This window comes from Cyprinodon tularosa, unplaced genomic scaffold (genome assembly GCF_016077235.1).
Source record: "Cyprinodon tularosa strain WSP-4 unplaced genomic scaffold, ASM1607723v1 ctg19, whole genome shotgun sequence".
Lineage (NCBI taxonomy): Eukaryota > Metazoa > Chordata > Actinopteri > Cyprinodontiformes > Cyprinodontidae > Cyprinodon > Cyprinodon tularosa.
The window spans coordinates 126,569-270,747 of NW_024038678.1; the positions used below are offsets into that span (position 1 = coordinate 126,569).

General features: G+C 36.6%; 1 protein-coding gene across 1 annotated transcript; it reads left to right on the forward strand.

Moving 5' to 3' along the window:
- Nucleotides 1–3,873: 3,873 nt before the first annotated feature.
- LOC119782249 (neural cell adhesion molecule L1-like protein) lies at nt 3,874–85,427 on the forward strand. The gene is made up of 27 exons (XM_038283136.1): nt 3,874–4,170; nt 32,146–32,305; nt 32,724–32,832; nt 32,916–33,103; nt 33,185–33,307; nt 39,832–40,002; nt 40,228–40,266; nt 40,444–40,549; nt 40,994–41,175; nt 41,261–41,395; nt 42,387–42,527; nt 43,629–43,740; nt 45,288–45,451; nt 45,876–46,041; nt 47,828–47,952; nt 48,047–48,148; nt 53,907–54,104; nt 54,354–54,424; nt 56,272–56,494; nt 56,649–56,684; nt 57,065–57,180; nt 58,225–58,432; nt 61,138–61,260; nt 64,074–64,253; nt 74,778–74,909; nt 77,592–77,661; nt 84,560–85,427. Exons 2-27 carry the CDS (start codon nt 32,179–32,181, stop codon nt 84,765–84,767), a joined length of 3,555 nt encoding a protein of 1,184 aa, XP_038139064.1. The 5' UTR covers nt 3,874–4,170; nt 32,146–32,178; the 3' UTR covers nt 84,768–85,427.
- Nucleotides 85,428–144,179: the final 58,752 nt, after the last annotated feature.

Below are 144,179 nucleotides of genomic sequence, written 5' to 3' on the forward strand. Positions count from 1 at the left end.
AGCAACTATTTGCACTGTAGAAAAACAGGTGCAAAATGATGCTTTACCCTGAAAGCAAAGTTTCTGTCATCATATTTCTGTTTAAGTAATTCTTCCTAATGCACTTCATTAGATAATCAATATGAATAAATACTAAAGGAAATAACAGTGTGTGAATTGCAGTAAAGCACAAACAAAATGCATCTAAGTGAGTGTTACACACACACACATACCCACACACACACACACATACACATACATATATATATATATATATATATATATATATATATATATATATATATATATAGACATTAAGCTATAAGTTTGAATGTAACAGAAAAAACAAGGTTTCTAAATTTGGCATTTCATTTTTGCAAAATTTCATGACCTTAATAAAAGCAGTATTTCTAAGTATTATTATTATATTCCTAATTTTGGGCAAACTGGAAATTAAACCCTAACTCTATTAACATAAAGTTCTAAGTCTTTTGAAGTATAGTAAAAATACTACTGTTATGTGAAACTGCATCCCTGGGGTGTTTAATAATTTCACATGTCACTAGGTGGCATTGTTACACCTCAGGAGGAAAGACTGCCAATAAATCTACATACATTACCATAGCAACAGCATTTTCTCCTCTCATTTTCCCTCTGTGGTTACTTTTTCTGTAAAAAAGGGGAAAAACTGGTAAAACTGAATTGTGTGATTTTATTTAAGGTCACATGTTTGTTTTCTTTAATTGGTTAAAATCAAACAGATCACACCTACAGACAGTGAGGGGCCTAGTGCTTCACAGAAAAGAAACTCAGGGCTGGGATAAGAATGAATGAATGTCTGATGATAGGTGAGAATATATGAACTACAGTGATTTATTCTTTCCACAGTAAGATGATTACACCAATCATCACAACTCTGTGTTCACTGCTGCTTTGCTATAATTGGACCGAATGCTCGTTGTAGTGGTCTCCAGTCACATCTGAACTTTAGGTAGGCATGAACAATGCAATAGTTAATTGTTTGGTTCATTTTCCTTTTGAAGGAAGTAAATAAAAATTTTAGTAAATGTCTGCTTAGAAATGAAAAGCAAAAAGAGAGGAGTACACATTTTACAACTCATGAAATGGCTATTACATTGCATGGCTGGCACAGTGGCAAGCGCTGTTGGCTTAAAGGAAGAAGCTCCTGGTTATGACACCTTGTCTAAGTTCTCTCTTCCCAAGCTTGCGTGAGTACTCTTCAGGTACTGCTTTGCCTCCCACAGTCTACAACATGACTCATAGGTTAACTGGGCTCACTAAAATGCCCTTGGGGCCGAGCATGTCCCTGCATAGCTGTTTCCATGTTACCTGGGTGTTCCTAATTTCTCATCCAATGACCACTATAGGTAAAAATGGGTGGATAAGTTACACCTGTAACCAATAAAGTGATGACTGAATTTCCCTTAGCACAAAACTGACCATACTTTATGTGGATATCATGACCAAAACACAGAACTGTCATAAATGTAAGGTGGAGGGACAAGAAAAGTTTCAAAATTCATGGTAGTGTGCATTTATTTAGCTTTTTTTCACCCTAAATACAATCTAATGCAACCAGTGGGCGTTGGAAAAGCAACGCCCACTGGTTGCAGTCTAACTTCAGTGTAAGGCAGTGAGCGGCTGCATCTCTCTCAAACAGGGGAGGCTCAGTGGTGTTAATCAAATCCAAACATCACACATTGCAATAACAAATGTTGAAACACATAAAACACATCCCTACAACAGGGGAACAGAAACCATGGCAGGAGTTAAGCATAGATGAGTGTTCTGACTGAATGATCACTTTCCCTACCGACTCGAGAGGAAAACCTCCTCACTGTCTGGTCACTGTCAGTCAAAAACTCTAAAGTACCGTTTCGTCCATCAGGATTGAGTAGCCGCCTTCACGACCCGCCCCTGCTCCATAGACCCTCTAAGAAGTTGGGCCTCACTGGAAGTGATGTATTTTGGCGTACCTCTACTTTCTCGCTGCTTACCTCAATAGGCACAATCCTCAACAGGGATTTCGCATATAGATGGAAAGGCAGTGTCCTGCTGCTCTAGAGGGGAGGGGAGATTGTGTCCAAGAGCAGAATAAACAGCTGATTAATAAGCAACATTCTCATGAAATCAGGGGCATTTTAGTGCATGTCTAATACAGTTTAACTAAGTACATTTATGAAGTTTTGGCATAAATATCTATATCTACTGTATCTATCTATCTATATCTATATATATCTATATAGATATATATATCTATATATATCTATATATATCTATATATATATATATATATATATATATATATATATATATATAGATATATATATATAGATATATATATATATATATATATATATATATATATATATATAGATATATATATATTTTAAAACCAACACAGCAGATAGTTCAGGGATATAAATCAGTTTTCCAAGCTTTGAACATCTTAGCACTGTTCAAACAAGTATAACAAACACCCCATATATGGCCTTGTACCAAAGCTCACAAGCTGGGAAACAAGTTAATAATCAGAGAAATAGGCGAAGGATAATTTAAGATATATATCTCAGGTTGGAGAAATGATTCACAGGACAACAATTAGTTGTGTAATTCACAAATCTGGCCTTTTTTCAAACAATGCCAAGATATAAGCACTTGTTGAAAAGGAGTCAAAGATTTTTGCCAACAATTTGTCATGTAGTGAAGGTAAAAGAAAAATGTGGACTAAGGGTCTTAGGTTAGATATAGTACAATGTAATTTCCGTTTTGGGAAAGCCCCAGTCACACTTAATCTACGCAATTCTGAAAAAACACTGCTGGTTGGAGTGTGATAGGGAAGCTAAGAAACCACGACAATAATATTAGAAAACCTGATAGGGGATGGGAAAGGAACGGTAACATTGTACCTAAACTAAAAGCTGGAGCTACAGTGGAACAGTTTAGATCAAAGCACAATTAATTGTTCTAGACTTGAATCCCAACAAAAATATGTGGCAAGACTTGCCCACAGAGAATTCTTATCTAATCTGACTGAATCTGAGCTTGTTTCAATTTCTAGGTATATATAGGGTTTACCAGAGACACAAAGGTGTTTCCATAAAACATTGACTCACGTGATTTGAATTTAATGGAACAGATTAAGGGGTATGTTCATGCTGAATCACAGTGCTTAGATGGAAATGTCACAGGCATCTTTACAGCATGGTTATGTCATCTAGAAACAGACTTGACATGTTTATTATACAAGGTGTGGTATTAAATGCTGATACTTGGCCTCTGTTAGTTTAACCCCATTAGTGCCATAATGACCCAACCCCCTTTAGACCTAATTTTCTTGGTGTTCACTTTAAAGTATGATCCATTCACACATAAAAGCATTTCTTTCTGCTAAAACGTGTGACTCTCAATACTCTTGAGAGTATATGTCAGGTTTCAGTGAGTTAAACACACCAGGCACTTTTTCACTTTTGTTCATCGGAAATGGTTTACTCCGGCTTGTGGAGATGACGCATGTTTGCGTAAATCCAGATGGGTGTGGACTATACTGTAGAGTGCAAACAGAGGCACCTGCTTCTACCTTTATTTAATATGACGCAACATGTAGTAAAGGTATAGTGCCAATTGAAAATAACATGATCATGTGGAAATTCATTTGCATTTAAAGAAAACAGGATGTCATTCTGGTCATCATTAATATCACAGAGATCCATAACCTGCTTGCATTCTTTCCTATAGAGCCACACACAGGTAGCACTTAAGGTAACATAAAAAGGTAAGATGTGCTTGAGGGCACAGGAATGACGCTGCTTGTACGCACAGGTTCGCAGCGCAAAAAAAAAAAAAAAATATGTAAGCACATTTTACTCGAAGCCAGAACATACAGATCATGTTCTGTGACAGGAGGCATTCAGCACACAGAGTCGCTCCTTGTCCTTTGACCTCAGACGCTTCCAAAATAGAGGAACAACCTTGCGGAGGCTTGAGACGACGGGGCAGTTGTTGACAGCGCACTTTTGCCTGTCACTCAGAAGAGGTTATAAAACTCGTGGTAAGGTTTACTAGAGAGTGACGATTGTGAAGTTTTCTATTGCGAAGTGGACTTTTTCTTTCCTAAACATCTCTCCAGAAGCCTCAAGAGCTCATGATTTAAGGTTACTCTTTTAATGGGTGAGTTCACTATTTTCTATTTTCTTATCAATCTTTGAGTCATTTCTGATGCAAAACCTTGACGTTTATATTCAGCATTAAAGAATGCCAAGTCAAAAACATTCAACGATTAGTGTTGCAGTCAAAGGCAGGAATTTGAGATGTAATGTGCAGATTGTGGATTCAGAAATGTAAATCAATACACACACCACAGAAGATTAGATTTAATTCTGTCCTTAGCTTCCATGGCATTTGCAGTGGAACATTTTTTCAAAAACGTTTTAAAGAGCATTAGTTATTGAATTTAGCATAAGTTAAATGAGCTGGGGCACAACAGCCAAAGCTGCTTAGGGCTCGGTGCTGGACTTCATGGGGACCACAAGAGAGACTGATTTCACATAATCAGTTTAAAAATTCACCAGTTGCACATACCTTGCAAAACATTGAGTCATGTTAAAAGATTTAGAATTTAAAGCAAACTTAACCATTTTTCTGAAGGTGTCTGAGCTGGGGCACTTTCAAGATCACGCATGACTCACTGTGACCAATTTGTAAAAAAAGAAGAAAAAAAAAGAGAAATATAAAATACCAAAGCCATTTTAGTAATATGACAAAGTGAATTTCTTTAAATAACTTGACATTGAACAAAAAACGGGATTTATTTTTATGCACTTCACATTGGTTTTGCAAACATTTCTAAACTTCATAAGTGTAGAAGTTTATGCAAACTAATCAAAACTGTATCAAGAGCTGATTAAAACGCTAAAAAAACAGGACCGAGAATTGTTGGGAATTCATTATCAAAAATGAACAGACTGATCAAGTGATATGATAAGCCACTCTTTTATTGATGTGAAAAAAAATTGAATACATTTTTTTAGCATATTTTTTTTGTCTCAGATTGTTAAATGTTTCAGATCAAACAGAAATTCTCCACCTCCTGGTCTGGTTTGAAAAAGCAATTACACCCTAAACCTTTCAGCTGGTTGTGCCCCTCCTGACATCAAGTCTAGGCAATAAATTTAAAGAAGTTTTTGTGCAGATTTGAAGGCCTTTTGGGATACTCTTTTCAAATTTGTTTTTCATTCCGCCACACCGAAAGATGTCGTAGCATGGACAACCTGTTTAAGGTCAAGCAACGGTATCTCGAATGGATTTATGTCCAGATATGAACTAGTCCACTCCAAAACTTTTTTTTTTTTTTGAGTGCGCTTAAGGTCACAAATTAATGACTGGACATTCAGGACTTTCCTCCAGAGAAAAAAATGTTGTCTTTCCTTTATTAAGCCTCCTACGTCCTCAAGCTGTAAAACTCCCACATCCCCCACCGTTTGGTGGTTATTTTGATATCTATTTGTGAAATGCTGTTCAGACATATAAAGAGGCGCATCATCAGATATATTTTATATATTCCTCAGATGGGGCTCTTTTAATGAAATGTAACTATTGCCAAACTTCTCTTATTGTGAAATTCTAAACACAGACATCTAAATATTAAGGTCTTCATCGGTTTAGATGTTATTCTTTGTTATGTTTTGGCCTTCTGTGTTTTTCCATGTTCTTGGGCAGAGTTGGTTTAGATAGTCACTCTTCCCTTACTAATAAAGTTATTCTTTGAAAAACATATTTTTATTATTTATGTAATTATAATGTATGATTTTTTACTTTCTACCATGACCAAGATCTTAACCCCTCTAGATCCTGAACTATGTTTAATTGGGCATTATGTTAAAATGGAACCTCTGAACAAATACCAATCTATATTTTTTGGAATAGCTCTTGCAGTGGCTAGAAAATGTATTGCCCTTACATGGAAGTCCGATTACCCTGCCTTTATCCAAATGGTACATAGAAATGAACAGTTTTGTGCAGTTAGAAAAAAATAACATACAGCCTCAGGAAATCATAGAAAACTTTTCTAAAAATCTGGAAACCTTATTTGGACCATGTAGGTGTAAATGTGTAAGCTAACTGGACTTACTGTGTCAATTAGAGCCTCTTTATTTTTGAGCGAGCAAGGGAGGGGATGGAGGCTCTAGTATTTGTATATGTGCATTTGTTTGAGTTTTTGTATGAAAATTAAAAATGAAAATAAAATATTAATATATAAAATATTACATTTTTGGGGTTTTTCGCATTCAGATGCAAATCATGAAAAACATACTTGTATTTAGTTATTTTTCAATGGCTTTGACTATAAACAGAGAGATGTAAGTTTACTGTAAACATTTAGTTTGTCTAATCCAAACCATTTTTAATAACAGAGTCAAACACAAAAAGCATCTCGCATTTACAGTACCAACAGTATGCTTTCACTTAAAGTTTTACTACTGAAAGTCGGACTTCATGGGAGTACCACTTTACTGCTCCGTCACTTTGGGAGTGAACGGGAGTGCTGGTGGTTTAGGTAAAAAAAATATTGGGTCAGGCTGTTCAGCTGACGCTTTGATCAAAATAGGTCGAGTCTCTTACTGTGGGTGACCCAGCTTAACTCAAATGCGATAATTGCAGGGAATCTTGCCCCCCTGCTGTGATGTTTAGTTTGAGCTTTCAGCAGATTAATAGAGAGGATAGCAGGCTGTCACATGAGATCAGGATAAACCCTGATACGCATCCTGTGCTGGGTTCGTTGGGAGATCCCTTTCACATTCCACAGGCAGGGTCATGTTGTGTCAGAGTAAAAGAAAATTGTGCAAAGAGGGTGCAAAACTAAAACATTTTTAGTGACGTGATTGAAAAGTTGGACAGTGTACTGTGAACTTACTACTTTAACCAAAAAACTACAATCAGGTATAAATCTTATGTTTCATTAAATTAATATATTGCATATTCAATTAGCCATCATTTTTTTTCTCTTTATCTTATTCCATAAAAGAGGTTATGGATTAAGATAAAGAATTATGATTTGAAAATACATTTTCAAGTTGCAGTATTTAAAAATTGATTAATAAATAAAATTCATGATTCTTGGATATTTCAGTTTAAAATACACAATTACTTTTCATTTTTTCTAATGATATAATTCAAATGTGAAGTAGCTGTTTTTCTTTTCAGATAAGTAAAGATGGAGGTGTTGTTAAACTATTGGGGAAATGTTGGCTCTGCTTCAGACTTCCTTAGATCTCAATTAAAGCAAGCATGTGTTGAATGTGCTGCAGGTTGTCCTTTCATGAAGGCGTGATGGCACATCTTTAGGGTTCAGAAGGTGTTTTTGATTTCACATATCATGGCTGCTTTGGAAGCAAAGATTGGAACAGTTCACTTTATGGCCATTATGCACTGCTTGATCAGTATAATGAAAAAAGCTCCTTAATCACATGAATCTAAAGCTCTACAAAATATATAGATGGGGTATCTGCAAAGATCATTTATATTCAAGATTTTGTGGACTTTCATATTTCACTACAATGTAGCCGTGCTCTAGGTTTCAATCATATATTCTGGCTTAAGTCCCTACGTTCTCTGCCTCTGCAATTTTTTAAAATACTTTTGAAACTTGTGGTATTCAAATAATTTGCAGTCCTGTCATAACCAAGGCTGTATAAGTTACAGCTGTTTAAGTGGGAGCAAAATGTTGTAACAAAAATACGGTGGAAAAAGACAGTCCAATATGTTTGATTTATTTGCTCTGTTTCACTATAGCAACTTGGTGCAAAATTGTTGGAATGGGAATTTATTTAGAGATCATGAAACTGAATTACATTATTCTATGCTAATAAAAAAAACAGAGTTTTGTTTTGCCAGTGCTGCTTACAGATTATAAACCATAAACCATTTGCTCTCCAGGGAGAGCTTTGCTAGACATTCTGACAGCTCACTTTTTTCAAAATAAATGACCAAAGAATATCCACATGGAAATGTCAAAGTAGTAATTACCAGATAACACACTGAAGATGCTTGCGGTTTTTCCAAATGTTATAGCTTTACTTGGATCATAAAGCCCTGGGAATTACTCAAACAGTTGGGGTTTTGCCTGTTCAAAGTAAATCCTTTTATCTTATTTATTTATTATTATTATTATTATTTTTTTTTTTTTTTTAGAAAAAACCATATATTCAGGTTGTTTCAAGTGCACACTAATGCAGAGCTGAGTCTTTTGGAACCTGTATTTTCTGTTTCATTACAAGGAGAGAAACGATGAAAAGGAAATCAGAATGTCAGAAGGTGGATTTTGTGAGTGCACCTATCTGGATCAAAAGGATGAATTTTAACTGATTGAATTCACACACGGAGTCAAAACAGTTTTAAAAAAACTGTCTAAGGGGCCATTACACATAGATTTAACCAGTTTCAAGATCACTAGTGTTTTTATCTTTTCATGACAAACTGTCAAGTATACAGATATCAGGCTATTGAACTATCAAAGGTTATTTATATGTGTATCCTCTTTGGAATATTGGAGGAATGATGTAATTGTTATAAATCTTACAGCAAGAAAAGTGATTTAAAGAGAATCTTGCCACGAGCCAAGAAAAAAAGATGTTGCTAAACAAAATATGGAGACAGGTACAGACTGTATGTACAAGGTAATCCTAGGATCAAAAGCTTTTTTGCATTTGGGGGCAATACACAGACATAAAAGTCACTTCATTATATTTGATTCCTTTTTATTTGTATTATACGAGTATAGGTTTTATTGATTTTTTAAGTGAGTATTTTTCATTTTAAATTGGTTAAAAATAGAGGTTAGATAATGTTTCTAAGCATTTGCTTTTGCTCAAACCTGTTAAAGCGCTGAAATTAAAGTTAACTCTTTGTATTACTAAACTGACTGTCTTGCATGTTGGTGGTAGTATCATGCCTTATAGAGGAACCTTTACCATGGGGACTTGAAACATGGATTAAATACAGTATAAGGCTGGCTATGTTCCATGTCCACTTCATCATCCCTTGTAAAATAATCAGCCAGGCTGTTGCACCACAGATCTGCTGGAAATTATCACTAGAATGGAGCTGACTCTTTTGGAACCTGACTAGAATGGGTGCTTTTTTGACAGAACAGGGAATGCATCATTGATGGGGTCTACTTAAATGAGGGGTGATAATGAAAGGCTTAAAATATGTCCACTATCATGTCAATTCACCAGCTAGTCAATATTTTTTGCTAAGGTGTTCAAACAATAATAGAAAAATTTCTTTGGAATAGAATGAAAGACATTTTAAAAATTTAAGTCTCCAGGCTACAGCGTTACATAGACACAGAACTGTAGCACTCGAAACACTATTACCTTCTGATCAGGGCCCCTTTTTGCAAACTCACAGGTGATGCCACAAAATATATAAGAATATATATATTTAAAATGTCTTTCCTATGTGTATACTTATTTCCTGATTTTAACATTTATTAAGAATAATACCTAACATGGTATCAAAATGACCATAGTGAGACTAAACAGCAAAGTTTTCAACAAACTTTTGATGATAGAAACAGCCCATTTTTGTCTGTATATAAAAAAAAAATTCCGAGGATCTCTCAGCTCCCAGGGAGCCATGTGCCCCTACTTTGTAAACACTCAGACTTACTTAAATGATTGCATCTAAAAGTAAAACTATCAAAGTTTACACTTTAACAGTGAAAGTTTGCACTGCAATAGTGTAAAACTGTACACTATTAAAGTTCTCTGTCAAAGATTTTATTTTGAGCATATTTATGTATATGCTTACAGAGAACATATTTAATCAGAGGTAATTATACATTTTAAAAATTTGTGGAGCTTGTAAATACGTGTTTCCACATTTAAGCGTGGGAAAAAAAAGTCAATAACATGGAAAAACACTCATGCTATCTCAGTAAATCATCTTGGGTTAGTTTTCCAGTGATCCTACAACTACAGACAGGTAGAGGAAGCATATGTTGCGACATGCTAGGCATGTTTTCTCCACTGCGGTTCTCTGCCTGTTAAAGACATTTTGAGCTTACTGCCCCTCAGCAACTTATGTAATTGTATAATTGGTGCATGCTGCTGCAATGCTCTGTTAAACCCTAAATTTGAAGGGGTGAAGAGCTAACAAATACACCCCCTCAATCCCATTGCATAGTGAACATTCCATTATCATTTTGAAAAACACATGTTCACAGACATTTTTATTTTATTTATTACAACTGATGGAAGTACATCTCCTAATATAATAAATGTGTTTTGACAGAATGGAGTATATTTAGCTGCTGTCAGCATCTGAACAGCTCATTGTTATCCATTAAGATCAGCTCTTGCGGTGTAAGAGCCTTACCATGCAGGGGGTGAGTCTTTCAGCCACTTAATCAGTGCTGTGCTGGAAAGAGCAAAACTCCATAATAGTCACTTATACTCATGAAACCTGTGGTATCAACATGAAAAACAACTGCATGGAGTATCAGAGCATAGCCTAAAAATGAAATCTAATGGCAAAGAAAGTTGATTGGGTAACAATTTTGGTTTGGAAAGCTCTTATGTACTGTAATTTAAGAATTTTCATGCGATGCATTCATTTGATTTTAGTTTAAAAAAATTGTTTATGTAGCCTACACAGTTGGAAAAGATTCTAATTAGAAAAAGACAGAAAAAAAGAGTAAAATAAGAAGACACAAAATCAAAGAAAGCAGTTGGCTTCCTTGTACAGACTCCCTCATTATTGCCTGGCTGGGAAGTGCAAAATTTGAACACATACAGAGGTCTAAACCCCAGCAAATTTGCCAATATGCATGTTTTAACTGTAATGTCCCTCACAAATCACAGCACATTATGTGCTTGTTAAATTGAATGCAGGGGAGCTTTTAAGTGGATGGCAAAGGCTCCAAATTATCTTTCACTCCCTGCAGAGAAGAAGCAGTAAGTGTTTGCTTTTCTCTGTGAAAGCGCAATAATCACACATTTTACATATCAGTGGTTTAGTAGTAAGCCTTCATGTGGATTAGCTTTTTAAATGCTCTTTAGGATGGTAATCTGACAGTACTGCTTACATGAATAAATGTAACAGTCTTAGTGATGAGCAATCTGTTCTTAAAAATGAATGTGATAACTGTCAGACACATCATACCTATTTTGTCTTATTTTAATTGTGTCACAAGGACATAGGATTTTGTTTTCTTTTATGTTTTGGACCCAGTAAGCAGATGTACTCTATCTATTGTGTTTTTCAATAAATCATTGGGCTAATTTCCCCCTTGATAGCTGTCAAATACCAAAAAATACAAACGATCCCACCGGTATTGGATTCTTCAAACATTCATATTTATTTTGTGCCATTTTATTCTAAGTTAGTTAAATAATAGACTTATTTTGGCAGTGATTGTATGTATAACCCTTAGAAACTAACCTGTACTGTAATATTTTACAAATCACAAAGAGTGTGCTTTTAGAATAAGGCTAGGTTAGCTGCCTTGTCCTGACCACCCCCCTACTAACCTAAAATTGGTATAGTTCTACTGGTTTCATGTGTTTTTGGGGAAGTTTTTACATTCTTCCCTGCAGAAGACATAACATACAATCAGGTTAAATGGGCATAACTCCAACTCCCTACCTATAGAGATTGACCAATACATTTGCCGGCTGATATTTTTGACTGATATCAGTGTTTTTTTTCCTTGCATCACTTGATACAGTATGTGCACATTTCAGCAGATTCATTAGTGCATTCTGCAGCAATACCTTGAGATCAGGTGAAAGACATTCATTGATGCTCCATCCAATTGCTGTCCTTTGCTAATGTTTTATTTGGTTTGTAAATGAATTGTCCATTTTTTGTTAAAACTGAAACTTGTAGCTGTAACATTTGTTATCAGTGGGCCATTTTTGTTTTGTAAGTTTAGAAATAAGCAGCTATACCGATCATTAGATTCAGCCCTTAGGTATCATAATATTTTAGGGGATGGTTAGACTGATGTCAAAATCATAAGTATCAACATTGGCCTCAAAAAGACTAAATTTAACATCTAACACATCAAACCACTACCTCACCGTTGTTCCTCACCTACTACACTTAACGTTAAAGTAAATCCACCTGTATATAAGCCATCTGGATTGTACATATGTCACCTCAAACCTCTGTGCTACTACCTTGTATTATTTTTTTTTTATCTTTTTATTTTTTATTTCTTAATTTTATTTTATTTTGTTTATCATTGAGTGCAATACATGTACACTTGCACCGTAATCCTTATTTATCTGGATATACTGTATATACCTGGATATACTGTATATATATATATATATATATATATATATATATATATATATATATATATATATATATATATATATATATATATATATATATAGTCTATTCTTCTTAATGCACCTTTTTCCTCCTTGTTTGCACCTTCTTTAATTACTATGCCAATATGTGACGAGTGAATTTCTCCGCTGTGAAATCAGTAAAGCTCATCTAATCTAATCTAATCTAATCTTGTTTTTACTTGTCAGTGTGCTTGAGATTATTATGTTGCAAAATGGACAATCAATTTTTCTCGTTGAATATTTTTATATTTGGCTGTGGTCATCTCAATCTCTTTCCACACCAGCCAGTAAAAGATCCTCATTTACCGTATTTTCACGACTATAAGGCGCACTTAAACGTCTTTTTTTCCCCTCAAAATGTGCGGTGCGCCCTATGGTGCGGTGCGCCCTATGTGTGTTGTAACTGCGACTTTTGAGACCACCTCATTGAGGAGATGATGAAAGAGTGGCTGAATGTAAGGAGACCAGGTGTTTTTTTTTCCACTCATCACCATTAATATGTAACTCCATGCGTGCCCATCTCACAGCTGATGTGAAAAACATGGGGAAACAAATTAACCCTGTGCTCGCTGTTCAACCGCTCGACATCGGTGTGAACCGGACCCAGCAGGTGCAGCAGAAGCAGCGAGTTTACATGCAAAGTCAATGGTTGACGCGCGTATAGGTGCAGCAAAAGGTCCTGCAGCGCGTTTTGAGCCGCAGGTGCAGCACGTCGGGATCGTTTAAGCATCTGACGCACCGCCAACGCGCTGCTGCTGCTCGAGATGGAAAATTTTAAGTTTTGCTGCTGGACGCGCCGCATCAACCAATCAGAGAAGCTGATCTGGGAGCTGACAGCGAGACAGACACAGCGCTCTGATGAAAGAGGAGATGATGAAAGCGTGGCTGAGGGAGGTGTAGCCTATGTGAGGAGACCAGGTGCTTTTTTCCACGCATCACCATCGCTGCGTGCCCATCTCACAGCCGATGTGAAAAAAAAGGTGAATCAATGAACGCTGTGCTCGCCGTTATCCCGGGGGTCTGACAAAGGAACTTCAACAGCCCAACATCGGTGTGAAGCGCCCGTTCAAAGTAAGGCTGCGAGCGGCGTGGGAGCGATGGATGACCGACGGAGACCACAGTTTCAGGATAAGTGGAAGGCAGCGCCGGGCAAGTTACGCCACAGTTTGCGGATGGATTGTAGATGCTTGGAATAACGTGTCTGCTGGCTCTGTTCTTCAAGCTTTTGCAAAAGCCGGCATTATTTCAGAGTGACTGACAGCGAAGAAGGGGAAACTGGCATGTCTGATTTAGCGCAGCTGTTTAATTCAGAAACAGAGGATGATGACTTTGATGGGTTTGATTAATACTTTGTAATAAATAGCCTACATGAATAAAGCACAATCATACTCAGTTTTGCTCCCGCTGTATTTTTCTCCCTGAAAACTTAATTCAACAGCAGCCCCGGCGCGTCTCCTCCTCTTCAGCGCGGTGGCTGGCAGGTGTTTTTTCATCTAAATAATCTAAATCTTGCAGCTATATTTGCTGTGATCAGTGGGAATAAAGTAGTTTTAATATGTTTTTAAGTGAGAAAGTCCACCTGAAAACTTCATAATTGCAGTCAGTTCATCCAGATTATCTATTTCTGTCGGAGGCGCTCAGACCCCCACATACCAGCGGTGCACCGACAGTAGAAATCCTTTCGTTCACCGCGGCGGCTGGCAGGTGTTTTTCATCTAAATAATTGAAACTGCAGGCACCAGGATACCGGTAATAAAAGCGAACATATTCTGTCGGCAGGTTTCAGGATTTTAAGTTAATTTAGGAGTGACCACAGCGCTGTGTCATCTGCGATGTGTCTGTCTCACGGCCAGCTGCCAGGTTTGATTAATACTTTGTAATAAATACATGAATAAAGCACAGTCATACTCAGTTTTGCCCCCGCTGTATTTTTAAATACGCAGTAGAGGTATTTAAAGGTAGTAGAGGACATGTACCTGTATATAAAAAACGCGCCCTATAGTCCGGTGCGCCTTATGTGTGTGTTAAATACAGAAATGGGACACATAACTGAGAGTGCGCCTTTTAGTCCGGTGCGCCTTATGGTCGTGAAAATACGGTACTATGCTGCCACTACTTTGCTTTATTGTATTAATAGAATTATTGATGGGAATGATTAGTGTTTGAGGGTTTTTTTCAGAAAGGGTCCTTGGCAAAAACTAAAATATTTGTTTCATCTCAACAGATCATTTTGTATCCTCTTAGTTACTACCAAGGTTCTTTTTGTGTGGAATCGCCTTTGTCAGTCTACCCCAAAAGAATGGTGGTTGGTGGCATGCAAGAGAGATGATTAATCTTCTGGTTGTCTCTACAAGACATCACAAGAGCTTTGCAATACTGACAACTGGGGTGTCGTGACTGTAGTAGCTTTTAGTCATGTTTTGTTGGGTTATTTCTCAGAGTCCCCTGTGGTGTTTGCATAGTTCTTTGTTTAAAGCTGTTCTGTTTTACTTTAATTAGACCCCAAATTTGCTCACTTTAAAAACACACCGTTAGTATTTAGGATCCCTCCTTGAATTTTAGTTTTATTGCTTAATATGCACACTTCATGTGATCTTCATGTGTTTGAGAGATTTAAAACCTTGCGTTGTGAATTAAATAGAGATAATCAAATAATAATTTAGAGGAGTGGCGGCCTGACATTTTGAATTGAAAAAGCTTCCTGGATGGGAAGCGAAACATCTTCAAACTTGGAAACAAACTCCAGTGGATTTTTTTTTAACCTTTATGAGAAAAATATAAGACACTTCTTTATCGTCTTTCTTTCAGCTTAGAATATGATCTTAAAAAGATGTCCAGTATTTCTCTTAAAACATCCTTCCCACTCATGTCATGATTGCACAGAAGATGACCATGAAAGAGAATCTAACGCTGAGATGTGTGTATTTGCCTGGAGAATTTATTGCTGCACTCTGAGGACACTCAGTCCACATTTGGAATGCCTGGGAGATACTGTATTTACTTCAGACTGCAGGCACTGACACACAGGAACCCACAACTGTTCAACACCATGTTTTAAAATAAAGGCGCCACTGTCAGAAAAACGATTCCCCCAAATCTCATCTGCCTTTTAAAACATGTGTTGACAGATTTGTCATCTTCTGTGTATAATCCTGGAGAGGAGACTGAGGATTTTACACAAAGGCAGACTTTCCAGTAAACAGTACCAGTATAGATACCAGGAACATGGGTTACCATGAAGTCTTGCCTTTCCAGTTTTTCCTAACTTTAAAGAGTAAAGGTCGTCAACAAATGTTGACGAGAGATGCAGAAGGCTCAAAAAACCGAATTCCCTGAATCCCCTCTAACTTGGATAATGCATTTCAACTGTGGTCACTTATGCTTATGCCCCCCACCCCCCCGCCCCTCTGATTGTGCAGATACTTTTAAGCAGGTCTGATGGACAATAGTCTGCATTCCTCATGCTGAGTGAAGAGTATGTTTTTTTTTGGCTCATAAAATGCTTCCCCCTCCCCAGAATTTATTGTACAGTGCCCTCACTGTTAAGCCTTAGGACAAAGGCTCACATTGAGCCAAAAATACAAAAAAAGAGTTGCGAAATCTGTGATCTATCACCTTGGTGATGGTGACAACATGTCCCTTTTACTTAGGCATAAAAGTAAACATCCTCTCTATGTGTGGGAGCCTCTGCTATTTAATCACTGAGTAATTCAAAATTTATTTTGGTTTGTCACACAATCAAAAGTCATTCAAGAGGTTTGATGAAATGTCATGATAGATTTCTTTGTTGAAGATAAAGATGCTATTATGATACATAGTTGAGTTCTTCATGTCCCTGCTTGCTGGGATTTGCTGTTCTCTTCCCAAAGCTGATAAGGAACACAACTCGGCTCCTACATCAATAAGGTTTCTGCCCTGATATGGTCAATTTCTAAAGTAGAGGGCTCTTCAAAAATATGAATACCTCTAGATATTCTTCTCTCATTGCCATTCTACAAGTACTAACCTTAATGATTCACACAGAGTAGCACAGTAGTTGTAGTAAATTACGACAACGTAAGAAAAACAGGACATGAATTTTAAGTAAAAATAATAAAAAACTGTGGCCTGCCTTTGTTTTCAATAACTTCTTTATAGGCATCTAGGTTTGGTAGAAAACATTGGTGAACAGACAAAACCTGAAGAATCAAAAAGCTATTTGATAAGGTGGAGCTATTGGGTAGAAAAGGTTCACGTAGACATCTATGTATGTGGAAAAGCAGTGTTACAATAAAACAAGTAAAGCACTACTCTGGGTCAACTGTGTCTCTCATATCACATTGACAAAAAAGGCAGTTAACCTAACACGTTGTCAGAAGAAAGAACATGAAGATGAATGAACAGGACGCTTTAAAGCTGTTATGACCCAGTTAGCAGCGCCAGACCGGTTACACTTCAGCAAAGTTCAATGCTATGGAATAGCATCTAGGCTTGATAAATACTAGGAGTTTCTAGTTTTAGCCTCAGGTATGCAGCTAGTTATGAGGTGGTGGATATTTTAAAAACCTTGTCGTTGACTGAGGCCCAAAAAAGTCCCATAATGCACTTAAAGACTTTCATGTTGAGCATGTTATTTTCAAAACAGGCACACACAAACCAGAGGTGCCAGGAGCCTGGTGAGAGTGTGGAGTCCTTCATCACTCATCACAGTTGTGCACAGATCAACAGAAAACTGCGAGTTGAGTGTGTTAAGGGACGAGTTCATACACGATCATTTAGTGGTGGGAATATGACACGCTAAACTGTCATAGGGCTTACAGCTATCTGTCAATTTAATCGTATGTCTCTGTATAGTGGTAGCAAAAGCTATGACTATACAGAGACAGAGCAAAACAACAAAATGACAACAGCCAGTCCTCAGAGTGGTTGAAAAACAAAGCAAGAAAATACAGAAAAAGATAACAAAGCAGGTAAAAAAGCTAAGGGATAAACCTTTTTTCCTTGCGCAACTGCTGTGCAGACAACCTCATGTCCCTCTTCCATAGCATCTTGCTACCATGCTGCAATGGTGCCCAAACATCACAGGATTCACAACTAATCAAAGACAGTCAAAGGAGCACTTACAAAGGTACTATAACTGTCGTCTGGGGCCACTCCACTAACAATCCTGCAACCATTTTAAAAATGTACAGCTTTCCAAAGAGAAAGAAGGGACTGTTTTATACCAAGAAGCTACACTTAGTTCTTACATCATCAACACAGACAAGGGACATATCAGACAAAATCACAAGCAGGTCAGGCAACTGTAGACACAACAAGTATGGTAGTAGAACCATTAACAGTTCTCCAGTCAGTTCTAGTAACCCCCGTTTCCTGTCCACCCAGATAGTTAGACCTTTACGGGGATTGTTCTTCAAGTTAAAAAAATATATTTTACTTTTGTGCTGAAAAAAGAGGAAGGAACCAGCCCAGGTTTCTTATGTCTTATCTAAAATAAATATTACCACCGAAATAGTCAGGCTTAATGGAGAAGAGGCAAGATGAACACTGTTGTTAAAAAGGAAGATCCAAAACTCCTAAACCCGGTTAGCTAACCATGTGGAGGGAACAGCAAACATTGGTAGGAACGTCGCTCTTTTCTCATGAGATTCAACAGAAAAAAGCCAGAAAAATAAAAAAGTCTTTCCAAACTTGTAAAGATTTGAAGTTGGTAAATTCACCTCTACTTTACAGGGATCGTGTGGTTGGTGAGATAATGCTGTTTAGTATCTGTGGATCTTTTTTGATGAAATGTCACATATTTTGCAGGAAATAAGAAGAAATAAGAGGAAGGATCTGTAAGGGTATGGAGTAATTTTACTAATAAAGATTTGGGGAATTATATCAGAACACATGGCATCAGAAAATCTTGGTTCCATAGAAATGATCTAGACAGGGATTCCCAAGTCTAGTCTTCAAGAACTATCAACCTGCAACCTTTGAATACACCCCATTCCAACAACATGAATATAATAACCAAATTATCTCATCAGTGTGTCATCCAGCTACCAAAATCAAATCTAGGCTACTATTAAGGATGGATAAATCAAAAAGCTGTAGGATGGTAGCTTTTCAGGACAATTTCATATGAAAAAATTAAGGCAGAGATGGCTCACAGAGACAAAATAATTTTTTTTTCATTAGCTATGAGGGGCCTATATGGCAGTGTGAATAAATGCTAAAATCCTCACAGATAAATTGTGCTAAGAAAATATTATTAATGCCCCTGAAACACAACCATCAATAGAATATCTTAATACAAAGCAAGGTGGATTTGTACTCTGATGTTATTACTACATACTCTGACTATAAAGAATAGCCACGAATCAAGACTTTCAAGAGTCTTTGTGAATCGTAGTCTAGATTTTAGATTACCGGTACTAGCTGACAGGAATAACACTTGGTTGAAGTTCTGCTGCTCTATACCCTTCTGATTTCAGGGTTAATATGTTTTATCTTTACACGTGATGTACCACAAACCTTGGTTTCATCATTTTTTTTTTATTTAGGCTACTGATATGATCCAAACAACCGGCCCATCTAACATCAAAAGGCATTATTCTTCTTGATCAGCATCTAAAACTGTGCCAAATTAAAATATATTTAAACCTCTTTTCTTATGTATAAACTCATCATCAGGTCATCATCACCATGTCTAAATGACTGGAGCCCTTGATTTGTTGCCATCTAATTGATAGAGTTTTAACTTGTGTTTAAAAGAAATTTAACAGTGAACCTAATACTATGGTTGATTATTGTGGATTCAGTGTTGTTACAACTGCAGGGATTACTGTCTTGACCACACACAGGATACTGAGAGGACTAACTGCAGCAAACCCATATTATCCAATGGGTATTTCATCTTTTCTCCTTGTGTTAAGACCTTCTACTGCCTTTTTGTAGCTTATTGAGAGCACACATGCCAGCATAAACTTTCTTGCAACATTGAGAGAGTCTCATCGAATATTTTAGCCTGTGGACATGAAAGCTCAGCTTGTTCAGATGAAATGTCAATCATTTCTGACGCCACTGGCGATACTTTGAAATTACTCTTTGGGGATGTTTCTGTTTAACTGAACTTTGAAACAAATATTTGAAAGTGCAGTTTTTTGGCTTATTTGAAAAAAAAAAATGGTACAACACCATTGAATATTAAAAGAACATATTTTAAGTCTTGGGGTTATTTAGGCTGGATTTTCAGGAGTGATGTTAACAGAATTTTTATTTAGGAAAATGATGATCATTACATTGCTTTGTCATCACAATTCCATTATCCCAATCTTGCAATGTCTGTGTTGACTTTTGTATTATATTAAGTGTACAGTAGTCACTGTGTTTGAAATATTATAAAACACTTTTCATCAACAAAACAGCCCAAAAGAAATCAATAAATACGTCTCCACTATTTAAGGTTAAGTTTCTTTAAAAAATGTTAGAATTGGGGATAATGCTGTAAGTATTTCTATTTCACGCAATGGAATTCATAATCTGTTTCTAAATCAAGCAAGAGCATAATGGGTCTTTTAAACAGATGCAAGGACCACACTGCTGTGCTCTAAAACCCATTGTTTTCAGGAAAGATTTTGTGCACCCACAACCTCTTCCTCTTTTCTGATCTTTCTCTTACTTGCAAGGCCTTGATTAGCACTTGCTTCTTAGCATGTTGCAGATAGGCTGCATATATACTGCTCACAACGAAAGAAAGACTAGACCCACCAACTCTGCCAACAAAGCTTTGACCAACAACTGCAGAGCAAATGCCCTGAACCCAGTGGCCAGTGGAGTGCAAATTGTTTCTTATCTGAAATGAGAAGAGGAGAGAGAAGAAAACAAATATGGTAACTATGGTGAGAGCAGATGAGCTACAACAACTGGCTACATGAGCGCACCTGAGAGATGAACATTAAACGTGTGCATGTGCAGCTAAGATCATGCACAATAGTGTTGGGTGAGCACATCACAAAGAATGGCATCTGTGACGATCAATAGATAAGGTGATCCAACTGAAACTCACAGCAAAAAGAAAATTTATGTATCAGACTCAGTTTGTTGTAAACCATCACTTGATGTGTGCATAATGTCTGGATGTCCTGATGAGGTTTTCCAAGAAAAAGCAAACATAATAAAATTTGCTCAGTTGAGAGACTTGTGACCAACATGTAATGACAAACATCAAACGGTGTGAGAAGAAGTGATTTATGGTGTCATGTGCGAAACAGCAGCATGGTGAAGTTAAATTTGCAGAGTGGATTTGTAGATTCGTGATTAGGACAACCTTGCCTATTCTGCAGGACATCCTGAAACCTGGCTGACTGGTTTTGGATTAAATCCAGCAAAATAATGATATAGCCAGGTGCTCGCTTAACTAGATGGGCAAGCAGTGGACAACTCAGAACCCCAGATATCGTCCAAAGCACTTGGAGCAAGAGTAGGTCCTACATGGTGGAGACAGCAAAAAGAGAGTTTTACGGAAGGAACAGGCCCCACCCACTGGTCACCCCCAACCACTCCACATCAGACAAAAAGAATTATGATATGACTTCTCAAGCTGTGGACATGGACATTGGGCTAATCATGGACATGAACTGTGGTTCACAGTAATTCGCTCTGGCAGAGTCAGTTAACCAGCAACTACTGTAGACTAAGCTATGTCCGAGCTTGTTTAACATTTTTCTTTTGTTCAGTGTTTAGGGAATTTGTGAAAACATATTAGATGTTGATGATTGCTTTAAGGAGGCGCAATGTATCTGACTCAGTTTGTGGTATATGGTCTCTTTGAGAGATGCATGCATAAGGCACTGATGTCATAATGTCAGAGGGGTTGAGTAACCGGATGCCTCTTTTGTCCTATAAAGTATTAACAAACATTAAAAATATCACCCATTATATCTTAAATATATCTTCATTTCATATGTCCTGGCCAAAATCTCACAGTTGCATCATGCTAAGATGTACTTTTCAAATTAATTTGTCATTACAGTTATAAGCCTCCTGCGCCATTTCACAATTGTTTTAGAATTGAATCTACTTGTTCCACGTGCATATTTTGTTGGTGCACTGACGAGGAACATTTTCATATCCTAATGTCCTAATAGTGCTTCATTTGTCATCCTTTTGCACCCTTAGACAATAGGGGATTTTTTTTCAGTAAATAAAAAGATAACAAAATACAGATCTTTGAAGAACTTAATATTTTTTATTTTTATTCTCCAGCAGTACATTTGTGTGAGAAGGTACTGTACTTGGAAATTGCCACAGGGCATATCGCATCTCTGGCTTACCGAAAATGGGCTGTACCTGATACTTGGCTTTGAATATAAGACAAACCACATTGTTAAGCATTCTTTCTTTTTCTCTTGTGCCAAAGTATTTATTAACATAATTAGGCTTTTTAACTTTTTTATGAGGCACAACTGTTGACTTGAAATTTTCAAGTGAGTCATCTCCTCAGAGGCCAATTCTCTCTCAAAACATTTTGTCCCCGTTTGTACACCAGCATTTTAAATTACAAATTCAAGGCCTGAATACACCAAACACAATTTAGCAGGCGATTTGACAGGAAAATGGGATCTTATGAAGCTGTGCCACTTAGAGCTCATTGAAAATGGATGAGGCTTGTCAGACCGCACAGATAGACCCCTGTCTTTTTTGGTTTGGACCTATGCAATATGGCAGCAATAACATAAGTCAGACAGGAGGAGACATGGTGACAAACAAAAACACATCTATTTTAGAGAAAAAACTAAGTAAAATCTCTGAATTGAAAGGTAAAACAGTCATAATGGATATAGACAAATAGAACTATATATATATATACATACATATATATTATTATTATTATTATTATTTTTATTTTTTTCAATTAGGCACTTTGTGAACCCCAAACAGAACAAAATATCTAATTTATAGGTACCAACTACAAATAACAGAGCTTAAATTAGTCTAGTGCTATTTGTGAGAAGTGATTATTGAGGAGACGTTTACTGGATACTCAATAAAATATTCAGCTAAGTGTTCTTTTAATTGAAAGTTTCAATGAAATGTAATTACTGCCCAGGGACCTGTTGTAAAGGAAAAATCAAAAGTAGGAACTCACAATGTCTTCACCTTGGCTCTCGCATTTGTGAGGTATTTTTAAAACTTTATTAGTCTACAAAGGCGTCTCCAGTATTTCACATGATTATAAAAAAGAAGGGAAAACATTTTAAAAATGTGATAAATTCCTGGAAATACTAGTTTTTAGAAGGCATCAGCTGTTCTAAGAAAACATCCTCATGGCTGGTTCCCTCTCTGCAATTATAAATCACATAATTACAAACTGACCAAACAACATGAGAACAAATGGAACCATGGGCTTTATCAAAGAGTTTAGTTCAGGTTATTTTATTAAAAATTACTACTTACCAGCTTTTGCAAACTTTGTTAATATTATGGCCTGAACAAATAGCTTTTTTGAGCCACAAAAAAAAAAGTTGATCACCTAACAAACTCCATCTAAATCCACTTCAGACTTTCAAAATGATTCCATAAAGTAATCAGTAGCTTCAGACTCGAATGAAGTGTTTCTCTTTTTTTAGCTTTTCTGACATGTGATGGACATTAGGTCAGACTTCTGGAAAGAGTGACGAGGTCCTGTCACAGCTCCAGCATTTGATGGGAGGCAGCTGTATAAGACTTTTTGTCTGTGGATTATTTCTGTGCTCTTGACCATGGAGAATGGACTTACAGTAACCCTGAATAACACTCTTTCTAACTCCAAAACTGCAAGGGACTTATTCCCATGGTGATTTACTTTGTTGTTGTTGTAACCTTTGTCTCTAGAAAGATTTTGTTCTTTTTGATACAGAGACAATTTTTTATATTGACTCTAAAAACTATACATTTCAGTTTCTTTTTTCCTATTAAGATACATGACAAAAAAAGACTGCAGGGCAGCAGATGAAATGTGCGTGAGTGAAATACCCAACCTTAGACTGAGGAATCTTTGGTTGTCATAGCATGCTTTTGTGTTCGCGTGCAAAGCTAGCTCCCATTTAGGAGGCATCCCTCCACTTGTCACTCCACTAATCACAGTGTTCCAGCACAGGAAGCATTTAAACCCAGACTTTGTGATCGCTGATGACCCACACAAATACAAAGCTACACACACCTTAAGCACACTGTAAAAAGAAGGCCTATTCATTCTGAACAATGTCAGAGTGATTTTGCATTAAAGTTAGCAGGGATGATTAGAAAATGTGCTTTTTAAATTTGGTTGCTAGAGGATAAAGAAAGAGGGTAAATCTAAGCAGCATGTCAAAAATGACGAGTACGAAGCACAATGAGGAGAAAGAAAGCTTAGAAATAAGCATTTGTCATGTTTTACATGCCTTTATGTAATATATATTTTTTTTGAAGTGTGTTTATGTTGTGTAATATGAGCTACATACACGCTGGTTTCAAACCTGCCTTTCCTGTAAACAATGACAATATATAGTGCTACTGTTCCTTCTCATTACACTGGAAGCACAGGTTTGTAAAGCTTGTCTTTGATCTGTCAGAGAGCTGTTTGGGTAAATTCCAGGTGTGTGCAGTAAGCACTTTCCTAAGAGCATAGGGAGCTGGAATACAAATAAGCTGCATGTTAGGCCACTGACAGTTTTGGAAGAGGTAAAGGAATGAGTGTTGTTTAAAGGGAAGCCTGGCTTTAGTCAATGCTTGCGCTGCAGTTTCGACTTGTCAACACAGTTTCCAATGAAACCTGACTTTTTGCCGATTTGTTAGTTTAAGGAAATTAGTTTAAACAGTGGCTATACAAAACCAAACAATCAACCAGAGTAAGGGCAACATATCTTTTTCAAATTCATTACCTGGTTCAAAATGGAAAAATATCAAAAGGAGTTTAAGGAATAGACTGGGCAAAACCAAAATTCATTGGCGAGTTAGGTGGCCAAAACCATTGCGGACCAATATGAAAGGTGGTACTCTATTTTTATAGATAACATATTGCTAATCAAGACTTTGCATTCATGAAACAAAAGCTGAATACGCTGAAATGTTTGCTATATGTTACATCTGATTTTAAATCAAGTAAATGAAATATCATGATGTTGATAGTGGGAGAATCTAGGCAGTCTTCCTGGTTCAGATACTGAACCACTAATTTTGCTCTCCACCTTGGAATATTTAGGAGAACATCCTGCAGCTAGTTCCTCATTTTAGGATTAGCACACATTGGTTATTTATGCATCAGAACAATGATCCAAAGCACGCAGGCTGGTCCACCTCTGTCAAAGTTTGGACTTGAGTCCTATTGAGATACCTTGGGATGACTTATAACAGGCCGTTCACAATCGAAAACACACCTCTCTGGCTGATCTAAGACATTTCTGCAAAGAAGAGGCAGAAATGTTCCAATGCTATTTAAAAAAAGGTTATTGCAAAGGCTTTATTACAGCTGCTGCTGCAAAAAGAATAGCAGTAGTTAATAAATCTGTAATTTGATTTCTGTGGTTCTGTTTAACATTTTTAGGGAACCTGCTGTTCATTGTTGTTGTTTTTTGTTTTTGTTTTTTTTTTTTAATCAAATTGATGTGAAGGGCCTTGGGGAAACAAAACAATATAAACTGGCAGGTCAGATATATAGAAAACCAGAAATCAGAGGAAACCTGATCGATCCATCTATGATTTTAATGATGCCTTTATTCAGAAACAAATAGACATATACAGTCCAAAAATTCTATACTACTGGAAAGGGATTTATAATTGCCTTAAATACTTAATAAGTTTAACAGCCAGTTAAAACTTTTAATTGTATTTTTAACAGTTTTAATGTAATTTTTTACTACTTAGGCTAAGTAAAACTTGACTCAATTAAACAGTTTTTTGTTTTGTAAACCATGTCAGAAATGTGTAAACCTACCCACATGCATCTGGTTATTCTACAAAAATAAAAGAATTTAACTTCAATGGCATATAGTTTAGCTATCCCATCATGACGGTAATAATTTCCTCCAATTGATAAGCAACATTTAACACACAAGTCAGAGCCAGATTTGAATGGGGTATTTAATTAAACTGTTTTTTTGCATGAAATGAAAAACTGTATGAAAATGTCAATGCTAGATTTGCTTGTTGATAGATTTACATGACAGTAACAATATATCAGAGGTATTTCTAGCTCTCTTTATTCCCATTTCTTTCCTACTTTCAGGCAGCTGAAACAAATAGCTGAAACAAATGTTTTTCCCTCTTCCATAAATGCCAAACAAAAATTAAGCTTTTATTTCTTAGCATTTGAGTAATTCTAAATTGTTTTTCACTTTTAGTCATGTTTTTTGTTTTACTTTTTGGTTTAGGTTTAAAGTTTATCTTCCAGTTTATACTGCAGAAGCCACGATCCGTTAAGACATCAACTGGACCTGTTTCATGTCCTTAAAACAGCCTTAAATGAGGTGTGTAATTATGTCCAGCCTTCTTCAACCTGTAGCAGGGAATTTAGTCTGAGTTGCTGAAAAGGGCTGGTTAGGATGTTTTTCTTGAAATCAGTTTTCAATGTATAGCATACCAAATAATGCTTCTTTTTTACCATTAAACATGCAAACCTTCAAACTGTGTTGTTTAGGACCGAATATCGTCTTAGAATTATTACATTTCACACGTTTGTCATTTTTTCACTGCTATGATGCACCTCATGAGTCAGTGCGATGAAATTTTGGCAGCACCTCTTTATGAGTCTCAGACATACTCTGCATTTTAAAAAAATCTGGCTTTTGTTTTAAAAGGGGCCTTCTGTAACATTAGCAGACTTAGGTTAGGTCTTTTAAGAAGAGAAGCTGATAGAGAGTTTTTAAGATGTAATTCTGCTCTCTCAACAGCAGCATGCACATTAACTGTTTGTTACATCGTCATTAATAAGCACTTTGGCTGTTGGCTGGTCATGTTGGATGGAGTCTTGGATGGTTTCTTATTGTGCATACACCAAAATTGTCAGAAAATAACAGAGTATTGCAAGTCATGATGATGAAATTCTAATACTGTGTAGCCCTACCCTTAAATCCTTTAATGATTTCAAAGGTAAAGTGGCTCTGTTGGTGCTAAATGTTAAGGGTAAATACTGCTCTTAGTAATTATAGCTTCAACTATATTACTACTATTAGACAAAATATGCATTGAGTGGGTGGATTGTTATGAAGGTGTGGTGTTAATTGTGGGTTTAATACTGAGTTTGAACACTGGCATGTGCTGTTGAACATCCTGACATTTAGGCACTGCAGAAGTTAGCCTTGTCCACAATCTGACATCTTTATATAAAAATGTTAATATGTCAATTAGCAATAAAACATATATATATATTTTTTGTCTTTGTTAAATGAAAAAAAGATATATATATATATATATATATATATATATATATATATATATATGAGAGAGAGGTAAAGAAGGAGAGAAAGATTTTCTATCAAATGTAGCTTTTTATAAATTTGAAGCAATACTGTAGGGTAATACAGGATGGGGAAAATAGATTACATAACCATGTATGTCTATCGTTACATTTTGCACCATGTTTTTTTCTCACTAGCTGTTTACATTTGATCACTGCTGCACTTTAGGAAATATAAAGGCTCATTTCACTGCTAAGCTGCTGCTCATTTACTGTCTGAAAGCTGTACAAAACTAATTATGTACTGTACACACTATGTGTATACAAAATGACAATAAAAGTTGTCTAAGTCTAAGTCATGTACTAGCTCGTTTCCCACCACTGTTGTTTTTATCTGATTTAATAAATCCAGCTCTACAAGTTCAGAACACAGGCCTACACAAATAAGTTCATAAATATCTCATAGTATATTTAGACACTTTTAAGCCATTCTCTTATTGATGTATCCACGGTTTTGGTCTTGAAAATATGCTGTATGAAGTGATTTACCAAATCATGCAAATTATCACAGAACATTGCTTTAAACCAAATATATAAATTGTTTGTGTAGCCACAAAAGAGATTAGGACAGAAATGAAAATATACACGGATAAGAAGACGTCTTAAAGATATTGTGGAGGATTTGCGCAAATTTTCTAAAAGACCCGCCCTCTCCACTTAAAAAAAAAAGCACATGTACAGCCCTGTACCCGCTCCCAGGAAGGTACACCTATTAACGCTTGCAAGAGCATGCACAAGCCCATTTCTCCTAGTGCACGCTCTGTTTGAACGTTGCTGTTGCTGATAGCAAAACTATCGCATTCTGCTTGCCTTAGACAAGTTTTCTCAACTACAGTATATAAATACATTCTGAAGCACCGCAAGTAATTAAAAGTTCATAAAATGTGTTTGTTCCAGATAGTAGATGGCTCCCCTATTTGCCAATGGAACTAAAGCTCATGCATTTGAATGACTGCATAAGCAAGGTCAAAATAACCTCACAGAATTTGTGGTGATGGCATGGAAGGGTTTACAAGATGAAACAAGTGAGACAGAGAGTAAGAGAGAGTGTATGGCAAGCCCTTTCTTCGTCTCCACGAATTTTTTTAATGCCATCTTAGAATCCTCCCACTGTGCAGCCTTTGTCCCAGTCATTATCGCGGGATTTGATAGCTGCTCTGCCATGTGAGAGGCTTTGGTGACATATGTCACTTCAGTGAGTTTCCTGTCGCTTCTTCAGCGGCTCAAGTGGAGCGGTGGGGAGTGAGGCGTGTCTGTGCAGCAGGAGGAGTGTGTGTTTAGGGTTGAAAGAGGAAGGACATGTCAGAGATGTTTGTTCAAACAGACATAGACAGAGAGAGAGATGCAGAGAGTTGTTTGTGTGAACTTCTGTTTTTCTACTCTTTTATGGACTTGTGAGTTTGTCTCAGGATACTGGCAAAATTAGAGGATATAAAATGACTCAAAAACTGTGAGTATGGGTTACTTTAGAGAACTTTGATTTTTTTTCTGCGGAAAATGCTTTGATAATTTGAGAGAATGAAGAGCTTTTCTTTGCACAAATGAGATTTTAGTTTATTTAAGAGGGGATCAAAGGAGTAGTGGGGGTGTCACTGTGTACAGCATGTGTTTGCCTGGATTAGTCATGTAGTAGTGACACTCCTCATGCCTTTGGCCGACTAATGGCTTAGGTAATACAATCCCTGCAGATTTGTGACTGTGACCTGCCATGTGTTCAGGTAATGGATCCCTTACTTTACTTCCAAAAAGCAAATGCTTTGTTATGTGTGCACTTAGGAACCCCATGCCACTTTGAAATCCATGGATTTTTATTTTTTTATTATTGGTGTCAGGTTTGTTAGGCTAAAAACTGAAGAGACTGGTTTGCAATGCTAACAAAGCCTGGTAATTTGCCTTAGGGTGTGCAGCAGGAAACCACAGGATTTGCTGCACATACATAAAAACAGTTGTTGCTATGTTTTAAGGATAAGCAGAAATCTTGATAAAAGAACACACTGTCACATACAGACTATAGGCTTACCAACTGTAAGGCTTTTCAAATTCTTCTGATCTAATGTATCTGTTTGATTTCATCTATATCCACTGCCTCTGAAATTTCCTTCAAGAGCTTAAGATTCCCTAGGAAGCAACATCAGTCCATTGTGTAGGAGGAGGAGTTTCTATAAAACTTCAAATTATTTATTTATGCATTATACCCGAGAAAACTTATGTACATTATAAACTATTTATGGTATACAAATGAGGACAAGCAAGGTAGTGCTGTAAACTGTGGAATCTCTTACCTTAACTCTTAGGTTTCTGGAAGGTTTGCCAACCTCCAAATCCAGGATGTTCCTTGATACTGCAGCCTGGACAGTCAGAAGGATTAAAAAAAAAGAATATCACTGTGGAAGTTTGTTAAGTCTTCTTATTATTTGTTTTAACTTTTGCTGCCTCTCGCTCTTTTGCAGCATGAATAAATTAAATACATTTTTGCGACATGTCGTAAAATATGTTTCCTAAATTGGTAAATGGATATTTTCGAGTTAGTGAGCTATTTTGGGGGAATAATATTTCACTCCAACCTGAAAACACATGTAATATGTTGCCTTCTCAATGTTGCCCAGAAAAATCTTAAAACCACATTTTTGCATTTTTTGTTCTAATATCCCCCTGATCATCGCAGAAGTGTCCAACATGCAGGCCCTAAATTCAATGCAAGCATGATACAGATTTGGCCTGCCAGCACTTGTGGTAAAATACAAATGTAATTTAATTTAAATTAAAAAACAAAGAAACTATGTAGTAAACATTTTTATGGCAAATTAAACTCTTAAAATTGAAAAAAATAAATTATATAATAAAAAATTAGTGTTTCATTAATATGTACTACTACTACTTTTGATTTTTGTTTAATTGTATGGTTAAAATGATCATAAATATCCAGTGACTTTCAATCTACAGTAAATTTTGGTGAATCTGGTTCATTAAAAGTGGTTCACTTCATTAAAATTGGTTAAATATGGAAATCATTTTTTTAAAGAAAGGGTAAAAAAGGGCCTATTTTTCTGTTGTGAAATTAGAGAAATAAAATGACTTTCAAAAAGAGGACCCCCAACATATAATGCTTTCAAAAGATTGCATACATTTCCACTGATTTAGCAAATATGAAAAACCCTTTTATATGTTTTAGATCTATAAGAAGTAACCAATCTCTACTTTGTTCATTTCATGTTTAGTTCATGTGGAAGATAAAACACAAAGGTTTATATTAGAAATGTTTTGCATCAAAACTGTAAAAAACAAAATCAACCCAAAAAACCCCAGCAAATACTGTATGCATCATCCCAGTAGGTGTAAGATGTTTTATTTTTTATTTTTTTTTATTTCCTTAACTACTAAGACCAGTCAGTTTCCAACCACCATTCTGTTCCCCAGACCCCTCCAAGAGATCACATTCTTTTTAAATAACATAATAATAACATGATATCTATGGATCATTATCCTCATTGCCTACCACTTAGCTCTAAGGCAGAATACCTTTTGCTTGTGATGATATTCAACAGACACAAAGAAATATTTCACTCATTCACAAATTTTGCATATTTCTATATGTTTAAAAGGACCAATCAAGAGGGGAGGTAGTAATATTAGTGTTAAATGAAGTTAAACACAGAATAAGATTAGTTTTTAAATCACATAAGATAATCCCAAAGCCCCTAATGAAAATAATGCCAAATCTCTTAATTTGTTTTAATTGATACTAAATATAAGGAGCTTAATCCCAAATCTAGTCCAAAACAGTTGTGTCGTCTGGAGAGCTCAAAGTGGATCTTAGCTGTTCTGCAGCATTATAATGTATGACGGCTGGAGGTCCCTGCCTTTATTCTCCTGATAGTGGGATTAGCTACACGGTGAACCCATTTGGCTCAGGCATTTCTGCCACCACAGTCTCAGCACTGTGAGTACTAAGCTGTGAAACACTGACTGACTTAGTCCAATTTATGGACTGCCATTTTGGATGTAGTGATTGTAGCAGACAACAGCTTAGCCTTTGGGTCATATGGGTTTAGAGTAAACACGGGACGGAATGCCACCAGCCAGCTTTACAGGTCAAACTGTTATTTCATATAAAGTTATCTCTTATGTTCTCTGCAGTCTCAAAACAATTGACAGGTTGCCTTGCATTGTTTTTAGACGCCTTTTAAAATCCCTTTAGGGCTGAAACAATTAATCAGATTAACCGATTATTGAAATTACCATCAACTATTTTAGCAATCAACTAATCGTTAAATGGAGTATAGAGACTGTAAAACATGCCTTTAGCTGGCGGAGTAAGCCACTTAGAGTAGTAATTATATCAGAGTTTGAAAAAAATATGTAAACATTTTGCATTTAAAATGAAAAAAATATTTTTTATCTGTCAGTATGTTCAATCCAGAACTCCTCAAGTGGAAATATGGTTCAGCTGGTTTAATTTAATAAAAATCTTCTTTGAGGAACCTTTGGTTGTCTGATTATTAATCGATTAACCGAAAAAATAATCGACAGAATAAACCATTTGCAAAATAATCATTAGTTGCAGCTCTAAACCTCATTAAATTAGTTTTGATCAATATATATTCTAATAAGTGCAGAAATTGAGCAAATGGGTTAAATTACACAATACAGATTTTACTTATTTAAACCTTGTAAATTCACCCACTAGTTCTTTTCAGTGTTGTTCTTCAGTGAGAGATCATTAACTTCCAATTTAATAATCTTATTTGCTGTTATTTTCAGAAGGTAATTTTAATCTGAATAACTAGCCTTGTCAGAGGGAATATTTTAATTTTTGAAACATGACTGTAGGAACAAAATGCAGACTATTAAGAAGGAAGTAAGGACACACTCAATTCTAATGGCTAGTATTACCAACTTTAGATTAAATAGCTTTAGTTATAAGCTATCTACTATCTAGCAGTGGCTACCTCCAGTCTGGGGAAAGTTTGCTTCTCCTCCATTTTTGGCTGTGAAATATTTAGGGGGTTCTTGCATGTACAATCTCGTTAGCCTTGTAAGTCATCTTCTATTGGTGGGCAGTAAGCACTGCTTCATTTCTTACTTTATAAATAAGAGTCTTAATCATGGCAGCTACCATCTCAATGCAGTCAAAAAGGCTTCAACCTTAAAGCACTTACCTCAGAGAAAAGCGCCTCATTAACTTTGATGACGCATACAGTATGTTTATGTTTTGACGTTCAAAGATAAGATCCCATCATACCCAAAGAAAACAAGTATTGCACACTGATCAGTGAAGATAATCTGATTCTTTTCCTTGTTAAACATACAATCTCTACTTTCCTGTCTTCTCCTTTGCAGTTTTGCTGTGCCTGACGACTAAAACAACAGCTGATGTGCATCATTTTCCAGATTGTCTTCAATAATCATTCAAGTGTGATGCGGTGGGCAAGCAGCCTGCTCCTAGTTTTGGTTTGGGCCTTTACATCCCGGGTCAAAGGCTTTAATATTCCTTTACAAGGTAGGACTGTCGCAAATTTCTATTATGTAATGTTGAATTAAAACTCTTCGATGAAATGGAAGATTTCTCTTTTAGGTCAAAACATATCTGTTTATCTCTCTTGAGCAGGAATGTTAACTGCTCTTAAAATGCTTAGCAAGCAATGTGAACCTTGAGGTAAATTGTTTATGTGGCAAAGGTTGAAGGCTTGTTTAAAGCAAGGAATGCATGGCAATCAAGCTTTCATGTGCCATTTCAGGTCACTCTATTTAAGGCAGATGTTTGCTCAGATTATACGGTGGTATTTAGTCAGCTTCACAGAAGGAAAACACTGAAAATAAAGAAAGAGAAAATGTTAACAATTATTGAATATATTTTAAGTTGAAGGCTTACTTTCTTTTACTTTTCTAACATTTCTCTTTGTGTTCCCTTACTGAAGTGGAGCAGCCTCCAACTTTAATAAGCCACACAACAGGTCCCATTGTTGCACTTCCTTTTGACAACACACTTACAATTAGCTGTAAGGCCAGGGGTAACCCACCACCACAGTAAGAACTAAATCAGATAAACTATTTTTGAAAAAAAAAAAAAAAACCCTGACAAAGACTTGGTCCATATTTTCCTCCGACAGATACAGATGGACAAAGGATGGCCGAGAGCTAAACCTGCCAAATATCCCCACAGTCAAAACCGACAACAGAAATGGGACATTTATGTTTCACCAAAAGCATTTTGCCCAGTTCAGGGGTAAATACAGATGCTTTGCTTTCAACAAGCTGGGGGCTGCCATGACAGAGGAGATAGAGATCCTAGTTCCCAGTAAGTAAAGGCCACATGCAAATATAAGATCAGTGAAAGATTCTTATGATCATCATGAAATGCAACAATTGTTTTCACCAGCTTTGCCCAAGTTTCCAAAGGAAACATTGGATACTCTTGTCATTAAGGAGGGAGAACCATTTTCTCTGACATGTAATCCTCCAGAGGGTGTGGGCCCACGTCAGATCTATTGGATGACTGCTGGTAAGCCATCATGCAACTGTTTATCTCTGCAATTTATAGATTTCTTAATTTTGTATTGATGCTTGTGTGGAGGGGTGTGTGGGAGTCAAATTTCCTTTATGAACAAGAAGCCGCTGCTTAAGATATTGTACTTCAGGATTTAATTAAGTAAAGGTTTGTTTGACATGTATTTTGAAGATATCCATAGTTATTAAAATCTTTTTTCAGGTTTTATGATGTTATAATCATAAAACTGAATGTTCATTCTTGCTATTTTAAATAATAGACATCAAGTGCAGCATAATTTTCAACTGTTCTGTAGATTATTGTTCACCTCCCCTGTGGGTTTGGGAGATGTTTTACAACCATGTTATCCTTTTGTCATGATCAGGACTCTGATAGCTTACCTAATTGCTCATTTCACTCACCCGCCTTACTCTTCCCAGTTACCAATTATCACTCATCTCATCCACCTGCTCCTGCTGCTTTATATACGGCTCAGTCCCAGCTATCGGGGCCAGATCATTGTTTTTGAGTTTGTGTTGCTGACTTACAGATCACTGTTGCTGAGTTTATTTCTGAGTTTTGTCTTGGAGTTTGTATTGCTGAGTTTAACTTCAATGTTCTGGAAGGCTAGTGTGGAGAGAGGTTTTTAGTACTGTCTTAGTGTTCCTGATCTTATCCTGGCTCTGATCCACTGAGTGTACCCTGTTCCTGTTTTGGCTCAGTGGAGTGAGCTAGTTTTAAAGTACTGTAGTATTCCGGTTATACTGCCTTGTTCTGTCTCTCAACTACTGAGCTTTCCTCTTCCCATCTGAACTTTCTGCCTGAACTATCTGTTGGATTCTTGTAACCTGAACCTGCCTGAACTCTCTGTGGATTCCTGGGACCCTGGACCTGCCTCTTCCTGTTTTGATCGGAACCCCTTACTTGGCAATGGACTCCTGGATCTCTGAGCCTTCCTGTTCTGAACTGTTTCCCTGACCTGGCTCGGATTCATGCATGTTCAGTGGGGCTGCAGCATCTGGATTCACTCTGGGCAGCTCCTGCCACATCTTGTTGGCATATGCTGGTGTAGATTCTCAGTCATCCAGGTCATAGTCATTCTGAAAAAAAAAGAAAATTAAAAACCATCCATTGGACTTTGTTTCCAAGTTTGAAGATGTTTCACTTCCCACACTGGAAGCTTTTTCAAAACAAAAACAAGGTTTTGATGGGCTACTGTATAAAACCTCGAACTCAACGCTATTTCTGACATTTTGAATTGAAGAAGCTTCATTGATGGGAAGTGAAACGTCTTCAAACTTGGAAACAAAGTGCAATATTGGAATCTTGTAGTCAGTCAGCAATCCGCTGGATCCTGCCTCGCTCTGAGAGGATGGACTGAACTTTTAAACCAGAGTTGCCACTGATAAGTGGTGCCCCGCCTCCCCCCACAGCCGCTACAGATCCAGAGTACCGTGTTCTGATTTGAATATACCTTTTGAAACTTCCCAATCGAATATTGGGCTCTACGTTCTGAGCATTTTTTTTGTCTACCTGCTTTGCTCTGGAGACTAAAAATATAGCTTTCCAAATTTAGCTCAAACTAAATCAGATTGGATGGAAATAGTCTGTAAACAGCAATTTTCATGGAATGTCATTTTTTTAGGTCATTAGTTTGGCACAACTCTGCTGAAGAAAAATCTTAACATAGCATGATGCTGCATCTACCATCTACTGTCTTATTGTGGGGATGCTGCGTTCAGGGTGATGTGCAATGTCAGTTTTCCACTATTAGACTTTATTCATGGCTATCAAGACAGATGGGTTTAAGTAGATGCAACCCCTTTTATTTTTCTGTATCAAGTTTGGGGTTGGAACATGACCAAGCAAACATGATAGTGGAGAATTGATATAAAAATTGGATTAGCATATATGAAAAAGTTTTGTCAAGTATGTTGTTTGGTAATGTACTATTTGGTCATAACCAAATAGCTTTTGTGCGTTTTTCTAAAATAGATTTTTTATATTTCATAAAGATTTTTATCATTTAATGCAAGGGTTAAAGTTGGATTGCTGTAATACTGTGAAACATGTCTGCCTCAACAAATATGAGTTGGTGCATGTGCAGAAGATTCATACCTGTTGAGAGAGAAAAAAAAAGATGTGACAGGAATGTCCTGACCAAAATTTTAAACTCCATACTGGAAAAAGTTTGTGATACTCAGTACTGTACTAAAGCAATATTTAATTTTTTTAAGGAACAGCACAATTCATCTGTAAATAGCAAAAATAAAATGAGTAAGAGGCTAAACTGTTTTAACATTTTAAATTGGTTTTGTCCTAAAATAGGGCTAAACCAATAAGTAGGTGGCAATTCTGTCCTTAGTATATACTCCAAAAGTGTCTCTTCTCTGGCTGACAAAACCATAGTGAGGTAAAATGTACCGGTACACTTGATTTAGTTGTGCAGTTATTTTATTTAGCTAAAATATCTCATGGTCAATGTGCTTTCATCTTACTGTTAATTCAATGCTGACAGACATATGTTTTACAGTATAAATACAGAAAAAAAAAATCTGTAGTACAAAGAAATCTGTGCTCTTAAAACATGTATAAAAATTGCACATAAAAGCATATTTTCTATAGTGATCACTTACTTCAATATGGTGGGTAGCCTTAGGTTTGTAATTATTTTTTCAACTCTTCTTTTTAACCTCAATACAGCTTCACTACATGTTCTAAGAGCCACATCAGCTTACATTACCTTAACAAGTAAACAGAGGAGTCACGGAAGGGGAACACTGCTTTGTTTAGTTTAAGTATATTTATAAAAAGGCTGAGCAGTTTGCTGATAAACATTTTCCTGGATTAATATTTACTGCAGTTGAATGGAGAGATGCATGATTAGAGTGGAGTAGTTTGGGATTCTGAACTGTACATCTGGGAAGCACATCTCAATAGTCTCCATGAGGCTCATATTTGAGCAGATGGCATTAGCGTATTTTTATAATAAAGGTTTATTACTTCAATGTTGCAGATACAAGGCTTTTTCTGCTCTACTTAAATTGTTCAAACATCAATGTCATATCGATATGTTTTAGGGTCTGCTCAGCTAGTGTGTGGCATCCTTGATGTTTTTCTCTGTCTGTCTGCCTAGGAAGATACCTTCAGACAATGCTCTTTTGTTTGCCCTGTTTGGTAAAGAGGGTCAAATGTATTGTCTGTTTCTGGAGGTACTCAACCTGTTAACAAGGATTAAATCTTGATTTTGATCAAGTAAACTCCAGGTAGAGGAGGTTAGTTTCTGGTAATATCTTTGAAAAATTGCTCTGTCTACTATTAAGCATTAAAATTAAAACTTTTTACTTTTGAATCAGCTGTGATCAATTACTCCACAGTATAAAACTTTAAAAAATAAGATCAGTAAAGCTTATTTATCAGTGTTTGCAGACATTTCTGTAGCATAGTGTAAGCCTCTAATGTTTTATACAGCGTTGGGGTATCAGTGATCAAAGCACCAAGGAAACAAGTTTCACAACAGTGCAGCAACATGATGGTTTCCCTGTTCTACTGTATTTGTAGGGCAAATGTGATTCTTCAAGACTAGAGACCTAATTTGCATTGTATCCCTTTTAAACATGAAACTATTCATATTTTCTTAGTGAATTAGAGTTACATAGCAAATAAGTGTTTTATTTTGAAACTAAACGACTTAAGCTTTAATGGTGGAATGCTAATCCAGTTAAGAATGCAATTTTTTTTCTGATAACATAAATCAAATAACATAAAAAACCCTGCAGCAGCTTTATAAAACTGTTTTTTTTTTTTTGCTTCATTAAAATTTGTTTTTAAATAATGTTAATGAAAAAATACATAAATAAGCCCCCACCTCAGTTACTCCAAAGATGCGTTAAAAACAAACTAATGAGCAAAGCTTATATTAGAAGGGTTTTAAAAAACTAAATAATTACGTGGTTTATGTGCTGTACCTACTGTAAAAACCCCATGAGTTACTGCAACATTTAATTTTCCTTTGGGATTAATTAAGTATTCTTGAATTTGCAGTTTGCATACTATCTGTTTACATGTATGGAATAAATTCACATTCACAACTTTTCAGCTCTACGATCAAAATTTCAGTAGAGCAGATAAGTTGTATTATTACTATTATGGCCAGACACTTCAATGGTAGTTTCATCAGAGAAAAGAACATATCCAGAAACAAATGTTGTGCTTGAGTGTATTTCCAATGTATGATCTGATTTTTAGTATTGCACCCTTCAATCAGCATGATACATGGACGTTCCCATACTTTTTATATTTAAAAAGTATGTAGTAGCAGCTTTGGGAAGAGGAAACTGTACACTTTTTCCTAATATGACCAAATATTTTGAATGATTTATTTTGAATTTACATTATGTCACACAAGAAAAAAATGTTGAATGGTGCTTTAACCTATTTGATTTCCAAACAAAGGCACGATCAGGTGGTATATCTAAACCACCAACATCATCAAAATGTATGGGTCTTTAGCACATGCACAGCACACAAATGGCTCCAGCTGCTTGATACATTTGTACAATTTAAAAGAAAGAAAAACTATAGTCTTGATATAAAGAATATAGAACTGAGAGTACATAGAGCTGCGTTGTGCAAAGAAAAATAAAAAGAGATGGAAAGAGAGAGCAGTGCAGCAGATGGCTGTCAGAAATTTATAGAGACTAATACAAGGTGAACTTTAGGGCTAATTCTGTGCCTACAATTACACAGATATGCCAGGAATGTATCTGCTCTCTACTGCCCTGTGTACTCAGGTGTTCAGGTGCATAGGAGGAATGAGGACTAGAATTCAAATCATGGTGTGCCTCATTTCTTTTCACACCTGGGCAACCCTTCAAAACTTGATGTGATTAACTCTAGAGGAGCAGAGGCTAGCGTGTATTCTGTTGAGTTTAAATAACCTGAGCCATGCCATTTCTTCCAAATGCAACATCCAGTGTTTCAAAATGTAAGCACCATAGAGAATGACTCCTTGCAAACCCTAGGAATTTAGAGTAATGGCTGTATTTAAGATGAAGTGGTGTTAAAGCTTCCCTCTTGAGACGTCGAACTTTATCTCCAATCAGGAACCTTTTTTTTTCCCACCACCTTCAAGGAAAAAGTGCTGTACTGTGTAGAAGATAGCCTCTGTCTTGTCTGAAGTGATCCTGATATTGGAGGGGGGTCCCACTTTCTGATGAACCTCTTGAAAGTTTCAGCAGCTCACAACAAACCAAACAAATGGCTGAACGAAAAAAAAAAACATGAGAGCTCTTTAAGTGCTTAGAAGGAGAGGCTTACTGATGGGGTGAAAACATTTTGAGGCATAGTTCGTTTTAAATTCAGTTCTGTTGTTGCTTTGTCTTGGTCCCTATACATATCCAGGAACATTTATAGAAGGAAACACTCTAAACATTATTAAAAAAAAATGGGTGTTGAAGAACTTCTATTATTTTAAATGGTCACAAAACACTGAATATATGTGCACTCTTTTTTGTGACAGCATGCACAAGCCCATTTCTCCTAGAGGAAATACCGGTACGCAATGATAAGACGGTTGCTCGGCTAGATGTCATCTCACCCATGCTTATATATAAAAATTTTCCCCGCAAAAAAGAAGATTTTCTGGTACGTTAAAAAAACCATGACCTGCTTGTATGTGTGAGTGTGTGTGCTGCAGTGGAAATTGGGACGTGTTTGCAGGGTAAATAAGGATCTGTAGCCACCATACCACTACTAACGATGAAAATTACAAAATAACTAAACTTATCTTCGAGGGAAAGTTACAATATAGAGGTAAATAACTTTTACAAGCAGCGATTTGAAATGGATTTCTCCAAATAGCATGCCAAACTTGACCTGTCGAGATGAAACTTTGCAACAAAGGCATCAGTGTGAAGCCCGACTTGTGCTTTCTGTGTACGCCATCGCGTGAAAGAATCTCCCAAAAACACTCTGGTCTTGTTTGCCTTCTCTGAGGCCTTTCCTTTCTTGTCATACCCTTCGTAGACTCTTTTTCTTTTCATGATCCTCGGCCATTCTCAAAGAACCATGGTGAGAAAGGCGAGCTTCAATGGGTCGCTGAAACTGAAGCTCAGCGCAGAAAAAGATAGCTAACTGGGGACGAGGACGTAGGGCGGCCTTACATAAACATATCACCAGAATGATTGTCAATTAGGAGGACCACTTATTTTGATGACCCCCCTGGAAAAAAAATCATCCTCCACTATACCTTTAAGCTTCTTTATTAACACTAATAAAGCCAGCACTGGCTCATGGCTGCCTCGTGCAATAGGACTGTTGAGCTCAACTAATGTGCAGGCCATGTACAGAACTATGAACCTCATAAACTTGTGCATCAATAGATGAGAAATTATTAAAGGGTGTATCCATTGCTTTTATCACATGATATTCCTGTTTCCACATTTTTATTAAACCTCATGATTATTTTTTCATGACAAAAACATAAAACAATTTCAATTTTTTTCTTGGTTTTACTTATTCATATTTGTTTTTTTTAGGTCTGAAGCACGTAGAGCAGGATGAGAGGGTCTCCATGGGAACCAACGGCAACCTGTACTTCTCCTATGCCTTACCAAATGACAGTCGCAATGATTACAGCTGCTTTGCTGCCTTCCACAAGATACGCACTATTGTGCAGAAAAGTCCTGTGCCAGTTAATGTGGAAAGATGTAGGTTTAACCAGAAAGCTAAACTCTATCACTCTTTTTAAACTAACTCAACATTACAAAATATTCTTATTTTTCTTTTTCTTTTTTACATTGTTTTTTATAGTATGGATTTTTGCATCATGTTTATACTTAGGGGAATATCTGGGACATTAATAGTATGACAAATGCATATTGGTAAACAAACACCTCTGTCCCTGCCTGCCCTGTTTTTTGTTTTTGTTTTAGTGAAACCAGAAAGCAGTTCTTCAGAGAGCAGCAATCCCAGTAAGTGATAATCTCACAGTATGTCCTGTAACTGTCTGATCAGAAATTTTGATTTAAAATCTTTAACAAGGTGCTGATACCTAATTAACTATAAGCTTTGTTGTATTATTTAAATGATGTTTGATTCAATTTAACACACAAATGAGGAGGACTATGGTTTTTGTGATGGATTCACAGTTCTTCCAGTTAGAGCACCCAGCATCATGCTGCCCTCTGGAGTCCAGACGGAGAAAGTGTTGCAGAAAGGACAGGATCTGCAGCTTGAGTGTATACCTGGAGGATAGTATGTGCATTTTATTGTATCACTGTCATCACAAGGCATGGGCTCAAAATAGACTCCCAGAGTATGATAACCTTGGTATAGTTTTATTATGTTTGAAAAAATGTACTTCCTGCAAAAAAAGAAAATGTAAAACTACCTAATTACCTAAGACATAACAGTATATAATAGGATTGATCAAGGATAACTTTACTATGAGAGAAGTATTGCCCTGGTTGCCAGACAGCAGTCAGCTGTTGAACTGGCATAGCCTCACACCAGTAGCTTTAAATGGGTCTTTCTATAAGAGCAGTGGCTCCTTAATAGCTTCATTAATTAATAGCTTAGGGTTTACAGTTCAGCCATTTCAGACCAGAACTATTTTTTAAACTTAATTTAGCTTGAAGCTGTTATTGGGCAATGTTCATTCTTTAGTATGTTTCAGTAATGTTGCTCTTTTTTTTGTAGTCCCACTCCCACTGTGACATGGATGAAATTGGGGGAAACTCTGACTGATCGGATACAAATGGATAAATATCAAAAGCGTTTGACCATCCCTGCAGTGGAAGAGAGTGATCAGGGAAAATACAAGTGTATGGCTGAAAACTCTGCTGGAAAAGTTGACCATTACTTTGACGTAATAGTAGAAGGTTAGTATTTACAGACAGAATTAATGACACAGAGATGGCATTTGTTTTGACTAAGACAGACATAGCTCTTCTTGACATCTTCCAGAGCCACCGGCTTGGCTTACAGAGCCTCCTCAGAGCCAGCTGACTGTGATCGGGTCAGAAGTCCTTATTAAGTGCTCAGTGACTGGAAAACCACCCCCAGTTATAACGTGGAGGAGAGATGGAGAAATATTCCGAGGTCAGTAACTAAAATTGTAGCTGTGATGCTGTAGCTCTACTACTATTACTAAGAAGAAGAAGCAACATTGAAACCAAAGGACCTGGAGTTCATTTTGTCATGTTAATGCTTTATTAAGTGTTAAACAGGGTTAATTGGACAGACCTTTATATTGTTAGAAAACATTACTTACAACATAAATTGTTATAATATAATAAAGTGTACACTGAAAGTTTGGCATTTACTTAGAAGATCAACCTCATTACATCTACATTGCTAAAACGATCTAGAAATAAGTCAATATTTCTTAAATAATATGTATTTACTCTTAACTTGACTAGGTAAATGATTTGCCAATGGAATTAGTAATTTTATTCTTAAAATGAAATAATTAGATAATATGCACTTGAAATAAGACCACACAATATTTTTTTCTTATTTTAAGTGAAAATTGTCTTGTTCCATTAGCAAAGTGTCTCACTTCCCTCCTCAATTGAAGACAAAATGCGCTTATTTTAAGAACAAATTTTTTTATTTTGATTCCAATTTTTTGTAGTGTATTCAAAGAGAATGCATGTGTACATAAAGTCTAAAATAATGAGTGACACAGTAAGATGGATTGATATTTGAAGCTGGTATTTATTAAAGCTAGACTACTGAACTATTAGGACTCCATTGAAAACATGTTTTAGAAAAGCAAAGGTTCAATTAAATGCTTTTTTGAAAATATTTTAAGATTATGAATATCTGGTTACTACATCCTACATACTTCTTTTTATTAAATACTAAAATCCAACCTTTATCTAAAATGTGCTTTCAAACCAAAGATAATTACTAAAAAGGTTTCTCTTGATTATTACAAGGAATTTTCTTATTAGAGATTTTTTTTAATTTGTTAAGAACTGCTTTTTCACAAAGAAGCTATTTGAGAAAAAAAAACAGCTTTATATTTTCAGCTGAAAAATTAATTGTGACTTTTGTCCTGAAGGCTTTGACATTCTGTTTCTGTTAGATGACAGAGCGAACAACAGACGAGTTCTTGATGACACTCTGATGCTTCACAAGGCCAGGCCTGAGGACAGTGGCGTCTACCAGTGTGAGGCCTCCAACCGTCATGGCAGTGTTCTCGCCAATATTAACATCTTAGTCATTGGTGAGTGAAATCTCAAGATTTTAACCATGAACAGTCTGCCTGGTCGCTACCTTGCAAATACAGTAACACAGAGGCGTCTTCATCACTTGAGTCTGAATCAGGAGCATTTGTGTGGAGAGATCGTTCTATCAAATTGTTCTTTTGCAATTTTCTAACCTTCTTTTTCATTTTATATCCTTGTAGCTTTAGTTGATTTTTCAAGTAGGAAATGGCTCTATCTACTGCAATTTTTCCATTTTTTTTTTACTTACTTTGTTATAAATTACGAACTTTAAGGGGATATTTCACAAGCCTTGCAACTGAAGCTTTAAAGTTAATGGAATGCAGTTGTATGGTTCTAAAAAATAATATTTACTTACAATAGGCTAGGTGGTGTAAGTTTTTACCAGGGGCCTAAACTGAATCTTATATTTATCTTATTATTATATAAATGCCCAAAATAGGAAATCTGAATAGTTAGATCAATATAAATTAAAATGTTTACCTTCTAAATTCAGTTTGAAATATACTAAACTTTAATAAAAATTCAACTCCTTTGCAATGTTTAAAATACATGACTGGAAAAAAAGCTTAATTTGCAAATTTCTGATTGAAGTAGAAAGAGAGGAAAGGGTGTTAACAGGTGAGAAATGTAGGTATGAATTTGTGAAGAGGCAAACTTTGTATGTTGAAGGTAGCATTAGCATTGTTTCACAGCTGGTTGGTGGGGGAATTATTTTTCTAAACAACCATAAACCATTACCTGAAAGCTTGTGGGGTTGTTTTCAATCATTTATTAATTTATAAATCATAAAAGTTGTACCGTAGTAAGTGCATGCAGAACTTCACATTTCTGTTGCTTTAATACTGGTTACTAAAAGTGTTTATACTTGTTTCTCGTAAGAAACATGCAAAGAAGAAGATATAATATTCTAGATGGCTACTTTAAAACTCTTTTTTTATGTTTTGGGAAAATTGTCTTCTAGAGATAGTTTTTTATTTAAATTGTTCAGCTCCACAGATTGGTGTCAAATATCAGGCTGGTGTTCTCAAGAGCCTGTTCTACTATTTATAGCTCTACATCTAAGACAATGGAATCTCACTCACACTCTGTGCTCTTAGATATGGCACCTCTTATGCTGACAAAGGACTTCCAAGAGTATGGAGTAATAGAAGAGGAAGACATTGTCATGAACTGCAGCGTTTTCAGCTCTCCTCCATCCATGATCACTTGGTAAGTGGAGTGAAATGTGAAATGTTTAAACATGAATTATTTTGTCCCATTTTTTTGTGGTTAAATAAAAAAGTTAAAATTTCCCCTACATTTGGAATATCTCAACCAGACTAGATTAGAGCTTAAACAGAAATATTACAGGCAGCAACAAAATAGTGGTCCCTTGGGTATCTATCAGTGGTGTCAAAAGTACACACATTTGTTACCTAAGTAGAAGTATAGATACTGCAGTTTAAAAACATTAAAAACACTCTGGTAAAAGTTGAAGTATCAACTTGACCTCTTTACTCAAGTAAAAGTGAAAAGTATGTGCTCCAAAACTACTTAAAGTATAAAAGTGTAAAGTAACCTTTAAAAAAAACAGCCAGATGCCACTATATGAATTGAAAACTAAATTGTTCGACAAATTCGAAAAATTCTTTGAGGTAGAGCAAAGGTTGAGGGAGGTCTTGTTGGTCTCCTTCTCCCGAAACGTCCTCGCCTGTGTCCGACCTTTCAGACATTTCAACATCTTTTTCGGAATCTAACATTGTAGCATGGCATAGACAATTCACGTTTGCAGTTTGAAGAACACCTGCTTGCTTCTGATGATTTCCTTTGGCGTCAGCACAAATTTGACAAATAGCTAAACAATGAGCGCTTAATGAGCGTTATATGACTCATCAAAAAACACTAGTTTTCACTAGATGTGGATGGCGCCAATGATCTGCATTAGATGGCGCACATGACTTGAAATAAATATTTATAAACATAAAACTGAAGCCAAGAGTAATGAATTACGTTTGTTTTAAAGATGTAAGGAATAGAAAGTACTGATACTTGTGTGAAAATGTAATGAGTAGAAGTCAGAAGTAGAAAGAAAAATAAGACTAAAGTATAGATACCCAAAAAGTGTACTTACCGTAATTACAGTATCAAACTATTTGTACTTCGTTACTTGACACATCTGGTATCTATGTCTACAATCTAATGTCTGTAATGAGAGACAGCTTGAAATTAGTTTGACCTACTGTAATTGTGCTAACTATATTTTGACCAAATGAAAAACAATGTTGAGAACATTGAGTTTCTAGAGCAGAGATGTGCTACAACAAGTTAAAGACTTTTTTTCACCTAATTGCCAGCTTTAATTGGTGAATTTGATAAAATTGAAAGCATTAAGAGGTGTACAGTAAGTAAGTATTAAGAGAAGACTCCAAAACATTTATAAAATATAAAATTCTATTTTATGCAAAAAAGTACAGTATAAACAACGGAGAATTCAAAAAAATCTATTTCTTCCAAGCTGAATAATTTGCAAAAGTGAAAATCATGGAAAAAAATAATCTACACATAAACATGTTTTCTGCTCCATGTATTTAGGTCTTTATATAAAATAGCTGATTTTCCAAAAATGCAGTGCTCTGTTATCAGAACTGTGCTGGGGACAGATCTTACATCTCGCGCCTTTTGTTTTGCAACTTTGAAATCACTATGAGTTATAACAAAAATATAAAGCAAATGTTTTCAGATCTATTAATGGATATTTGTAAAATCTTTATTTCAAGGACCAAAGAGGAGACAGTTGTCAAGGGAGAACGATTTGAGGTTTTCGAAAATGGGCAATTCTTGAAAATCACTGGTACAGAAAAAAGTGACAGTGGGAAGTATGTTTGCATGGCCAGTAACACAGAAGGCATGTCAAATCTCACTGCTCTGCTACACGTGAAAGGTAGGTCTACAAATGCATTACATTCTGCTTTTGCCTTTGTGAAAGTAATTATAGAAGTGAAATACATAAATTCCAGTCATTGCCTCATTTCTGTTTTAATTAATTTTAAAAAGATCTACAGTGTGTTGCAACTATTTAGAAGAATACTTAAAGTTCAGATTAATCAAAAAGTGCAGTCATAAACATCATCTGCAAATGTTTTTTTGTTTAATAAGAACTTGCAGGCTTATTGTTTAAGCACTTATAATGAGTTTTTTTATATTGTGAAACAAATATGTACGTATTGTGAAATAATTTGCCCTGATTCATGACATATGTGAGACAGATGGAGTTAGACAGCTTTATTTCTCTGTTTCAGTTTAGCTGCGTAAATCATCGCTTCTTTACTTTGAAGTCTGTCTCTAAAATCATGTTTTGTCTTCAGAACCAACACAAATCGTGGTTCCACCTCAGGATGCGCAGATCATCAGTGGGACCTCAGCCAGGTTGATGTGCCAGCCAGTGTACGATAGAAGTCTGCAGGACACCTTTGAGGTGATCTGGAAGAAGGATGGGGAGGAGATATTTCGCTCCCCAGAGGAAAGTTCCAGGTAACTGACTAAGCTTTGATAGTTTTTGAGTTGGTGGATTTGCTGAGCTTCTCAGTATTCTCTTAAAGCAATGGTAAAACAAAACAACAGAAAAGCAACATAAGCAATGTGCTAATCAAAGACATCTCACAAACAACATTTTATTGGTCTTTTGTTATCTTAACGAATTGAAAATCAAAAGCATCAAATGCTGCTGAACGTTTAACTTTTAGCCCTTTAAGTTCATCTCATTTCTATTCTCAATAATGCATTTTTTGCACAAATGCCTATCTGCACTGAACCATTGCAATTTGCACACTGTCTTTATCCTCTGCACTGTTTTACACTTTGACCACTGCTGCACTTTTTGTATAACTCTTGCCATTTGAAATATCAATGCAATGTTCATAAGCTGTATGTAACGCAATTTCGTTTTGTATGCACACTGTGCATACAAAATGACAAATAAAGAAGTCTAAGTCTAAAAACAAAAAAGTATTCTATATTTATGCATAAATACAGAATATACAAACAATATGAATAACCTTAAGAAGTACATTGGTTCAGTTAGGTAAAAAAATCCTAAGTCAAATACTACTTTTTTTTTTAATAAAATCTCTAATGCCAAAAACCAGAAGGATTATTTTCCTCTGATAGCGTCTCTCAGGGTTGGAGAGTATATAGCGATGGTTATACTGTACATAGTTTCCAAAGGTGCCAATTGTAGAACGGGGCTGCTGGACAACACAAAATGTTAAATAATTAAGTAAGAGATATATCATATGAATCAACACAACATTCTGCAGCCCTGTCTTTTTCCCTTATCTCATACTCATTATGGAGGATAACAAAATAACCCTGTTCCCTACGCAGCTATTCATCATTCTGATCTAATCACTCTTATCAATCAAATGTGAGGTGCCTTAAAAGAAAATTTTATCTGCCTTCTGATGACCTTAATCAACCAATCTGGCATAAGTTGGTAAGGAAATGTGTAAGTGCGTTTAGCAGTCAGACTCTATAGTTGTTAGAAGATTTAGTTAGGATGTGATCTGTAGCTTCTGACGGAGGCGATGGTGGCTCAGGAGGTGGGGGTCATTTAACTGGCTTTTTCCACCTGAATTAATGGTTAGAACTTGCTCTAGAGGTAGACCTGATACCCATCCATGTTCTCCTATCTTTGTCCCACCCATGCAATTTCTACAGAGTTTAGGTCTGGGGAAAGAACTGCCACAATCCAGATGACTAATTTTCCGTTTAATGGAAACCCCTAAATTCTCGCATAAATTCAATGGTCTTTCAGATCAGTTTTTGATGCTATAAATGCTAACAAGGTTCCAAAGGAAGTTTGGAAATGGAAGGACCCCATAGCAGTCCACTGGTCTTCCAACATGTCTAATGTTGTGTAATGTTGCTAGAAAACCTGGTGAACTTTAAAATATTAATATAAAGTAAAATAAATACAAGTATAGAGTAAAAACAAGACTTCAGGCACAAATCATTTCAAGAAATCGATAGTCCCACCAATGATAAAATATAAAAACATTTTATGTATTTTTTATTGGAGGCATTCATTTATTGAGAATATGTTTTGTGTTGTTATCAGTAATATGTCAAGTGTTTTTATTAGCTGCTTTCCATTTTTAAACAAAATTCCATATCTGCAATTGATAATACATTATGGTTATAATTGTATTTATAATACATTATGGTATTTCGCAATAAGGTTTTGAGTAATAGGAATTTATCAGAACTAATCTTCTATACTCGTCCTGTTTACATAAATAAATAATCTTATTTGACACAGATACATTGTGGAAGGTGACCTGCTTCAGATCATGAATGTGAACCTCAATGATCAGGGAATGTATACCTGCATTGTACGGACAAGTCTTGATGAGGATAAAGCTTCTGCCTTTCTAACTGTACTAGGTATGACTCCATAGTTTGTGTCCTTCCCTATGAAATTATTTATTTGTTTCAATAAATCTCAGATACATAAACCAATATCCCTCTTTCTTCACAGATGTCCCAGATGCTCCTATGAGTTTAAAGATATCTGATCAGGATTCGAGGAATGTTACTCTGTCCTGGATACCAGGGAGTGATCACAACAGCTCTGTCACAGGTAAACATTTTGTCAGAATTAAGAAAAAGATTTTGCTATGGAAATTTTCTGGAAATGGTCCCTTGAAGGCTAAGGTAACAAATTTGCCTCAAAGTGCTTTTAGAACTAATTAAGTACAGGTGCATTTGAATCACAATGGATTTTCACAGCATATTTCATATATAGCAACATCTAAATTGGAATTACTTTGTCATCATTTTGCAATTGGAGCTAAGCACCTTTATTTCTTATTGAGCTATTATTTTATATAAAGGACTTGCTTTACTATAGTCAAGAATGAGAAGTGCCAATTGGTCTATGGAAACAAAAAAATGCACCTGCAATAGGTTGGTAATCTATTTACCTTGCGCAAATGCTCTAAGCCACCGTATTTTGATGAAGATTTTGTGTTGCTGTGGTAAGAGTTTAAAGGAGCCAAGTGAACTAATTTTGCACGCCCTAAAGCTGCCAAGCTATTTCACAATGATTGCAGGTAGGATTGCTTTGTAGAGAAGATACAGGCAGAGGAGAATAGAAAGGACCTTTTCCTGTTTGTAGGTTATAAAACAAAAAACAATCAGGACATAGTGAGTGTGAGGTTAAACATGAAAAGTTGAATGCAATGTTACAACTGTTCAAGTCAATCAGCAAGTCGATTAATGGTTCAATTTCTGAAAACAAAGTTACTTAGGAAGATCGTTTTTCAAAACATCCCAGATGCACTAAACCGTTTTTCAAATGAAATTAACATTTAAGGCTTTTTTTCATCATTTATCATAGACGATATAAAAGGATTTGGTTATTAAAAAGCTTCTTCTGATCTTCCTGAAGTTCTCCCAAATAACCCCAAAAATTGTTTAACTGCATTAAAAACTGAACAAAAGAAAACTGCTGTTAAATTTTCTTTTGCCATCAATAATGAGTCAATATGCATAACTTAAATTAAAGGAATGACAGATCACATTAACAATTGCAGAAAGTGAGTTTCAGCAACACAGTAGCAGCAAAGAGTATCTCACAACATAATATGCACTGTAAGGATTTTGTAGATTTAAGATTTTACTGTGGAAAAAATGTAAATTACTTACTGTACATCAGGGACTCCAGTAATTTCCTTTTTTAACACTTAATTTACTGTAATTTATTTAAACAGTATTTTACTGTAAATTGAATTACAGTAAAGTTACAGTAAAATGGCAATAAATTACATTAAACTGTTTAGTTTTTATTGTGTTTTCCAGAATGTGCATAATCGGTTTACTAAAATAGTGAAATGTATGAAATCACATCAATCCTTAAAGATGTACAAACAATATATTACAGATTCAATCAATTTTTTTTTTCATTCACAGGACAGAAGGACTTATTGTTTAAGCTTAAGTATTAGTTTTATAATAAATTACTAATTATCAGTACATATATTTAAATAAAATAGATGCAACAACAGAGTAATCCAGAAGAAAACCAGCTGCAATAACATGGATTAAGAAGCAGTATAAAAAAATTTATCACAGTATACCTTTCACACAAGTCTATTACAAAGTGTTATTAAAGGAAAATAAAAGGCAGAAAGGGGAGCTAGCAAACAGAAAAGAAACTGCAGTGTTTGACTGGTTTCCTCATAAATGATGAGTTCATGTAAAACATAAAACAAAAGAGCAGCACAACGGCATTGGCAAAGTATAAAAATGTAAAATAGCTAGTTATTTGGAGCTGTAGGTGCAGTACCTCAGTTATAAAAGGGATGAAAATGGTATGCAATATACACTGGAGAAAAACCTGACCTTAACTCACACAGCTCTCTTTACCAATTTTAGCATCTTTTTCAAGTTTAAAATAGGCTACTGTGTGACATATCAGTAGTTTAATAATAACACATACAAAGCAGTTCAGGAGATAAACATAATCTTGCCCTCTGAGCCCGAGGAATGAAGCAGGAGAATTAGTTTTGTCTAAAGATAAGCCCAAAAAAAATAATCATGCCCCTCAAAAATGGGTCCCCTAAAAACAGAGCAGCAAACTGTCTCCATAAAGATTCTCAGAGATAATCGCAGGACTACAGAATTATTTTTCCCAACGGCTTTAAAAAATTATAGCAACATGCTGTTAAATTGGAATTTAATTAACGGTACAATAACTAACTGCTAGTGCTTAACCTACTTGATCAACTGTAAATTAACTTGCAAAGTAAAGCTATTTAACAATATTTTTCTGTTATGATGAAAAATTGCAAAATGTTAGAATTTAGGTACATTTTAAGAGAGCTAAGAATTCCATTTTTCTAAATTAAGTGAGATATTTTTACAAAATCATTAACAGCTTTTTTCCCTCCTCAATAATACGTGTTGGATTGTTTAGGACCAGCATGTAACATTAAACCGTCAATGTTTAAAAGCAAGTTGTTTCTCAATAATAAACAATCATCGTATGACTTCAGAAAATGCATCTTACTGATAATTTCGAGCTATTATGGTTTTATTGCTTTGACTCTGCTTTTTTTTAAAATATTCCTGCTCTGGCTCTAGAAACAGCAGTGCATAAAAACAATAATGTAATTTGTTTTAACTTTCAAATTAAAGCTGGGACTCTTTCAAATAGTATAAACACTTAAACTAAGATGATCTTTTATTTTGCTTTGTTCTATTTAGCATATTTAGCATGGTTCAGAAACAACAATGCATGCCTTAAAAAAATAGCTGAAAACAAAATCTGACCATGCAATAAGTCGATCTAAATATAAAAAAAACATGTACTGGCTTTAAAAATCACAGTTTAAATGAAAGCTTAGTGTTTTTCACAAATTATTTTTGTACAGTGACCTTGATTTAAATCCTTTATCTGAACATTTTATACTGGTATTGACTTTACTCTTAATCTAAGGAGGACTCAAAGGAAAAAGAAAACATTAGCAATAACATTTCTAAGAACTGAACACTTTAACAAATATCTCAGACTTCGAGATGATCATATACATTCTAGAATTCTTAAGCAAAATTGTGAAATAGTCCTATAGTTCAGAGGCTAAACAGAAGCTGTACAGTAAATTAAACAATCATACTTAAATTCTGGAGTCAAAGAGTGGAGTCTCTAATGATTGGACAGAAAATTAGAAAAAATAAATTTTTTTGGAAGTGTAAATTGAAAATAAGAAAAATGTGCAGATGTATGACTATAGTTAGAAAAGGAAGTTGGTGATAATCAACATTGCACATTAACTGTTGTAAGAATTGAAAGCAGCCGAAAAAATTAAAAATTAATGTCTCACTTCTGGTCTGATCTACACAGAGATGGTTGCACTTTATAGCTCCTTGACAGCTGAAGTTGTCACGAAAGGACAAACAGCTAAATAACAGATAAAACAGTCCTCGATCATAAATAGATAGTCACTTCAGCAGATGTGGAAACCTAACAGTTCTATCTACTGCAGCTCAGGGTGCATCTATCTTCTTAAGGGAAGAAATATAGTTGGTATCAGGGGAAGCAGAGAGCCATTTGGATGCCTCTATGCAGTTATCTGCTGACCTGTTTCAGTGATTCTGCCCTGAGCTCTCTTCATCTACAAATAAACGGTTGATATGCCGAGATGATTTTTTTCTTTTTTCAACCACATCTGATGGCTGAGTTTACTTTATGTTTGGCTAGATTTATTTTTTAAGTGTTTTGGACCTCTGGAATCTTTTACTCCCAATAGAGCCATGATTTTTTATGGACTGCTACTCTAACAGGCTTCTTTTTTCAGATTTCCACAAATGTAGTGATTTTTATGCAAAAGTCTTACTGTTAAGATATTTTTTTATAGAAAAATGCTTGACTGCAAATTAATTAATCATGCAGAATTTCCCAACCGCTGTTTAAGTCCTTTTTAAACTTAACCTCTTACACCCTCAGGGGGTATAAATAAATTTCTGCCTGACAAAAACACACAAAAGTAAATCACTTATAGCCTCACAGCTGTTAGATTTAAGAAGAAACTTTTGGTATGTCTGTAAAGGTAAGATGTCATAGAATGGTTTTCTGGTGTCAGCACCATTGTAGCTTTGACCCTGCCTGAAATATTAGGGACAAAATACAAAATATTTTGCATTTTTTGAACCTCGCCAAAATTTTCTTTGAAATAAACATTGCAAAACACTACCAAAATATTATTTATAGCACAAAAAAAGTAGTCCAGACTTTTAAATCTAAATGTTGTGTAAAAATATACCAAATTTGGACTCAATCAGATGAATCATATTTATTTTAGAATGGTATTAGTGAGAAATTTCTTAGGCTGAGAGGCCATTTTGGCACATTTATCCAAAAATGTCACCAAACTGTGCCAAATGTGTTTTTTACATCAATACTGGGGGTTTGTTAAAATTACGAGGTCACGTGGCAGCTGGACCCACCGGTGGGTCCGTCGGGTTCTAGGGGTTAATGCAGATACACTATAATGCATTTATTTTAGTCATAACCTGGTATATACCATCCTCCTAAAATAGTTTTTACATTTTTTGCAATCCTTTTTAGAGAAAAATAATGAAATGAAGCTTATTTGGACCCCTTCTAATACCCATTTTTCTTGCAAGGGTATGCAAGAGCCTTTAAATTGTGTGTTGTGCATTCATGTGAATCAAGTGTTGGCAGCATTAGCAGTTTGCCCTGGTTAGCTTACCATTGTTTTCCGGTCTCTTACACAATAGGTAAAAAGTTGCACAAGCAGCAAAACGTAACAGTCACTGAACGAGTCTCTGCTTGTTGGAATTGGCCCTTTGGTGGAATAGAGACAGGAGTGGTGAAAGTATGATGGGCTAATCATAGCTTCCTGCCAAAGATGACTTTAATTCAGGAGGAGGACCAAAATCGTACTCTTCGAAAACCAAACTCTTGTGAGATTTTTTTTGCTTGAACAAAGAGTCCACTTGATAACCCGAAGCCACTTTCACACTCTAGGTTTTTTCAGCAGGTTTTGCTTAAAGCCGAACACTAACATGCTTTTTAAGATGGAAAAGCCACACTTCTGGTTGAAGACTTAAAGAAAGGAGGCTTTAGACCATTTCCGCTCTTTTATCATGCTCTGAAGAATGTTATTCAATGAGAGAATATTACATACACCTGTGTAAAAAAAATAAAATAAATAAATCACCAAAGCAAACCACAGCACGATTGATTCCTCAGTAAAGCTTAATAGAAGAGCTGATTTAGTTAGAATATAAGAGTCTGAGTTGTCTCTGTCAGTATGTTTTTGCAGGCTTGTAAAAAATGAGTATGTTTCCTATTTCAGATGTTAAAAAGAATTGCATCTTCAAGGATGTATCGAGTTCACAAGGTTTAATGTGTTCTCACACATCACAACATTTCTTTTTATCCTTTTACCTACATATGGACCTCCTTTCATTTGTAGTTTAAGGAAGGCTTCTTGCTTTTCATTTGACTTTTTTGACCAATATAAGACATGCTGAGCAGGGGAAGCTTCTTTCTGTTTTTCAGTGTCTTTTATATTCTTAACTCTTTATGTAGACTGTCTGGATCTTTCTGTTAAGAAAAGAATGAATAAAGGTAGCATAAAGAAATTAAATCTCTTTATCTGAGTTATCTCATAACTTCAAACTTTGCTCTTTATGTCATTGTAAAAGATTTCTGTCAGTTCATCAGTCGAGTTGCATTTGTATTTTTGAGCTTCTTACTTAAACTAACCCTTCTTTCTGTATAAATGGCAATTAAAGTCTTATCTGACAGCATTTACATTTTTCAGTAAGGTGATGATTAAATATGACTGATCCTCCTCTCTCGTGCGTAGAATTTGTGGTGGAGTATGAGGAGCACCAGTGGGAGCCCGGCAGGTGGAAGGAGCTGCAGAAAGTGGTTGGTAACCAGGCAACAGCCGAGCTCGTTCTTCATGGAGACCTTAACTATCAGTTCAGAGTTTATGCTGTTAATGCCATTGGACCTGGACCACCTAGTGAGCCCACAGAGAGACTCAAAACACCCCCTGCTGGTAAGACTCACTTAATTTTATTAGCATGCTTTTGGGAGGTAATCTGTCGATTTTCAAAGTGTTTGTCTTTGAGCATGTCACCCTACAGTGAGAAGTGTAAAAACGTTTACAGCATGAGCAAATATTTCCATCTTGCATTTTAACTTTGTGTAATACAAGTGAATCACAGCAAATATAAAAAAATATCTTCAACAATAGATTCTCTTCTTTGCAACCTAATTATATGCACATTTATTTTTCTCTTTGAAGCACCAGACAGAAATCCAGATAACGTCAAAATTCACGGACACCTTCCCCATGAAATGGACATCAGCTGGGACGTAAGATCTTTTTTTTTAAATTGAGATTTTAAATTTGAAACATTCACAAATACTCTAACATGAGTTTGTCTCAATAAATTGGAAAATGATTAAAGGTTAGTTAAAGTTATAAAATGTAAACTCATTCATTTTGATACTCAACCATACTGATACTGACCATAATTTTTGTTCATCATGTACAGTAAGTACGATGAATATAAAAATGAAGGCCGAAGGTGCTGTGTACAGGGACATTTGGGGGAAAGTTTAGTGGAAGAAAAACTGTAGATGAAGAGTTTTGCAGAAAATCATGAGGCATCAAATGCGACTGGAGTCACCGCTTTGAGATCAACCATACAGACATATTCAGGACATGTTTACAGCTTTCACTAACCTGGTTTTAAGCCACACTTGAACCCAAAACCAGCTTTTGTTCAGCTGTCCAAAGCATTCTTTTTTAGTTGGTGGTTATTTTTAGCTTTCACTTAGAAAAAAAGCTTGATTTAATGTCCAGCATTAATCATCCACATTATACCAATACCTGCTGTAGTCAACATGTTGTAACTATTCTTTATGGCCAGCAAACAGGCCTGAGGGAAATCTATTAGTCAACATCTTCCCAAAAGACCATTGACTATGGTCCAAAAATAAAAATATGAAAAATAGGAACTCCAAAACCACCAATGACAAAGAAGCGAGAGCTGCTGTTAAAGCAAACGGGACTTTTTAACTACTCAGTAAAGCTATAGCTGATCCTCACGTTGCCACACAGCATTCATGGCATTATTATTAAATATTATTCTTGCACCTTTACTTTACTTTGCAAATCGATTATTCTGTCGATAGTTTTTTTTTTGATTCATTGCTTAATAATTGGATAGCCAAAGAGGCTAAATCAAACCAGGTGACTAGTGTTGTCACGATACTAAACTTTTCAACTCGATATCGATATTAAGAAAAATATTCGATACTCGATACCATTTTCAATACCACAAGGATAAAAGGTCCAAATTTCAACAGAAATATTTTGATTAATAACTAAAATACAATAAATAAATACAATAAACAATAAGAACAATATTTTGAGGTTGTTTGATGTGCACAGTATTAAGCAAGCTTGATAAAAAAACTTACAAAATTAAAATTAAGTGTTCCTTCCTTGGCTATGCTTTGCACACATAGCAATGACGCTAGCCAAACAGGTTAAGAAACAAAAATCATTCTCAGCAGCTGCACCCCTTACAAAAAAAGTCTGAAACTAAAAAGTGCAGAGAATTATTCAATCACACAGTGTTCAGAAAGTCCATTTTCCTCTATTCTGCACTTTAGATGAATGACTGTTTAGGTGCCACTAGTGGTAGCACTGTATCGATACTTTTAAAAATGAGTATTGTATCCGGATACAACCTTTCAGTATCTATACTTTTTTGAGTATCAATACTTTTGACAACCCTACAGGTGGCACTAAAACCTTTCCACTTGAGGAGTTCTGGATAGAGCATATTGACAGACCAAAAAGTTTTTTATCTTAAATGCAAAATGTTTACATATTTTTTTTTTATCTTGGTATAATTGCTGCTCTAAGTGGGTCGCTCTGTCAGCTAAAGGCATGTTTCAGTCTCTATACTCCAGCTAACGATTAATTAATTAATAATTTAGTTGATGATTATTTATATAATCAATTAATCATGATTAATCCGATTGTTTCAGCCCTACACCAGATAGTACATCGGCTGTCTATTCAGTATGATTTATTTTTGCATCAAAAAGATTTATTCGGTGGTCATCTTTTATAATCAGTTTAAAAAGCTGCATACTGTATGTACTCTTGACTACATGGTTTTGACGTGTCCTGTTTTGTCTTGCAGTCGCTCTCTCCTACTGAATACAATGGCCCAGGACTTGAGTATAAGGTCTCCTACAGAAAACTTGATGTGGAAGATGAATGGCAGGAGCACCTGGTCACAAGACCCTCCTTCATCGTGAGGAACACATCCACCTTTGTACCTTACGAGATCAAAATTCAGAGCAGGAACAGCCTTGGCTGGGGTCCAGAACCAAAACCTGTAACTGGTTACTCAGGAGAGGATGGTGAGTCATATGTCATCTTGTCATGTCGGTTTCTTTATTTCTGAGTTTCCTGTTGATTTAACAAACTGTGAAGACTAGGTTCCTACACCTGGTGATTGTTTCTCTTATTCTTACTTTGAACCTCTTCTGCTATCGTTTCCACCTGCGTCCTCAGTTGTCTTTTGGCACTGTCTGCGGGAAAATGTGTCAGGTTAAGTTCTTTTCTTATTTTTCCTCTTTTAGTTGAAGGCTTTTACCATGTGCCAGTGTGTAGTGGTGACCCTCCCCCCCACCCCCCCACGACCTTTCTGACAAATGCAAGAACAACAGCATTGTTAAATCTAGCAGGTGGCAGATAACCTTTGTATAAGAGAAGAAAGTAAAATTTCCGACTCTGAGTCAGAAGCTGTGCTACAGCTGACAGATCACGACACATTATGTGCTTTAGGCCTATTGAGGCTTTCCCTCACTTATCACCACTTCCGTGCTTTTATTTAGTCTTTGTTTTGTTATCTTGAATAAGATTTTTTTTTTTAATCATAACTATTTTTTTTACATATGTATATTTTTTTTCCCCTCTTTTCCTTCAAGTACCCACTGCAGCACCACAAAATGTGGCGGTGGAGGTTATCAACTCCACTGTTCTCAGAGTCAGCTGGAGTCCAGTTCCCCCAGCCACAGTCCGAGGGCACTTAGGCGGGTACAATGTAAGTTTCTAAGGATTTATTTTTCTCATGCTTACCTTATTAATATTAATATTATTGATATAAAAGTAAATAAGAATTTGAGGTTTATGCTGGCATATTTTTTTTACTGAAATGTCTGGTGGTGTGGCAACTTATAAGGTATTCATTAAGCAGGAATAGAGAGCACAAATGCACTAAACATAATTTTTTGGAAAATTTTGGAATTCATTTTTGTTTAAAAACTGACCTGTCTAAATCAATTTGACTCCATTCAAGAGCTTTGATTTAATAAGTTACAGAAAATAATGATTAATTCTATCTTTCTATTATTATTGCATTTATATAAGAAGTAGAAGCATCATCACACCTTTTGTGGAGTTGGTTTAAAACAATGATTTTTTTTTTAAATAAAGACAATACGAAGAAGGAATTAGCACTTTAAACCGGCCATAGCGTGTTTCGGCCAATTGCCTACTTGTTTTCCATACAATAAATCTCATATTATATCTTTAGAGATAAAGTCATAGAGTCTCTCTTGTTATTCTTTCTTTGATATTTATTTTTGTAAACATGCGATTGACACTTAAAAAAGCCTGAGAGAATTCCATCACTAACAATGTCCACACTAAAGCGTGTAGTTATATGCAATGTGCTCATGCTTCATTTAATGTGTTTACAGACGGAATGTAGAGTCAATTTTGTGATTATTTGGTAATGATTATAAGGGTTATTCCTAGTCTATATATGGGTTCATCAAAGGTTTAAAACTTGCGTTTCCTGCATATATTTCTAGAATCCAATGTCTTTGCAAGATTTGGCAATGGACCTTATTGTCAAGAATTAATGTACATGAATAAAACATGACTTGCATCTTTTTTAGTTGTTTGTGTGTATTAAAACCTTCACAACAGTGTCTTTGGTATTATCATTTACCATTTGGATTATAAAAAAATTATAAATTATATTTTTTTAACTAGTTGATTCATTATCAGACACTCTTTTTCCTTACTTCTTGTTCTTTTATTATTACTTTCTATCTCACCCCTGCTTGTTGTTACCTCACAGGTTTACTGGGAAAGAACAAAAAGTTTCCTGAATCCTGAAAAAGTTTTAAAGGAACGTAAAGAAAGCATGTCTTTCCCTGGACAGAGGACTGATGCCATTGTGCCAGGACTTGAAGCTTTCTCAGAGTACATACTCACTGTTAACGTTTATAACAAGAAGGGAAAAGGACCTAAGAGTGATCCAGTGACCTTTCATACTCCAGAGGGTGGTAAGACCACTTAGCCATAAAATACAACATGTGTGCTGTTTTGCTTTCAGATAGATAAAAAGAAAAAAGCTTGACATTTGAATTTATACAATTTACATAAATATTGTGGCTTTTACTTTTGATTTTCTGTCTCTTAAAAAAAGGACCTAAAGAGAAATTAGAAGAATAATGATTGTTGCTAAAATGCTACGATAAACTGATTTTAAACAAAGGGCTAAATGCCTGGTAACCAGAGATGGGAAGTAACGAAGTACAAATACTTCGTTACTGTACTCAAGTAGATTTTTCTGATATTTTTACTTTACTTTACTACTTATTTTTATGGCGACTTTTTACTTCTACTCCTTACATTTTTACACAAATATCTGTACTTTCTACTCCTTACATTTTAAAAAATTGGCTCGTTACTTTAGTTTTGAATCATTTCAATGGAGTTACCGTTATTATTTTTCACGTCATCAATACCAAATTCAATCTAATTGGATGGGAATCTACGTTGCATTTGACGCACCACTACAAGATGAATCGACAGATTCGGCGGTATTCATTGGCGGCAAATCATTGCAGCTTGGTGGCGGTGGCGTTAGCATAGTAGCATGGACGACGAGATGATTGAAAATGAACACAACGGAGATCTAGTCCTATTGGCAGACATCCATTTAAAATGTAGGCAACGGCATGAAAAAAGTGGTTTCTACTTTTACTTTTATACTTTAAGTAAATTTACAAGCCTGTACTTTGTTACTTTTACTTGAGTAAAGAAGTTTAATCAGTACTTCCACTTTTACCAGAGTATTTTTTAACACAAGTATCTGTACTTTTACTCAAGTACGGAAAGTGAGTACTTTTGCCATCTCTGCTGGTAACATACTGTACATTGCAGAAAGTTCGAGAAGTAGATCAAATATATTTTATATTTAAAACCTTCATACAACATAACAATTTTATTCACTTTTGGCAATAGAATTATCTAAACACTTTCTAATTGTATTTGCATTCCTTAAACTTAAAGGATTCTACCTGCTTAAATACTTGGGATGTATTCTACTTTAAGAAAACAGTGCAGGCGTGTCACAATATGTGAATTCAAAGAGATCATCTAAAATATTGGAAAGAGAATAAACCTCCATGATACTAGGTTAAAATGTTTTCTTTTTGGGGGAAATATGAAGAGTTTTTGGTTTAAAACCTATTCCAGCATTAATCCCAGCCCAAAAACAATCTACTTTAAATTATTAAAATATATGACATTGAAAAGGGTAAAAAACATCTCTTCTTATTATTTAGCATTTAGCAAAGTAGAATGGTTTTAATAACCCAACTAAACAAAATCAAGTTTAATATCTGGCTTTGAGGGGAAAAAAAACCTAATGTATTTTTGGGGGTATTGTATATAGATCTATCGATATGCTACAACAAACATTAAAAGGTTCAAATATCATTTACCCCAGTCTAAATTATTGTTTTGTCGTACATTTAACTTATTAAACATGGAGACTATTTAATTTAAAGTCTTATCAGGTTCTCAGAAAAGGCTTTAGGTTTAAGCTGTTAGACTGACTTCCTTCCTTAAGCCTCTGTTTGGTTAATAAAAACACAAATTAAGTAAACTGAACTCATACAGTACATCTAATTATATATAGAAACAAACCGATATGTTTTTTATTCCTTAAAACTGTTGTTTGTTGTACAAAAACTCTCCAATTGTTATTTCTTCAGGGAAAAAAAAGCTTAATATAATATAGTAAAAGATGCTCCTTTATAGTACTGTTACAGTACAGGATAATTACAGTATAAGAAGAAAAAAAAAGGAAACTCTTGTATAAGTGTTATATTCTGAATATTGATATGTGCAAATATGTTTTAGTAATACAATGTCAAAGACAAACCTGAACATTTCATTCAGCAAATAGTGATAACAAATCAATGTTTATATCAGATGTAATTCTTCCCTAGATGCAATTGTACATATAATTTACAGTGGTATTAAAGTAAACATTTCTACCTTCTAAAGAACGATAGTTGAGCCCATAATTCAGTATTTCACCAGTTTTTTTGATCAAGACATCAGGGTTAAAAAAAAAATGGAAATTTATATTTTATGAAATTTTCTCATTCCTAGTTTGTTTGGATTAATTTGTTTTCTCTTCCCATATGTCAAACATAGGAAGTTGTATTACTTTAGGTTAATCATTTTCTTTACTCTACTTAGTTTTTCTCTCCTACAGTAAATGTTTCAAATGAAAAAGTTTTAATTAAGCAAATAGCTCATAGTAGTAAAACACAAAAATAGACTGTTGAATTGGATGTAGAAATCTTTAAAAAAATACCGCCTCTTTATGTTTTTCACAAGCATCTAAATGAAACAACATTATTTAGTAGTTTCATTACTGAGTGAAGAAGAAAGCAGATTTAATAAAGAGCTGCACTATGGCAGGGAGGGAGTTGTGTTTTTTAGACAAATAGAATAAGATCTTGGTTGCAGATATTGGTGTTTTGTTACTGTCTTTTTAATTTCCCTCTTGTTGAAAATAAAGAGAACTTAATAACAGTTTTGGCATTTAATATATTTCTATTGCACTCATACTCATGGTTAACCTCAAAGTGACATCAATAAATTAATTTATAATAATAATATTCTAAAGAATGATATTAATATTTAAGTTATTGAATTTTTTATATATATATTTTTTTCTTTTCAACAGTTCCAGGGAAAGTATCCATATTGGTTGCCAAAAACATTCAGAATGATGCCATTCTGCTGGAATGGGGACCACCGCTGGTGAACAATGGCCTCCTCACTGGTTATTTTCTCCAGTATCACCTATGTATGTAAAAAGTCTGACTGCTCTGCTTCTTGACAGTTAAGCTTTCAAACTTTCTGACTATTAACTTTAATATTTACACTGTTGTTTTGTCATTTCCATTGTTTCTGGACATAAAAGAAAACATTTGCTTGCAGTGTTTATTTGCGTTAACTAAAAATGAACACTTTAACATTTTAAAATTAGCAACACACATCAACAGATGGGTCTTTAACATCATAAAACAGTTTAGAATACACTTAAGCAACAATAACAAAGTAAATATCACAAATATCATATACAACATTAAATTTTTAATTACCTTAAAACAAACAATGGGTAGAAATGATTGTCGAAAAGCATCATAGACTGGCTGTTGATCATGAACGAGTGTTTGGTAAACTGCGGTAGTCTTAAGCTGATATTAGCCAGCCTGAATCCATTTCAAGTCCTTAGGTGAAGATTTCCACATGTTATTGGCTTGGAAACAAATGTGTTAAATAGAGCTTACAAAAGGGAACCTTCCAATTCTTGATGAATGCTCAAAGTGCTACTAAAACCCTTTTCCCATGGTGTTTTTTTTTTGTCAAATTGCTCAAGTTTTATGTAAATAGAATGCAAATCCCTTAATTGTCCCACAATGGGGAAATTCACTCTCCGCATTTTGACCCATCCCCTTGGGGAGCAGTGTGGGGTTAAGGGTCTTGCTCAGGGTCCCAGAGTGCAGGCTGCGGGGATCGAACAAGGTACTTGCAACCTTCTCAAGCGCACTGCTCTAACCATTAGCCCAACGTTTTATTGTGTTTCTACACCACAATAGTGCGTCTTTTCTCTGAAAATGAAATTGTAAAAGGAAAAAACAGGTTCCTGGGTAGAATTAATAAAAAAAAATATGCATAATTACCTGTATTTAGCTAGATTAATTCTAGTTGTGATCTAAAATGCCTTCAAGACGGACCTTTGGGGATAAAAAACCCCTTTACAACTATCGCCATTTACATGTTAATGCATCAAATTACATACTTAAGGTCTAAGGGAATAAATGCATAAAATGATCAATTTAAATGATAAAAACATGACTAATTGTCAAAAGTAACTGCAGTTTCCAAATCTGTTTTCTTCATGGTCTTTTTGCATCCCAGTGTCTGAGGCCATGCAAGCAGAAAAACAGAATCTGCCCATATTGAAACGGCTTGGCAAGTGTGCAAGGAGATCACAATTAACACTTCATATATTGGTCAACAGAAATGTTTTTTAAAAAAGCAATCCTGTTTTTAATTGATCATTTCCGTTTACACAATGCTTTAACTTTCAGATGTTAGAGGGAAAAAAAATAACACTGAACAAATTTCAGACATCTAAAAATTACTAGTAAGTAATAAAACAGAAGGGGGAAGATATAATCTTCCTTAATACATACAAATGTTAAAATTTCTACAAATCCTTTTATAACTTGTGCAGAATGAATCCAGTCTTCCCCCCTTCATGTGTGTTGTCTCATCAGACAGTTGGGGGCACTGTTTAACACTGAACCCTTCAACACATTCACCTCCAGACTTAGTTCTAAAGGCTCCCTGGATGTTGCTGATCACATTTCTGCTTGGACTACTGCTTTTTCCCCCTCCTTTTAGCTCCCAGTAGAAATGTTTGAGCTAGTGCTGGTGGTGCCTCTTGTGTAAATTTCACTGACATTTATCACTCTTAGTCCCAGCGCTTCATCATACAAGAGTGTGCCTCTATGATGTATAGCTCGGGCAAATGACTGAGAGAGAAGCTTTCATTACGATCTGTATTTTCAAAGCCTACACTCTCGTTTGCTGACATTTCTAAAGTCTTTTGTGTAAAATGTGATTGCAGAGACAGCCCTGTGCCGCCTCCATCTGCACCCACGGAGTCTGGCCAGCTTTTCAGTATACTCCCCCCCTTTGCTTATATTTCCAGTTTCAGATGTCCAACTTTACACACACAATCCCACACAGCCCATTCTGTGAGCATTTAAATGTATCTTTTTTTTACTTCAATTAATTCAACATGTACTGTAACTAAAAAAGTTTTACATTTACTCTACAGTTTATGAGATAAATCAAATTGGAATATGTGGTGCAACAGTGTATGCGCAGTCTGCATGTCCAGCTGGTTTACAAGGCAGTAATGTGATAAATAAATGATTAATCTGTTGTCACCAGAAACATAAAATATGCAGTGTTGTGCCCTGCCGAAGATGCACAAAGGATCTGGCACGGCCAGCTCTCACCTGCAGTTCCAACATTTGCACGATGGTGACATCACTGAGGGGGCTTTCAGTAGGATATAAGTGCTGCTTTAACCTGTCTTTGATGTATAATGCATGTTGGGTGATAATATGTTAGTTTATCAACTTTCTTTTCTGTCATTTTTTTTCTATTTTCTTTTATCTGTTTTCTTTTTTTCGCTTTTTTCATTACATTGGAATAGTTTTCACAGGTTTTACCTTTTCATTTCTCCAAATTTCATCTTATTTTGCATTTCATTTTAACTGCCTCAGTATCTTCCTCTTCATCCATTGCTACTTGTTTACACCCCCATCCTCTTGAGCTCTCCAGTTCCACCTTTCATCTCTTTGCCTTTCGTCTTAATGTATTCCTCCTCGGCTTACCTGTCACCACTTGTATCTCTCATATTCGCTTTATATATGATATTTTATGACATCTCTTCGTCTTCCTTCTCGCTAAACCATTGACCTCCATTTTAGCTCTGTTGTGTTACAATACAGTGTGACTCACTATTGATGGTTTTTGGTCCATCCCAGGCGCCAAATGATCTAAACTGACCTGACATCTTTCTTGCCCCGTCTGCAGTGAATAAGACTTCGAACGAGATGATTGATTCCTTTGAGGTGAACATCACTTCGCCTGACGCCACTCAGCACCAGTTAAGATTAGTTAGGGGACGCCTCTTCCGCTTCAACCTCAGCGCATGCACTAAGGCAGGTTGTGGACCTCCAGAGGCCCAGGAGTTCGAGATTCCGACTCTTCAACGTGAGTAGAAAAAAAAATCACTGGGGTAATCTTTGCACCTGTCTGGGTAAAAGGAAACTCAGTCATTGGTTGTGAAGTACTATTTTAAAACACATGGCCTCTTAAACAGTACACTGCAAAAACAATCTGAAAATAAGTCAAAATTTCTGAAATTTCATATTTACCCTTAATTTGAGTAGGTTGATAAGATGATTTGCCAATGGAATTTGTATTTTTTCTCTTAAAATAAGATAATTAGATAATATATACTTAAAATAAGACAATTCAGTATTTTTTTTTCTTGTTACAAATGTAAATTGTCTTGTTCCATTGGCAAAGTGTTGAACTTACCTCCTCAATTCAAGAAAAAATGCACTTATGTTAAGAAAAAATTACCTATTTACATTAGAATTTTTTGCAGTGTACTTTCATTTTTTGTGATATTACATTTAAAAGCTTTAATATATTAGAATCTTTTGAGATAGACCATCTGAAAGTAAATCATGATCATGAAGATAAAAAAAAGACGAATCATTTTCATAATCTTTTATAAATACAAGTCTGAAAGGTGTTGCATACTTATGTATTTCTACTTTAATATATGAGCAACCATTTGCTGCTTATCATCAACTTGATTTCCCAACACTGAATATTTTCAGTCTATATGCAAAACAATATTAGGTCAAAGAGAAGTAACAAACTGAAGACACCCTCTCCTATAGTAAACAATGTGACTGAAGCATTGTGTTTGGGGATATTTTTTCAGCAGGAACAAGTTCAAGTTTAGACTTTTAGATATTTTTTGCAAGGATAAAGTCAGGACGAGTTTGTTAACAGCACAACTATTACTCACTATATTCCACACACACACAAAAAAAACTTTTTACAGTGTCTTTTAACAGTGTGTCACAAACCATTAAGAGGGTACAACAAAAATATGTTGAAGGAGATGCTTCAGACAAAAATAGAACGTTTTAGCTACATGGAATTAATAAAATGTGGTGAAAAACTCTATTTCACATCCACTTCAAGATGCAGTCCTTATGTAGTGATGGTTTTCTTTCATAGAGACAGTGAAGCAGGTCAGAAATGATGTGTATAGATATAAGGCTTTTACAAGGACAATAGTGGAAGAAAATATGTTTGCATTAGAGAATGTAGAAAATCAGCTGCAGGACTTTTTATTACTTAAGCACAGTTCAAATCAACCTGCAGTTCTATGCTCTTTTATTAAGATGCTAAAATTGTATTCTTAAAATTCCCTTATTATAAGAATCTAGAAAACTACAAAGATAAAAAAAAAAAACATGGAGGGCATGTTTGTGTGGCAGTTAGTGCCATCGCCCCACAGCGCAAAGGTCTGTAGTTCATATAAATTATCCTCTCAACCCACATGTTTGGATTTTCTCCAGGTGCCGTTAGTTTTCTTTCCACCCAAAGTCTCATATCAGTTCAGTCCTTAGAGCCAGAAATTGAGAATTGGAGATGGTTCTTTTCCTTGGCCTTGAGGTCAAACAACTTTTCAGAAAATGTAGTAATCCTTTTCTAAAATGATCGTTCCTTTGTTTTGCTGTCAGCCTACACATTCTACAACCAGCAAATTAAATCTGAAAAAGTTCAATAAATAAAAAAATAAATTGAAGCATTTGCTTTAATTTGTAGCCAAATCAAATGGAGAAGGCTTTAATTTCCTTTTAATAAACGGTGCAAGAAAAAGAGGGCAAAATGAAATTGTGTCCTTTTTTTTGCAAGTACAAATGTTTATTTCCTGTTTTAAATTGAATTGACTTGGCCCTCAATTATTAGCCCTGCTTTGTTAAACATGTAGAATTCAAACCACTACTTTATTTGATGGACCATAACCTCCACACAGGGATGAGAATGGTGATTTGCTCTGGAGAAGCAAAAACCAAAGAAAACAACTGTTCCATCTGTTTTTGCTATTCGGAAGTGGTTGCTTTAGCCGTTGGAAAGAAAGATTTTTGTGTGTGGAAGCTGTTGCAGACAAACATGTTGTTTTTTGATTTAGGTGCATTTCATGGCACATAGAGTGAAATAAACATCCTTGATGTATGCATAGAAGAAAGGTTGGCCTTCATCGATGAAACCAGCAGATGCCTCAGTTGATAACATTGCCAAAGAATATAAATGCTGGTTATGGTTGAAGTGTATTACAATACACTGTGCATAACAGTGTGTGTGGAACTGAGTAGCCGCAGACAGTTGAGGAATTTTCCTTTTTTTTTAATTTAACCTTTATGTAACCAAGAAAAAAATCCCATTGAGATTAAAAACCTCTTTTTCAAGGGAGTGCTGGCCAACAGGCAGCAAAGTTACATAATAAACAGAGATACATTAAAATAAATGACAGTTACATAAAAAACATATAAAGTAAAACTATTACAGATCATTGAGGCTGCACAAAATTCTTTCACTTTCAACTTAACAATATTTAAAGATAAAAACTCAGTCAACTTCCAGTTTCTTTGTAAAAAAAATTCCACACACAAGGAGCTGCATAGCTAAAGGCTTTCTTCCCTAGTTCTGTTGATTCGGCTGATTGTAGGATCTCAGGGCATAAGAAGCCATGCTTTTCTGTGTAAAGGCAATGGGAATGTTAACCTGTTCCCATTGCTTGTGAAAAGCGATCATGTTGCTGATCAACATTTTCAACACACGAGTACATGAGAAAAAGAACAATAAGAGAATGTGGCTTGGTCCGATGAGTTATGTCTTATTTTACACCTTGTAGATCGCTAGATGTCTATGTGTCACTTACCTGGAGAAATCATTGAACCAGGAGTTACTATAGGATGAAAATTGGCTGGCAGCTCTTTTTACACTGCTCTGCTCATAAACTTTTGCTCCTGCCATCTGTATGTTTCCCGTCATGTATATGATAAATGGACAGAACTGTAATAATAGCATATTTTAACACTATTTTATTCATCCCAATCACTCAAAGTGCACTCTCACACTTACATGTCCATACATGGATATGGAGAGTGGCAGGCAATTTTAGGATAAAAGCCTTGCTGTATTGCATGTTGTCATGAAGCAGGGACGAAAGATGAAGTTAAAATAAAAAGAAGAGCATAGTAGAATTCCCCCCACACACACACCCACAAACACACAAAACACACACACGCAAAGCACACACACACATACATATATATATTTGTAAAAATATAAAGTAAATATATCAAATATTTAAAATTTAGGTCTCTCACTGTGCAAAACTGATAGACATCAGCATCTTGAAGCTGTAATCACAGAAAAAGCTGCCGCTGCAAAGTATTAATTCAAGGGGGCTGAATAATTTTGTCCACCCAATTTTTCAGTTTTCTATTAGTTAAAAAATGTTTACGTGTGTCTCACTTGTTGATTCTTCACAAAAAAAAATAAAAAATACAATTTATATATTTTTATGTTTAACATCTCTTCTTTTAATTTGTGTCTGGTGGTATTGTAAAGTGAACTTGGGGATTTCGCTCAAGCTCAAAATAATCAGATAGGGGCGAATATACTGGGCCATGTGTAAAGAATCTTTATAAGAAATCGGTTTCCCCCTTTTAAAAAATCCTAGTCTATTGAGATACTGTCAAATGCCTGGAGTTATGTTTATTGAATGCTCTGTAACACACATAAAGATTATTGATAAATGGTAATTGTTGCTTCACTGTGCACAGTTAAATTTAGTGGAAACTATGTTTAATTTTTTGAGTCCAATGACCTACAGTTGAATGGATTCTCTCAAGCCAGTGGCTGTGTTGGGAAGAGGAGGTGTAATTTGTATAGATTTTCTCTGAATTGTGGAATGATTAATGGTCACTATTATATAAAGCTGTGCAGAGTCCTCTAGCTATTACCTTGCAGAGCGAGAAGAGGACAAAAGAAAGCATGAAAATTTTTTTTTTAAATTTGTAAGCTGTGTACAAAAACAAGAACGTTGTATTTCATAAAATATCTTGCAATATCCTACGACATGATAGATAAACGGCAATGGAAACGGAAATGTCCAGTCTAAGAGCTGTTTGAGTCATTGTTTGAAAATGTGGCAAAGAATAGGCTTAATCGGAAGATGAAATACTTCTATTTAAAATAGTTGTCCTCGGGTTTATAATGCAGATGAGAGATTTATTGATACAGCAGCATGGAGCAGGGGCTCTCTGAATCTGGAACATAAATGGGAGGAATATGGTGATACAGTTCCAAAATGAATGCATAAGAATGCAGTATCTTCTTTTTACATTCCTGACTGTGTGTTCTTGAAGCTGTAAGAGTTCTTGGTTGGTCATTTGTCCATTAAAATAATTTGAATTGGAACAAAAAAATATCTAGGTTTTCATCAGACCTTTCTTTATTACCAGATGTCTTTGTTTGGAAACTTAATGATGCAAAAGGAGTGTCACAAATGTGAGATAAAAACACGGATGCATTTGCAAAAACCTAGAGGGAAGAAAAAAACAAACAGAAAAGCATGAGAGAGAAATTCTAACAGCCCGCATGGAACAAAGAGAAACATCTCATGAGATAAGAAAGCGGGAGAAATTCAGTAGGCAGCAGTAAAAAAAAATAGACAAAGCACAGAGAAGCATATTCCTGGAAAGTCAGAGAAAAATAAATCGCTTCTTAACAGATGAAATAACTTGCTTCCTGGTAGAGCATTCAAACACATCAGCTCTCTTCACAAATAAATCTGTAGGATGTCACAGCTAAAAGTTAAGATGTCACAGCACTAGTCAAGGACTGATTTACCCTTCGCATTTATCAGCAAGGGATTCAGACGTTAAGGTATGAAATATGGTTTGTTGAAAAGCAGCAGTCAAGGTGTTTTGATAAAATAAAAAGAATCATATTAAAAGGTTGGTATTCAGCTTACGGTCCAATTAATAAAACAGATGACAAAATAAATACAAACTCAATTCATTAAAAAATACAATACATGTGGTGATGCCCTGATTGTGTTTTTATCGAAAAATAAAGTTATTGAATGACACAAAGGTTACCTTTTCCACTCTAATATGATACGTTTGTGTATTTGTAGCTCCCATTTACAAGGAAACAGGAGTTTATTGTAAGAAAAGTATGTGTTTTGCATGGAGCATCCAGGCATTAGATAAGAAGACTGCTTTTTGACCCAGAAAAGTAAATTACAAATCCATTTTTGTGAATATTTTGCAAACTTTTCGTTTTCATTGAGACTATGCCCATATTCAGAGATGGGCTGTGTATCTAAAGATTTACTTGAGTAACAGAAGCATTACTGACATTTTTTTCACCTAAAAGTAGGAAAGCAGTCATCAAAAAATTGTTCGGGTAAAAAAAGTACTTGAAAAATAGCTACTCAAAAATTTTCTAAAAAGTCTCCCCTATGGGAGTTAAGATATTATATATAGTAGCTGAGAGGTTCAAGAAGCATTTAAATACATTTCACACAAAGTCAAAAAAAGTCCTGCAAGCTAAGAACGAGATATACAAACTCAGAGATTACAAGCAAACCTTAAAAGTTGGAATAGCAAATAAAAATTGACACAAGCGAACACAAAATTGAGACTAATATACAAAAATACAAAATGTATGCAAATGAAAAAATCTGCAGGAAGCAAAAACAACTGCATGAAAATAAAACTACAAACTATGGCTGCATACAGTAACTACAACGCTTCAGACCACCAGGGAAAGACGATCATCAACTTATATAGGATCAGAAGATAGTCATTGCTCAGAATTAAAATCCATAGCAAAAACATGAATGACATCCAGGAAACATCTAGAAAGAAGAAATAAAAATTCAAAGAAAAGCTTTTCTTTAAATCTGTTTGCAATGAATTAATAACAATCACCCCCCTTAGTGGTCTGTAGTACTTCTATTATGCAGTACTAATTTCAGTTTTTCTTAACTTGTATTTGCTACTGGCAGTATTTTCTGTTTTCACATGTTATGTTTGGATGTGTTTTAGCATTTAGCATTGGTAGTTTAACTTTTTTAGTTTGCTTCTCTGAGTTTGAAAATATTTGCAGAATCTTTGTATTTGCAATGAGAAATCTGTTAACACCCCTCTGCTACCCTAGTTTTGTAAATCAGAGAAGAAAGTGCAGCTATGTACCATTTGAAGTTGATGGACTTTTACATGGTAAAGTAAAAAAAAAAAAACGTCATAACTTTCATAAAAAGCCAAAAAAAAATGCTATGGACGCACTGTATAAACTGTATATATGCCATGCACCTTTTTCTTCCTTTTGCACCTTCTTCTTCTCTTTTTAACTATTTGAGCTGATGTAATGGGTACATTTTTTCACTCTGAGATCAATAAAGTCAATAAATAAATCAATCAAAGCAATAAATGTTGTAGTTTTGTAGTACAGTAGGTGAACCTGCTCACTGTGTTAGAATATTTTGGAAAAAAGCAAAGGAGTCTACTATATTTTGTTATTTTAATAGATCATATTAACATTTATTTATTTATTTATTTTATTTATTTTATTTATTTATATGTTTATTTATCAAATTGTGTCTAAGCCTGCCTGCTTTGTAAACCTTGAAACTAGCTTTCTGTTGTATTCTTCTGCTTTATTATATTTTCTTTTTTCCTCCTGAAGATTTTTCCTCTGCTCCAGCTGTGGTTCCTGTACTGAACAGTATGTACCACTGCCTGCAGCTGATGTAGCTAGTCCACATAGACATATGCTGGTAGAGAGATAGACAAGGTTGTAGGCGTGCTGTTCTTCTAGTGTAGAGCTGGTTGTAGCCTCAGCAAAAACTTGTCCTTTAAAGCTGTACAAATACAATCTCAGAGATGATCTCTTGTTTCTAACAGTTTAGAAATAGAAGCAAAAGTGGTTTTTAAGGAATGATAGTAGTTATCACTTAAAGTTATAGATCCTGCTCTGCTGATCAGACTGGGCTTTAGACGCAGTGATGCTGCTGCAGTAAAAGTTTGTTTTAACACACTTTTTCTTACATCAGCAATTTAATATATTCAGATATGTTCGCTTGTTAAATATGCTACCTGACAGGGTTGCTGCAGAAATCCAACATCTAGGGGTTCTCTTTCAATGTGTTACTTGATGGAATCTATTTCCAACACTTGTACTTTTTTTCTCTAATTCAGAAACGTTATCAGGATAGATGCAGTTATTTTAACCTGTTTCTATATCTTTCCTTGGTAAGCAATGTCAGAAAAATATATATATATATTTTTAATTCAGAATTAAGAACGTAAGCAATGTCATATTCTAATTGGTATATCTACTCTTCATAGGTGTCAATCCAGCTCCTCTCTATAACATTAAGACCCAGAGTTAGCTTTTAAACTGTCTTCTAGAAGGGTTTCTGTGAGATGTCCTGGTTTCAAGCAGCGAGGGGATCATGTTTTTCTTTACTAATCCTCTTTTCCTGCCATCTCTCCTTTTTTACTGTGCCTGTGTGGTTTCCTTTCCTCCTCCTGCTCCTGTTTCTTCTCCCCTTTATCAGTTCCAGCACTGTTCAGCATAAGCTCTTATGTAAGTGACACCTTTGCCTAAATCAGCTGGACTGCCAGAGAAGAGCAGGGCATCTCTCAGCTTTATGTGGCTTACTGTATATGAATAACAGTAAGCTTCTCCCCTTTCTCAGCCACTGGTAAATATTGATAGGAGAATCATATCTTGGTATATCTTGTAATTAAAAATGTTTTTCTTTTCTTTCCTAGTTCTCTAACTAGCTCCAATTGTGTTTAAACATTCTTAAAAGTGTTTTTACTTTAACTAATGAATTTTGGTTGTTTAATTGTTGGGAATGACTCTCATCCATAATCTTTGATAATGTAACAGCTAGTGCTACCCTGAGTGTGCCTGGCTGTTCTGGTGATGGAAACCAGAACTCCTTCAAAGCTTTTGAAAGCTTTTAGATTATTGACAGAAATAAATCAGTCTGCTTCTGTCTCCTTGAACCCCAGTCGGCCTTGGCAGATGGCCGCTCACACCTGGTTCGGCTGGAGGTTTCTTCCTGTTAAAGGGGAGTTTTTCCTCTCCACTGTCGCTACAAGCATGCTTGGTGTGAAGTATTGCCTTACGAGTCAATGAGTCGACCCAATCAACTGGGTTTCCTTAGATAGAAAACTTTGAATCAATTTGACTGTATGATCTGGTTGAATTGTAAAGTTCCTTGAGATGACATGTGTTGTGAATTGGCGCTATGTAAATAAATAGATTGAAACTGAACTAAAACCTCGGAAAGAGCACACTGTATGCCTTAAGGCCAAGATGCTAACTCGATATAAAGAGCATTTTTAAAGTCATTATCCAGGAATGTGACAAACGTGAGGGAGAAAAACAAGGAAGCATTCTTAATTCTCTCGTGACCACATCCCCTTCAGGAATTGTAAGTTTGGGTGAAAATCAAGCATGTTTGAAATTCAGTCGGCTGTCGTAAGGTGTTCGTGGGCAAATCAGCAGTGTGCATGTGCAAACAAGGGGGTTCTTCTTGTTTTTCTCAAAGATTCATGAGTTCGATCAGTGCCATCTCACGGCGCTGAGTCCAACGTGTGGTTTTTGGACGTACAGTGTGAGGTAGATTGTATCAGAGCGTCGGGCCGCACAGTGGGAGAACATACATCGTGAGCTGTGAACTTTTAAACCCTGCAGTTTCGTCATACAGTTTTAGCTGTAGCTGAGTAAAAATGATTGTCAGAAAATATTGTACAGTGTATGCCCATCTTTAGATGCCCCTAAAGATGGGCTAAAGTATCACAAACGAGATAAAATCAAAGTACTAACATCTCCATAGTCATATCACCTACTATGCTTTGCTAAAACAATGACTGAGCAAACTGGTATAATGTGAGTGGCTAGTTCTTTTTTAAAACAAAACTACAATTTTAGAGATTAAAGTAATTATTAATTATCAGTTTATTTTGCTAAATAGCTTTAATACATGATGGTATGTTTCAGGCAAAAATGAACATTAGTCTCAGACTATAGTAATACAAAGTATTTGTATCATACCTTAACCCAATTTACCTACTCATGCACAAAACTACTCAATTTGATAGCATTCAGGTCACACCTACTGAATTGCGTTTTTTTGTCTTATTATTTAAAGGATAATGTAACGCCCTTCCTAATGTTCTAAATGGGGTTAGAAGAAGATAAAAATCATATGTTTCCACAGATATCATTGTCATTATTTCAATGTTAACAAGTATTTGAAAATAATTGCATTTTTACAAAAAGAAATATTCCTCATCTTCCTCTGTGACATTATTTCAGAGCTGCCTCTGACAGTTATGTCAGGGTGGTGCTCTGTGATGTGGTTTTGGGGAGAAAGATGATTCCTGCTGACCAACACACCTTTTCTTATTGCAAAAAAAGGGATCATATCTGTCTCTATCCAAAATGGTTCTGAATAACATGAGGAATAGAGGATGACCATGGTTTCCTGCCAAGCCAAGTGTGACATGACAGCATGCATGTAAAGCATCAAACATACACCATCTAACCCTCCCGGTCTATGCCAACATAGGCTTTTATGCTCATCTGTGGGATGTCATGATGGCGAACACTCTAATAGACAAGCTATACTAGTTCTGATTTTTGTATTGAGCCTCTTTTAAATTATCCCTGTCACTTAATATCTTTCTCACAGCATATCATAAATATTAAGCCAGATGAAATATTTGAGATCCAGCTCTCATTTACAAAAAGACAGGCCATGTTTTCAGATCACAACCTTATCTCTATTGAAAGCTTAAATGAGCCTTAATCAAAATCACATCTTTCAGAATCGGAACCTAAAAACTAGTCTGAAATGGACCGTGAGTAAAGTGGGCATCTATTAGATTTATTTTGTTTACATAGTCCACGAATATAAAACATGTCAAGTCAAAGTATTGTACAATATTTGGTTAAAATTGGTAAGAAGAAATAAGTGAAACCCTGCAGATTTTTATTGAGTCATAGTTGTGCTGCACTCATTCCTCCAGGATGAACATGTAGCACCAGCCACTTGCATTGTGTTTTTGACTTCCATCATACTGAGCTTTTCCTTCCTTAGAAAAGGAGATGGCTGATACACGACATATTGTATGCCAGTTGCATTCCTTTTCAAATCTCTTTCGGGTTCACGTTTGCGGCTCCATTTGTAAAAGCTTACATCTCTATCAAACATGGCCGGGTCGGTTGAATATTTCCAAACAGTCCTTGGCAGATGATAGAGGAGCCCTTGTAGCTACATGAACTGTTTTGTGGAAAGGCTATTGTCAGCAGAGTTTCCGTGATTAAAGATCTAATGATGCCTGCACTTCACTAACAAACTGACTCTGGGGTTTATTTGCTCTGCCAAATGTTGATTTGTTTAGATTTTTTTTTCTGTGAAAAATTCTCTTAGAAGTGACAGCGTGTTATAGATGAGGGGAAAGTAAGTAATGCAATGTGAAAGTATCCTCTCAAACCGAAGTGAATTATGCCTGTGCTTAAAGACAAGGGTTTCTCAGAGCTAAATAAACAAAATGTTGACTTTTGAAGATTATTGAGCTCTTGGTGTCTTGCTCTTTCTGTTTTCAGCTTTGGGAAGCGGAAAACCCAGCATTCCAACGCAACGCTGGCTCATTGGGACGCTGTGTGCTGTCGCATTACTCACCCTTGTTGCAGTGATCGTGTGCTTTGTTATGAAAAACAAAGGTGGCAAATATGCAGGTATGCTGGCACGCCAGGAACAAGACATGCTCTCCAAGGGAAAAGGTCAGTTAGCTTTGTCAGGAAGAGATCCCTTATTATTCTCTGCATGGGAATTTCTGCAGCTGAAATAAACATCCAGTAGCTTAACTCTGATTGCAGCCTTACTTGGAGATGCCCAACAAACAGTGCCTTGCAAAAATATTAAAACTCCTTGACAAGTTTCATGTATTGTCATGTAACAACCACAAAAACAACAAACATTTGAAGTGTGCCATGCATTAGCATTCAGTTTCTTTCTCTCTTTATATTCAGAATAACCACTTGAATTAAGATGTGGTCTAACCTGTAAGTAGACTAGATGTATGCTATTTAATCTCTGTAAAACTGCATCTGGCCTGTATGCATTAAGGATCTAAGCTTTAAAGGTCTCATGGAGGATTGTTCATTTTATCGTTAGCAAATTTAATGGCCATGGATCAAATACAGGGCTGACATCACCATCAACCTAAAAACTTACAGGTTTGGCAAAGGGAGCAGCAAAGGTTTTGGAGGAGCAGCAAAGTTCCAGAGCTTAGAGGGGAAAAAGCATGTTGTGCATGTAATAAAATTGCGGAGGGAGTAAATAATTTCAATGTTTTAAGTCTGCAAACTCTATATTTAAGTCTATATTTAGACTATATTTATACAACAACCATTAGCATCCTAATCTCTGCTTTCTAAGCTGCTCCATCAGGGTCAAGATCATGCCTCCAACCAGCTGCAACCCACTTCTACCCCCATCACTGCCCTGGTCTAGTTCCTCTATAGTTCAGCTCCCTTTCTCCTTCATCTTCCAGTCCACTGCCCGTGCACAGGCCCCGAGGGGAAGACATTTCCATTCACATAAATCTGACCATATCATCATAATCAGATATGCTCAGATCTATGCCCTGTGCTGGGGTCTGAGCGACAAAAACATATTATTGTTAAGGACAATATTGTTATATTAAGTCATGTAAATAAACTCTAATTTCCTCCCTATCTCTTTGTGAGTCTCTCTAGGATGAAACTTTATCACCTACAAAAAAAATAATTTGTAGGTTAAAAAAAATAAATGGTGGACACACATTTCCCATCATCACACATGATGGTGACAGCATCATGCTGTCAGGAAAGGCCCACCTAGAAGGAATAGAAAGTTTGTCTTAATTTATCAAAAAATAGACAAAACAAAATCCAGGAAAATTTACTTGAAAGAAAAAAGGGAGACATTAAAATGCTGGAAACTGGAACAGAGTTTAGCCTTCTAGATAGAAAACACACCTAAACCAACAGCCAAATCTGCCCTACAAGGGGTTGTATGATTAGAATGGCTTAAGTGTAGTTCACATTTAGGATCTATGTCAGGACTTAAAAATAATAGACTGTGTTTTTTTTAAGTTAGTAGATACATACCCCAAAAGACAAAAGGTGGTTCTACAACGAGGAGCTGAACTGATAAGTGTGCATTACTTTTCTGAATTGTTATATTAAAAATAGTAAGAAATTGTTTTCCCTCCACTTAAGAATTATTGAATACTTAGTTTTTTTTCTATCATAATAAAAGAGTATAGAGTTTTGTAGTTGTTACATGAAACAATGAAGCAAGGTACAAGTTTTTCTCACTTATTTCTACTTTTAAAGGGCACTTGAGCTGGGTCACTATGGACCTGGATCACCATGTATTCAAATAGTTCCAGACCATGGATCATGCATACTATTTCTGCATCTGCTGTAGTTTCCTTGCAAATTGAACACTGGAAGTTGTGCCATCCTGCTAGTTCTGCTTGGCAAAAATGATTGCATTTCTCATCCAGCATGGGAAGTGAAAATAAGCACTCTTTGTTCCGCTGTTCCCTATCCCTCACCTATGCAATCCTTTGTTACTCTTACCTTGTACCCCTTTTCCTGCCCAGTATCAAAGCCAGTTTTCATCTCATAGTGTTTTGTCCCTATAAATTGTCTCTTTCCCCTTCCACCCTGCATTCTCTACATATGCCCACCATACCTTCAATGCTTCTTTGCCTGTAGTGTTTGACAAGAAGTACTGAATATTTCATCAGCTTCTTTGGATAGCCCCTTTGTCCATCCAGCTCTTTTCACAAAACCCATTTCTTTTGTCTGCCTCAAAAGCAACTGTTATTTTCAGAGCGTGTTTACCAGGGTAGAAGCCAGCACTTTGTGCACACATGCAGAAGAGGTGCTCTACATTTTAAAACTTTATGTAATGCACACAGAATATGCAAGGGGTGATATATATTTATGTTAAATCTTGAATTTGAGCAATTCAATTGAATTAAATTTAAGCTATGCAGCATAATCCATATACCGGTGTGATTCATTGAGAGTGTGTAAATATATATATATATATATATATATATATATTTATATATGTGTGTGTACATATATGTGTATATATATATATATATACATATATGTATATATATATATATATATATATATATATATATATATATATATATATATATATATATATATATATATATATATACATATATATATATATATATATATATATATATATATATATATATGTGTGTACATTTATTTATTTATTTTTAGCTTAAATCTCAGACTTTTGTGCTGCATTAGTACTGAGCTGCACTGACTTTAATTGTAGGAGTGAAACAGTCTTGTTACACGATATCTTTTCTTTTTCAGTAAAAGGGAAGGAAGATCTCTTTACTGATGCAGAGTCACAAGGAATGAATGATGACGCCTATGAATACAGGTGAGTTACATCCTGCCGCTACTGCTGCTGCTGTCCAGATGTGTGGTGATGAAGTTAATTCATCTCCTTGACATGCATTATGTTCTAGCAGCACAGCATGGAACAACCACAGATGTGAATGGAAAAGATAGTACTGTTAAATCACAGCTTTGTTTTTCCCCCCTTACTATCCTAAAAGCAAACCGCGCACTCACGACGTTAACCAGGATCAACCTGAAAGCCAGTGTACTCATCATTTAATGGGCTAGGTAATCACAAAGTGTACTTAAGAGCAGTGGATAACCCTCGGCTTAAGCTTTGTTCCCTTTAGCTGGCATTATGTGTTTTCACTCAGTAGTTAGATTTGTTTTGTGTGCATGTTCCTTCTTTTTATACTGCTTTCCTTCTTGTGCATGTAGGCTATGTTAATGTTTGTGTGTTTGTGAATTAGAGTTAAACAGTCAGCGTTTTGCCTGCCGGAATATATGCAATTTTATATATTTCAACAGAATCTATTTAAAAAATTGTACCACAATATCAGCCTTTCATGTCAGTCCACAATGAAAATTATTGATTATATTTTGCATATTAAAGGTTAAGAGGCTAAATCCTTTTTTTCTGCCAGTATCCCTCAAAATACCATGTGGTTTTGGATCAGAGTTCCTTGGAATAAAGAAAAATAAGATCTGACATATTTTCTAATGATATCAACCGAGGGTCTATTATGATTTATTTATTTATTTATTTATTTATTTATTTATTTATTTCTTTATTTCTTTCTTTCTTTCTTTCTTTCTTTCTTTCTTTCTTTCTTTCTTTCTTTCTTTCTTTCTTTCTTTCTTTCTTTGGCCTCTGTAGCATGTAATAATGTTGTAGTAGAGTCTGCATTGGGCCCTCTTGGTAACATGAAGTATGCATGCAAGGTTATGATTTTACAAAAGAGTGTAGAAATCACCTCAATAAATAAAACTGAAATGAAACCCCATTTTTTCACACGTCAAATCTATTCATATGTCCTTCAGCTTAGTTTTTTTTTTTTTTCCAGTTAGAAACATCTATGATTGCTGCTACAGTCTGAAAACATGTTTTTTCTAATGAAACCAAGCTTGCTTCAACTCTCCACAGCCCTCTCAAAAGCCCCAGAGTGCAAATTAGCATGCGCACCTGCTAATTCTGATTAGAACCAGAGCAAATTAATACTAGGAATTTCTGGAAAGTCATCTGATTTTAGGCAGGCTTCCAGATAATCACTTATCCATTGTACTAAAAAGCCAGATGTTTTAACTCAAGCTAGATGTTTCAACTTAACTGGTTGGACAGCTTGTTTATTTATGTTTTTATTTTTACTTAAGTTGTTATTTACAACAATGATCATAGAAGGTTGTGCAGATTTAGATTATCACACTTGTAAACAATTGCAACAGATATGACTGAAATTACCAGAAGGAAAAGTAAAATCCCCAAAATGCTGACTGCTTTGCTAAATAAATATAAACAAATAGGATAAAAGGACAATTTGCACTGAAGAGACATTTCGATCATAAAACACAATTAGAGATTTTACATGGATATGAAGGGTAACCTTCTCTATCCAGGATCTACTTTGGTTTCAGTACTGCCTGATACAGACAGGCTTTATAACACTGTATTTCTGCCTCACACTTGGCAACTGCATATTTACCTAAAACGATTTCACATTGTGAGTCAGAGAGTATTATGTGAAATATACTTAGCTGAGACCACAATGGAAGAAGCTTTCACTGCAGATTCACAGGTCTTAGATGTATGTAGTGTCTGCCCTTTAGTGAAGCAGGCATAAGCTAAGCATTAAACGCACTATAAAACTAGGCTTTCTCAAGCAGACAGCTGTTGCATTGTAAAATGTCTTTTGAATTTCTATTGTTCACATTGTTTAGCTACTATAATGGCAGCAATGGGGAATTAAATGAACCCTATTTTCTTGGATTGCAGTGCTGCGAACAGGGTGACAATAGGATGTTTATTGAAGGAGAAATCATCTGAAATAGCCTCCTCTGTCTGCCTATTGGGCTTGTTATCATCCTATTCAGGACATTATTACTCATAATGATGTGACTTCTGCAAAGTTATTAATTCTTTAATGCTATGATTATATATGTACAATTCTCTCACACAGTAAATTGTGTCAATAAACTTAATTCTGGGTTACAATATTATATATTTAGAAGGAAGTTTAATATGCAAAAACTGTTTTGGGCAAAAAAGAGAATAAAATAATGGTATAATAATTAATATCAGGTTGAAACAATTACTTGGATTAATCATGATTAATCGATTATTGAAATAATTGTCAACTAATTTAGTAATCGATTAATTGTTAATTGGAGTATTGGACTGTAAAATATGTTTTAGCCGTCAGAGGAACAAAATTAGTGCTCTAATTATATCAAAATTGTAAAAAAAAAATATATGAAAATTTTGCATTTAAGATAAAAAAAAGAGAAAGTTTTCATCTGTTAATATGCTCTATCCAGAACCCCTCAAGTGGAAAAGTTTCGGTTTAACCTGTTTAATTTAGGAAAAAATATTTTTTTAAGGAACCTTTGGCTATCCAAAATCCAAAATAATCACTGAATGCAGCCCTAATTAATATATATATATATACCACTGGAATGTTACACTTATGAGATTTTGTATGAGTGACCATTATAAATCTGTGCATCACAGTGAATTTGAATGATACACCTTTTTTTTTTTTAGATAAAATGAAATCAGGCAAGTGAGCTGTGCATTCAGCCCCTTGAATTGGTACTATCTGTTGGTACTGCAGATCCTTGCAGGTATGTCCTGAGAGAGCCTGTGAACACCACTTTTAGAGTCTTGCAGAGTCTTTCTGTTGCATTTAGGAGTGGAAAGTGAACAATCGCCCTCATGTAAAATAATTGTGTGCCTCAAAAGGGTCTCTGTAAAGGTAGTTCTAACTTTAGTGACTACACAGTAATTGTGTCCTCTCTGACAAAAGTGTATTTAGTGTGTACTGTGGGCTGAAACATCCTAATATGGTCTCATCTGAACAGAGCTCTTTCTTATACTTTTTTCAATTTTATTTTGCTTTATTTTCTCCCCCCACATGAGCTACAGATCTCTGAAGCTCCTCCTTAGTGATTGTACACCTTTTAGCCACTGTTCTTGTTTAGCCTGTCAGTGTTTATAGGTTTCCTTTAATTATATGAAAATTTACTTTTGTAAGATGGCCTATCTAATGAATTTTTTTTTTATAGATAAATCAAATTTGTCTTGGGAATATGACAACATGTATTTCAAGTGGTATAATATTTAATATAACTCTTAAACCCTGTATGAATATAGCATTGATATTGTGTTATAAGGAGCTGTTACATTCTCAGGAGATGAGAATTTGTTAAAGAGCATTTGCAGATACTGCTTAGAATGCTTCTCATGGTTTGTTTCATGAGGTTGGTTGCAGTACTGTCCCCCCAGAGTGCCCTTAGCCTTGCTGTGATGTTGTTTGGCTGCCTTCAGAGCTAGTTTCAGGGCTCTCTTGTGCCCTTTGAATCTCCAAAGGCAATAGACCACCCACTGGTATCCCATGTGTCTGGAGAGCTGACAAGTGGTAATTATGCTTCTGATGCTTTCTCTTTTGAAACCTCCATCTACGCCTTTTGCCCCTCCATCCACTGCAAAAACAGCAGGTGTCACGACTGCACCAGGTTGTTTGACTCATATAATTGTTGTTTTTTTCCCCCTCACCTTTGAATAAATATCCTGCTATCTAATGTGCAATTTTGGAAAAGGTAATATGTGTGCAAAAATGTTTCTCCTGCTATTTGTGTTTTATTTTTTTATTATGTTGTTTTTTTTTTTTTAAGACTTTTGAAGTTTTTGAATATAAGATTGAAAAAGACACATTGAATTCCTGCCATCGACCCAAAATCAGGTCAAGATGTGTACCTGGGAAGACATAAATGATTACTTTTATTGCCTCCCTTTACCTATTTGTGAAACAGATTTTTTTATTGAAACAGGAGCAGGATATAACAAATTGAGGTCCAGAGTAAGCTGGGGCTCAACGACTCAGCCCCATTTTATCACAGATTTCAAAGTCACTGTAGGTGGGCAAATGCGGCAGTGGCATTTCACCGCTCTCAGATAGCAGCCACTTATCTTCAGCGCTCTACAGACGTCAGACAAAGAAGGTTCGATAAGGAAAAGCCCAGGAAAAAGAAGGTTGTAATGTGGACCTTATGTGACCTGCATCATAAACAGCTTTACAAAGTAGCCCAGATAAGATTGGCTATTAAAAGTCCCTTTGAAGGAGACTCAAAGTGTAATCTTTGTCTTTGACGAGGCTCTCGTGCTTGAATTCCTACTCACAATTTGGGGGTTCTTTGTGATTCAGGTGTCAACTGCAATAGGCCTCAGTGAGCACTATCACGTATGAGCCGCCTGAGTATTTGTCAGCATCAGTTTTTTGTGTTTTGAATACAAAACCAAAGTAAAAAAGTGGTGTTATAAAAAATGATAGTTTGGAAGACTTGGGGGAGCGGCAAAGGCATAGAAGGAGGAATATCAGTGTTTTGAGGTGACCCCATGCCTAAAAAAAAGACACCTGCGAGTTGGCCACTTGCCCGGCGGTAAATTGGCATCTAATCTCCTCGACTCGTGCATGAGCCCCTGGGAATACCAGGAATGACAGGTTGTTTGTCTGGGATTGCATACACGCCACCTCTTCTCCCCTGTTCTGCCGTCTACCAGACTCACTGCTCTTCCACAACAGACACAAACCTTGCACTTGGCATCTTACTCACTTCAGTCTGGCAATCTCTGCCGCTGACTCTAAAGAGATTTTAAATTGCCTTTGGTCTTGAAGCCCCTGCAATTAGCAATTAGTGAAGTGATTGTAGAAAGCCCTCCTTGCCCCTGTGTGCTCTTTTTCCTGCTGAGCAGTTGCTGCATCTATCCCTGCCTTCTGCATGTAGTTATATACTGTATTTGGTTGTTTGTTTGCTGTGGTTTCTCTTTCTACTTTTTGATTTCACACAGTTATCTCCATCTTTAATGAAACCCCTAATAAAGACTAAGAATCAACTTGAAATATGTTTTTTTTAATTATCATTTTTTTCTTTTCTTTTCCTTTCTTTTTTTTTTTTTTTTTTTTTTTTTTTTGCAGTGGCATGATCTCAGACCTAATTTCTTTTAAAAATTCCTTCTTTGACCTTGAGATTGTAATGAAAAACTCCAACACATTCAATCAATGATTTTGTATAAATATAGTCAGTGCCAAATTTTTCAGAACCCTTTCTATCAACACTATAAAATATACTTTTTCCCTGCAAGATTTAACAAGGTTGGCACATACATAGAGGATCGTAATTTTTCATCTTTGCAGTCTCTCTAGAACATCCAGAGTATTGGGTAATCTCGAATCCAGCTTTTTTGAGTGCATTAGTTAATGTTGTGGGGGGAAAAAAAATCCTATAAATATTTTTCACAAAACTACAAGTGACACAGTTAGTAGTTTCTATAAATATTCCAATACAATAAATGATATAATGGAACTAAATGCTACTCAGCAGTATTTTCTATATGTCTTACTTTTTTCTGATTTTTAAATAAGTAAGACACAGTTATCTTTTCCTTGTATAAAGTCAACAAAACACTAGCTGTGTTTCCATTAATCATCAAATCGTGCAAATTTTAGTTAAAAAACAAAACTTTTTTTGAAACCCCCCCCACCACATTTTTCAATAAAAAGTTTTTACGCTTTAATGTGATGGTTTTTTGGGCTTATATTTGGCAAGAATGCAATGGAAACACTTTTATTGCATTACACGACTCACGTGATAAGCAAAAAAAAATGTAAAAATTAGGAGGAGGATGGTGTGGCATATTTGGATTCATAAGCAGTTGTGTTTTAGTTGTAAATGTATTTCTTATCAATTGCAAACGGCACAATTTAATTTTCGCAATGCGCAGAATATTTATATTGTTTTTGATGGAAACACAGCTACAGATGACTTACCAGGGCTTGATATGAACTTTTTTGCTCTGCCACTGTGGCTGATGACTTTCCAAAGTGACTAACCAGTCAGCAGGTTACCTAGACACGTTTTTGCTCAGCTAATGAAGATATTGTATGATCTACTGCATGGCTGTAAAACCTAAAGGTCGTCTGTTTAATAAAGACTTTCTAAAATACTAAATATACACTTTTGTTGCACTAAATGCTCTTAAGGAACAAATTTTGTACTAAGAGCTACAAAAGAAGCAGCAAACTCATTACATTAAACATTTTAATGGAAGCTTCTCATTCTTTATAAAATGATCCCTGAATAATGTACCCTCAAAATATCAATATTTTGATTTTATAATACAAATGCTACCTGCTTTGTAAAACATTTTTCTCATATCTTTGCTATTTTTCAAAATCGCAAAAAAATGAGCATTAGGTCAGAAATACCATTGATTTCTAATTGCATGTTCTTAAAACACTTTAAGCAAATTAAACAGGTAAGGTATGAGTAATAGGAAAGTTTCAATTAAATAAATGCTTTTGGAGTCATTAGTCATGCTCCTATTGGTGGCCACCACTGAAGTTGTACAGTGATAGATTTGATCTTTTGTCCCCCACAGTATAAATGTAATCATAAGATTGTAATTTATGTACATTATTCAGTGTAAGATTCAGATGAAAGATAAAACTAACATGAAAGATTTATCTATTTTGAGTCTATTTTACACATCTAGGGTGTCAGAAGTGCCAATGGTATTATAATAGTGCTGTATGTGCATGTGTCTGAGGTTGTGTGTCAAAAACTGTTATATATAAATTTTTTCATTGTATGTTTTGGTTTGCCGTGAGATTTACCAACTTGTGCCACTAACCACAATTCTTCTTTTTTGTTGTTAACCATGGCAGTGACAACGATGAAAAGCCACTGAAGGAAACCATCTCAGGTCCCAAAGAGGAAACAGGCTGGGATGGTGTCAGCAGAGACAGCTTGGTTGATTACGCAGGCGAAGAAGGAGAATTCAATGAGGATGGTTCATTTATTGGAGAATACGCTGAACCCAGATACCGGGATTCTATCAGTGAGCCCAGTGGACCCAGCAGTGTCACTACATAAATCCACTTCAAATAGCCTTTATCACTTTCTGACACAATACTCGTGCAACTTCTGCAACCACTACTTTAAACCTAGTCTAAGTGACCAAACACGGTAAAATAGAATATACTCAGGTATTAACTGTTTTATTGCTGGTATAGTTTTTGTCTGTTTTTCTAAGGGAAGAGTGCTTCTCTGCCATACAAATCAGTGTGCTGTCACATAGGAGTCTGTACATTTTGTAATAGAACAAATATTATATTAGAGTTGTTTATTTTGGCCTTGACAATATGTTGCTTTTATACCAACCAGCCTAAATCGAAACACTTTTTCTACATCATCATACTGCATTGGAAATGGAAGAACCAAAAGTTTTTAAATAAATTATATTAATAAAAAAAAACAATAAAGATTTTAACATTCACCTTATTTTTTTACACATATACAGGGTACGGTTATGTGCTACCAGAAATACTTCCCTTTCCTTTCTTCTTAATTCCTTTGTTCTGTGTCTTATTTTGACCTTTGAAATGTGACTTTTAAGAAGCAAGTGTGTAAACACTGAAATATGCAATTTACTACTGTATATTTTCTTTTTATATTGATCCTGTCCCAGGACACAACAACAGATATGTAAGAAAAATGCAAAAATGTATATAAAATTATGTCTAAGTCTTCTGAGCATGTATTTATTTTCTTACTGGAATGTATTTGAAATATAAGTATTAACAAAAAGGAAGGATACTCACTGGACAATTTATTAGGCCACCCTATATAAATGCCCTGATTTTTGTAAACAATTAAGATAATTTTACTTTGCATCAATTCAACAGGGTATTAGAAACATTCCTCACAAATCCTCAATGTACCACCGTAAGGGAAATTAAGGTGCATCAGAAGCAAGGGGAAAAGCAATGGAAGCATCCAGATACACACAAGGGAAAGAAAATGTTTTGAGAATAAACATGTCCATAAGGGCAATTTACACCTTTAGAAAAATAACACTATATCTATTTGACATTGCATACTTAAACTAAAAGAGATGTGAAATGTAGTTGGAAGCAATTATAAAGTGAAGTAACTGCTAGAAGGAATAATCTCCGATAAGGCTCTTCTGTGCTTTTATGATGCAGCTGTCTTTCTCTAAAGAACCCTTCTAGAGCTGCAACAGCCTCATGCAAAGGGTGAGGGACAATTTCCAAAAATGTAGTTATTTTGTGCTTTTTCCTTATATTTTTGTAGACAGAATTACATTTCTTGTGTCACAACACCTGCCTTACCAAGATTTACTTAAAAATATATTTTAGGTATTTGCACGCAAATGATTTAAGTAAAATTTAATCTGCAATATCAACTAACACTCACTTGCCAGTATCAAGTGAATTTTACTTTCCATAATATATAACAGTTTGGAAGATATTAGGTAACCTTTAATTAATTACATTGAAGTTGTAAGTTACATATTGACTTACTTTGTTGCATTACGTTACATTATTAGGTAATAATTGCCAGTTTACTTTTGACAAATGTTACCAAATAAATTGAACCAATAGTCTATACATTTAATATACATTGAACAGTTTAGTTTTCATTTTAAACAGTTCAACAAAGAAGTAAATACCTAATGCAATTGCTCAATGTTTTTCATGCGCCAGCCAGAAATTTGACAGTCTAACAGGAAACCATCCATCCATCCATTTTTGTCACGCTTAATCCCAGTGGGGGTCACAAGGTCAATGGGCAAGAGGCGGGGTACACTCAGGACAGGTCGCCAGTTCATTGCAGGGCAGCCCAGAGACAAACAGGACAAACAACCACTCACGCACACACCTAAGGACAATTTAAAGAAGCCAATTAACCTAACAATCATGTTTTGGACTGTGGGAGGAAGATTTGCACCACTGAGCAGCACTCTAACTGGAATCGCACTTTTCAAATATGCAATGAGAAATGTATAACCCTCTAAAACTCAGAGTTTCAATATTCGTAACAGAAATATACTCATATGAAAGATCAGGAATGTTTAATTTACACAAACATGCTCAAAACAACTTCTGCGCGAGGGCCAGAACATAAACAGCCACTTAAACATTTAGCAGTGATGTAAATATCATGTATGCCTCTATTTAATAAAAAAAAAAAGCTTGTGCAAATGTAGCATTAATATTAAAAGTGTGTTATGTTGTACTGCATTAGAATTTGTAGCAAGAAAAAAAAAGATTAGGTTGGTATGACCTGTAAACAACCAATACACAGCATTTCATATACACCACATCCAACACAGATCTGGTAATATAGTCACTACTCAAATATTCAATAAAAATCTTATTAACATACAAACTGAAACAGTGCAATTTCATTTGAACCAGTCATCCAAACTAGTGGACTTTTAAGAATGCAATTACAACATTAAGGAAACAAATCAATGCAATAAAAAAAATTAACACCTTAAACTGTTTAAGCATTCTCAATGAAGAATAAAATCTCTACTAGATTTTTGAATAAACGTATCTGTTATTTTATTGCCATATAACATATACCTTATTTAGCAAAAATATAAAGCATTAATGACAGGTAAACCTACACTAAGATTAACTGGAACCCACTTCTAATTCTTGGCATTTGTTGCCACATTTTCCTACCCTAAGATGACAAAGTCATGAATGCATTTAGGAAAGCAACTTCAACGTCAGGGTGTTTAATTGTGGGGACAGTTTAAATCCATCAAAATCCAGGAAAAGTTTTTTGAAGACTTTAAAAGTGTAGCACAAAGTGGGAGGGTGTGCCATTTTCGGGGTATATATTAGTCCCATGAGCAGCAAGCAGGCTTTTGCAGTACTGTAGCACCCTGCCAAAATGATTGTCGTTGGGACTACCTCTTGCTCTGTGTGTGATCTTGTAATGTCTGGATTCGGAGCAGAATCAGTCCTGCTTTGAGCAGAGTAGAAATTATGATGAATACTCTAATAGAGTTTACTGCACCAAAAAGTCACATTTCAGTGAAGGTAGTTGTTTCAGTTGTAGAAAAGCTGCTGGTGCAACAAGCTGCACCACAAAAGAGTGCCTACAGTCATAAGAATTCTTAAAAGTACTCCAAGAGACTGGAGCTTTTTGAATGGAAAGTGTCTGCTTTGACACATATTGTATTGTTTTAATAATGTTCATTTTACTGTTCAGGTGAACACCCAGGTACTTTTGAGTCAGAAATGTTGCATAATCAGTTTTTCTGGTCTTATTGTTCAGTTTTGGTCTGACTGAGCAAACTTTAGCTTTATTTTCCTGTGCTCAGCTGACAGAAGCCTAGGTGGAAGTTCATATGAATAAACTTGATCACTCACCCTCATGCAATCAGAGGTTCCTCCATCTGTGAATGAGCCAGTTAGCATTCAGTTACCATCTTAAAAAAAACTTAATTTAAAGCTCAACCTTCTACTTTAAGCATCTGACTTGGATCAGACGTCAGACTTTGATTCTGATGACCCTGATTCAATCCCCCTGCATCTCCTTCTCCACCATTCTTGCAAGCTCCATCTCGTTCCCTGTCTATGCTGCTGCCTTGCCACTATTAAAGTAATTCCTTGGACTCATACTGCTCTCACAAGGCATCCCCGGTCAGGCAGAATACATTGAGTCTAATTCTGCCAGAGATTTATTCCCAAGGGGAGTTTTTTTTTCTCTCCACTGTCACTCATGCTTGCTCATCATGGAGACTCTTACGGACCTGCGCCTTACTCCGGCTGACATCCATCTTCATTCCATCTCTGTTCTACCACCAGTTTCAGGCCTAGAGGGTTTCATCCTTGTTCTCATTCAGCAGCTCATGCATATAATCAAAGTAAATTTTAATGTTAATGTACCCTGCAAAGGCCTAAGCACCAAAGACTTAAAATATTGTTTCAATAAAACTCTTCTAATTACCTTCCTTTTGTGAGTTTTTCAAGCTAAACTGCTGAAGACCATCTGATTCAAAGTTATACTGAATAGATATGGTTGCTCATGAAAATTTTAGTACATATTAGCATGTTTTTGAGAATTCAGAATGTCTGTCTGGCTCCAACAACCATACTATTTTCAATTAAACTCCCTGTCTTGGAGATTTTGATCCTCACTTTATATATCAGCAAGTTGTCTTTAGCAATACAGACTAGTAATTATTTAAACAGGTTCAATGAAATATTAGGGGAACTTGTCAGAGATAAATGATGAATTATGCTCTCACCTTTTGGCCTAACCAGCTTTGGAGTGAATTAGCAGCAAATTTTCACATCACTCCTAAAAATCCTTCAAAGTATTTTACTATAGCAGGTTTTATTGTCTAGAGAGTAACAGGATGAATCATGTACTGTTTTATCTCCACTTTAATGGATTTCCTTTCAAACTGTCTCTTATTCTCATATTCAAAGAGCTTAATTTTAAGTTAATGCTGAAGGCTTGTTTGTTATTTGATGAACAAAAAAGTTTTTTTAGACTTATCCATTTGAAACAAATCATCCAAATTATGTACAAATACCAAATACATTCTTACAAGATATTGATGTTATACATTTTATCTCATATTACTGGATTCAAAAGATAAATCTTGACATTGAATTTTAGAAACATATAATTTAAGGACATTACTTCATAAACAATGAGACTGTTCATGAGTTTGAGTAAAATGTATTGTGTAAAAAATAAAGATAAAATCACAGGAAATCAGCAAAGGGAACCCAATGATTATGGCTGCAGTGCCTTACCGGTGAAAGGTTAATTATTTGATTTCCATGATTCATTACATAACTCCTCAAATTCAAGGACCCTCTAGAATTTCAAAGCAACTTTCACATAAATCTTCTGAAATTACTTTTGACATTTTAGAAAGTGGATACTTGGCTTTTAGAAGCACATACCAGACATACTTAATAACTAAATTGCACTGATAGTGCTTTCAGCATTATCTGCCTCCCTTTGTAAGGATGTGTAAAAAGTCTGTAACCTAACTTAATTCATACTTCAATTAAAGTACATTTATTAGGTGGAGCAGAAATGCCACATTATAAAAAAGATCAGATGAGAAGAAAATGTAAGGACTTTGGCCTACATGTAAAATATAATGAATGATAAAAAAAAAAAAATAACAGCAATTAGTTCAGAGTTTATGGTCATTTGAATACAGCTAAAAAGTACGCTGATAGAAGAAATTAACAATTAAAGAATCATTGTCACAGAGTGGAAGCTTCCAGCAGGACCAAATGTTCTCAACATATAGAGCTATAAAAGATTGGTGAACCAAATTTTGTCTTAAAACTGACCAGCTAGATCTTAATCGAGTTATGGATCTGGGCCCGGTCTTAGATTTGTATCTACTCTGACAGAGCTTGAGCTATTTGGAATAGAATACTGAGGAAAAATCCTTATGTCAGTCTTTAGATATTTTAATTCAAGATGTTCATCCAAAAAGCAGTTTCTTGAAATAAATAGCTATAACGAAATGAATTCTTAATGGTCGAATAATCTGTAAAAAATAAACACCCTAGAATATTTCTTCCATATTGCTTTACAGGCATTTTTCTTTTACATACATTTCTATTGAAGGACATTGAGGTTTTTGATTGCGGTATAAAAAAAGCTTGAGAATATCAAAAAAGCAGAATTTTTTTGCAAGGCACTGCATTTGAAGACAAGACAAAGGCCTTGGGAGACAGAAGCATCTTAAGAAATAATGGATATAAATAAAAGAAATCAGGAAAAAAGTTTAAGCCAAAAATAAGAATAGTTGTTGAGAGGCTTTGTTTTAGCTTTCGAAAGTACACTATTTATTGTTTTCATGTTATTGTGTTGGATCCTATGCATGGCTCTGGTTACCTCGACTTCAAATCCAAACAGCACTTTTTCTTCTATTTGCTCATGAAAAGCAAGGATGCACTTTTCACAAGGCAGGAGTTTAGATGGTGAGCATAAACATCTTAGGCTTTCTTTTAGTGCTGCCTATTGACAGAGGGCAAATTAAATAGCTACAATTACACTGATCTAAACAGAAACAAGTTTTTCAATCATCTAATGCCAACTTTTTATAAGAGCATATGCAAAATGAGGACTGGCTTTTTACCAATTTAAATGTAGATGTTCATTTTTAAAACTATTAACACTTGCAGTATGTTTCCAAAAGGAATCCCTTTGTAATCTCGGTTCCTAAATCTGGGGGTTTAAACCCATTCCAAGACCAAAAGTATATAAAAAACAGCATCTCGTATTTCAGACCTCTACCGTCACCATGAGAAAGAATGGGATTGCTTTCAGGAACAGTAGATTCCACTGTGATACTATTGTTAATCGAGCTGTGAGATTTCCTCATGGTCATGTTGGCTTGAATTTTTTGACCCAGATGCAAAAAAATCACACAGAGAATGAGTGACTTTTAAGATTTTATTTACAAAAGCAATAAGGATCTATAAGCAGAGAACTACAGGAAATCAGTTGAACTTTCCAGTGAGTCTGAGGGGATAAACACTGATTAGGAAGGAGCTGGTTGAGGACAACTGATGACTGGGTGATTTACCTAATTGAGGGATGAAGGGGAGGTAGCATGGATCTCTAGGGGTTTGATTCAGGCTTCGCAGATTGTACCCTAGAGGTCCAGGAGAATGTGAGTAAGCTCCAAGGGCGTTGGTACCAGAAGAGACGTTGGGCCGGCTGGTGACAAAGAATGAGGACGGCTGCACACAGGTAAGAACTTTTCCATGAAGAGTGGAGATGAACTGAGGTTCACCGTTACCTGGAACAATAACAGAGTCCACATTAAAGAAATAAATTAAATTTCAACAAGAAAGATATTCCTGGTTTAGTTATTTGGCTGGAATACCTTTATAGGTAATCATCCAGTGAAGAGAGATGTTCTCTCTCCTCCTTATTTACATGCTGGTCAGCTTGATTGAGAAATGGCCTGCTCAATGTCGGTCCTTGAGGGCCATTGTCCTGCAGGTTTTAGAGGTTTCTCTGCTTCATCACATCTGATTCTGATTATTGCAGTTCAGCAATAGCCTGTTAATCAGCAATCAATGAAAACCAGCAGTGCAGAAGCAGGGAAATCTTTAAAACCTGCAGGACCAACCAAAGACCAACTTTGGGGATGCCTATTGTAAAACCTGCAGGACCAACCAAAGACCAACTTTGGGGATGCCTATTGTAAAACCTGCAGGACAGAATAACTGCCTTAAATCTTCATGATCTGCTAGAACAGTTCAAAGTTATTTGAACCTTTTATTTATTTGTTAATTCAAGAAAATGGACACGTGTAGATACTGCTGTTATCCTGTTTTTTTTATCTTTTAATCTTCAATCAATTTTAAGTATTCTCCTTGTTTGTGCACACAAAGTTGATAATTAAAGTTTAGTCTGATTCTGAATATGACGAGATTATCACTGTCTGATAACTTTAAGTATAAATGTCATGGTTTACAGTTCTTGGAGCAAAAGTTAAAATAAAGCATACCATTGCTTGTATTTAAAAAAATAGAAATAAAAAATCAAATAGGTGTTTCTACCTATGCTGGAAGTGTTACATGTTGTTTATAACACTATATGTAGCATTACAAAATTACTTTTGTATCTCTTTTACTTTATTTTGAAAAAAAAAAAAAAATCTTTGCAATACTTAGTAATAAGTTACAACAGCATGTTGTGGAAAACATAATTCCTTTATTCTTTAAAGAGCAATTTTCTACAATTGTTTCTCGGAACATTTTAAGGACGGAGCCTTAAAACTTAGAATACTGCTTTCTCTTGCATCTGTCTGATACCTAAAACACCTTACGGCATATTTTAAAACCCTAAAAACAAAACCTAAAAAAATGACCTCATTAATGCAAGCAAATATTATATATGTAATCAAATGGATTGGAAAGTGAAACACTCATAGGGCTTTGTGGCAGCATGAAGGTCCTTTAAAGAGATAATTACCGTATTGCCAGGAATTATGACCACATCCTCTTTGAAACTGCTTTCAATACACAACATTAAAACCTCTAAATAGCAGCAAGTGATCTTTTAAGGCCCCACCCCCAGGGTCACATAAGCATTTTTTCAATTACATCTATTTTAACATGTATTAGTGACCATTTTGTAAGTCTGCCTCTGAAGCAATCATCAGACCCTTAACAATATTGAACAGAATAGCCCTGCTTGTTTCCCCTCTTGTGCTCATGTCATCATGGTGGATGGTACAACACAAATACAGACCTGTTCAAAGTCAATCAATCTCTTCCATTCAATGTGATTGGGCCAGATATTTAGGCCAAGTGCTCTGGAAATTGCCTGGTGGGAGGAAATCGATAACATGTTTGCACACGCTGGGAGCTTGAGTCAGCTCTGGATAAATTTTTAAACTAACTGAGGCTACAAGGGCAGGACGCTGTGCTGATGCACTGAGGGAGGTCTGGAGTTTTCTCAGGGTTCCACATACTCCTTTTTACACTGCAGCTTACACCCTAGAGAGGTGGATCGTAACAACTTTGGCCATGAGGATCTCATCAATATTAAACATTCTTGAGTTCACTGAGAGGGGAACTTGTGACAGGTGTGTCTGGAGAAATACTCTTCAGGAAATCCATTTCTTCTTTCAAAGTCCTTCAGCTAAAATGCATTTGCTGAGATATCTGAGGTAGACCAATGCTGTGGTTTTAGATTTTTGAACGTTTTACAATTTAAACACAAACTGTCTTTTTTTTCTCTGAATGGGTTGAGCTTTGCTTCGGACCCCATTCAGAGTCTTTGGGTGGGGGTGTTATGTGCCCCCAGGCACATTATGATTTCTTTTCTTTGTTTTCTTATAAGCTTTAATTGAAGGATCCTTTTGTTAATATATTTTAGGATTCTTTAGTCAATTAATTATGTTAATTTGCGGTGCTGTCGTCCGCCTATAAATAGGCTGGCCCTCAGCACGTTAATGCGTGCCTTGGTTCCTTGCGTGCTCGTTGCGCGTTCTTTTTTTCCTACCTCGTTTGGGACGCCGCTTTCCACCTGTTCCTTTTGGTTCCAGCGTGCGCGGTGCGCACTTGTCTTTCTGCTGCGGCCTGCAGCGGATGATCCAGCTTGCCATGCGGTATTTTTGTTAACCGTTTTCTTTCTTACTTTTTTCTTGAGTTTTTGGCCTGGCGGGACCGGTAGTCCTGTTTTCGATTTTTCTTTCCTTAGGATATTTCTTGGTCTTTAGTCCAGTAACAGTAGGGGCTTCGACGGCCCTGTATAGGGTTGGCCCCCTGCTGTACCGTTTTGTTCTGTTTGGCCGGCCTGCCAGGTCCAACTTTCTGTTGATACTTTGGGTTTTTTTTTAACTTTTGGGGCACGGGATTTGAGGGCCTTTTTCTTACTCTTCTCTTCGCAGGACATCAGAAGAAGCTGATCCAGAAGAACTAATTGAAGAGAAGTGATAAAATAAATAATAACTTTTGAACCCTCATTTGTTGTCTCGTGTCCTCAAATATGTTGTGTCCTTAGCGGGACGTAACAACCAGTCTGGAATGTCTTGCTAAAAAAGATAAGAGCAGGAGAGGACAAGAGGGCTGAGAATAAAAGTTTGCCTGGAAGTAAGTTTTAAATAAAAAAAAATGTTTTAGCAGTTATAAAAGGACACAAATGACATTGAGACTGATTTAAGAATGACTTTTTTATCTGTTAACAAATTTTCACCTGCTGAAATAAATGTGCCATGAAACACTATATTTAGCTTATACTCTGAGGCAATGCAATAAAAAAAAGCATTAATGATATCTGTCAGGCTATTGTTTAAAACCCTAGAACATGTACAGTAATGTGTTTTCTTGTGCAAAATCTGGTAAAACCTGCCAAAAGGTTTGTATTTGAAAAGCTGTTACAAAATGGAAAAACTGCTCTTTTAATAGCTTCACCAAGCTAATAGCCTCACTGCATCTGATGCAATATTTATGAAATATTTAGGTCAAGCCCAACCTTTTTTCCTTTGGTAAATTAAGCAAAATCACATTTCTTAGTGTTCTTAAACCCTATAAGAATACACTTAGTAAGATACATTTGTATAGAAAAGGCTACAGGTAAAATAGCAGCTCAAATAGAATTCATGCTGTGATTGGATTTCTCTTGTGGATTCGGACCCTGAAAATTCCAGATCACATCTTGGAGTTATCTATCAAAGAATAAATAATAAGGCTTTTTTTATAACTTTTTTTTAATCCTGTTTCTCTCTTTTTCTGGCCAAAGAGAAGATAAAAGTTGCTTTCATTGGCAAGATGCTTTTTTTAATGGATAAAACTGAACAGTTTCCTAACAGTCCCTCAACTCACACTGTTCCTGGAATAGTCAAAAATCCATTTCCTGCATAAAATTTCCCAACATGTATTGATTCTACCTTTAAGAAGAAAAAAGCAGAATGTCTATAGTAAAAGCTGTTTCCACACATGGTAAAACAAATCTCATTTATTTTTTGTTCCTTTTCTGTTTCCACTCAGTCTCTTTTCATCTCAACATGGTGCGATACTCCCCTGCGCTAAAATTTAATTTGTTTTACCGGAGTTCAAATGAAATAGAATGATTCTGCATACAGAGAATCCTTTTAGAGGGCTATTATTTTGCCAGTAACTGTTTTAGATGCAAGCCCAGACTCTCAAATGCCAGCCAGCAACTGAGTGAATGTTTGTGTGCATGCTACACTTTTTTCCTGTGCTTTAGAGGGAGGAAGCAGGGACATTCACCCGTGGCAGAAACTAATGACACGTGCATCTGTAATATGATTACCGCGTCAGCATGGCTATGCCATTGAACAGAGGTCTGCTTTGCAAGAGATATGCATGTTCTACCTGTAGTGGAGCAGGCAGCAGGTGCAAATGAAGAAAATCATGCCTTTAGTTAACCTAATGACAGCACTTAGAGCAACCTTAAAGAGCTTGATGAATGATAATATGAGACTATTCAGCTGTGTGTTTCATTAAAGAGTACCACTTTGGAGTTTTTGTAGGTCAACACATTCTGGTTTTGATCCAACAAAAGATTTCATCTAGACTACTGCTGCCGAATTAGATAAGAGACTTCTAAGTGCTGTGTGGGTGGAAAATTATTCTCACTTCGTTGCTTTGCTCAGAGCTGTCAAAGCAGCATCTTGGCACAAACCACGATCCATACACAAGTGTCTGATCAAACTCCTCATAATGTGGCAAATGACACCCCTAACTTGCATAGTTAAAGCAAAAAGTGTTCAAATACTCCACCTGTTTACTGTCTAAACTTTTGCTATTTTACCTGAGTCAGAGGTTTAGAACAGTTTGACTTGTCCTTTGCTATGCAAACATGCATGTTATATAAAATGTAAAACATTATATGTATATATATATATATATATATATATATATATATATATATATATATATATATATATATATATATATATATATATATATATATATATATATGCGATTCTCCCCAGAAGGGAGCAGATGTAGAGGAGAGCTCTAAGGAGCAAATAGCAACCACCAAGAGGCAACAAGGAAAGGAAAAAAAGCCAAATACCTGCAATGAGTAAATTCTGAGAAGTCAGCTCAATGGTAAGAACAAGGTCCGGGGGTATTAACAGCTATACCTTGCTATTAACCTGATACCCAGCTGGGATAATAAGTTGGCCTAAGGAGGGAATTCAGGCCACTGATGTTAAAACACTGAAGCTAATCACGATGCATGATGGATTCCACCCCAAATCCAGTACCCACAGATGATAAACCAAGCACCAAAAAGAAGGCAAAGGCCTAATGAGCATCAGAGCCACCATTTAAGCTCAGAGAATACCTCTGAAGATGGCCCCAAACGGATCAAGCGCTTAGAAAATTTCTCAGATGGTGGCAGCTGGAAATGAAGGAACTGGAGCAACCATCATGTAAGGAAAAACCCCTGATTGGGATGTGCCACTGACAGATGAAGTGGCTGATATGACAAAATTGTAGCAAGGGCTAGAGAGGGCTGGGTTGAAGGACAGAACAGAAGAACTGATCATGGCAGTACAGGAGTAGGCCTTGTGCACCAGAGCAATAGAGGGTTAGAAACAATCCACCATCTCACTGGGTGTAAGATACTGGAAAGGAACCAAGTGACTAGTAAAGTGTACAGAAACATCTGTGCAGAAAATAAACTGGAGAATGGAAACATGAGGAAAAAAGAACACAATTGTGGAAAAATACCAAGGCCTCAAGGAAGAAGTAGAGAGAGCCTGGAAGATGAAGGCAACGGTAGCGCAATGGTCATTGGAGCAATCGGGGCAGTAAACCCCACACTGGAAATTGGCTCCAACTGACACCTAGAGAAACATATTGATCAAGACATGTGCAGTTCTAGGGAAAGCTAAGATACTGCAAAGAACCCTCAAGCTCCCAGGCCCTATCTTGAGATGAATGCTAAGAGCCCCAAGTTTTTTTCTTTGTTTTTTGTTTTCACAAATTGCAAATAGAACTTCAAAGGATTTGTATTCTTGCCAGAATATTCTTTTACACATATTATTAGTATATCTGCTGTGGTAATAATGTTTATCTGGGTCAAAGGTTAGCCTTATGCAAAAAACACTATTTAAAATGGTTGAATTATCAGAAAATAACCAAAGGTTTAAGAAATGCCAGCTGTGTGTTGTATAGAATTTGACCCCCTGATGATGATGCTGGATATAAAGAAGAGACGATCAGCTTCAATCATGAACCATTAAAAACTGTGAAGCACCCCTAATATCAAAGTGATGATGACTCCAGAATAATTCCAAAAAAGTTAATAAAAAAAGAAATTAAAAACACTGGACTTTGTTTTCCAAGTATGAAGATGTTTATCTTTCAATCCAGGAAACTCTTTGAATTCAAAATGTCAGAATTAGCATTGAGCTTCAAGCTTTATAGTGTAGCTCAAATAAGCCTTGTTTAGTGGATGCACTTCAGGAAAATCAAAGCTGCTCTTGACGCGCCTCTGACCTAAATGTGAACAAGCATCAAAAATGAAGCAGCAGAAGCTTTTTTGCTGCTTCCAGCGCATGCGGTCTGAGCATAGCATTATGGGGGAAGCATACCTTAACTGAGACAAGGGAGGCCAGCAGTTACTTGCATGTTTTTGGATCTTTTGTGAATTCTTGAGTGTGTTGTTGCTGTGGTTTTGGGGTATATTTGGCTTGCCATTATTGGGAAGGTACCCTGCTGTTCCATGTTTTCCATTTGTGGATAATGGCTCTCGCGAATTTTCAAAGCTTTAAAAATAGCTTTGTAACTTTTTTCAGACTGATCAATCTCAATTTTTTTTCCCCCTGAATCTCTCTGGAACTCAGCATAATGTCTAACGTTTGAGGAGTCTTTTTGTACTTCACTTTTTCAGGCTGGTTCTATTTAACTTATTTCTTGGCTGAAAACAGGTGTAGCAGACAAATCCTTAGTTTGGTAAAAAAGTGAACTCCAACATGACAAACCAAAGTTAATTTTTGTTTTAAAAAGTGGGGCACTCACCTTTTCACAAAGCGTCAACAAGCATTTTTTGGACAATAGAAACCGTTTATTATCCAGAAAAAGTCATGCATGTATAAAAAACAAATATGCAAAACCCATTGCAAGATGTACTGGAATAGGTTTAAAACCAGTAATGTGTTGGTGTAAAGCAGCAGTTCTGACAACAGCACAAACATGCATCCAAACTAGGGACATTTTCTGATAATTGTTTTTTCGAAGTTAAAGTGATAGGCAGAAGCATAGGGCAAGCTGAGCGTACAGAATGAGTGTTCCTCCTGTACTTCACAAGCTAATTAAAAACATTTTTTGTGTTTGCTGGCGTTTGTTAATTAGCAAGTGATGAGCAGTTCTGTATATCAAAGAGAAAAAAAAGAGGCAGTCAAACATCAGTTCCTATTTTCTACAGTATCTTTTTTTTTCTTTGAGTGTGTTCCTGCAGTGTGTCTGCTGTGAACATCGTTCCTGAATTATTCATGCAACCTTCATTAAAACACCTCAATTTGCATAACACACAGGGCCGCATAGGAAACATTAGGGCTTTTGATCCTGGTGTACATGTCAAGCAATTTCACACAGACATGGACCACCAAGAAGTCATGGAACATAGAGTGCATGAAATTTCTTTAAAATGACAAGAACAGCTTTGTCAGCTTTGGATTAAAAATAAGACATTTTTGTGTTATGCAGGTCAATTTTGTCTGCTTTAAAGCAATAAACTTTTAAAGTAAGTTAAAGGGTTTTGATACGTTTGGACACTATACAAGATATGCTTTTTTGTTCTGCTACACACATCCATCTATAGATGCATCACTTGCTAACAATCTAATCACACCTACATCATTATATTTTATTCACTTTGCTTCGGTGGCACCAATAAGGGTAATTAGTTCACACCAAGGGACAAAATTGCAGACAAGTCAGACCTAATGTCTCAGAAAAAGTAGTAAAAGGTACTTTATGTGTATAGAAAACAAACCTGTATAAACAGCTACTGGACACCATGTGCAAGCAAATGCTGCCTACATTCATTAGTAAACATAAAAGGACAACTTGGTGAAATGGCTTTTTGTTCTATACAAACAGAATATCTTGATAACGCTCATGAATACTTGGGTGTATCAGTAGAAAATTGAGTTTCTCATGGGTATATTGCCAAATCAACTCTGGAAAGTAAACAAAAATGAATAAAGAAAGAGCAGTGAAATTACAAGCTCCACTCTACCCTGCCTGTGCCTATATTATTGGATAATTAACTGATTGCATGGTTTTATTTTAAACTTAATATGTAGGCAAGGAAATCTTGTTATAAGTATTTAAAAATGCAAACTGAATGTGTTCTAAGTAAGCCTGATTACTAACCTTTTGTATATAAAATGTGTTTAATGCCTTAATCAAATGAAACACCTAAATATATTCAAGAGATTAGAATCAGTAGTCTTCTGAAAGCAGTAGAGAGGAATATAAACCATGGTGTTTGTTTGTGTCAGGTTTTATTAAACCATGATGAGGGTTTTAGCCTGTCAGTCTTTGAGTTTACCGGGTTTCTGCAGAATTTAGTCTTCCCCTTTCTGCAATTCTTTGCAGGGAAGGGGGAAGGGATGGGAGCATATGGAATAAGAATGACAAATAGGAATGTGTCTAAAGCTAGCTTTGGGCTATACATAGCCATGCAACCAACAATAATATACTCGGTAAAACATAAAATGAAGGTTTGAAATTTCCACACCTGTATAAAAGCAAAAGCTGTTTAGTGAAAGTATTTTCACATTTTTTTTTTTTTTTTTATCTGATTCACAAATACAAAAACACAAATCTACGCTGTTGCCATGATGCTGCACAAAGCTGCAGCGGCTTTTCTAGATCCTGGGATTAAGCCTTATGTTGATTCCTTTCAGGTCAAAATTAGGCACTAGTTGCGCATTCAGCTGGCTTATGGCCCATGTATAGAGGCCTTAATCTTCGACGGGGCTGACCCGGGTTTGAATCTGACCTGTGGTCCTTTGCCGCATGTCTTTCTCCCTCTCTCATACCCCCTTTCCGGTCCTCCTACTGTGGAAAAAAAATGAGCCACTTTTTTTTACTTACAGTTTGCTTTCCATGCCAGCGTCCCTGACGAATCTCTACTTAAATCCAGTAACTTATCGTACTGCACCATTTATCCTGCTAGTTTGGCAATCACTCTGAGGTGATACATTTTTACATTGTTCCTTTACCATCATCTCAGCTCATGCTAGTCCTTCCCTGGCTAAGGCTCATGCAGCCCCATTTAGACTGGCACTTGATTGTTTATTGGAGCTTCTTCTGCCAATCCCACTGCTTACACGCTGCAGTTCTATGCTCAGACCAACTCACACCACACCTCTAACACCTATAGTCTTGACTAAGGCATTTCATTTGGATTATCAAGACCTAGGACCACGCATTGTCTTTTCCTCTACATATAGACCTGATGTCTGTTCAATTGACTTGGTCCCAGTGCCCATTGAGCAAGCTATATAACCTGTCTAAATCTGAAAGGAATGTTATGGAGGCATACTGTGTATAACTTAGAGCTTGGCTGCAGGAATTATTCATCCGTCCTCCTTCCAAGCAGGAGCAAAATTAATTTCTGTCGATAAGATGGACAAGCCGTTATAATTAAATGACATAACTTTCCAATACAAATACCCTCTTCCACTTCTTCCATTCATCAATTCTGCCTTCAACTAACTTCACCGGGTGACTGTGTTTATTAAACTTACCCTCAGAAATTCCTATAATTTAGTTAGAATTAAGGAAGGTAATGAGTGGAAACGGGGTTTCAATTTCTTTTGAATGTTTGGGTGTGCCCTTTGTACTGACTAATGCACCCGCTGTCAACAGAGATGGGAAGTAACGAAGTACAAATACTTCGTTACTGTACCCAAGTAGATTTTTCTGATATTTTTACTTTACTTTACTACTTATTTTTATGGCGACTTTTTACTTCTACTCCTTACATTTTTACACAAATATCTGTACTTTCTACTCCTTACATTTTAAAAAATTGGATCGTTACTTTAGTTTTGAATCATTTCAATGGAGTTACCGTTAATATTTTTCACGTCATCAATACCAAATTCAATCTAATTGGATGGAAATCTACGTTGCATTTGACGCACCACTACAAGATGAATCGACAGATTCGGGGGTATTCATTTGCGGCAAATTATTGCAGCTTGGTGGCGGTGGCGTTAGCATAGTAGTATGGACGACGAGATGATTGAAAATGAACACAACAGAAATCTAGTCCTATTGGCAGACATCCATTTAAAATGTAGGCAACGGCATGAAAAAAGTGGTTTCTACTTTTACTTTTATACTTTAAGTAAATTTACAAGCCTGTACTTTGTTACTTTTACTCGAGAAAAGAAGTTTAATCAGTACTTCCACTTTTACCAGAGTATTTTTTAACACAAGTATCTGTACTTTTACTCAAGTACGGAAAGTGAGTACTTTTGCCATCTCTGGCTGTCAAGCTCAAAACAGTAGGACCCAGTATTCGAGGCAGAGAGTTAAATTTCATAAAACGTTTAGTAGAAAATGGAACTGCTGTGAACTTCTAGGGCAAGAACCTCTGCAGGAGGAGACAGCAGGTTAATGACCACGTCTATCTGGCGGAGGATGATAATGAACGTGTTGGTCACTAACCTGGTCCTATAGCTTGGTCTGTGTCCAGAGGATGAGAGTCCCAGATGCTGATGTCCTGGAGGTCGGAGAACAGGAAGGAGATCAGAATCAAGCAGATGAAGGAAGGCAGGATAGGTGGTGTCAAAGATGTACGCGGGAGTCAGAGCCAGGAGATTAGAGGTCCAAAAAGGTACCGAAGGGAAAGGCAGGACGGTGTCGTGGAAACAGTTCCAGGTTAGGTTAACAGGTAGAAATCCAGCAGGAGTGCAAAACAGGTCAATATCAGGCAATCAGAACACACAGGTATGCTAGAGAACTCTCACCAAAGGCTTGAATAATTTGGAACTGATGACTGGTTTGAAGGCTGGTTAAATAGAGGATGAAACAGGACGATCAGCACCAAGATCATGACGCCCGATGTTTTTCTGCCTTATCAATTATGTTATGTAGGACATTCACGACAGATTTGTGTTTATTTAGATAGCATCTGGATTTTTTTAAGCCATCTTAAGAGCAGGTTCAACATGTAAGAATAGTTCTACAGTGGCTTTTGGAGAACACTGCCCAGGTAGCCTTTGTTGTAACCATTTATGTAAAAATTTTTAGAAATTCCTTTTAGATTTCTGTTTCTTTTCATTTTTTTGACAGAACATATTTAAGTTAGATTGCATACAAAAACTATTTCTTGAAAGAGGGGGAGAATATGATTACAGAGATCATCTAAATTTGAAAATCTTACATGCTCGAACAAACATAAAATGAATGTGCATGTCAATATAAAGTGTGAAAGAATGGAACAGACTCAGTGTTGACTTAAAGCAATATACAACCATGAGACTGTTTAGGAAACTAGTTTTGTTTAAAGATATGATATGAATTGGTGTGCAGCGGTGCTCCAGGGGTTAATCATGCGACCCATGTTAACAGGCTCTCAATGTGGCCGTCACACTCCTGGTGACCGTTGACGCATGTCTTCCCCTTTTCTCTTGCCTTGTTTGCTGCCTGCCTTCTTTCAAACACTGACAAAAATAAAGGCCACTACAAGGAAAAATAAATCTTTAAAAAAAGGATATGGCACATGTGAGTATTTACATGTACCTAATATATTTTTTTGCTGACTTAATAGACCTTTTGAGCAGTATGGACTAGTAAGTAAAATAGGAATCTAGAATATTGTTGTTTTTTTGGATTATAGGAAGTGAAGGGGTATGATTAAATAAGTTTAACTTTTTCAAATCCTTTTTTAGACAGGTACAAAATTATATATTTGATAGATTAGCCATTAATTATGTTTGTATGGTAAAGTTAATCTTTTTTTGAAATTTTATATGAATCAATTTTTATTAAACCCATAAAAGTGCCTGAAGAGCTGCAATATTAGCTGAAAATATTGTATTTTTTCTAGACGTGTGTAGATTTGTATTTTAGATTGACTAGATTAAATGTTTTGAATTTAGCTGACTATCTGGTTGTTTTAGTTAGGGGTGTATGGGAATGGAGTTAGTGGCTAGATCACAAATAAATACTGAGCATAAAATTGTGTTTTCACACAACTTACTATAGAAGCAGCAGGGGTTTGAGGTGCGTACATAACTTTTATTAGGGGTCTTTAGTTCCCTAGATCACAACAAATCATATTTTTTCTATGTCCTCCTTTTATAGCACTAATTAAAAGCACTTACTCTTTTAAAAACATTCAGTAACATATTTGTTACTAACCATTCCTTATGTTGACAGAATGGAATTTGACTTCTTGTCAAACTTTACCTCCATTGTTGGCTTTGATGTCTCTACTTTCCGTGATAGGAAGTTAGGTGCATTTAGTCTGACTTGTCTGAACTCATAATACCCAAGTTCTTATAACTCTTCACACTTCAGTGATTTCAAGCTCCCCTAAGTAGCTGTGTCCTCTGCATCATTCAGCCTAAATCACTTCATCCCATTTGCTTATATTACATTCCTTCACGCCTAAGATACTCTATATGGAATCTGAATTGCCCTCTTTTCTCTGGGACATGCAGTCAGACACAATGCTGGTGCCTCTCCTCAATTAGCGGTCAGTCATCCCACTACCTGAATCCATCAAGCCCTGCCTACCTCGTTTGTCTGCTCTTCGTTCCTCGTCTTAATTCCACATTTTCTGCCCGAGAGAAATCTCTTTTGACACACACGATTACAGGAAAGCCTTTCGCTGTCCTTTCCCATCATACTTACTGAGCTGTGATGGGGTCTAATTTAGCTCAATAGAAGATTGAGTGTGAAATTCTTTATTATTTATATGTATCTTCCCCTGTGTGTGGTGGGATATTTGCTTGACAAGAAAGTGTTATTATTTTTCTAGTAAGTAACTCATACGGTCAATAAATTAGTTGTCGTAAATGGGAAAAAGGCCCATTAAGATGTGTTTGATCACCATATATAGCAATTTAGAGGCAACAAGCTGAGAAACAAAAAGAAACGACTCTCCTCAACCCAATTAGAGGAAACACAGTTGAGGTTTAATCATAAATTTGTGGTGATTCCTAAGGCAGAAGCTTATTGTAAATTGACATTTATAAGTGAACAATAAAAAAACAATGTGGATTTTGTTTGAACGGAAAATGAACACAGACCTCTTACATTTTTTTTTTTACTTCTATTTACACTGTGTTTGTCCTCAGCAATTGCTGTTGCAAAAGAGAACAACAAAAGAACTAACCTTATAAAATGAAGCTCTAGCGGAAGTTCAATTGAAGAAACTCTGACTTACCTCCATCCAATCAGAAGCTAATCCGTCTCCGAAGCGAGCCATTCAGCTTCGAACTACTCCACCACAAGCCCAATCAGCGTCCTGCTCTCACTTTATAAACGCTCTAAAACTTCATCCCAGCCGTTATCCTGCAATCGCAATGTCGGACTTCGATTCAGACGACAATTCAATTCTCCCTGCTCACAGAGGCTCCCGTTTGGCTGCTCTCGCATCTCCTTCTTCCGCATTGCGCCTCGAGGGCGTGTTGCCGGGCTCCGGCATGGACTCTGCTCGGCTGTCTCGGCTGGCCTCCCTCCTGCCTCCTCGTGGTTCATCTCCATCTCCCTCGCCCTCCGCTCTTCAATCTGCTCCGATACCTGGCCGCAAAGACATGCAAGTCCTCCGCTCCCCCCGCCAGCGCAGAGGGCTCCAGATGCGCCCGCTCCTCTCATCGTATCGATGCGGGCTTTGGTCCTTCAGCCGTTTGGCAGCTCCCGGCCTCCCTCCACTCTCTGGACTCTCTAACTCAATCCGTTTCGACGCTGTCCGCACGCTCCGAACTTGGAAAATCCCCGCACTGCCACGTCATCCCTGCCGCTGCCTGCTGAGACGGAGCTCCCCCCCCCCCACCCCACCCCTCATTCACATTAAGGAACGCCCGCGGGCCAGCCCTAGGTAAGATGTATCCAACCTTGTTTTCTTCCATATCTTCTATCCAGGGACGTGGCTAGACCTATTTTAGGGTGGCTGAAGTCATCCCTTCGTTGGTATTAGCCACCCCATAATTATTTTGCGATTTTTATTGTTATTTTTTTATTTATTGATTTTTTTTCCATATAACCCCAAACAATTGCAGTAAAGCACTGAAAACGAGCCACCAAGAAGGCAAGTTAATCTGAAGATAAGTTCCTGTTAGTTTATTTACAAACACAATTATTTATACAATTATTAATATCGTTAGGATATTCATTTCCTTCATTGGCTCCGCGTCCAGCGTCACGTCACGTGGTACACGGCCATCAACTGGACCATAGCAGCTGTGCAGTGCAGCAACAGCGCGCCCTTTGAATCTCCACACAGTCATCGAGCTTGATTAGGAAAGTTATGGTTGCGTGCAGATACATACGGTGAGTTTGCCATTTGATGTCAGCGGTTTACATTTTCTTCACTTTACCTGGAGTGAGGAAAGAGACAATATAGGCCTAATAGCTTGTCTGATTCAGTAGGAATTACGTTACCATGGTGAACAAAGTCAGTGGTGTGGGAAAACACGATGTTGTTGTAGCCTACTAGCATCATTATAATAGTTTTGTCACAGGAGCAGTGATGGGCAGTAGCGCCGCTACATGTAGCGAAGCTATTAGTTTAACTACATTTTCAAGTAGCTTGACCGTAGCGTCGCTGCTTTATTTATCAAGTAACTTTCCTGTAGCGACGTTATTGTTTTGATCAAGTAGCGACGTAGCGTCCACAAACGCTACAAAATCCAGGGCAAAACTAAGAAATGAAACCAGGTTTTCTATTTCTAAACAACAATCAGCCACAAAACTACTGTAAATAGCAGTTTCAGCTGACGCTTTATAAGTGGCGTAGTAGCACAGGCACACTCCGTAGGGTTAAACAAGCGCACCTTTTCCGAGGCTGTCGTTCTATTGGCTGGAAAGGTTGCTAGGCAACGATCCAACTGCAGTCTGAGAGAGCAAAACAAATCCGCAAGCAGAGCGTAACTGAGACCCGTGCAGAGCGGAGATGGAGGCAAGCGAGAGGAAAAAATATCTGTGATAATATAGAAAATATCTGTTTAAATCTGAGAGAAGAAACAAAGATTTTTGAGAGAAGAGAAAATATTTGAGAGAGAGCGCATGTTTTGAGTGTGAGCATTATAAGTTTTGAGTGCAAGAAGATGAAATTCTTTTCTCTAATTGAAGTTATGTGCTCTTGCATTATGGCAGGATAATTCTCCCATATCTATGTGCCACCAGTCTGATAGGGCGACACTGTGTGATATGGTAGTGCTTCCTTGGGTTGACTATAGTTCTAAGTTGTACGTTTCATATACTGTTGATTTTGTGTTTTCATTAATACATTGTACTTAAAAATACTTCCTTTATTTGCATTAAAACTTTGTCAGACTGATGTGAAAAAGTCTCAAGGATATCCTTCTTTGCAATGATGCTATTGCCTATTGCCTACTGTCCATTTATGCAACTTGTATTTTGTGGTTAAACTTTAGATTAAGCAGAAATCTATCAAAGATAATGCTGCATTTATTGTTAAGTTCCTCACATATATGTGTTTCTCTCTGTGCCAGGTGTAGAGAAAGACATGCCAAAGTCCAGGTCACACACACACACCAAGCACACACACAGAAACAGGGTTGTTGTAAAGCAGACAGGGGTTCCTGACAGGTTGTGGGTGCAGGGGAGATGGGGAAAGATGAATGGCCAGGTTAAGGGTTTATGAAGATGTTGGGAGTCTGTTGGTTAGACAACTGTCTTCTGTAGAAGGTTTCCATTATGATGAGTGGCGAACCACTTGCCTTCTTCCATTTATGCAGTAATGCATGGCACCTACCATTTACTCTTTGTAATTTAGCACATTTTAACTGGTGTAGTTTAGTTGGTGAAGTAGCATTAGTGAGGGAAGTGTTTCCCAGGTATGTTGCTCTTAAAATAACGAATTTATAGACAGCGCCTTAGAAAGTGCACTGAAAAAATCTTACCTAGGGGCTAAGCCACCCATGTCTCTCAAACCTAGTGACGGCCCTGCTTCTATCATTAGATTTGCTTCATGCCTTGTCTGCCCCTTATTTAGGCATACACTTTATTCCCATGCATGCTATATTTCACTAGCCTAGCTCTAATTATTCTAGGGAAACTTGTTAATTTAGTCTCTCTTATTCCTCCCTCCCCTGAAGTCGCATCAGCAGGTGACGTCTCAGCTTTTCTTTAATCATTGATCAGCCCGTCATCTTACTACCCCTTATTATTTTCTGATTATCGTCTTGTCTCCTCATCATCTGTCGTCTAATAATTATAATAATAATTATAATGATTATAATATTAATCAATAATAATCATAATATAATATAAAAATAATAAAAATAATAAAATAATAATTAAAATAATTAGATAATTAAAAATATTTAAAAATAATAAATAATAACAAATAATAAGACGATATTATCAATCTCCTGCATGCTCCAATTTACGGGTGCTGGTTCATCCTTAGGTTTTGGGGGGTCTTCAGGTTAGGTGTTCGTGGTCCACGGCTTTATTCTCCACCCATCATCTGCCCTGGAGGCTACCCGTTCCATAGCCTGCCGTCGAGGGGCTGTTGGGAAGATCGCATATCCGCCCACCACGATATTTGCAGTAGTAAAACTTTATTAGGTCGCTTCTCCCGTTTCTTATGCCCTCACCAGAGCATCATCCGGCAGCAGTTCTAACATTTCATCATCTAGCGCATCATGTTCAGGCATTCTAGCTCTTCATTACACCCGAGGGTTACCCCACGTCACTCGATGGTTCTTCATCACCTCAGGATACTTCAGATTCATGCGGCTTCCCTCAGGGTGTATCCTGGGCATCCGTTCCGATTGGAGCAGCTACGTATCAGCTACTCACGGGGTTTCTGAAGCTTCCCTCAGTACTGGGCCGATGGTCTTAGCCTATACCTCATCTTCCGCCCAGATCTCATCAATTCTCGCAGCGCAGCACTCTCTCTGCCTCTAGGTAACTCTAACACAAATACTGGTGGTGGTTCGAACTCTTCTCATCATTACCTGACCTAACCATGCCCATCCTCTAGCTCGTCTTCTCCTCCTCCTACTCATCAGTTATCAACATTCTTGCTTTGTGCAGCCTTCATGCTGTCTCCCTGCTATACTTATGCTGTCTTAATTCTGGCTTATACGTGCATCTCACCTTTATGTCAGGCAGCATCATGCCTTCCCTTGTGTGTCTCGTCGTGTCTGGTCTACGTCTGGTCATGCTCTTTACGCCATTTTGATGCATTCCCTAATGCACCAATATGCACCATGTCTGCGTCTCGTCATGCGTCTGTATTTCGTCATGTCTTTTGTTCATATATGTCATCATCCGCAAGATATATGTTTTATGTCATCCGCAAGAATCATCCGCAAGATATATGTTCTATGTCATCCGCAAGAATCATCCGCAAGATATATGTTCTATGTCATCCGCAAGAATCATCCGCAAGATCATTATCAAACTCATCCGCAAGATTCATCATCATCTCACCTTATGTCAGGCAGCAACATGCCTTCCCTTGTGTGTCTCGTCGTGTCTGGTCTACGTCTCGTCATGCTTTTTACGCCATTTTGATGCATTCCCTAATGCACCAATATGCACCATGTCTGCGTCTCGTCATGCGTCTGTATTTCGTCATGTCTTTTGTTCATACATGCCATCATCCGCAAGATATATGTTTTATGTCATCCGCAAGATCATTCAGCTCATCCGCCTGATTCATTATCAGACTCATCCGCAAGATTCATTATCAGACTCATCCGCAAGATTCATTATCAGACTCATCCGCAAGATTCATTATCAGACTCATCCACAAGATTCATTATCAGACTCATCCGCAAGATTCATTATCAGACTCATCCGCCAGATCCATTATCAGACTCATCCGCCAGATTCATTATCAGACTCATCCGCAAGATTCATTATCAGACTCATCCGCAAGATTCATTATCAGACTCATCCGCCAGATTCATTATCAGACTCATCCGCAAGATTCATTATCAGACTCATCCGCAAGATTCGTCGCCGTCGTCATCATCACCGTCGTCGTCATCATCGTCGCCGTCATCATCACCATCGTCACCATCGTCATGGGGTTCATCATCATCATGGGATCATCATCGTCATCATCATCACCATCATCATGGGATCACCAGCATCATCACCATGGGACCTTCAGCACCATCATCATCATCATGGGTTCATCGTCATCATCATCGGGGGATCGTCATCAGCAGCATCATCAGCATCAGCATCATCATCATGGGGGAATCATTATCTTCATCATCACGGGATCTTCATCATCACGGGATCATCGTCATCACGGGATCATCATCGTCATCACGGGATCATCATCGTCATCACGGGATCATCATCGTCATCACGGGATCATCATCGTCATCACGGGATCATCGTCACCATCACGGGATCATCATCGTCATCATCACGGGATCATCATCGTCATCATCACGGGATCATCATCGTCATCATCACGGGATCATCATCGTCATCATCACGGGATCATCATCGTCATCATCACGGGATCATCATCGTCATCATCACGGGATCATCATCATCATCACGGGATCATCATCATCAACATCATCATCATCATCATCATCACGGGATCATCATCATCATCATCATCATCATCACGGGATCATCATCATCATCATCACGGGATCATCATCATCATCATCACGGGATCATCATCATCATCATCACGGGATCATCATCATCATCATTATCATCGGGGGTCATCAGCATCATCATCATGGGGGAATCAGCATCATCATCATCATCAGCATCATCATCATGGGGGAATCAGCATCATCATCAGCATCATCATCATGGGGGAATCAGCATCATCATCAGCATCATCATCATGGGGGAATCAGCATCATCATCAGCATCATCATCATGGGGGAATCAGCATCATCATCAGCATCATCATCATGGGGGTATCAGCATCATCATCATGGGGGAATCAGCATCATCATCAGCATCAGCATCATGGGGGAATCAGCATCATCATCATCATCAGCATCATCATCATGGGGGAATCAGCATCATCATCAGCATCATCATCATGGGGGAATCAGCATCATCATCAGCATCATCATCATCATGGGGGAATCAGCATCATCATCAGCATCATCATCATGGGGGTATCAGCATCATCATCATGGGGGAATCAGCATCATCATCAGCATCATCATCATGGGGGTATCAGCATCATCATCATGGGGGAATCAGCATCATCATCAGCATCAGCATCATGGAGGTTCGTCATCGTCATCATCATGGTTTCATCATCGTCATCGTGGGTAAGTATTCATCGTCATCACCACGGTTTCATCCTCGTCATCGTGGGTATGTATTCTTCGTCATCACCATCATCATCATCATCTTCAGTAGTAAGTTTTCAGCGTCAACCTTGGTCACCATTCTCTTCAACAACCTGGCTCGGTAAGTTGTTCTCAAATCTTCTCAGCATTTCACTACGCACACTTTTATTCTGTCCTTAGCGTATGCCTCACGAGCATACGGACTTTCCGGCCTCTACCTCGGCTTTTTTTTGGGGGAACATCCCTATTCTCATTTATCTACTCATGCATGTTAAAGCATAATTCAGCATGAATGTTCCTGCCGAGGTCTGAGCGCCAAAGACTATACTTTCTATCAATAAATTCTTCTAATTATCTTTTCTCTCTGTGTGAGTTTTTCAGATTGAAATGAAGCTCTAGCGGAAGTTCAATTGAAGAAACTCTGACTTACCTCCATCCAATCAGAAGCTAATCCGTCTCCGAAGCGAGCCATTCAGCTTCGAACTACTCCACCACAAGCCCAATCAGCGTCCTGCTCTCACTTTATAAACGCTCCAAATCTTCATCCCAGCCGTTATCCTGCAATCGCAATGTCGGACTTCGATTCAGACGACAATTCACCCACCTCCATCCCCTTCCCCGCCATCGCAGCTGAATCGTCATCCATGACTCGACTTCACCTCAACCTCATCAGAGAGTATTAATCCCAGTTGTCACCATCCCCTGTCTCACCGCATTGGTCCGGCAGAAGACCACCATGTTGAGCCCGGTTCTGCCAGAGGTTTCTTCCCAAGGGGGAGTTTTTCCTCTCCACTGTCGCTTCATGCTTGCTCATCATGGACAGTTCCCGAGTCTCCGAGTGAAGCCTGGCGTCAGCTCCCTCAGTCTTCTAGTCCCACATTCTGCTCAGCAGATCACCTTGTCAACCAGCTCCGATTAAACCACCACCAGTTTCAGGCCCGGGGGAACATCCCTATTCTCATTTATCTACTCATGCATGTTAAAGCATAATTCAGCATGAATGTTCCTGCCGAGGTCTGAGCGCCAAAGACTATACTTTCTATCAATAAATTCTTCTAATTATCTTTTCTCTCTGTGTGAGTTTTTCAGATTGAAATGACAGGTGTCACCATACAAGGAAGCAAAAAAATGGAATGCTCACAAAAAAACATCTGCTCGAGGGAGGGTCATCTTCATGGATTTTTATTTGTGATTTTTCTCCATAAGGAGTACTTTATAAGCAGTAACCACAAACCTAAACTGCTGGGAAGCATCTTATTAATCGTAATAAATTACCAGCTTACTAAGATAAGTACAATCTGGAGGTTTGTGGATTGGCTTTTTCCCAGTATGCTGAAGACAGTAATGAAGCAGATGAATGAAGACAGTAAATCTTATTGTCAACCTTACCTTCTCCTTTTTCCCTCAAAACAGCAGGTGGCTCAGCTGCAGTTTCTGGAAAGCATCCATGGTAAACAGAAAATAACACAGCAGGTCATAAAGCAAATAAATATGTGTTTTGTGCTGTATGCTTCCTTCTTTTTCATGATGCTGGAGGAAGACATTTTCACACTGCAATGAATATATTGTAGAGCTTTGCATCTTCCTTAAAAGACAACAGAAACAAATCTATTGCATTTAAGACTTAAGCAGAAATATGTTGTTTTTTTGTTATTAAGTTGGAGCGAATTATCTTGGTTTGGTTAGAAATACTGATGAAGCGATGGTAAATAGCATATTTTTTAAATTGCTCTGCTAGAGCTACTTTACACCTTATTAAAGCAATTTAAATGGTACTTTGAGTAACACTTTATTTACTCATAGGTTTGCAAATTAATAATAACCATTTGCACTCGCAAATTTCAACTATTTGTTGGATATCTTATGGAAATTGGCATGATTCACATGTAGTGTAGCCGTGAGCTCTAGTTTCTGCATAACTAGTCCATGATAAAATAACTGGCTATTTTCTCATTTGAGGGAATAATTGTTAAAAGGAGCATAATTGTGTAGTTGGGATGGTCTTGTTTTATCTACCATGTGGAGGAAGTACTTTGTAAAATATCCTACCTATCCTAGGGTCTGGGTTAGGCCATATAAAATGAATGCAAGTAAATGAAATGTCCCTATGTCACCAAAACTGAAGCTGTTTGTATTAGTTTTCCCGGGGGGATAAGATCATGTGTTTGACTACAGGAGGGGGCTTTTATGTCTCCAAGGAAGAAAGTATTTTAATTTTTTTCTTGATTTTGATTTTTGGTATGATTTAAGTGGTAAAAATGTTACATCAATTGGGTGGTTCGGATCTTTAGGTTGCCTTGCCCTCAGCTGAGTTTAGATCTGGCAAAGTCCATTCCATCCCCTGCTGTCCTTAGCCCCTGGGCAAAATCTTTTGTCTCCTGTGCCATGCATCTCTTATACAACACATGCTGAGACACCAGATGCTTGTGGCTTTGTAGACAATATTAAGCAGCTAACAAGAGAGCCCAGTCCATTTCAATTTCAAGGCCCTTAACCCCTCACTTCTCCCCTGGCGCCCCACGATGGCAGCTCACTGCTCCCCAAGGGGATGGGTTAAAAGCAGAGGTAAATTTCTCCAATGTGAGATTAATAAAGTTCAACTATTATTTTTATTTCCTGAGAAAGATGAGACATATTTGAGTCTTTTTCACCAGGTGAGATGTATTAGATGTATTAACATTCTTGTTGCGTCTAAGATAATGCGAATGCCCAGGAACTTTATGCTGTCCACGCTCTCCACCACCTTCCAGTGTGTATACAGATTGGAGCATGTTCAGTCTTGATGGACTGACTGTAGTCTACTATGACCTGTTTGATCTGAGGTTATAACAGCAAACAGAACTGTGTCATGGTGTGGACCTCTTTACTGTGGTGGGTCTCATCATTATCAGGTAAAATCCCCATGGTGGTGTTGTCTCCAAACTTCACTGCAAAAAAGTGAAAAATAATGAACAGATTTAATGTTGAGGAAAATTTCTACAGTCCTTTGACTATAAAGCTTCTGTTTTGTTTTATATCCTTTATTACTCTGAACATTGCAGATGTTTTTCATTCCTCTTTAGTTCCCATCTGAGTTCTCTGGTGTTAATTTTTTGTGTTTCTTGCTGAGGAATCTGCTACATTGAAACCAAAAAAAGGTTTAGGGGAAAATATTTACTAACCATTGTGTATGGCTGCGAAGCTGTGGTTAAGAAAAATGTGCTTGTCACAGTGTCAGTTATTTAATAAATCCAGAAAGCACAACATGTATTCAAACAAAAATAAGTGTTGCAGCCAGTGCAAGCCATAAATAAAATATGACACTAAATCAATTATATTATCTTGTGTATGCATAGCACAGGAGTCGTAGGAGAAACAGTAAATACTTCAGAACTTCCAAACTCTCTTTGTCCTTATTTTCAGCTCTTGGTCAATTTTTTTCTTATTACTATTAGCTGAAGGTCAACCAAAGCTTCAGTCTCCTTTCTCATGTATACAGAACATGAGCTCTTATCCTTTATAAATAACAGATTAACTTCTGGACTAGCAAATTACTGTTTATGCAACCCAGCATTAACAGTTTGTGTCAGACTTTTCCAGAAGCATTTTTTAGCATAGCTGTGGGACTTTTGTAGCAAGCAGCTTTTAGTTGCAGTCTAATCAAAAGTAAAGAGAGCAATTTTTTTAGGATGACCAAGCAGGGCATTCTATTCATGTCTTCACTTTGATGTCCACTATGTTTTGGACAAAAGGACTTTAGGGTTGTATTCAGCAGAGGAGAGACGGCATTCACTGACATCAACACTGCCAGCTATCATAGAAATAGCAATTTTGAGCATGCATTATTCAACAGAGTGGGTGATTATTTGTACTTTAAAAAGCACTTTAAGGGCAGCTGCTGGCATGTCATATAGGGGCACATGGGTAATATCTCAACATTTCAGAAAAAAACAAATTAACAAATTTGAGCCAGCACAAATCTAAAGTCAAATGTAAAAATATGTTGTAGGATTCCAGAGAAACAATCACCCAATGTCAGATATTGCCTTATGTTTATTCTAAGATGTAAGCAGTCATGTGAAGTGGCATATGCATGCAGGCTATTTTTGCATTGGGGTCTTTTTGTTGGAGGTTTTACATTCATTATGGTAATTATCCATGGCAGCCAGTTATGACTCCTGCATGTTGTGTCCACTGAGCTGACTTCACAGGAAGGGCAGGGCTTGCACTCGAAATTATTGTACACATTGCCTCCCTCATATATTTGAGCATCCATGCTAAAGGCAGCCCATTCATAGTATTCTACAGTTCTGTTTATTTTCTTCTCTTCTCTGTTCTTTTTATCTCATTATGTGTCTCTCTGCACAGGGACATTGGCTTTGTAGCTGTAAGCATCAACATTTCTCTATCAGCACATCAGGACAAACAGGAGGGTATTGTCAGAAAAAGGGATAGTATTTCCATTCAGGCTTTGACTTTAAATAACCCCCAAACGCATTTACATTCAAAAAGCGAAATGGTAACTTTGAGAAGAACTGCCACTCTGTTCCGAGCCTTTTATTAAATCTAATTTATTAAATCCAGCATCACTCCATTAAGGTCAGAACTTCCTTTCTCGCTTTTTATACTGAGTCACATCATTATGTATTCTGCACAATATTAATAACATCTGTTTTGACTTTTACCATAGAAAAGTTTTGAGGAAACATAAAACCATATAGTAAGTTTCAGTTTATTAAACATGTTTATTAGTTCTGATTTTAATGTTTCCATGCAGAGGATTCTCTCAAGGTGTTTCCTTACTGTCATGGTATAAATAGTTGATATTGATTTGTAGTACCATAGTGCTGCCATCATTCTGTTGTGATCATTTGGCATCAGAATCTGAGATAAGTTTTATATTTTGACTAAGTAACTCTTAAATATAAATGGGCTAAAATAACATACATTTTAGCCCATCTTTCTAGGTTGCATGTCTGTTTCTTGAGGTTCCTGGAGAACTAAGACCTTAAATGCAGCATGTCATGCCTGTAGCACTTTGGACTGGCTACAATTATTAGCTCCAAGCTACCTACCTCATTGCCGGACATATGGTAGCAACCATTGAATGAGTCCTATAACCTTTTTTTGTTCTAGCTGGCCTGCCTGGAACTGGTTATCCGGTCGGTGCCAGCTGTATTAAACAATTTTTTTCCATTGTCAATATTTAAATGCATTCCTGAGTCATTATTCCTTTTTTTACTTTAAGATCGGGTGAAACGCTTGATTGCATTTAATATCTCTGTATCAGGGTTATTTACATTAATCTGCTGCTATTTTAAAGGACACCTTGAGTGAATTAAGCCTTAAAACATGAACAAACCTCAGAGACTTTTGAAAAGACATTTTCCCCTTTTTGTTTGTTTTTTTTTTTTTTGCTTTTGCTTATTTTCAGTAGTGTTTATTGTCTGCATAGTTATTAGATACTGTGTGTGATCATTAGCTAATAAAGGTACCATTGTGTTTTAACCCATGGTCTTTTGTGGTTATTTTATGCAGTAAACAATTTATCATGAAGGTCAGATCAAGAGCATGTTTTATTCTGTTTTTTAAAAACATTCACAATATTTCTGTGGTTCTAATTAATAGCTCTGCTGATGGTCTAGCCTAAGTCACTAAACTGGTGAGAATAACTGGATTTTAACAGCCAGTCCAGAAGCCACCCGAAAGGTGAGAGGCCTAAAATCCTGTTGAGTTAACAGGTTATAGTTATAATTATTCAACCAAAAAGGTTCAGTTGGTTTCACAATCAATTTTGAATAATTTAACCATTAACAACACCAGTTCTATATATATATTCATAACCTACAGGTAAAATATCACAACATCTGATTTTACCTCTGATCAAAGCTGATAATATATTTTAAAGTCCCCAGGAAGTCTGAGGTTGGATGTGACTGAAAATGATTAGAAAATGATTATTTGTAAACTGACTTTGAGCTCAAATTCTGCATTTGTTGTATTACCACCAGCTTTATCATACTCATTTTCCTTGTCAACTAGAAAAAATTTTAATATTTTGCAGTGTTTATTTAGTAAACACAATAAATAAAGGGGTTTTACATATAATTTACGTTGTAGAGCATTTATTCTTCATAATAATTAGAATAATCAAAGATTTTTAGGTATTAGACTTGCTTCGAGCAATAAAAGGTAAAAATCGCTCTGATATCCCCTTTTTTGACAAACGAATATGGGATGTAAAGACAATCTTGTCTTTTTCAAGAGTTATTTATATAACACTAATAGTTTTAGCAGTAGCTTTTCCATTAGATTTGTCAGTTTTGTTTTGAGAAAAGTAATCTGTTTTTTTATACCGTATATTTCTTCCCTCTTTTTAAATGTGACAAAAACTTTCTCAGTGCAAAGCGCTTATTACCAATTTTTCTCTGCTTTTAAAAAACAGAATAAAACATGCTCTTGAGCTCTGAAAAGAGACACAATTCAATACTCAGACAGGATACCTTTGTTCCATCTCCTTTTCATTCCAAACCATGGCTTTTATATAATTCTAAGATAGGCATGGATCAGAACTGCAGCCACAGATTTTCATCTCCTCTTTTCATGTGTTTGTATTATTGTCAGCTCTTTGAGTGCAGACTAATGACAGAGAAAGATCGACAAGCACAGCCTCAAGTGACAAGAAAGATGTAATCTATCCCTGTTATTAACCTGTGTAACTTCCCTCTGCTCTTGTTCAGATTTATTTCTAAACGTATTGCATTTCCTTTGCCATTAGTCTTCGACACCCTTCTGCATTTGCTAGTTTTGAATCTATATTTCAGGACTGACAGTTGCCATTTATAGAAGAAAGAAATTTTGACAGATTCCAGGAGAGAATACAAGAAATCAAAGTGGATCTTAAATAACAATTTATTAAAAGCAGCATGAAGGAAGAGCTTGAAAAACAATAAACAAACCTACAGTAGTTATTTTAGTATAAATATCTAGTAGATAAAATCTTCTTATAGCCAGCACTAACATAATGACTCTCTTCCTACAAGAGCCCACTGTTTTTTCAATCTAATTTTATGTCCTTTTTTTGATGATTAGTAAATGCTTGAGGAAATTAAAGCAGTCCTGTTTTTTTAGACTGAAATAAAATAAAAAAGGAATATTCGGCACCTCTGTGTGATTTAACCTTTTATTTCCCTTTACCATGCAATCAGCTGGTTTTCCAAAGATCAATCAATCAATTTGACTGGATGATCTGGTGAAATGCAAAATGCCTTGAGACGACATGTGTTGTGAATTGGCGCTATAGAAATAAACTGAATTGAAATTAAATTGAAGAAAAGCTGCAGCCACATGGCCCTTTCTGGAACCAGTTTGACACCTCTGATCTATGCTGTGTAAATACATTTTATAGTGGACAAAAGTCTTTAAGGTTTGAGTTCTGGGGTAAACATATTTTAGATTGTCATTACCTACTTTTATCAATAATTCTTCTGCAAAAAAAATGATATTTGAATGTACTAATATCCAAATTTAAGGAATTTTTAAGTCATTAAAGTAGTTGTTTTTCAATGATTTCTCTGAAGACTCCTAGATGACTTGCAGAGTCACATAATTTTATCTTTACCCCAAATAATTCTAACTTTAGTTCTGAAAAGAGCATGAATTCTGTATTTATCATCTTTAATGTTTGTATATTGATGAGCATAATTAACCACAGTGTTTCTGTTGTCAAGTAATTGTTAATATATGAAAAATTGAAATGTTTAATAACTTTGAACATAGGGCTGGGCGATAATTCAATAACGATATATATCGATCGATAGACGTGTGGCGCAATAGAAAAAAAGAGGGTCAATAAAAGTTCGATAAAAAAGAAACGCAGTTTTCCTTCCTTCTCATTGTAGCCTAGCATGTAGGTTTATGCTAGTCACTGCTTCCTCCCAACCAATCACAATCGCGGACCCAGGCACGCCGTCACCAAGCGCCGCCCTCTCAAACCACAACACAGAGCACATGAAGCTGTGCAGCAAGGAGAGGCGGAGGAAATTGTTTCAAAGAAAGGTTTTTGTAGTTCGGCAGTTTGGCAGTATTTCGGTCATGGCAAGTCGGACCAAAAACAAACCACAGTCATCTGGAAAATGTGTCGGGAACCAGTGAAAACCAGTCTGATAACGAAACCAACTTTTTTTTATCATCTCAGCCGCTCACAGCCGCAGGAGTACGAGCTGTGTAGGCCCCGGTGCGGTTCTCCTCCGAGGAATCTTCGGGAAATATATATACATTTTCAGTTCTGGGCAGTTTCCCACGTAGTTCTAACAATTGAGATAAAAATGCTGAGGGGCCAGAAATTTTCAAAGTAATAACTCAGGTTAAAGCAGGAAACGGGGGCGGCGGTTTTATTTGTTATATTTATTTTGGTCACTTTTCTAGTCACTTTAGTTTATTCTTTGTCAGTATTTAATAACATAACTCAGGTCTCTTAAGTTATTTTTCTTTGAAACAATTATGTTATGGTTAAAAAAGTTGGTTAAATAAAGATTTAATTCGAAGTCTGTGTTTGTGTTTTTTATTACAATTAAATCATTTAGCAATATTATAAAAAGTCAAGGCAGAGCTGCACATAAACTATGGTTTCAAATCTTTTCAATAATTATCGATATCGATCAATATGCATTTTTTTTTATCGATAAGCTTTTTTTCTATATCGCCCAGCCCTATTTGAACATTCCCCTTGAGAGTATTATTGCTGCCACCATCTGTATTAGAGGGAAAAAAAGGTAGGGGTGGCCACAGGGGTGGCCAATGATTAGCGAAGGGTGGCCATGGCCACCCCTGGCCCCCTATCTAGCTCCGCCCCTGTGACACTAGTGAACTTTTCAAGACTTGTGTCAGAGAAGGAAATGGTGACCAAACACCAGGAGAATGATAGTATAGGAAGGATTGCTTATTGATAAGCCAGATTTACCAGAGAGACACATCAACAACAGATCGGGGAACAGAGGGGGAATGAGGACAATACAAATGAATACCAAACAAAAGGCACAGGCTTAGAGATGACACGGAGTAACTAAAACACAGGTGAAGATGATTAACTGAAAACAAAAATGGGTGTTGTGACAGAAGCATGCTTCTTAAAACTCAATCTTTGATGGTTGTGAAAAACATAATAAAAATGTTTGTTACACAGTAAATTTTTGAAACTTGAACTGCTTAGCAGTGTATTTATCATTCATTCTTTTTGGAACTAATTTAACCATCTTCAACTATAGAACAGCATTCAAGTGAAGAACAGTTTAGACAAACAAAGGCTGTTTATCAAGCAATGTTGAGTCTGCTCCAAAAAGTAACACCCAGCTACTTCCTCCTCCACATTGGCTGCATAAATAGCTGCAGAGATAGCTGGTTGATAATTATGCTTATCTCTAAATGGTTCTGTTACAGGCACACAAATAAAGGGAAAGGGAAGTAGGAACTGGCAGGCAGAGGTCAATGAGAGGACTCCTACATTTCATCCAGCATGCTTTGAGAGACGGAAGTGCCACAGTGTGACAGTCCCCGACCCCCAGGTGAGATCTGAGAGGAAAGATAAAGGCAACTGACGTGCAGAAAATTGGCAGATAATTACATAGGCTACAGGGGCACATTTCGTCTGCCCTTGTGTCTTTCTCTCTGTAATACAGCACACATACATCAGTGCACAGACAACAAAACAGTGGCATCTGAGGCTGTGCTTGGTAGGTAGCATGCACAGAAAGGCATTAAATTATCTGCAAAAAACATTTTTACCATTATGCTAACAGTTGTTGTTTGGGGTGGCTGGATATTGAGAAAGCACTCATTAATTGTGTCATTTTAGAGAAATACTCATGCTTATAAATGGTGCCTTGAAAATTGTTCATACCCTCTGAAATATCTTTGTATGTTGTAAGGGTATGACGCAAACTTCTGTGTACTGAGATATGATGTGATGGACCAGGCTGGTGTAAAAGGAAAAAATATAAAATATGTTTATGATGTGTTTTTTTTGTCTTTGTATTTTTTCTTTTTTTAGTCCTAAAAAATCTATAAAATATATGAAAAATATGTTGTTTTATTGGTGAGGATTCCCAGTCATCCATGTCATAGTCATTCCAAAAAAGTTAAAACCTTGTTTTCCAAGTTTAAAAACGTTCCGCTTCCCATCCAGAAAGCTTTCGTTATTCAAAATGTCTGGAGTAGCTTACAGAGTGGCACAAACAAGGCCTTGTTATGGCTTAGAAAACATGCAAAGTGAACTGAGAAAAAAACAGGTCCACCCCTTAATAATGGGGGTTGCTGAAATCGTGGTTTGCCTGTAATACCTGATACTTGCCCATGCTTCTGAAAAGGGGTCGTTGTTGGCCTGGCTGACTAGGCGAGATGTTTTGGTCCCCTGCATGGTAATGAGGGTTGAGATAATAGTGGGAAGGAATGAACTACCTTTGCATTGTAGGTTTTTGAGAGCCGAAACCTGTCTCCACCCCCTCTGTTTAAGGTTGTTTTTCTCTCTAACATAATTGGCTTCCTTCACACCCCTTTCAAACCACCTGTTTCCTTTGTCCAAAATGTCAACATCATGGTCCCCGAACGAATTTCCTTTGTCCATAAGGTGCAGATGGACAGCCGAGTCTTGTCTGGAGGAGTAAGCCTGTCTGTGAAGAGGTTGTTTGGATTATCCAATATAAAGATCAGAGCCTTCCTCACTGCACTGAACTGCAGACACCACTATGCTCATCTTAGGTCTGGGGGCTTTGTCTTTAGGATGCAGGAAGCCTCTGTCTAAGGATCTTTTTTGGTTTGAAATTTACTGGGATTTTGTACATTTCCCAGTATCCCAGTACAGTAGCATTGTTTTATGATTTTTTTTTTTTTTTGCGATCTTATAGTACTTCAAGTGATGACATCAAGGGGGTGGCAGCTAGCAGTTGAATGCATTAATAATACCAGCTATAATTTGGTTTGATGAAAGATAAAGCTGAAAGGATTCACTGCCTCCAATAGTTGATCTCAGCTTTCCTCCACTACTTTGTTTGGAAAAACGGATGGACGGATGGAACATATATTGTAATCTGTAGGACATGATTATTTGTTTTGGCACCATGAAAAATAACTTTCCTTTTTAAAATATTATAAGTAGATAGCAGTACCATGGCAACACTACAATGCTGCAAGACAGAGAACCTGGTTGGATCTAAAAGTGGAAACATCATTCAGTATGCTCTTTACAGATTTTATTTTCCCCAAATACTTGGTCAGTGCAAGGAAAGTAAATGTTTTGTGCTGACTGGTGTTACCTCACAAATAACAATATGACTCAGTTTCTGCTTTCCTCTGAACCCCTAGTTGTGAATCAGAATTCATGCAATCATTCTCTTTCAGAGCATCAATTCTTGGTCACATAATGACTGTTTCATCCATTGTACACTGATTGTGCTTGTTGCTTTTCCTCAGTGATAGATTTTTTTTCCTCTCTCCACATTATACTTCTGCAGGAAGAATGAATAAACAAAGTAAAAAAGATTTACTTTTCCTTCAACCAGAAGAGTAAATCTACATAATGCTGTTCCAGTTTTCCTTGTTTCAGTTGGAGGTAAAAAAAATAAAATGAGTTTGGGTGACTTTGATATACCGTCTCTTGCCAAACTTTTCATAAATACTAAACTTTTTTATTTTTTGACATACTGCAAGCATAAACTTTTATTCAACTCAATGGCTACATATCTGTGGAGGGAAATCTGAAAAGAAAGCCTTGGATTTACATTCAGCCCTATCCATGTTGATACAACTAAACAAAGACCTGTGTAAACAGTTGGCCTTATAGTACATGATTTAATTTTTTAGAGAACTCCTCACTTCATTCACCCGCTGTTCCCTCCCTGCTCTCTAATTATCATTCATCTTATTCACCTGCTCATTCTGCTATATATAAGGTTCACCTCAGCTATCGGGGCCAAATCATTAATCATAGTTTTTCGTGTTAGATATCAATGTTTTCAGAGTCAATTATTTATGTCTTGTCCTTGGTTCATGTCTCTCGGGGGCCAGTGTGTCATGTGGGGGGAGCTCGGGTTCTGGCCCTCCTCAGATGAGCCCTCATGTTTTGGCTTGGAGTGCATGGGAGGCCAGTTTTAATTCCTGTAATACTGGCTCCAAGGTTGAGTACAGTTTAAAGTTCGGCAGGTATCCTGGTACCATGTCTTGTCTCTGTTCTTCTCAACCACTGGGCCCACCTGTTTCCATCTGAGCTTGTTTTTCTGAGCTCGCTGCTGAAGTCATTGGAACCTGCCTGAACACTGTGGATTCCTGGAACCCTGGATCCGGATGTTCCTGTTTGGATTGGAACCCCTGGCTGGGCTCCAGACTACAGGCTACTGGATCCCAGAACTGTCCATTTCTGATCTGTTTTCCCTCACCTGGATTGGTCTCGGCCTGCTCAATGGGGTTTCTGCATCCAGGACAGTCTGGGCGGCTCTGTGCCACAGCTTGTTTGGCAGTCCATCAGCTGTATCATGCCTTCCTCGGAGAGGATTGGCTGAGCTGTTGAACCAGAGTGTCGTAATTTTGGTGGTTCCCCGTACCCCCTGCTGTTGCTGTGGTAGGCAGATCCACAGCAGCCTGCATTCAGTGTCTGTTTTGTTTCTGTATTTTCTTTTATTTGTAATTAAACATTTTGAAACTTCCCACTGTCTGACTTGCCTGAATGACAGTTTAGTTTTATTTAATTATTGCACAGCCTACCAAGACTGAGTGAGAATTAATGAGACACCCAGGAAGAGGGGCCTTGATTAACCTAGAGGAGCTGACAATATCACTCAGCTTGATGATATTTTGACACATGTTTTTGATTTGTTTCCCTAATTTTAATACCTTCCCAAAACCATGAGTTTTTTAAAGAGTGATAAGCTAAAAGAATTTGTTGTGAGGAAGCCATGAATAATTTCCTAAAAGCCAAGTTCCAAGCTATATGAGATTTGCAACAAATGATTAATAGAAGTTGTCAGGATGTCAGATGAGATAATTACTTATGATTTGGGCCACAACGGAAGTCACTAGTAAGAAAAAACTAACTTTGCACATCACTATAAAACATCAATTTTCATGGAACCAAATTATGATGGCAGCATCGTGGTGGGTGGTTGCACAGGAACATGTCAGAGTTGATGCAGGGAACAGCTATACAGAGCAATGCTAAATGGAAATATGTTAGTTAACTGCATATCAGGTTGTCCTTCTAGGTGGTGATAACTGAAAATAAAAAAAGAATGAAAGAACCATTAACTCTTCAAAATAAATGCCTGCATTGAGTTTTTGGTTTTGACAAAAATGCAATATAATTTCAGTATAAACAATTTTACAAAAGCTTTAAGGCACTGTAGTTGTGTGACTACATAGATTTAAATGCTTCCAGCTACAAAACATTTCTTTGTGACCCTCTCCATATGCCACGGAGCCTCAAACCCAGCAGATAATTTGTCATATACTGTATGTTTCTTCCTTACCTTACTATAATAGACTGATAATCTGTCAAGTGCCAAATTTGACAATGGTTCCCTACTCCATACACTTTGACTTCAGATTCTCAGTGCTTTTGTTACTCTTTAGTAGAAAGTCTGTTTAATAACAGATTATTATGCTGGCTTTGCATTTCTGGTAAACACAATAAAAAAAAACAGCCATCAGAAAAAATAAATAATTAAAACCTTAAAGTGCTCTTAAAATCTATTTAGAGTTGTAAATGAAAAAATGTGTAAACTTGGTACAATCCTGTTTGAGATAAAAAAAAATATATATATCCTAAAGGACAGTAGATAGGTAACTAATGCTTACATTATACATATAACTAGATAGAACAACTTAATTAAATTCTAATTATTTTCCTGTATCAATCATTGGGGATGCAGAATATTTTTACGTTATGTACTAAAAGCCAATAACTTGACCCTGATCCTTTTCTTTTATGCACAAAAAGTTCAGATGACCCAGCATTGTTCTAGCAGCAGAGGGTGGACTATATAATGTGAAACTCAACCCTAGAAAGGGCAGCCCTAATTGTCTCAACAACACACATCACATTCTTTGGTTTCAGCATTGATGTCTAACATATTGGATTGCATGCTGGAGCAATCAGGCAAGAACTGCAGTGTTGGGGCACTGTGAGACACAACCAGGAGCCAGGATAATTAACATTTATTGATACATGACTGCTGTAAGCCTGTTTGCCCAGTGAATTAAACCAGCTCATTACAAACGTAATGGTGGGTAGGGGAGATAAATAATAGATGCATGTCCACTCACTGCCACTCAGGAATGCATCAGGAGGCTTCTCTACTTCTCCCCCTACCCACCTGACACCAATTTGCCCTACACAAAGTCAAAATGTCCTCCCTTGAAACCCAGACTGCCATTACGGCTCAAAACTAACACAAGTTGTTTCATGTAAGTTTGATTCAAGGTTTTAATGGTAGTAGTTCAGAGTAAATGTTAAGGGTTATGCACTTAAGCAAAAGCGTTTTGAATGTGCAGTAGTGAGATTGTGAGGGCCCATTCAAAGAAAAAAAAAAATCAGAGAAGCATGCGGAAGTAGTAACAAATTCATTTACAAAAAAAATATATATATGAACTCTAAACATAAACATGGGCCCAAAAAGAAGAAAAACAGGTGAACAAAACAAAACTTAACATAGGCAACTGAAGTACTAACTGACCTTATAGACTGATACACGAGGGGAAGATATATTCTGGCTGATCAGGCCATTTTGTAATAAGACGGAACATTACATACATTATATCTATAGTGGGTGAAATAAGTATTATTAATGCCACCATTTTTCTTAGTAAATGTATTTTTAGAGATGCTATTGACATGACATTTTCACCAGATGTCCGCAACAATCCATGCAATCCACACATACAAAGAAATAAAACCATAGACGTCTAGAAATTAAGACATTTATAATAATGTGGAATGGCACAGGGAAAAAGTATTGAACACATGCAGAAAGAGAGGTCCAAAAAGGCATTGAAAGCCAAGACACCAGCCAAAATCTCTCAGTAATTAGAAAGCAATCCTGCTCCTTTTCTGTGCGAATTAATGTCAGCTGGTTGAGTCTCAAATGATTGCATATAAAAAGGTGTCTCTGGTATCATACAAGAAACATCTCACAATTGGTTAAGGTAAAGAGCTTTGTCAAGACCTTTGCAGCCTTATTGTTGCAAATAATGATGGCATTGGCTACAGAATGATTTCTAAACTTCTGAATGTTCTAGTGAGCAGTGTTGATAGAATAGCCCAGCCAATCACCTGACTTGAATACAATAGAAAATCTATGGACAAAGCTAAAGATCAGACCTCATAGAAGAGACCAACAAAACCTTCAAGATTTGAAGACTGTTTATGTGGAAGAATGGGCCAAAATCCCACCAGAGCAATGCATGAGATCAATTTTACCATACAGGAAGTGCCTTGAAGCTGTCATTGTCAACAAAGGCTTTTGTATAAAGTATTAAATACATTTAAGTAAGTGTGTTCAATATCACTTCCCTGTGCCATTTTCCTTTGTTACACATAAATTAGTTTTCGGATATCTACGGTTTGATTTCTTTGTATGTATGGATTGTATGGATTATTATGAATACCTGGTGAAAATGTCATGTCAATAGTAACTCTAGAAATATATTTACTGAGAAAAATGGTGGCACAATACTTACTTCACCCGCTGTACCTAAAGAAAACTACAACAAAAGACCAACTAATCCGTAAAATACAACATTAGCAACCAATATTAGAAAAGAATTTAAGTAATTTTAAATTTGCAATTTTAATTACAATGACAAAAAAAAAACTACCAAAATAAAAAATCCTAAACCCTCCATACATCTCCTATAAAACAAGTAGAGAAATCCAATTAGGCCTCAGTGCCAATGAGAAGATTCTACACAGCTGGGACTCCTTTACTGGACTTGCCACACCAATGCTGCTTACAGGAACTGGCAACTAAAATGAAAAGTGTTTCAATATAAAGCAAACCAAAGAAGCAAGCAGTGGCAAAATTTGTCAACCAAATGTGTGCACCCAAATAATAAAACCATGCCAAGTCCCACTAGTAAAAGAATGAAATACACTATGGGGAACTAATATAAAGGCACGCATTTAAATGAAAAGAATTACCAGACAATTTATTGTGTGGCTGCACATGCCGCCATCACAGCAAAATAAATAAATTTTTAAAGTACACTACTAACATGAAACAGGAAACCAGAAAGTTGGTTTATGATAGAGATCTTGTTTCATTTCATTTAAACATTCAAATACGATTTCCTAGGGTCCATTAAATAGATAATTCCCTCATATATCATTTCACTTTACATGGCAGCTTCCCGTCTTGTCCCACAAAATAACCTACAAAACACTACACTCCCTAGCCTGTTATACTATGTATATGACCCCCAACTTGCAGTACCATGCATAATCATGGAGCATAAACTTTTTTTAAATGCATACAAAGCTTAATCAAGAGCAGGAATCAAGTAGACTGGGCTCAAAACAGTTTATCAAGATTTGAGTACCACACAGCTATAGCCCAACCAAATCACTGCCATACCTAAACTGATAAATTAGGCAAGGGCTTATTAGTGAAAGCTACGCCTCTCTAGGGGAGGTGCAGATTTCCACACGATAGGTTCAAAAATCTGTTGTACTACTGATCAAAACTTTACACAAATTGACCTTATGAAATAAAATCACTGATAGAATGCCACTAAATATTTATCTAATATTTCATCCCAGAACATATATGGGACACAGCAGGGACAGCAAAGTTAATCAGAACTAATGTGAAGATGGATGAATCCAATTACAGGTAGACTTAGAAGAAAATCTGATGGTGGCTGCACAATGAGAGATTGAAATGGAGGGTCACCTTCCAGCAGGACAATGCTAAGCTTACACCCAGAGATAGAATGGCTTAGAATGACCCAGTCAAAGTTCAGATGTCAATCTAAATGAGGAACTGTGACAGACTTAAAACTAAGGTTAACTGATGTTCTAGCATTACTACAGATAATATGCAAAGGAAAATTAGTAAGAGTAACAGATTGCCAATTTGATTAGCAATTGTACTTGAGATTAAAGTTGTTCTAATGAAGTCTAAAACTGAAGGTACTGATACATTGTTTAGTCAAAGCATAAAAAACATTAAAACCATGCATGCTTTTCTTTTCTTTTATTTGCAATGAGGGCTTTGTGTGGGGTTACCTCTATAACAAACAGAAGTTTATGTCATGATTTCATTAAAGATCTGGCCCAAATGCAGAAGACCAAACATCAGTTTGGTTCTCAGAAGATCCTACCAGGCGAGAGAAGCTCCGAAACATCCAGTTTCATCCAGAGGCAAAGAAAAAAACAGCGAGGTTAAAACTCAGGTAGACAAAAACTCAGTTTGATTCAGCAAAACTCAGCTTGGCTAGAGTACCCAAAACTGGCAAACAAAAACTCAGGTTAGACTCTGCTAAACTAAGCATAGCTAGAGTACCCCAAACTGACAAACACTCTGGCGCCGAGGTAGTGGCAGTCAGCAGCTTAAGAGCACTCCACAGGTAATGAGGCAACGGGCTGCAGGTGTGTAGGGAGGCCCAATGAGGACGGGGCACCACCTGGTGGAGGAGGAAAGGAAACACAAAAATAGACCACACAAACTGGATTCCTGACAGTTTGTGGTCACAAGTTGACGAAATGTTTAAAGCGCTGCCTTTTTTATGTATATTTACGAATATTTTGGACAAATATCTAGATGTGTTATAATGAGATACTAATATGCCTCACACAAATCCCCAACTCACCATCTGCATTACCAGTTTCTTCTGTCTCCAAAGTGTGCATACTTGGTATGCATATCTCAGAGTTAGCATAAGGGACCACATGCCATGGTTGTTTTTGTCTTTGTTTTTAAAAATCACAGCACTTGCATGGAGAGGCTTATTTAAGTTTCAGACCCCATTTCCTTTGTATTCAAGCTTTGTAAATGAAACCCCAAAACATCCAGAATTCACAAGTTAATTTCTGAGACAAATAATACCTTTTGGTAATTACCAAGTTGACTTTTTATCATTATTATCAGTTTTATCACACTTTAGGGAACCTTTCCTTAAATTAAGATATTATTTTCTGGAAGTTACTATAATTTCCTTCGTAACACATGTGTGAAACTATCCTGCATTTTTCCTTTTGCTGAAACGTATGCAGTACTTTAAGTGGTTTGGTTGTATTATGAGATGAAATACATCATATAATTGTATTGTTTTGTTTTACCACCTTTACAAATGATATAGCTATAGTGTTTGCCATGTATGAGGATGTAGAAATCCTGCAAGAAATTTTTTTCTTTTAAATCAGAGATTACATCAGCGGCGACTGGCCAATAGAGGTCGATAGGGCACTGTCCCACCAGCTCAATGACCTTGATTAAGAAAGAAATTAAATTGAAAAAACAATTTACACATTTTGAAATATATTGCTATATATTTTTTTAGATGTGCAAGATACATATTTCTTCTTTAATGACAAAGCGTCAATTCATTTTTTTATCAGATTGGTGACGCATTTCTGCGCTAGGGTAGAAAAAAGTTTGTCCCTTAACTCTCATTAAAAGTTGTACATGCACAGTAGCTCTTCTGTAATGCAGATGTATAGAAGAGCTCTGGGTGTATCAAATCTACGCCCTGAGGTGACAGGACACAATACTGGACCATGCAGAACACAGCTTGCCTTCATAAAGCCTCAGAATTGCAAGATTTATGTACACAAACTAAACCTGTACATGAAATTATTTTTTGTTTTTATAAAGTGTTTTTATAATGTTTTCTGTTGTTGGAATTCATATAAATATACTGATACAACTAAGTACTGTATATGATTGATTGGTATTTGGTATAAGTCTATTTTGAATTTATGATAACTAACTAGCATTTCAGGTGTCCAAAATCTTGTAATCAGTCAATGGGCCTATATCCAGGGCTACAGGTAGTCACTGTGCTGTTTGGTGACATGGTGTTTACCACACTCAACATGGACCAGAGGAAGGCAAGGAAAGAGTTGTCTCAATAGATCAGAAAGATATTTAAAGACAAGCATGTTAAAATTAAAGACTATGAGACCATAACAGGCAGCTTATTGCCCCTGTAATAAAGTTGCACATATTATCATATTACATCATATCACAAACAGTATTATTGAGAAATTTAAGATCCATGGGACATCAGTGTCGGATCACACCATCCATTGTTGTTTGAGTCAAAGTGGACCTATTGAGCATCTTTTGAAGGAGCTAAAACATGTTGTCTTGGAAACCCTTCAAACCTAAGACAACTAGAGCAGTTTGGTCATGAGGAGTGGACCAAAATACCTGCTGAGAGCAAAAGAAGTCTCATTGACAGTAACAGGAATCATTTGGTTGCAATGATTGCCCAAAAATATTGTGCAACAAAATATTTGTTGCGATCCAGTATTTTTGAGTTTTCTCTGTGGGGTGTTTTCTCTGTTCGCCTGCTTCTTTATCATTTATCTACCAGATGGTGTTAGAGGCTCACACCTGGAAATGCTTGCTTGCTGAGCGCACCTTTTATTCATCATCCTGGAGCTTAAGAGTTTGCTCTCTGTGTTTTCTTTTGAAGACCTTTTAGTAAACGATTCTTGTTGCCCCTTTCTCTTAGGTGAGTACTTGTAATGCTTTGGAAGTTTCCCTGTGAAGATCCAAGACCTGGCTTTTGGATTGTTCCTCCTTGTGATGCCATGGACTGTTACCCACTGCTGCCTGAGTCCTTTCTTAATCTCCGCAGGCTAATAATAAACCGTTCCTGGATTTCTCTGCTGGCAGTCGGCTCGCTCCACTGGTCTCCTCCACACTTGAAGTTATCTTTCCTTACTTACCCTCCACGTCTCACTCAGACAAGATCTCCCTCAGGAACCTTAAAGACCACCACAAAGATACCGAAACCAAGAATCAACAGTTTCCCCTATTCTTGGTGAAAGTAACCTGCAAGCCAAGTAAGAGCGGTCAGATTTCTCTTGAGGTTCCAGTTGTCCGATTACCTCAAACTCACAATCTTCCTCAAAGTCATAGGGAAACCATATTTAAATGTCAAATCATTCTGGCTTTAACATGTATATGAATGTATTCTTTATTGTCCCAAAATATAGAAAATTTTTTATTTAATTTATATTTTCTATCTTTTGCAGTTAATTATAAATCAGCCTGAACATCTAAATTCGGTCATCTGTTAATCAAATTCTTTTGGTCATAGCAAATTTTTTTGATTCATATGTTGCAGCTAATACATGCAACAGTTTGAATAAGAATCTTTGCAGAATAGTGGTGACCGTTACATGTGTATAGTTGGAGAGTGAATTTTTTGTCCGTTTCTCAATTTACTAGAACACGAGTATGGAGTCGTGTCCTCACCAAATATGTTCTTGAGAAGAACATAGAAAAGTGTGGACTTGGGAAAACGGGAGCACACGGAATAAATATGGGTCAATTGGAACAGAAGCAAACTCGTGACATCACCACACGCTCGGCTAGTCTGGAGCTGTTTTTCACCTCCTGTTATTAATAGTCTCTAGATAATAAGAAATTCTGACTTTTTTCATTTAGTGGGGGAATAAAAAATAACACAGTCAGATAAACCCAAATCAAATGAACATTTTGCCAAATAAAACAAAAACATCGCCATCATAACCAGAAGGCCTTAACACACGGCTATGCCAAGAGAGGGCTGCTGCAGACGGCCTAGGATTAAACCTGGCTGCTGTTACCCTCGGAGCTCTGCTGGTTGCCGCTGTCCTCTCAACTTTGGAACATTTTTTTTAAATTAGGGATTAAATCGGTAAATGGGCCATAAAGTGACGCTTAAAAGTATAATGTTCTCGCCTTAAATTATCTTAAATACTTTAATACATACTTTTATTGAACAACAGCAAAAGAAAAGAGAAATGTTAACTTAATACTCTGAGCTATGTGACCGCTCCATTGAAAGAAGACGGAGGAGACTCATCCACAACCCCCGACATATAACTCCTTTTGTCAGATACAAGTTATTTCTTTCACCATTATGGGTTATTCTTTTAATACATATTCTTTACATTCAATATTTTTTTCCAAGTGTATATATGTTTTCCTGGAAATATCAGCTCCAGTCAGCATGAACTAAGATTATCTATCACGTTTCTATCTTAAAAATAAAAGGCTGAATAATCTGGACAACCCCACCAATAGTTGGCTTTACTATTTTCTAACTGTTTTTATATTGACTGACAGTTTGACTACATTAGATAAAGCATCTAAGTGATCTCTTTAGAAATGAATTTTGTCTTGCCTTGATTCACTAAGAGTCTCTCAGAGCATTCTTATGAAATAGTGTAAAATGCTGACCATCAGTATTTTCTAGTTTAGTAGAGCTGCCAAAGTATATGGAGGGTTCCATGAAAGTAAGACAGTTAAGGATTTATTCTGATAATACAAGTTACTTTCCCAAAAATCCCTTTACATTTCATTTTGTTATGTCAGTATCATATACTGAGGTGGTGTAGGACATAAAAGTAGACAAGAAGAAAATAGAAAAACTACTTCAATACATAAAGTTCATGAACATAAATAGGCAGAGATGATCACCACAGAAGAACATAAGGAAAGCAATAAGGGTGGTGAGCAAAGGACAAAGACAATAGGGAAATCCAACATACAATGAGACTGTATGTAATGATGGAACAACAAACAGGAAATTCCTAAAAACATAGATTGCTGCAGTAGCAGTAGAGCACGAACAGAGTTACTAAGGGGGTATGGGCAGAGGGAAGCACAGCAATAAAATTAACTATGGAAAAATAGAGAGTGAGGGAGACCTAAGTAAAAAGATATTGTGAAAACAGGAGACCCAGAGTTAGCTCATTATCCTATAAACATAAAACAGTAAAATCTTTTGATTTTGGTATCCATATTTTTTTTATTAATTATTAGTCCATGGTTTTATTAGATAGTAAAACAAAGTAGAAACTTTTCAGAACTGAAAAAAAAAATCTAGTCAGTCTATTGTCAGTGCTTCTTAAACTAATTTGTAATTTAAAGTACTTCTAAGTTTTACCCACAAGGTTTGTTCTTCTCAGCTGTTCTTTAATGAACTGATGGCTGTACCAGACTTCTCCACCATCAGATCCAAAGATATTTTTATCTTAACAAGAGAGCATTTCACCTAATTAAATTGGTGTTAACAATGGAAATTAAATGTTGGCAAAAGGATAATATGAATTTCTATAATTGCCTCACTTGTATCAGAAGCACTGAACAACTGAGTAACTGGTTGCTGATCTGAATTATAAAACTGCACATATGTTGTACAGTCTTTTATCTAAGGAATGTTGGTTATTTTCAAGTAACGCCAAAGTTTAGATTCCTGTAGAACTTTTGGTCAGAGATGTTTGACACAACTGAACCTTACTGATATCAAAAGATCATGTGAAGTGTGATAACGAACTCCCTCATGAGTAAACATCCAGACACACATGTGCTTTAACTCAAACTGACACAATCTTTAGCTGTTTACCAGCTCACTCATCCAGCCCTTAGTCCTCATAAAGCAACAGCTCTGTGACCTTCTCTGAAGTTTTTTTAATCAATCAGTGTTTGATCTTGCTTCATTTTTCTGGGTGTCCACCCTCTAGCCGACCATTTCAAGTGGCCAGGTGCAGCCTATTTACTGCAGCTAGTGTAACATAAATCTGCTCAACAGCCCTTCAGGTGCTGTGATCACACAAGGCCCACAATCATTTGCTTTGTTACAATCCATGACCAAAGCATGCAACCAGCTACCTACTTTTTCTGTATACTTTTGGATGGTGCTTGGTCTACCTATCCTCTACATATTTACAAATAACCAACAATTATTTCTATAGTAGGTGAAGACTGTATTACAATTACATGAAATGTAAATATATATATATATATATACTCACCGGCCACTTTATTAGGTACACCTGTCCAACTGCTCGTTAACACTTAATTTCTAAGCAGCCAATCACATGGAGGCAACTAAGTGCATTTAGGCATGTAGACATGGTCAAGACAATCTCCTGCAGTTCAAACCGAGCATCAGTATGGGGAAGAAAGGTGATTTGAGTGACTTTGAATGTGGCATGATTGTTGGTGCCAGAAGGGCTGGTCTGAGTATTTCAGAAACTGCTGATCTACTGGGATTTTCACGCACAACCATCTCTAGGGTTTACAGAGAATGGTCCAAAAAGAAAAAACATCCAGTGAGCGGCAGTTCTGTGGGCGGAAATGCCTTGTTGATGCCAGAGGTCAGAGGAGAATGGCCAGACTGGTTCGAGCTGATAGAAGGGCAACAGTGACTCAAATAACCACCCGTTACAACCAAGGTGGGCAGAAGAGCATCTCTGAACGCACAGTACGTCAAACTTTGAGGCAGATTGGCTACAGCAGCAGAAGACCACACCGGGTGCCACTCCTTTCAGCTAAGAACAGGAAACTGAGGCTACAATTTGCACAAGCTCATCGAAATTGGACAATAGAAGATTGGAAAAACGTTGCCTGGTCTGATGAGTCTCGATTTCTGCTGCGACATTCGGATGGTAGGGTCAGAATTTGGCGTCTACAACATCAAAGCATGGATCCATCCTGCCTTGTATCAACGGTTCAGGCTGGTGGTGGTGGTGTCATGCTGTGGGGAATATTTTCTTGGCACTCTTTGGGCCCCTTGGTACCAATTGAGCATCGTTGCAACGCCACAGCCTACCTGAGTATTGTTGCTGACCATGTCCATCCCTTTATGACCACAATGTACCCAACTTCTGATGGCTACTTTCAGCAGGATAATGCGCCATGTCATAAAGCTGGAATCATCTCAGACTGGCAACTGTGTGATGCCATCATGTCAATATGGACCAGACTCCCTGAGGAATGCTTCCAGCACCTTGTTGAATCTATGCCACGAAGAATTGAGGCAGTTCTGAAGGCAAAAGGGGGTCCAACCCGTTACTAGCATGGGGTACCTAATAAAGTGGCCTTTGAGTGTGTATATGTATATATATATATATATATATATATATATATATATATATATATATATATATATATAATTATTTTTTTATTTTTTTTCCCCACTGGACTTGGTTTCCAAGATTTGAATAAATAAATAAATAAATATATATATATATATATATATATATATATATATATATATATATACATACAAGATTATTATGTTAAGTAGAAGAATGGTGTGATTCTGTTTAAAGATTTTAGGGAGTTAATATTTTAATAGTAGTAGATCAGCGCTGTGCAAATTTCTTGTAAACAAACCAATTATTATCTTTTGGTGTCTTTGATGTAGCAAAAAAAACAACAATGTTCTTTCTAAACAGTATGTTTTATCATTTAGAAAAGTTAAAGTGCAGAACTTCTGGGAAGATTTAATAAATCAGATTCTCTTCAGTATCCAGAGTAAAAATTTCAAATTCAAAATCCAATATTTGTCAAACCTCGAACTTGAAACATTTTCTGGCCAGATGATGTGTACAGACCAAAATGCAATGGTTGACAGAGAGGGGCTGTAGAACTGTTCTGGCAGCTTTCGGAGAGAAAAACAAAATATCCTCAGTTCTTGTGCAAAATGTAATCTTAACTGTCTGCAATTTTCTTTGATATAAATCTGTATGATTCCAAAGACCCCGAGATGAAGGCAGATTGAATTGTCAAAAGTAATTCTTAACTCTCAGAAACATTTAACATTTATGTAAGGTTTTTTGTATAAGAACAAAACCATGATCCCCTTAGCAAAGGTAGCAATTTGCACAGAGGTTAAAGACTATTGCATCAGATCAAAAAAGATAAGAGGAACTCAACCACTAATGATCTTACTTCTTGAAATGTGTTGTGAAGACGGTTTGTTAAATCTGTGTGATTTAAAAGATATAAGAGATATAAAAGCAAAGCTGGGGGAGACTTAGTTTGGAAACACTATTTTAGTTTTGCTCACTACCTTACCATTTTATTTTTGTGGCGTCACAGACTTTTTATAATTGTGAGGATTACATAATCATCTGTGTAAATAACTAATGCAAACATAATCATTCTTTAAAGTTTCTTTAAAAAAAAAATAATTGTTAGCATATTGACATTATTTCAACTACGTTTCTGGTCTCATTGCTTTGCCTATTTTGAAATAGGCCTTACACTCAGCTTCTGGATGTAGGATTATTATGTAAGGAGTTATTTACTGCAGGTAAGATAATAACTACAAATAAATAGAGAATAAAGAATCCTTCTTTCTAAAATTCTAAACTATTCCTTTATGCTTAATCTTAACTATGGGCAGTGTTGGCCTAGGGGTTAGAGCAGTGCGCTTGTGCTCTTAAAAGGTTGCAAGTACCCTGTTCGATCCCCACAGCCTGCACTCTGGATCTCTGAACAAGATCCTTAACCCCACACTGCTCCCCGGGCGATGCACAGTGCCAGCCCACTGTTCCCAAGGGGATAGGTTAAATGCAGGGGTACATTTCTCCAGTGTGAGATCAATAAAGTTCAGTTTATTTATTATTATTTATGCTTTCCAAGTAATCAAAACCTAAAAGAGGTCAACATTATTATCTCACAACAGTGCTTCTTGGCCATCCACCAATCGCAACACATCTATGTTTGAAATGAATAGGGTCAGATACAGAGGAAAAAAAGACAACAATTTTTTTTTAATATGTAGCTTAATTCATAGCCGTTTATTTACTATAGCTAAAGGTCAAACACAAAGTACACAGCATGTCATACTCCTAGGTCTGGGTGCAGGTCTGTTTTACCTTCTCTCTCTCCTCAGCAGGACTGGATGGGCAGATGCTTTACATCTGAGCTGATTGACGCCCTTCATAAGGAGCTGGAACCAGAAGGAGGGCATCAATTTGTTAGTGCTTCTGTTTGGTACAGACTGATCTTCTTCTTAGCCTTGATTCCTTGTGAATCCTGAACCTAACCTCGCTCTCTGTTTCCTCCTTCCTATAACTCTGGATCCCAAGCCCGAGACCACTCCTCAGAACCCACTTGTCTCTGGACACTTGCCTGGGATGCGACAAAGCAGCAGTTTGATCAATTAAAACAGGTTCATGACCAGGTGGTCGGTGAGGATGATGGCAACAATCGTACATTTCTCTGCAAACCTTGGAATTTTAAACGGAAAAAAAATATTAAAATTAAAAAAACATTTGCACCTTAAAGACTACTTTTCTGTTTTTCTTTTAATAATTCCTCATAAAAAAGACCATTCAAGCAGCACATTTTTCCTGATGTTTTTGAGAATATACTGTAGGGGTGAAAGCTGCAGCTGCTACTAGTGTGAAGTGAATGGACAGCAACAAAGCGTTAAAGCAACAATGGGGAAATTCTGTCCCCTCAATGCTAATGTAAACCCTGGTTGGATAAGGATTCAAAACTGGATATGAAGATGAAATCTGACTCACAGTTTCAGTGTTACAACTGATAAAATAATTGCCGTCTGTGGTTCTACAGTAGGCTATGGTGTAATTGAGCAATATATGAAAAAAAAAGAACTATGAACTAGTTAATTTAAATAACTGTGAACTTAGCTCAAAATTTTTAATTATTAACTATTAACTGAACTAGTTCATTTAAAATGTGTGAAATAACTTTCCCAACACTGCCGACGCCAAACCTCTTTCTCAGTGAGTTTCAGAGATCCTTATCATTTAAACCAGCACCTTCCAGTTGCTCACCTATTACCTCACCTTTTCCAGCAGAGCCCAGATTACCCAGCCTGCCGATATTATCTCAGTCCAGACCACAACCTTCAATAAAACTATTTAACTGATCATTTGCCTCCGTGATCGCACTTATTCAAAGTCTTTCTTCATAAAACATGACACAGTAACCCTCTGGTAGTTTATGTTTTGCTGTACATGCTCTCAAACAACATCACCTTAATTACTCCTTTGTTTTCTGTAATCCCCCTTTTTTCCTCTTTAGGGACATGGGGATAAGCCGTACAGGGAAGATGGAGTCAATCCAAGTTGTCACCAGGCAAGAACCGGGGGCACACCTTAAAGGTGTTGCAAACCGGGCCTACTTAACTACCTACCATAAAATCCATCCCAGACACTTACGTAATAAAATCAGAGACAATCAGACAGTACACAGTACATATTTTGTTTTAAAAATACTAAACTTCCTGAATCCATGTCAGCTGGCAATATAGATATTCCAGACATATCTGTCTCTCTCAGCCTATTTTCTCTTACCCTTATCGACCAACACCAATATCTCCAACAGCCATTATTCTGCTCTGTTGAATGCAAATTCACATATTCCACTCTTGCTCTCAACTCAAGCAGAATCATTTCTTTGAACACATATTATTATAACGCCTCTCAGTGAGTGCTGTACCCTAAGTTGAATTGTGTAGCTGCCGGGTAGGCAGGTTCTTCTGGTAACCAGGATAAATGTGTTTATCCATGTTTGCATGTTTGACGTGTTAGTGTCCCTTCCCCAAAATATATACGACAAATAAATGCTATCAAATAACTGTACTTTTTGGTAAATGGTTTATAAATGCAATAAAGAGTTTTAGTAGCTGTATGGTAAATATCTTGCCAGATAAAGCCAAGGCAAATTTTGACCAGTTCTTACATATTTATTTTAACCAGCAATTGTTGATAAGGCTTAAATTCCTAAAAATGATTTGAACTCAAGTATTTCCTTATTATTCTTGCATGTAATATCACATTGGTGACTATTTGCAATAAAAAAAGAAAACATACATACATACATACATATATATATATATATATATATATATATATATATATATATATATATATATATATATGTATAAATTGATATTGAGGTTGGTGTTAAATGAACAACAGGTGCACTAGAGGGGCAACAATGAGACGATCATCAAAACAGGAATGGTTTTGCAGGTGGAGGCCACTGACATTTTTCCACTCCTCATTTTTCCTGACTCTTTTTTCACCAGAATTGCATTTGGCTAGGGTCACTGTCACTACTGTTAGCATGAGGCACTTCCTGAACCCTACAGAGGTTCACAGTCTACAGTCCAACTCCTCCAGGATGGCACATCAATACGTGCCATTGCCAGAAGGTTTGCTGTGTCTCCTAGCAGTGTTGTGCCTGAACGCGTTCATTGAACGAAAGTTCATGAACTCGTTCATATTTTGGGCGAACGTGAACTGAACGTACTGCATTATTGCCTGATGAACGTTATTGTGAACTCGTTCATTCTGGCGTCTGTGAACGGCACACTCTCTCAGTTCAGCTCCGTTCAATAGGTTGCCAGATCTCTATAAAGCCCTCCAGGCGAAACCCCGGCTAAATCACACCGTAAACAGGCCTTAATATGTAGCGGGAAAAACACCCAATCTGGCAACACCAGCTACCAGCGTCGTAGCCTACAGCCGCGTCATCAAAACAAAATGCAGCGTGAAGCCACAGCAGTGGAAGCGACTTAAAACAGGTTTATGACCAGGTGGTCGGTGAGGATGATGGCAACAAGTTTGCCCGCCGGCTTTCAGTAAAAAAATCCGCACTTCAGTAACCTTAAATTCCTACCTCAGCCTGGTCCCTCAGTTTGTGTTAGTAAAATCTTCTTGAGCGGAGGTCTTCAACAGGGGATCCGCGACCCCTAGGGGGTCTACGGAGGTACTGCATGAGGGTCTGCATGGTTAGTTGATATTTTTATATTCCCCCCCTGCATTTTTTCCCCCCACTAATTGAAATGTCTTTAAATACTCATTAACATGAAATCAACAGACTGTAGTAAACAGATAAATGGAGGCAGAAGATGTCTTTCAGTCATCAATGCTCACATTCAGCGACACACAGGAGCTCTTTCAACCTGGGCACCGTTTCCTTCACAACACCTGTCCCATCAACCAGGAATCAGAATCAGAAAAACTTTAATAATCCCAGGGAGAAATTAATTTCTTTACATTACTCCATCTGTAATAGAGTGACTATAGGACACAATTTCATACAATATATATAAATAGGGGGTCCCCGCTCCATCTCGCCATCAGTTTGGGGGTCCTTGGTCTGGAAAACATAGAAGACCCCTGTTCTTGAGGGTTTTACTATCCATGTAACTTGTTTGTTAAACCTGCCTGGTATAATTTTCCAGGATTCCAGTATTCCTTTTTAGTATGTATTGAAATGGAATTTCAAATGGAAAAAATTATTAAAAAAAAAAAAAAAAAAACATTTGCACCTTAAAGACTACTTTCCTATTTTTCTTTTAATAATTACTCATAAAAAAGACCATTCAAACAGCACATTTTCCCTGATGTTTTTGAGAATATACTGTAGGGGTGAAAGCTGCAGCTGCTACTAGTGTGAAGTGAATGGACAGTAACAAAGCGTTAAAGCAACAATGGGGAAATGCTGTCCCCTCAATGCTAATGTAAACCCTGGTTGGATAAGGATTCAAAACTGGATATGAAGATGAAATCTGACGCACAGTTTCAGAGTTATAACTGATAAAATAATTGCTGTCTGTGGTTCTACAGTAGGCTATGGTGTAATTGAGCAATATATGAAAAAAAAAAAGAAAAAAAAAAACTATGAACTAGTTCGTTTTTTGGAATTGTGAACTATGAACTGAACTAGTTCATTTTAAAATGTGTGAACTGAACTTTGAACTAGTTCACGTAGAAAGAGAACTTTCCCAACACTGTCTCCTAGCACAATCTCAAGAACATGGAGGAGATTCCAGGAGACAGGCAGTTACTCCTGGAGAGCTGGAAAGGGCCGTAGAAGGTCTATAACCCATCAGCAGGACCGGTATCTGCTCCTTTGTGCAAGGAGGAGTAGGAGGAGCACTGTCAGAGCCCTACAAAATGACCTCCAGCTGGCCAGTGGTATGAATGTCTCCTACCAAACAATCAGAAACAGACTTCACGAGGGTGGCCTGAGGGCCCGACATCTTATAGAGGGCCCTGTGCTCACTGCCTGACACCGTGGCCACAGAACACCGGAATTGGCAAGTCCGCCACTGGTGCCCTGTGCTTTTCACAGATGAGAACAGGTTCACCCTGAGCATATGTGACAGAAAGGATAGGGTCTGGAGAAGCCATGGAGAAACGTTCTGCTGCCTGTAACATCGTTCAGAACGACCGGTTTGGGGGTGGCTCAGTGATGGTCTGGGGAGGCATATCCATGGAGGGAAGCACAGACCTATACAGTCTAGACAATGGCACCCTGACTGCCATTAGGTATTGGGATTGAAATCCTTGCACCCATGATCAGACCCTATGCTGGTGCAGTGGGCCCTGGGTTCCTCCTGGTGCACAACAATGCCTGGCGTCATGTGGCGAGAGTATTCAGGCAGTTCCTGGAGGATGAAGGAATTGATAACATTGATTGACCCCCATGCTCGCCTGACCTAAAACCAATAGAAAACCTCTGGGACATTATGTTTCGATCCATTCAACACCGCCAGGTTGCACCTCAGACTGTCCAGGAGCTCAGTGAGGCCTTGGTCAAGATCTGGGAAGAGATACCCCAGGACGCCATCCGTTGTCTCATTAGGAGCATGCTCCGACGTTGTCAGGCTTGCATACACGCAAGTGGGACCATACAAATTACTGAATACCATTTTGAGTTGCTGCAGTGAAATTCCAGCAAAATGGACTAGCCTGTCGCATGATTTTTTTCACTGTAATTTTGGGGTGTCTTTGAATTCGGCCCTCTGTAGGTTGATAATTTTCATTTCCATCAAATGATGTGGCATCCTTTTGTTCCTAACACATCACCCATTATAAATACACAGCATATACATAGATAGATGGATAGATATTGTGTTGGTGGACAAAATGCAGAGGAAAGCCGTATTATGGGTATATATATATATATATATATATATATATATATATATATATATATATATATATATATATATATATATATATATATATATATATGTATATACAGGACTGTCTCAGAAAATTATCACAATATTCTAATTTTCTGAGACAGTCTTGTATATATATATATATATATATATATATATATATATATATATATATATATATATATATATATATATATATATATATATATATATATATATATATATATAAACAAGGAAATTGGAGATGACTCACAGGGGAAGGAAACAACTTGCTAAACGTTGGTGGTGACAGGAACAGAAGAGTCATTAACTGATGTGCTAAAGCTGTGAGGTTTTAGAAGAATGTTTGGTGCATTAAGTAATGAATGTAGAGTGAGCAAGGGGATAACAAGGAAGAGAACTGTAGAAAGACACTGAAGACAAGATACAGATAAACTAAAAAATAAGAGGAATCAAAAACATAACCTAAGAATTTACTAAACACTGATGGAAAAACAAATGTTCATAACCTTTTCCAAGTCCTACAGATAATGTTGATTTGCAATTTTGTCATAGTTGATTTTCAGTATACACGGTTTTATGTATTTTAATGCATGTTGATTAATGGTTCTAATGTTGTTTATGACAGATGCATTTACTCATTTTCTGCTATACTTTTTAGACAATTATTCCCTTTGAGCACCAGCAAAAGCTCTCTCAATCTGAATTGAATCCAAGAATCAAATGAAGTTCCACATACCTGTCTGTACATGTACTGTCAGCACAATTGAGCCTGGAAAGCATAAATAAATATTATATAAACGAGATGATGAGGGGCTGTTTTGAACTACTGCACCACAAATAGATTAGCCTGACGTAGTCCGACTCAATTCTAGTCAGAATATGAGTCTGATACTGCTCCATAGAGCTGTGATTATGGGGCGTGTTTCGAACGAACCAGGAAAAAAAATGCCTCTGCACTCAATTGGATAGACCTACAACCAATAAGAGCAACGGAGTGCGTGACGTATCTTAAGCGACGCATAGTTGTTGTCCACAAAAATCAAAGCGTGCAGTTTCACGCCTAGAATAAGAAGATGAGACTTGATCGCGTTTCTCTGTTCCTCTTTTAAAATTAATTTGCTGTCGATATCTTCTAGAACAGACCTAATAGCAGAATCTACTCACCCAAACTCTCCAGCGGCAGCCATTATTGTTGTCACCCTAGCGCGCTTTGGTCACGTGGTTGATTACGTTACTCTTGATCATCTGTCCATCATCGTATAAAGTCCGCCCTGAAAATTTGATTGGATCGCCTGACAGTGGGCTATAATACTCGCGCTACTATGGAGCAGATCCAGACCGAACTTCCCCGAACTCAAACCTTGTGGGCGGGACTAAGTTCTGACTGGCACCCAGGCTACAAATAGATGACAGTAGAGCTGAGAATGAGAAGTACTTCCACCAAAGTGATATTACAAATTTAAAGGCCACAATGGTGTTAACAAAGATATTTGAATCTTTGACACAGTCTTCAGTGTTTTTTTTTTTTTTTAGAAGTTCTAGTATCAAGAAAAGGAAAATCATCCCTTGGCTTAAAGTATTCTGTAGACAGAATTTGCCATTAAGTTGCAGTGTTGTAAAGTTTAGTTAATGGTAAACAAGCACCATGTCAGTTGTAAGACCTAAGAGAGATTTTCTGTCATATAATGCATACAGAGCTATTTTTCAGTGACTGTTGCTCTTTCACACAGCCTGTTGGTGGGCTAGATTTGACTGTTGAAGGAGCTGTGTTTAGATAAAACCCCCTGCTGATATTATGTTAAGAATCAATTTTGTTTTTCTGAATTTAGAATCAAACTGAAGCTGAAAAAGTTTTAAGTGTTTAAGGGTTTGTTTGGTTGGTTGGTTTTCCACCTATAATTTGTTACACCTGGCTTTATTATGCATACATTTTCTGTTCTCTTTACAACATTTGTCAGCATATTTAACACTGCAAAACCTTCATCACAAGATTAAAACAACAAGCGATGCCTTTCTTATTTTAGTGCAAGGCTCAACGTGATACTTTGGAGACAGATCACTGAGAAGACCCTGCTTAGAAAGCATGTGGTCACTCTGACCTTTCCTAACCCTGGCAACATGATGCAATCACCAACTGTGAGGCCGTCTGTCTGTCTCTAACTTAAACTTTTTCTGTGGAAGCAAAAAAAAAAGCTAACACAAAGTTTTATTTTAGTACATCTAAATGCACACAAACATAATATGGCTGTTTTGATGACACATTTCAGGGAATTTAATAGCATTTTTTAACAAGATAAGAAGTAACTCCAACATTTTACATGTATATACAATTACTAGGCTACTGACCTCTACATTACTAAACAGGAGGGTTATAGGTTAAATAGATTAGCAATAAAAAGAGTAGTGTAGAGTATTTCAAGTACATTTCTGTTTAAAGGCAGCTAATGTGTTGTACTTAGAGCACTTGCTTGGTGTGTAATATAGAATTGTCCTGTCTCAAACTAAACCCTATGACCCTCCATGAAGCGTGCATCTTGATG

Coding starts and splice junctions, on each gene's coding strand:
- LOC119782249 (XM_038283136.1), top strand. CDS start 32,179: ATGTGCATCATTTTCCAGATTGTCTTCAATAATCATTCAAGTGTGATG. Junction 54,425..56,271: donor AAATGGACATCAGCTGGGAC/GTAAGATCTTTT, acceptor TTTGTCTTGCAG/TCGCTCTCTCCTACTGAATA. Junction 61,261..64,073: donor TTTTCTCCAGTATCACCTAT/GTATGTAAAAAG, acceptor CCCCGTCTGCAG/TGAATAAGACTTCGAACGAG.